This window comes from Alosa sapidissima, chromosome 5 (genome assembly GCF_018492685.1).
Source record: "Alosa sapidissima isolate fAloSap1 chromosome 5, fAloSap1.pri, whole genome shotgun sequence".
NCBI classification, from domain to species: Eukaryota; Metazoa; Chordata; class Actinopteri; order Clupeiformes; family Clupeidae; genus Alosa; species Alosa sapidissima.
In genome coordinates this window covers 31914075-32056610 of record NC_055961.1, presented here as the reverse complement: position 1 = coordinate 32056610, position 142536 = coordinate 31914075, and the positions used below count along the sequence as shown (strand labels likewise).

At 44.7% G+C, this 142536-nt stretch overlaps 6 protein-coding genes across 16 annotated transcripts in view; 3 read left to right on the top strand and 3 right to left on the bottom strand.

Annotated features, from left to right (window-relative positions):
• Window positions 1-7084, bottom strand: part of spns2 (spinster homolog 2 (Drosophila)) — an 81445-nt gene extending 74361 nt beyond the window's left edge. For 2 of the 4 annotated variants that reach the window (XM_042091808.1, XM_042091810.1), the window contains exons 1-2: window positions 6660-7082; window positions 6201-6474 (exon numbers count right to left, since the gene is read on the bottom strand). In XM_042091808.1, the coding sequence (XP_041947742.1) occupies window positions 6201-6474; window positions 6660-6806 (421 nt within the window). In that variant the 5' untranslated portion in view covers window positions 6807-7082. Of the gene's footprint in view, window positions 1-6200; window positions 6475-6609 lie in introns of all 4 variants that reach the window. The other 2 variants (XM_042091807.1, XM_042091811.1) reach the window with 2 other exon arrangements.
• Window positions 7085-22709: 15625 nt separating this feature from the next.
• spns3 (spinster homolog 3 (Drosophila)) lies at window positions 22710-36091 on the bottom strand. Of its 3 annotated transcripts, XM_042091463.1 has the most exons (14): window positions 36073-36091; window positions 35538-35627; window positions 31182-31419; window positions 30957-31022; window positions 30179-30315; window positions 29517-29668; window positions 28858-28924; window positions 28360-28502; window positions 28094-28246; window positions 27587-27776; window positions 27340-27405; window positions 27143-27241; window positions 26685-26856; window positions 22710-23454 (listed from the first exon to the last, which is right to left on the bottom strand). In XM_042091463.1, the coding sequence occupies exons 2-14, from the start codon at window positions 35565-35567 to the stop codon at window positions 23399-23401; spliced, it is 1569 nt and encodes a 522-aa protein (XP_041947397.1). In that variant the 5' UTR covers window positions 35568-35627; window positions 36073-36091; the 3' UTR covers window positions 22710-23398. The 3 variants fall into 3 exon arrangements, with proteins under 3 accessions (XP_041947397.1, XP_041947399.1, XP_041947398.1); XM_042091465.1 differs by lacking the exons at window positions 35538-35627; window positions 36073-36091 and adding an exon at window positions 32794-33004; XM_042091464.1 differs by lacking the exons at window positions 35538-35627; window positions 36073-36091 and adding an exon at window positions 32798-33002.
• Window positions 36092-36248: 157 nt separating this feature from the next.
• ube2g1a (ubiquitin-conjugating enzyme E2G 1a (UBC7 homolog, yeast)) lies at window positions 36249-44609 on the top strand. The gene is made up of 6 exons (XM_042091467.1): window positions 36249-36436; window positions 39247-39349; window positions 39481-39578; window positions 39854-40032; window positions 42338-42464; window positions 43136-44609. The coding sequence occupies exons 1-5, from the start codon at window positions 36391-36393 to the stop codon at window positions 42422-42424; spliced, it is 513 nt and encodes a 170-aa protein (XP_041947401.1). The 5' UTR covers window positions 36249-36390; the 3' UTR covers window positions 42425-42464; window positions 43136-44609.
• Window positions 44610-46361: 1752 nt separating this feature from the next.
• ankfy1 (ankyrin repeat and FYVE domain containing 1) lies at window positions 46362-72507 on the top strand. The gene is made up of 25 exons (XM_042091462.1): window positions 46362-46438; window positions 48787-48988; window positions 49360-49478; window positions 50021-50156; window positions 52005-52128; window positions 52610-52759; window positions 52917-53082; window positions 53607-53811; window positions 53991-54059; window positions 54198-54400; window positions 54668-54765; window positions 55339-55549; window positions 55868-55966; window positions 56222-56375; window positions 57158-57326; window positions 57558-57676; window positions 57995-58151; window positions 58517-58717; window positions 58950-59126; window positions 59527-59674; window positions 59969-60059; window positions 69657-69781; window positions 69937-70083; window positions 70271-70361; window positions 70497-72507. Exons 1-25 carry the CDS (start codon window positions 46429-46431, stop codon window positions 70627-70629), a joined length of 3504 nt encoding a protein of 1167 aa, XP_041947396.1. The 5' UTR covers window positions 46362-46428; the 3' UTR covers window positions 70630-72507.
• Window positions 72508-73522: 1015 nt separating this feature from the next.
• On the bottom strand, window positions 73523-79523 carry LOC121708823 (neuferricin). Of its 5 annotated transcripts, none has more exons than XM_042091732.1 (5): window positions 79442-79472; window positions 77640-77876; window positions 75416-75556; window positions 75066-75249; window positions 73523-73811 (listed from the first exon to the last, which is right to left on the bottom strand). In XM_042091732.1, the coding sequence occupies exons 1-5, from the start codon at window positions 79455-79457 to the stop codon at window positions 73637-73639; spliced, it is 753 nt and encodes a 250-aa protein (XP_041947666.1). In that variant the 5' UTR covers window positions 79458-79472; the 3' UTR covers window positions 73523-73636. The 5 variants fall into 5 exon arrangements, with proteins under 5 accessions (XP_041947666.1, XP_041947667.1, XP_041947669.1 ...); XM_042091733.1 differs by lacking the exon at window positions 79442-79472 and adding an exon at window positions 78060-78133; XM_042091735.1 differs by lacking the exon at window positions 77640-77876 and having other exon boundaries at window positions 79442-79523.
• On the top strand, window positions 78415-117234 carry zzef1 (zinc finger, ZZ-type with EF hand domain 1). Of its 2 annotated transcripts, XM_042091729.1 has the most exons (54): window positions 78415-79057; window positions 79777-79921; window positions 80122-80316; window positions 80451-80634; window positions 80768-80967; window positions 81134-81344; window positions 81918-82034; window positions 82245-82423; window positions 82527-82625; window positions 82852-82943; window positions 83371-83516; window positions 83765-83870; window positions 84719-84937; window positions 85376-85467; window positions 85633-85802; window positions 86076-86209; window positions 86318-86388; window positions 86549-86663; window positions 87427-87586; window positions 87991-88112; window positions 88633-88755; window positions 88897-89066; window positions 89204-89285; window positions 89487-89688; window positions 90227-90351; window positions 90439-90673; window positions 91251-91330; window positions 91715-91802; window positions 92005-92533; window positions 93114-93278; window positions 93643-93762; window positions 94013-94174; window positions 94693-94822; window positions 95700-95838; window positions 96781-96946; window positions 97329-97591; window positions 97926-98095; window positions 98881-99034; window positions 99284-99456; window positions 99785-100086; window positions 100555-100729; window positions 101255-101387; window positions 101725-101951; window positions 102267-102629; window positions 103223-103323; window positions 103601-103733; window positions 104219-104578; window positions 105032-105175; window positions 105473-105641; window positions 106244-106342; window positions 108021-108186; window positions 109962-110112; window positions 113907-113978; window positions 114474-117234. In XM_042091729.1, exons 1-54 carry the CDS (start codon window positions 78644-78646, stop codon window positions 114552-114554), a joined length of 9123 nt encoding a protein of 3040 aa, XP_041947663.1. In that variant the 5' UTR covers window positions 78415-78643; the 3' UTR covers window positions 114555-117234. The 2 variants fall into 2 exon arrangements, with proteins under 2 accessions (XP_041947663.1, XP_041947664.1); XM_042091730.1 differs by lacking the exons at window positions 78415-79057; window positions 79777-79921; window positions 80122-80316 and having other exon boundaries at window positions 80592-80679.
• The last annotated feature ends 25302 nt before the right edge of the window (window positions 117235-142536 follow it).

Genomic DNA, 142536 nt, shown 5'->3' with positions numbered 1-142536 from the left:
AGGAGCCCATAAACTCAATTATTGGAGCTCTTTCCATCCCTTAAACTGGCTTTTTCGTTGTTGTTTGGGGGGAGGCCTTTCATATGAATGTAATAAAGAGAGGGGAGAGAAAGGCTAGGGGGGGGGGGGGGGGGGGGGGGGGTGGTGTCATGGCAGCCAACCCCTGAAGTGACTGAGGCAAACCTCAAAGTTTAATTGGCTAACAGGCTGCCAATTTGTAGCGAGCTTATTACGGGTGGCCGATCCCTTCGGTATGTGTTTCTACACTGACAAAAGTGTTGTCAGCCAGAGAAATGTGTTAAAAGCAAAGAAAGGTGTCAGAGTGTGTGCGTGAACACACACACACACACACACACACACACACACACACACATATGAACACACCCACACAGTTAGCCTACATCCTATTAACATTTTGCAGCTCTGACGCATGATAACCTGTGCTATTTTACACCAGCACCTCCTATTCTCTCTTAAACACCCACACAGAAAAACCCTCCTCACACATCCAGAGAATCCTCTTTGTAAAGGAGAAAATAGGTGCTCACTCCACTGGGGCCACCGTAGCCTGGGCGAGACAAGCCGAGCCGGTCGGCACAGCTCGGCACACCTGCTGGCAAACTAGCACACACATTTAGCCCAAAGGCCATGTTGCACGCTCTCTCTCTCTCTCTCTCTCTCTCTCTCTCTCTCCTGGGTTCCTTGGGGCTGTTGGATTATTTCTCCATTATTCCCTGCCTAATTAAGTGCTTGACTAGGACAAATAGCCCCAAAGCCACAGATGCCCTGAGGAGAGGCACTAATCTATTGCTCTCTCACACTTGTTTCTAATCCAGATTAGGAGATATTGGGGATCCGCAGAACTGGTCCCTCTCCTTTGGGGAAGGGCCTGGGTGGTTGGGTGGGGAGGAGAGGTGAGGAGAGGAGGGGAGGAGTGAGTGGCTAACGTGGGGCGGGGCGACAAACATCAAATAAGTCTAAGTGCCTCTCGTCTGCACCTCCCTCTGGAACTCTCCTAAAACACATAATCCAGTCTTTATGATAAGCTGTTTCCTCCTCCGGCCTGTCTGCGTAAGGGGAAGGCAGACAGCGACAAGCACCATAGCTCAGCCCGGCATTAAATTGTCCGCCAATTTAATAAATCGCAAAGGTCTGCGACCCCCTCGGCCGTATCGACACTTATACGGGTCCGCAGGCCCCGTCGTCGTAGCCCAAGGTCCCCAGAGCACTGACTCCTGACAGGGCTGCTAAAAGCAATCAGCTGGGCAGTGTCAAGCAGGGGGCAGGTCAGCCCTGTCAATCAAACCCCACACACCTGTTCAGCCTCTTCACCAAACCATCGCAGCTCACCCTCTTAAAGAGGTGAAGAAAAGATGGAGAGAGAGAGAGAGAGAAAGAAACAAAGGTGTATGCGCACACACACACACACACACACACACACACACACACACACACACACACATACACAGTATTTCATACATATCAATGTTATTTTTTATGAATTCTTTGTCAACTATGCATAGGCTGGCCTGAAGCCCTGGAAAGCATGCCCTTGTGTGTTTCGTGTGTGTGTGTGTGTGTGTGTGTGTGTGTGTGTGTTGGCTGAGTGAGTTACGGCTGCAAGGGCCCAGACGACCTTAGAGCGAGGCTGAACAGCTGAGCCCGTCTCCCCAGTCGCCCGGCTCCCAGCACCGCGGGGTCTCAGTCTGGCATTCTCCCCCTCGCTCTGCTACCACACACACACACACACACACACACACACACACACACACACACACACAGACTGAGTCACTCACTCGCACACACACACACACACACACATACACACACACACACACACACACACATACACACACACACACACACACACACACACACACACACACACACATACACATACACACACACACACACACACACACACACACACATACACACACACACACACACAAACACACACAGACTGAGTAACTCACTCACACACTCACACACAAAAACAAATGCACACACACACAAACAAAGACACACATGCATACACACACACACACAAATACTCACATACAGGCAAGCACACACACACACACACACACACACACACATCCACACACACACACCACATTCAGAGGCATAAAACCAACAAACTCCCTCTCTCTCATACACACGCCCACACAAGAGCACACACAGACACACTCATACTCACATACAGACACAAAGACAGAGACAGACTGACATACCAACACACACACACACACACATGCACACACACACACACACTCTGAGTGTCTACACTCTTGGCTACCTCCGCTGTCTGCCTAAAAACAGCTTTCCCCTCCGTGGCTGTTTGCTGAGGAGGACAGAGGCCAAATTAGAACCTTACTGCACTCTCTCCCCAATATGGATATCAATTAAACACCAACCCAAATTACAGGGGATCTGGCTCAAGGGAAATAGACATGGAAGACGTATACAGGCATTTTGCACCACATTTACTTTTCATGCAGGCTTGGCTCTGTGAGACCCGTTTGCGAGCCTGTGCTTTAAAGACAGGACATTTTTGAAGCAGTTCATAGGATTTGTCGAGATCTCGCTCAAATAAATAATAAATAAATAAATAAATAAGTAAATGAAAGAACATGCTACAGTGTGACACATTTTAATAGATTTTTTCCAGAGCTGTTGCAGCTTGTTAATGTGACCACATTCTAAGGGAAACGGCAAATAAAAAGCACTGTGTTGCCCCATAAATGACATGACTCAGTTCAACAGCCAAAATCAAATCCTGTCCCCCCTCACTGCTACATCTGCCACTTGCCAGCAACAATTTCTTTTTTTTGGCAACAAGTCACCTTAATTCAATAACAAACTCATTGAAAGATCAAAGCCTCATAAAGCTCTCAGTGTGTGTCTGCATAGAAATCACAAACAATGTATACTGTCTGTGCACTACAAGTGTGTGCGAGCTTGTGTGGACAGTGCACACCCATGTGATAAGGAGAGGCTGGAGACCTCCAGGAGTAATCTTCCCATTGTGCTCTTGTCAACAAAGGCCACTACTGAGCTCATCATAGGGCAAAGCAACTAGGAGTGACCCCTGGGTTTATAATCGCCTCCTCCCCCCATGACCCTGTCCTCCTGCATGCTCAGAAGAGGTGACCGCTTGGGCCTAATTACCCCGCGGCCAATGACAGCCAGTTTGGACCTCAAGTGGCATGTGATGGGGAGTTCTGGTGCCTTGTATCATCGCCTCTTCTTATTCTATAATCTACCCCCTCCCGTCACTCAACCTCTCTCTGGCTGCACTCCTTTTCATTCCCACCTTCTTTCATCCACCCCTTCTCTCTCTCTCTCTCTCTCTCTCTCTCTCTCTCTCTCTCCCAGACCCAATACATATATTTAGTGGCTGTACAGGGCTCTGCAGGGTACACTACGTCAGCCCTCTCTCTCTCTCTCACCCTGTAGCCCCTCTGCTCCCACTGGGGGGCTGCTGCCGCACACAGAAAGACCATGCATAATACATCAGCATCCCCACTAGGAGGAACTGGAGAGGGTCCCTGTCCCACTGCGCACCTCTTCTGCTTCTCAACGCTAACGTTACTGCAGCAGTAGCTCGCCCCGTGGGAGAACGGCTACTGTACAGAGACGACACACAGCAGACACCACTACCGCTGCCGCTGCTTGCTGCTTCTACTACTACAGCCGCTGCTGCGGCAATCTCTCCCACCCAGTCTAACTCCTTCCCACTCTCCCTCTCCCTCCATCTACGCCGTGTGCTCAGGCGCACGGTAGCGGCGCTCAGAAGTAAGGATTAGGATGCACATTAGAAATCTGACATTACAGCGAGTGTGTGAGAGCAGACAAAGCTACCAGAAAACAGTCAACATGCAACACAGTAGGCGATAACAGAGGTGTCATCAGCACATCTTACAGCATTTAATCATCCCATTACGCCCAGTGATCAATGTTTTGTCAACAGCCTGCACTGTAACTTGATTGTGCTTTGAGATACTAGATGCTATGACAGCAGATAAGGTATTTCAGCGCAATCTCGCCACGGTCTCGGAACACAAAGACTGACAAGCTCATCGGTTATGTAATGTTGAACTGAACCCTGAGCCTTGCTTACTAGTGAGTTCCTTAAGTCATTTCAAGACATGTTCTAGTTGGAAAAGTGATATTAGACACCCGTTATCGCTCGTTTCTAATAATGAGGTTGTTCCGACTATGCTCACATCGCTGTTCACACTACAGGCTAAGTGGGGTAGGTTGGTTCTAGTAAACTATAACACAATCGCGCTCCGTGGGGGCACTGAATTGTTTAATTACAATCTGCATCAATTTACGCGTTTAGTTCATTCTGAAATAATCAGTAAAGTAAAGTAAAAACGCAAGTATCTTCGGTGAACACTGAGCTTGGCCAACATGAGAACACTTTGCTTGGCCAACATGATTGCAACTATTGCGACGGCAGCCCCTATAGCATTTAGAAAATCTGTCTTGCAGCTACTACTATACAGTAGCCTACACACACAGCGTGCTGCTGCGGCACAACATTTAACTGTTTCGCTGCTGTCTACCAGGCAATGCCCTGTGCGCAAGTTTCTATCCTGGTGCATGAAGGAAGAACGCCTTATTCAAAGACCAAAGGTATAAATTATGTTTATCGGTGATAGGCAAACTATTAGCCTGTGTGTGGTACTCGTGTAAAGCTATGTTTACATATTGTAGGCTACTTGATTTGGTAGCACAACGCGCAACCACTGTAAACTACGATAGTTGTCAAGCCAGCGTGCAATGCCATGTGAAGCTCCTGTTAAGAGCTACGGGAATATAATAGCTAGGCCTATAAATAGTGTTTTTATAATGGTCGAGGATTTAAGAATAAAAGCAAATGTTTCTCGTCGTACTTAATGGATAGTTTAGGTATAATTTATGTGTCTCCAAGAATGCCACCAAATGCATGTTTGGAATTTAAATTTCCAAATAGGTCACAGTGGCTCAAAAGACGAATGCACCAGACTTTTTACAAGAAAAATTGTAAAAGACTTTAAGCCATGTCCACATGCTACCGTGTCTATGACGTGATGACAGTTAGCCTCCGGCAGCTCCCGAATGGTGAAAGACGCTTCGGTTTTCGCTTGGCATATATTTAAATATTGGCACTGGCATTTAAGGATTCCGAGGCAAGGAGTCTACGATGCCTAATTCTAACACTCCAGGATTTCGTTGAAGAAAAGTTTTTAGACATAGGATGAAAACTAATTGGTTAACCATGGTCTAGTTTCTATGGAAACGTGGGCACCCATCGAAGTAGCCTACCGAGGCAGGCCTTTCGAGGGGCCCTACACGGAAAGCTTCTCTGATTCCCTGCATTATATTATTTACAGGTGCAATATCCTAACGAGTGTGCTGAGAATGCCACTGCTGCTCCAGTAAATTCTTTGTCTCGCGCCATTCCTCTTCTGACATTAAAATATAATAATTAACTGACTTTTTTTTTTTAAAGCTACTGCATGCTGTGGACACACACATGACATAGGCTATGCATATCTGGTCTATTAAACAGCTACAGTACGCCACACGAAGCATATGCCAAATAATGAGAAAAGTATGAGACACATAAGCTGTTCAACAGCTAATTTAAATAAGTAACACATTTCCCTTTGTCTTTCATGGTCGCTGTCAACGCCTTGGGCTTATCATTTTATCCTTGAGACTGTGGAGTTAATTAATTATGTGTCAAATGTAAAGTTTTCTTTGGAATTTTGTTTCTGTTCGAATCACTGTTGTGTCAAAAACGTGTGTGTGACAGACACCAAGGAGTTGGCTCAAAGAACAATTCGGTCAATTTATTGATCCACAATTACGCACAGATACATTCAGTAACCTTTGTGGTAACACATACATTTTTGGAAATGTCAACGAGGTTACTTCTTTAGATCAGGGGAATGTAGTGGCCAAGGAGGCAGTGACATTTTAACAGAGGCTTGACAAAGAGTGGCTTTGTTGGCATCAACTGAACACGAACATGATGAGAGGGACCAAATCATTGTCATTTCACTGTCGTTTACAATAACGCTGATGATTTTTAATGGTGAAACACAAACATCTCTTGTATTAAACTACGATATAGGCTGGTGCTCACCAATGTGCTTTGATAAAGCATTGATGTCAGGTGTCGTTTAACACAAAGAGGGACTTACCTTGAACTGTGTATCTGTCCATGTAGTTGAGCACGTTTCCAAAACTGAGTATCCCAGCGGCAGCAGTTGGTGAGCGGCATTTGAGCAACGCTGCTCTGAATTTCTGCCCAGGCTTGCACGGATGAAGGTCCGGGTTCGTCTTCAGAGCCGGGCTCATACTACCAGAGAGTGTGTGCACCTCATCCGAACTGCCGCAGCCCTCTATCTCGCATCCATCGCTCTCCACACACATCTTCTGACACGAGAGATCCAGCGCAAACGAGAAATGTCCACACTACCAATAAAAACAAGTGAACAGACGGCAGTGGCAGGAAAATCCCAGTAGCAGAACAGTACAGTCAAATGCTAATCGCTATTCTGATTTCTTAATTGTTGGTGAGTGAATCTCCTGTCCTGGCTCATATTTTACCAGCAATATAGTGACGGACTCAGCAGCTCCTCAAGGCGTTTTTCCCTTACTGCGCTGTGGAGAGTAGGAGGTGTGGCCGCCAGTAGACACTCCGCCTCTCTCCTATGCCCCAGAGCGAATGAAGAAGGTGGCACCTGATGTGCGGACAAGGGAATGCGGGGAATTGCAACCTGGATCTTGGAGCGAGCTGAGTGCATGTCAAAAAATGTTGGCGGTGACACCCGTCCCTCGTCGTCTTTGCTGCTGGACCATTGTCTATAGGTTGTGTATTTTTTGCAGACTGAACCGGTTGTGACGCTAGGCAGACCCACAGCTCAGAAATTTTTTGGTAAATCGTTAAAAATGAAAGACCGTGCAGAACTTTTAACACAAAGATGCCAATTGTCCATGAAACCAGTTATGCGAATACATTGTACGGATCCCATGGTTTTATTTCGAATCAACATTTGTATTCATTAGTAGCCTATTTGTATATACTAACTGATTAGTATGTCTGTATCTGAAGTAGAATTTTCCCTCGTCACAATCGACTGAAATGTTCGCAGTCATAGTGATCATCGTTGCGCACAGGTTGAGCCAGGCTATTGATCAAGTTTTTTTTTACCAGACTATCTACGTTCTCATCACAGGTCGCAAAGCAGTAGCCTATGGTTGATGTGTGTTGCAGTGAACAGGAGACATGACTTCCAAGTCGGCTTGCCAATCAATCATGAACAATAAATGTCTTCTATTGTAGGCTAATGCAACCTGTTGCATTCTCCCCTTAAGACTGGGATACAACGTGTTATCAAAACAAGGACAATAACACTGAATTATTTGTATTTGATTGTGTCAGTTCGAATAGATGGGTTTTCTGTTTGTATATGATGTGTGTTCTTCAGCACTGTGGACAGCTCTTGTCGAGATAGTGAAATACTGTGGTAGACAACCAACTGTTCACATCTTGATCATTTTGAAATGTCTTAAAATGCAACCAGTAGCAATACAGCCAAATAGAAGCCCAGGATCTGCAAGCAACACACATCATCAAATGCATATGGGCAAGTAAGATTGACTAGCAACAGTCATTATCTTCACCCTGTTTGCCCCATGCTAAACCTAGTCCATGTTTATAAATAGTGACACGGAAAGCAAACTTTCAATGTTCTTCCTTAAAATGCATAGGATTAGATTTTAATCGAATCCTACCCTCGGACATTAGTGGATTTGCACAGGTTTGCCTCACCGAAACCAATCAATTATCATCAGATCCAGTTGATTCCGATTAACACGTCTTTGTTTCAATGTTATTAGTTTATTTCCCCCACGAGTGGAGAGCTAAGTGTTGACTGAAAATGGGAAATGATAATATTATGTTAATTTCACAATGATTAAAGAACACCGACTTCATTTGCAAGCCTTTATCTGTGACAGTGTTGAGCTTATCCAGCGTTTTAATCAGCATCGCGAAAGCAACTGTTGGCCTGACATAAAATAGGCGCATGAGAAAAATCATAAAATAAATCAAAACAAAGCATCCCTCTGGAGTAGCCGATGTAGTAGGTTAATTGGCACCTATCGAGCTGCAAAATATTGTTAAGTGGAATTTATTATGCTAAAACATGTTGGGGGGGAAAAACCAAAACAATGCGTCTGTAAAAAAGTGAAGGTCTCTGGGAAATTGTTGTCATGAGTTTATCCAGGGGACCCAAGCTACCCCGTAGGAAGTGCTTGGGTCAACCCTATCGGAAGAGCAGGAAGCCTGGCGCTAGACATATCATTTTTGCACAAAGGAGGTAATTATCGCAACTTGATATGGTTTATTTATCACTGATACGCAGTCTAGTCTAAACAATACGTCTGGCGTGCGACTTGCATTACATCACTAAAATGATCACGGCAAAGTTCACTTACTCCCACCTCCACTCGCACACAGGCTATAGCCACCTTAAGCAACAGTCTGCTTATTGTCGTGAATTATGGAGCCGAATAGACTCTGACGAAGATAAACATTTGTTTCAGCAGAATGAATGGGTGATTAGTCAGACTTCACACTTAGTATTCGTTTATGGCTGGAACCATGATGATGATCATCATATATCAATCACTTTTTAGAATACAACATTCCACTTTAACACAATTCCAAGTCAGTATAGGGATGCAAGAAGCTCTTGTGAACAACTTAGGGAGGCTTTTGTACAATCAATCAGGTAATGCACCAGATGAGTTGAAAGACCACTGCTCCCTGAGGCTTAACCTTCTCCAAACTACTGCTATTGCTTTACTGGCTTAATGGAAGGCTCCTTGCCTTCATGACAAACTCATCACTGATTATCTTGCTCCTGTACCTCAACTGATAGTAAGGTCGGTGCTAACATATGCTTGATTCCCAGATAGCATACACTCTAATAACAATGTGTAGATTGTGTGTACTATAAATAAACATGCTGCAAGAACTGGATGAAAGTGTGAGGCATATGTAAATAGTGAGAAGGGAAATGGATGAGTGAGCTAAGTGACAGAATTAAACTGAGTGAAACTGCGTGACTAAAGCGAGTGACATGTTGACATGACCTCCAGATCTCAGTCACTGTCACACAGGCATGTGTTCCCCACAGGGCCACTGATCTGATTTCATGTCTCTCAGATAGAAACATCATCACAGGAGCATTGTGTGAGAATGCATCACGCCAGATAAGCAAGAACCTGACACACCCACAGGCAGAAATGCTCTTTCTCTCTCTCTCTCTCTCTCTCTCTCTCTCTCCCTCTCTCTCTCTCTCCCTCTCTCTCTCGCCATCGTTGTCTGCCTGTCAAACAATATTAACATGAAAACAAAATGAAACAACAATAAAAGCACAGCAATAATATAATGCTGCACACACAAAGGTCAGAATTTAATCAGGATTGTGTGATGGTATGTTTTGCATGCATCACAACTTGTCAGTGGCCTTTTTTTTTCTTGCTTTGCTTACCAGGAGATTGGGGGCTTAGGTCAGTGTCTCTTCAGAGCGACGTTTTAAATGTGAGCCTATTTATGTTTGTGTTTATATACTTATTTATGTTTGTGTTTTGCTGTATGTAAATACCTGGGACCGGATTAAATTTCAATCTGCAGAGAAATCACGAGAGAACACAGACGTGTAGCGTCTCTCACTCCTCAAAGTCGTATTAAATTGCCCAGTGGTTTCACAATTTGTTCACTACACACTTCCTCCGATAGTGGCTTTGGAATGGAAATCAGTGAGAGTTGCCGGCCCCCCTCCCTGCTCTGGTAAATGAAGCTCCCCCACCACCCGTCTGGACGTGCAAGGGTAAGTAGGCAAACAGAGCGCCGGCAGAGGCACTGATTCACCGTGGCAACACGCAGCTTGCTCTGCAGCAGGCCTGCAGAGCGGCAAAGCTCCTGTATCAAAGCGAGGGACAGAGAGAGAGAGAGAAACGAGAGAATGAGAGGTAGGGTGGGTGAACGGCTGCGAGAGTTGTCAAAGGAGGCAGACAGAGAGAGGTGGACAGAGATAGGACTGTGCTCTCCCACACTGCCCCAGCCAGCCACCCCCACCACCAAACCCTCGCCCATCCGACCCTCGTCTCTCTGGCCTCTGTGTGCTGGGATGCAGTCATAGGAGATGGTGGAGGTTGGGGGTGGTGGTGGGGGTGGGTGGGTGGGTGTTACAGATGGGAGGGGAGGTCAGAACAACAGGGCTCACTGATCACTGAGAGGGGGGCTTCTGTCAAGGAGACTCAGTGCAGGGCCACTGTGTAGTGCTGCCAGGCCAGTGAGAAGCTGGAGGACACCCTGGGCCCCACCTGTGTCACAGGCAGATGCACCAGCAGTACCTTTAGCCTGGCAGCCTGTGCACAGAGCTGCCATTGCTGTCGTTTGTCCCTCTCTCTGTTAAATTGTGTTCATTTGTTGGGCAGAGAATGCCACTGCTTTGGTTGTACCTTGGCCTCATTGATGTTGTTGGGCAACCAAACAGCAATTACACATTCTGTGAGTTAACACATACTAATGCAGGAGACTGCATTGTAGCTTGAATGTTATTGCTCATTTTTGTGAGTCGTTTTGGATGAACAAATCTGCCAAATGAATGAATGTAAATGTAAAGATGTCGGGGCCTTTTTAAATCAATAATTCATTATGTGTATTATGTATCTTAATGTTTTGTTAGATGTTTACCTCATAATGACCAAGAGTTTGCTGCTCTGCACGTCTGTGGCCCTGTCTTTTCTTTGCCACACAAACCTCCCTGTGAGAGTGTTGTGTTAGTCCTCTAGGTCAGTTAGCATCTTGGGGCCCTGTTTGTGAGCCCTAATGAAAAGGCTAGAGGGAGTGTTCAGATAAGGAGAGTTGAGGAATGAGGACGTTCTCGTTTTGGGCTGAAGCTTTGCAACTTGTTGAGTACGTCGAGCTCCTGTAAAGTCTGTATGTTTGTATGTGTAAGACCAGAATAAGAGTTTTGCAGAGTTGAACTCAGGACTCAGGAGCATGCTCAGTGAACAACTGCTCCAGGATCTCCACTACCACCTCCACCACCTGCTTAGTCTTTTATCCCAATGTTAGTCATATTTCAATATGAATTCATTTCAGCACTAGAATCCAACACGGTGCAAGTTATTCATTTTTTCCCTTTTGAGAGTTCTGCTTCATTAAATGTGATGACAGACATTGGTTGTAGTCCTAAGAGGGTGATAAACCATCCAAATTCTTCCCTCAAAAACCTGCCACTTGAGCTTAAGCTTTTCAGTGCAGGGCAGTAGAGATATTTATAAGCTAGTGGATTTAGCAGAGCAGTAGCTCGAGCATTGAGTATGTGACACTAAGGACTGCTGAGTCCCATTGTGTCCATGCAGTGAGCACTAGCATGCATTTAAACCACAGTGGACTGAAAGGGCTGACCAGCTAGTATATAGAAAGGAGGGCTGTGCTTGTGGATTTTAAGGGTGCCAAACTGGACACGGGCCAAGAGCCAAAGAGGCTTGCGCTGAACTCAAACGGGGACTCAGTGAGTTTTACCGCACAAGCTCCTCCCCTGGCCATAAAAGTGCCACTCTGTGTTTGATTATTCTTGCCTTGCCAATTGAAAGCAGCCATTGTTGGCACACTATGGCGTCAATATTCTGGGGTGGAGAAATGGACGCAGCAATGACAAGTGACAAACGTCCAAGCGTTTAGGGACTGGGAGAGAGACGCCGGTCTCGCTGCTTTATGGTACCTAAAGTCACAGGGTTGTGGTGCGTGTAAAATCACACATAGGCCATGTTTACAAAGGCTCAGCTCTGCTTAATGAAGGGGAGGGCTCACTCTGTTGGGTTAGATTGTGCTTGGCATTGCCATAGGCCCCAGTGTGACGGGAGGCTGGTTGAATGTGCTGAATGATGAATGGGAGGGGGACTGGGGCTGGGGCTGATCCACAGCCTCTTTAGCTGTCAGGGGACGTCACAGGCTGGAGTGGTGAATAGGCTCTGACTCAGCTGAAAGTGCCCCATGCGTAACAGAATGGCCGAGAGAAGAAGGGTCTCGTACGGACCGAAAAGAAAGAAATTTGGCATGCAGGGAGAGTTTTCTGGAACAAGGGGGTCTCTCTCTCTCTCTCTCTCTCTCTCTCTCTCCCTCTCTCTCTCAAACACACACATACACACACTTTCTCACTCCGTTTTTGTGTTTGATCTCTCTGATCTCACCCATTCTGTTTTTTAATGTCCTGATGCCTTGTTTTACCATCTCCCCATCCTGGGTTGCTCTTCTCTCTCACCCAGCCACACACACTCTCTCTCTCTTTCCTTCTCTCTCTCTCTCTTTCAATTCAATTCAATTCAAGTGAGCTTTGTTAGCATGACACATATTTTTTGCATTGCCAAAGCAGAACATTTACATACATACATTTACATAGTGAATGCTTGGAATACAGTACATGGCAAATAGATAGGCATTCAAGATTAACAAACAAACTGGTGTGTGTGTGTGTGTTTGCGTGCATGTATGGTGTTTGTCTGTGTACCTATATGGATAGGTGTCGTATAAAAGTAATAATTATTTAACCACTGTCCCTAGCCTTATGGCATTCAATGATGTATTTGGCAGTAAGATCTGCTGTCTGTCCCTACTGTCCAAGTAAGACTGCCATTATGTATTCGGAACCCTGGGATTAGGCTTGTAAGCCTGTCAAAGTATGAGTTATGTATAGTTGTATATTTCTCACAGTGAAGAATTCTCACACTCTTTCTCTCTCTCCCTCTCTCTTACTCTCTCCATCTCTCTACTCTCCTCTCGATCTTTCTCTTTCTCTCTTATTCTTCTATCTGTCTCTTTCTCTCTCTCTCTCTCCCTCTCTCTCTCTCCTCTCTCTCTCTCTCTCTCTCTCTCTCTCTTTGTCTCTCTCTCTCTCTGGGCCCCTGCATGAGGTCTTTGACATGCTGCTCATGTTCCTTTGCTCTTGCTCCTGTGCGTGCACCCTGCCTGCTCGCCCTGCTCTCTCGCTCGGTCTGTGTGTTGGGACTGGAGGGTGGCTTTCTTCTCCGCCCTGTCTCTCTCTCTCTCTCTCTCTCTCTCTCTCTCTCTTTCTGCCCATCTGGCAGCCGGTGTCCCTTCCTTCCTGCCTAGGCAGGGCCTCGGTGCAGGATAGGAGATAAAGCCTATCATCGCACCCCTTTCCTTGCCTGCGGAGCGATAAGCGCAGGGGGGGGGGGGCACCCTTTTTAAAAAGACAAGCATGTGAAGTTTAAATGTCCCCGACCATGTGGGTGTCTCTGCTGTTGTCTATATGCAAGTGAACACTTCAATACATGCACACCCACACCCACACATACACACACACACACACACACACACACACACACACACACACAGACACATACACACACAGATAGGGTTTTAAATAAGCAGGGTGTTGCTTCACACGTGTGCACATTGTGCAGAAACGCCCTGTACATTTAAAGCCCCCTGCCCTTGAATACTCTGTTAAAATGTGCTTGTGTACATGAGCCCTCAGTATGTTATCTCTGGGTAGTGCTCATAAGTGGCCTGCTGCATCCACTCCTATTCCCTGGAAACTCACTTATCATTCAACATGTGTGGAATGAGTGAGTAGCTTCATGGTTACGTTTCCTTCATACAGCTCTAAATTATTTATGTGTGGTGGCAAAACTCCTCTCTGAGTCCATTACACTTTTTCACATTTGCCAAAACACTAAACTACATTCTCTGAACCAAATTCTCAGTTGCCTGAACACATTTGTTGAATTGATCACCCTATTGGCAAAACCTTAAACAGTTTTTTACATATAAAACACATTTGGCAGATCTCATAGACTCTTTTTGAAAAACTGTAAACACATTCTCATGCAATAAAACACATTTTGCATTGTGATGTACTTGTGATGCATAATGGTACCCAGAAGTGGCAAAAGGTAAACACAAAGAAAGCATGGAAGCAAAGGAAATGCCTTAGGAACACACATGTTTGTTTCTGCAGTTGAAAGGGTCTATAGGCCTATGAATGTACATCCCCAACTGCCCCCCCCCCCTCCAAACACACACACACACACACACACAAGTAAGTAATTTGATAGTTTTCAGTCATTTCTTTCTTTGGAAATACAGTAATTTCAGTCTTTGACAAAATCAGCTTTTTCAAAACTCTATCTGGTGGTCATTGTATTTTGCTTCCTTTTCTCTTGTTGGCTGTAAAATACTGTATTCACAATAACAAAGTATTTGGGGAAAATCACTGTTTGGTTTCAATATTGCTTACATTTTACTCTATATTTCAACTTGTCTCAAGATGACTTTCATTTTTCTATGGAAATATACATAGAAGCCCATGAAAGACAGAAGAGCTTTAGGTCTGAACATGATGTAACCAAAATGTCGTAATGACAAAAGTGTTTATAATGTGAAGCGAATGTTTGCTTTAGAGGTGTGTTTGACATTTTACAGTAAATGTAGATAGATAGAGATAGATATACTTCATTGATCCCCAAGGGGAAATTAATGTTGTGTGTCATTTTGCTGGTGATTTGAGGCATTTTGCATTTTCTGTGAGCAATTGTGGATTTTGTGTGTAGAGTTTTGAAAAATAGACACAGAGGTTTGAAAATGTGTGTGTACAGTTGTAAAACACTGTAATCAGCTGCAGTATTTGAGTAAGAGAAAGTCAAGTAATGTTAACTACTTATGTTAAATTTCACTTTCCATTGTAACTTAGCATTATTCATGTGATTAATTAGCATGAAAAAAGCAGTTACCTTCAGTTTTAACAAACAATACATACTAGTGATGGCAGTGGTCGTTAACGACTGCATTTGATAAATTAGGTTAATTTAGGAAACAGTAATGTAAAGTATTCTCATGAAAATAAGGCCTTGTCCCCTCCAGGCTTTCTGAGTGACAGGTCAGACACACCCCCATCGTACCAAAGAACAGACTGACCCACAGCTCCTGTTTCCTGTGCACTGGGAGTACACAACCTTGATCAACCTGTTTGCTGTCTGTGTTCCAGCATGGTCTCGGGGGTGTCAGAGTCCATCTGGATGCTGACGACCAAAGGGCCTGTTGATTTCACAACCCCAAGACATTCCAGCTCGAGGCCAGGCCCGTTATCTCGCGTCCACTGTTGGTTTACCGGATCCTTCTGAACAGAGCTGCCGCTGCAGCAGCACCAGCATGTCCAGCTGAGTCTATCCCCATGTTCCGTGGTCCATCAGATGGAATCCTGCCGGGATAATGGATAAGACTGGCGCTCCTGTCAATCAAGCGCTATCTAGTCTGCTCATTATCGTGTCCTTTGTTTGCGCCGGACGGGGGGACACGTGCTAGCCCTCGTTTCCTGCGTGTAATGCGGATGGACAGTTTGAGCTGTCTCTTGAGGAAACAGAGCATTAGACGTTGTTGTTTTCCCTGATAAACGCTGTCACTTCTCCCATGGCTTCAGGCAAACTGTTCCCATAACTCAAAGCCATACAGGAGTCACAAACAGAGTTAAAAAGCTGTTTTCAGTTTTGACACATTTCATCCACTTAAGCATCCATTTCCTGGTCTTAGTTCCCAGAAAAGCTCCATGAATAGATTGTATGTTTCATGGTGGATACATTAATATTAGTTTTGTCTGCACTCAAGTGCCCTTTCTCATTCACTCCCTTCACTCTTCTTGTTACACTAAAGTAACAAAATGTAGCAGAATTTTATCAATATGACTCAAAGTGATATGTATTCCAACTAACAAGATGGATACGTGTGTGTGTGTGTGTGTGTGTGTGTGTGTGTGTGTGTGTGTGTGTGTGTGTTTGTTTGTGTGTGTGTGTGCATGTGATCATCCATGGGTGTAAGAGATAAGACAAATCTATGGAGCAGTCCTTTGCCAGAATAACCAGAACCATCCTGGTTTTTTTTCCTGGCTGAAAATGCCTAAATCTAAGTGACCTACATCTTAAAGTGTATATTCGTAAAAGAGTCCCCATTTACTCACCGCACTGACCTTGACAAATAAGCAAACCCTAACCAAAAACAATGTGGTGTATTTTCACACACACACACACACACACACTGGCCAAGGGAATGTCCAGCGCTGTTGTTGGAGCCGAAAAGCTGTCTGGACCGGACAGAAAATGGTGGCTATGGCATGAGTGACCCAGGCGACCTCTCCTATTTTAGGTCCCTTGTGGAAGGGCCAGCAGGCACTGAGATTCCTTATGGGCTGAGCTGCACAAACACACACACAAACACTCTCACACACACACACACTCACACACACACACACACACACACACACACACACACACACACACACACTTACACTCCAAACAAAAAGCAATTATATTAGATTCATTCACATTAGAGGTGAATGAGTTTGATAATCCTCCCTTGTCTACTACCAAACAAATAGGAAACTGTCATTCAGTAAGTCTGGCTGTTGTACTGTATATCTGGCACTTGAAGAAGTGGCTTTTAATCTCTGTGGTCTATACTTCCTTAAGAGCCATCACTCAGCACATGCCAGTCTCTCTTTATGTGTGTGTGTGTGTGTGTGTGTGTGTGTGTGTGTGTGTGTGTGTGTGTGTGTGTGTGCGTGCGTGCGTGTACATACACTCACACACATACATACACATACACACACATACATGCACACACACACACACACACACACACACACTACAGTGCAGCGCTCTGATAGATCTGGGTTGACATCTTTTCTATTAAGGGTTCCCATCTGCACCTCAATCAGAGGATTGAGCGCCGGGACTAAATTTAGTCTCGCGGCTACGACTCTTTTATCTCTCCATTTCATTATTTATCAGACAGACCCAGCCAAAAGTTTGACTCTTGGTCTCGGGACGTCCACCTCAGACGAGGCTGTCGGAGAGCCTCCTCCTCAAGGAGTTCCAGTCGAGAGGCCCGCCATTGATCTCTGGGCTAACAAAGACATGATTCTGACAGTGAGAGAACTGAAAATGTGCAAGGATGATGTTTTCAACACAAAACCAGGACAACAAATCAACAGCAATGAAGGCTGGAGCAAATGCAGTGTTCACCAGATACCAGATTACTGTCTAAATAAAACAAGCCTTGGAGCGGTGTGTTGAGTATTGAGAAGAAGAGGAGTGCAGAGATATTCCCTGTCTGCGTCTGTGTGTGTGTGGCTCCCTCTCTTTCTCAGTTCAATTCATTACATTTCAGAGATGTTCTATTAGCCAAAAAGTTCTAGTATTGCCAAAGCATCTAGGTTGGATACACATAGGGTCTCTCTCTCTCTCTCTCTCTCTCTCTCTCTGTCTATCTGTCTGCCAGTTTGTCTCTCTCTGTGTCTGTCTGTCTGTCTGTCTCTGTGTCTCTCGTTATCTCTGACTCTCTGTACGTGGTGCCATATTGACTCTGCCTCACCCTCTGCCTCCTCAGCCTTTCCCACCCCAACTGGCTAGCAGCTCTCCTTGGAGTGCATTGTTTTAGCTGGTTAGTCTGCAACATGGTGATTTATGTTCAAGCTGAGGATGTTTACCCAGGTCAACGATGCAGCATCCTGCAGAAAAACAAGGGAAGAGCAACTCTAGCTAGCTACCACTTATGAACAAGAGCATGTAATATGGGCATGCGTGAGAAACACAGGCAAACCGCACATTAGCTCGCTCCCCTTTTGGATTGTGCACATCCGCCAGCACGGCATCAGCCAGCGCCCATGAATTACGATGCATTTGCATTGCGTGAAGGGCAGAAAGTATGGGACAGATTTTGACCGTCGCGTACACAGCACTAGGCGGGTGAGACGGCAGTGAAACCGGATCTGAGTGAGTGAGCGGCGGGCGGTATTTTTAGCGACCGGGGCCTTTGTAATTACCCTCCAGTGTTTGCGAGGCAGCGCGCCGCACCACAGCGGCAGACCGGGACCCGGGAGCAAAAGAATGCTAAATACATAGGGGCTCGTGCACCACACGTACACTGTGTGATTAGATCCCCGACCTCAACTTTGGCTCCATTCTTCTGGGTTCTTGCATTTTTTCCGACGCTCGGCACAACCCTTGCTGGAGCTGAAGCAGCACACAAACCACCCAACTGATTTGGCCCCGTGACCTTATCGGGAGGAGTTTTGATGCTCTACTGAATTTTACAGAGTACGCTTTGCATGCATACTAGTTCACTTCACTCTGTTCTAGCACACCCTATCCCTGACAAATGTCCAGGTGAGTGCTTTGTGACAGCAGTATGTTCACTGTCACTGATTAAAATGGCTATGTAATATCTTGGATCATTTTTCAGCTATAGAGAGAAAGGAGATGTGCCACTACATGTCCGACTTGCCGTCCATCATGAATAAAAATAACAAAAGCACCAGTAGAGGACCAGGGGCTGCCCATGCAGTGTGACCACAGGATAGGCATCCTTATTTATACACAAACTGGCTGTGTGAATATAACAACAAGAGGCAGAGAGAGAGGGGTGATGCCACCAGATTGTACTGCAGCTCCAGTTCATTAGCACTGAACAGGGTGATCATCACAGCCCCAGCAGATCCTGCCGCAACACAAGTCACACATTCACGGCATCCTCACATGCTGCTGTGGTAAATATAGCCTCATTCAACACTCCATGCTTGAGCAAAATTAAACAGGGTTCGGAGAATACAGTGCAGAGGAGCATCCTATTCAGAGAATAAATAAAGGTTGAATGAATCAATCGAATGAATCAATCATGTTGCAAGATGGCTATGGGTCTTTTAGCAATTTTCAAAATATTTGATCTAAGAAAGAAAATGACTAATCTCTTCTCATACTTTTATAAAATGTTGAGTACTGGGGGGCGTTGTGGCGCAACTGGCTCATACCACATTTGGGTCTCGAGTCCGACCCGGGTCATATCCTAATCCCACCCCATCTCCCACCCCAACACTCACTTCCTGTCTCTCTCTTCATTGTCCTGTCGCATTAAAGGCACAAAAGTCCCAAAATATATATCAATCCAAAAAAAATTTGAGAACTGACATCATATCAATGAAATGCATAAACTCCAGCTCTACGTAGTAGGTAATGTCATAGATGAAGTGTGTCCCATCTACATTAAAACACACCGTCCTCCTCCTCCTCCTCCTCCTCCTCCCCTGCCCTTAGCTCTTTTGTGTGATCTCTTCTGTTGGCTCTTCCACATGGGTGGCAGATGAGATAGGCCGTATTAAAGAGACACTAAAATTGGAGCTGGCATGAGTCCACTGAAGATGTCAGCTTTCTGGGATATAAAAAAAAGGGCCTTGGATGATGTAATGCTGCTGCTGCCCAAGGCCCATGGGTGCCACCCCACTAGCTGATGTCACATCCACGGCCTCTGGAGGCTGATAACGGAGGGAGTGCTCTCTCGCTCTCTCTCTCCCTCCTGCTGTCACTCTCTATCCCTCGCTGAGTGGGCCGTGATAAGGAGGATCAGCCTGCCCTCTTGGGCACCTATCAGGCGAGTCCTAGCCCCTTTATCCAGCATGGGATCTCCTCAGAGAATGAGTGTGCATCGCAGCGCACACTGCATAGTCATTGTGACGCAATCCTATACCATGAGCCACTATAAATGGTAGCCTAGCGCAGCGCAGCGCAGCGCAGTGCAGTGCAGCACCACACAGTCCTGGAGCACATCGTACAAGGGGGGTGTCATGGTATGTCACGTGCATTTGGAAACTCCACTGAAAGTCACGCGTTACCTTACATGCGTTTTAATGTGTTCATTGATTGTTATTTTTAATCATGCTGATACCAATGGGATTCTAGGATGGATTCTAGTGTTCTACACAAGTGCATGAATAAACAATGATGATGATGTACAGTAATGTAGACTGAAATATCCTGCAGCAAGATGGTGACAAATCCAGTTGAAGATGATAAAAAGTAAGACATATGTCAAGAAAAGAGAAGGAACACATAGAAAAGAGTATAAAAATATTCACTTCGTGCTGGATACCATCAGGAGACTGTGCTGAGCATATTTTTACACACACAGAGAGCGGGTCAAGGAGGTTGAGACTTTGGTGGAAAACAACAAGTTACTCATTCATTTAAATGCCACACCTCTGAACAAAGCACTTCTAATAGTGCGGCAACATGTCCCACATACAACTAAACAAATAGAGTTGATAAAGTTGACCATATCCACAGAAATCACAATGCGCTGTGTGTGTGTGTGTGAGTGTCTGTCTGTGTGTGTGTGTATTTGAGGAAAAAGGGCAGGACTAATCAGTCACGATTTGGGACAATGTTGACAATATTTCACAAGGTTCCTTGAGGAATGCGAGGTATGGTTCAGATGGTTCAGCGTTCACAAATGTTGTTGTGGCTGCTGGTGGCTGTTATTCTTTCCAGCGCAGAACAATGTGGTCAAGGTGAGAGAGCTGAGGGCAGGACGGGGCCTGTATGTTCTTGGCCATGGCCCCTCCTGAGTGACTCCTGTTCCTGTGGAAGCATCATGGCATGGATGTGTGTAGCGGTATGGAATGTCCTCCTCTATGGGGTAATCATCAGTGTCAGTTCGTCCACCCTCCGTCCACCCCCCTCCGTTGTCACAGTGTCAACTCTTCAGAGGTTCTGAAGTCTCTCTTAGTCTGTCTCTACAGCTCTCTCTCTCTCTCTCTCTCTCTCTCCCACTGTTTTTCTCTCTCCCTCCATCCCTCCTCTGGCTCTGCGTGCGTCTCCCTCTATTCATCGATTGCTCCCAGCACATTTATTAGCCATTGTGACAGCTTCCTGCCCTCCCTGGGCAAAAACAGGGGAAACGCATAACTGCAAAGATAAACTCTGCGCAAACCGGGAGGGCACGCCACACACAATACCTATTGTGTACTAATTACAGGTCAAGCCATCACCCGCTGGAATGTTTTCCACACGCTTTCTTACGCGTGCGTGTGTGTGTGTGTGCATGTGTGTATGTGTGTGTGTGTGTGTGTGTGTGTGTGTGTGTACGTGTGTGTACGTGTGTGTATGTGTGTGTGCATGCATTCCTGTTGCACGTATGTGGCTCCTCGACCACTGAGGCTGGAGAACAAAGGTAGGGGAGCAGCACGGAGGGAAACTCCAAACATGGTGTTAAAATAACACACACGCAAGACCTGCACAGCAGGGGCTGGAGGAGGAAGGTTTCCCCCCACGGGCCAGCAAATACATCAAATGGGTGACAATGACATTGGTATTTGACCTTGACATTTTTCCTCCCCTGCCGGTGATACGGTCTGAACAACTGTTGTCCGGGTAAAGGTCTCATGCATAACTGATCATGAGTACAGTTTAAAGAACAGATTAAATTCCTGTATATGTATATTTAATATCACCACATACCATGCAACGCAGTGTTTTTATTGTTTAAGCTTGGACACAGAATGTGCCACTGCTTTGCTGGGAAATGTCATTACAGCGAAAGCAGTGTGCTTGCATCATGCCGGCCCTGAGAAGCTCACACTGGTGGAGTTGTGTTTAACCTGGCAGCTCATAAGCCCAAACTCATGTGACAATCCTCTGCAAGGCCAGCCGGCGGATCCTCCACACGACAGGCCCAGCGGTACAGGGACCAACAGCCCAGAGGAAGTGTTGCGTGACCGGGGACGGCACCACAGTAAACAGGCCTGCCATGGGGGCTGGGTGACTGGCGGCTCCTTGTCACTTTGGAGTATGTGGACAGGCAGGAGTTGCATGCATGTCCAATGCCATTAATGAACCAGAGGCGTTGTTTGAGGGTCGGATTGTAAATATGCGTCAGTGTTTAGTAGTTTGTCTTGTGTGTGTGTCAGTGTGTATTTGTATTTGTGTGTGTGTGTATGAGTGAGAGAGCATTTCAACACATTTATGCATTAATTCAATTCAACTCAATAGTATCCATTCAGGCCCAAAGATCATTCTCACAGCAATTTTGCAGAGCTATCTAAAGCTGCAAAAGTCAGGTATGAGCACAGGAGCAGAAGTAAAAATCTTCATCAGAGCCCAGTTCAGACAGCGGTGGGGGCATGGGGTGTGCCCAGGGCGGTTCATTAGATTGACTATGATGAGTGTTTTAATTAAGCAGAACACCAAAACACTTACTCGACATGGAGCAGGGTCAGCTTATGACATGTAAACATAGGTGTGTGGTAGTCATAGAAACCCCTCTGTGTCAGCATCTTCCCTCGAGATAGGACCCTGTTGAGAATGGTGTAACACTGCTGATTTCCAAGTGCTGCATTATTTAAAAGCCCTGACGATTAGAGCAGACTGTTAATTGCTTTTATCAGATGTGCTAATGAGTCAGATTGCTGCTACTGGCCTTCTTAATTATGGTGCGGCTCGGGGACACGGAGGGGCATTAAAATGCCATCAATCGAGAGCAGGGGCCCTCAAACTGCCCGGACGACCTCCGCTCGTCACCAACCACAGAGAGCCCCGGCGAGCATCAGAGGACCTCCTCCTAAACGGGTACACAGATGCTAGGGCCTCTGTGGTTATGTGGTGTGATGGCAGAAATAAATGAATGTCCGCTGAAGATGAATGGCTACTGTACAAGGCCCAGAGCTGGGGATGAAGATGTTTAGGCGAGCACAGATTTAGCAATGATACAACAGTGCCACCATGTGGTTATTTTGAGAAGTGCTTGGTTAGCCACAGTACAAAAAACTCAGCTGAGTCCACTGTAAAAGCTTTGAGTTTTAATTAAAAGAGTAAAAAAACAGAATAAAAGCAGAACAAAAAAGGCATAGGCGTAGAAAATAGTTGTACATTTTTCATGGCTGGAGTCCAAGATGGTGGTTGGAGACAGACTGCACTATACACTGCGCAGCATCCTCAGGTAAGTTTACTCCCCCTGCCGTTCTCATTAACGAAGACCAGCTGTGCCGAGCGTGTGGAACAGCTACAGTAAGCTGAATCGGGCATGTTTTAAACAGGTAAGACATTGTGTAGGGTGTAGCTCAGCTAGAGACATATGGTGGGCCTAATTAAATAGACTATAATTATTATTTATTTTTTTTAAAAGTCATGACTTGGCAGTAGATACAGGTTCAGGACTATGTACAGTATAAAACAAAATTCCTATTGTGACAGTCGACCTTATTAGCAGTTTAGGAAAAAAATAACAACAAAATGTACAGCAATGTCTTGACTTGACACAACCCTTATGTAGCAGCCCTTGAATTTATAGCAGGACATGGGGCTCACCGTAGACTGTTAGTATCTTAAAAGCTTTGAAAGTGTCACTATACTCACACACACCCCCACTCCAGGGAAGTGTCCAGAGTGGGTCACAGACTGTTGCATAGCTTTTGCGCCATTCATTCAGTAGTGACCCCCCCACCCCCACCCCCACACACACACACACTCTTCCTCATGCTACAGGTTGGCCTTCCACTGCCAGTGGGACAACTTGAACGGGAGGTTCACCTGAAGGAGCAAAGAGAGAAGACGGCGTGAGAATAGAGCACGGCGCCAGTGACTATCCCTTACAGTTTTTTACAACGGTTTACACACGTTTTCAAAACTCTGTGTCTATTTTTCAAAACTCCACACAAAAAAACCCACAATTGCTCACGCAAAATGCCTCAAATCTCCAGCAAAATGACACACAGCATTCAAAATGTCATAAACACATCATTAAAGCAAACATTCGCCTCACATTATAAACACTTTTGTCATAATCTCACATTTTGGATACATCATGTACACACTGTTGCTCAAAACCTAAAGCTCTTCTGTCTTTCATAGGCTTTATGTATGTATTTCTATACAAGAGTGAAAGTTACGGTATCTACAAAGAGAAGTTGAAATACACAGTAAAAATGTAAGCAATATTGAAACCAAAAATAGTGATTTTCTCAGTATTTTACAGCTAACAAGAAAAAAGCAAAGCAAAATACAATGACCACCAGATGTACATGGAGTTTTGAAAACACTGATTTTGCCTAAGACGGAAATTACTGACTACTATCAAATTGCTTTGCTTTTTCCAAAGAAAAGTGTGTGTGTGTGTGTGTGTGTGTGTGTGTGTGTGTGTGTGTGTGTGTGTGTGTGTGTGTGTCCCTTTCAACTGCAGAAACAAACAATCCTAAGCGTTCCTAAGGGATTTCTGGAGCCACAGAAAAATGTATTGAGCTAATGGTAACATGGGGACAAACAAAAATAGAGTAAAAATACAAAAGTTTTACATAAAGTCGACTTTTTGGAGAACATTACTGTAAGCTAAAGTCCAATCACTGTAATATTCCTTTCAAAGTATCTGCATTGGTTCTGAATATTTTAACCGGAAATCCTCTAGGAGCAGATTGAAAGGGTCTATACCTATATATGTATATCTATTCATAGGCCTATACTAAGGTAATGATTGGATGGTGTTCAGTAAAGTAATGAGTGTTTACACAGAGAGAGAGTGAAGCACTGGTGATTTAGTGTGGCATTTTGATGGGTTGTGTTTGAAAAACGAAATTAAGTTACTTCCTGTTAGATTTGTGTGTGTTAGGTAGAAAATTGTGTGTGGTGTTTTGCAAAAATGTGTTTTAGTACATTGAAAACTGAGTCAAACACTGAGAATTAGTGTATGGTTTTGCAGATTTGGTGTGGGGTTATGATGTTTGGAAGACATATTTAGAAAATTGTGTGACAAGATTTAGTGTGTAAGCAGAAAATAACTGTATTAGCCCTTATTACCCTTCCCCACTATAGTGTAAGTTAAGAATTGAGATGAGAACATTGTGTTGAGACACCCGTGGAGTCGTTTCAAGAGATGACCTACGCAGATATCACTCAGCTCTTCTTCATGTAGAGTGTCTTAAGCTAGTCAGTTTGAGTAAACATGAGCTCTGATAACGAGAAAAGTAGACGATTCTATCAGAAAGAAGGAACTTGTCGTGGTTATATGTGGCACTTTTTTCAGTAGCTTGTTCTTCCTGGTTAGCCTTGGTGCATTCAGCTGGAAGTGCTTGTGGTCAGTTCTGCTAATGTTGTATCTGTCGGTTCGCCCAGATATGTATCAATGGCTCTGCAAATTTGTTGGTTTCAGTAAACTCGTGGCTTCTGTTACCGCCTGGCTCTGACGGCAGATGAAAGATGTTGACACGGGTTCGGCGGCAGCAGTGTGCTTAGAAACGGTGGTATTTGTCTATCTCTACTCATCAGCTCCTGACTCGCCCACCCTGATTCCCTGTAACCTAATTAGGGTGTTAAGAGTGCGTGCAGGCACCGTTCGAAACGCGGAGCGGGCAGCTTTATCCCCTCCAGCGTGAGCTGGCCCTGTGGTATCTGACAGGAAGTTGGCATGGCCGTGGAAGATGGAGCCCCACAAAGAGCCTCATTGTCTGAAGCGGAGATGCAGAGGAAGCGCCACGGCTGTCCTGACTCCCGACGTCCTGATGCATGAGATGGAGAGTATGCACCTCACACACACAGGGCTCTCTGTTTGTCACTGTCACACACACACAGACATGCACGCACGCACACACAACCACACACACACACACTCACACATACACGCGCGCACACACACAAACACACACACACACTGTGGGGTGTGTTTCCTTCGGATGGTCTCCAATACAATGGGGCCATAGGAAGAGGAGGTAGCACTGCTGCCTAGATGTAAATTCCAGACAGGCTGGGCAAGAGACTGACAATACCAAATGGTATCCATGACAACGCCATGTTCATTACTTTTAAACAGTCACATGGATGTGACATATCTGAATGAGCCAGCTGGAGCTTCTCCAGCTTTCCACAAGCCACCACAAACAACACTTAGGCTACACACAGAGTAATATTCAAAACAAGCACAGGGAACCTGTCTGTACAACACTTGTAACATTGACTGACTGTTATACAAAGTTACAGTTTTTGCCCATTGTTTACACACTAAAAATTAATCTTCTGCAAAACATTGAGGTGGGATGGGTGGATTCGGTACACAGGGCGATATTTTCCCCTTTGCCTAGCCCAAGAGGACATCCCTTGCGTTTTGAATGGACCTTCATTTTTGGTTTGTTTAGAGTACATTCTCTTACAGTATTGCATTGATAACTGCGATTCTATTTTTCTTTATTTCTGTAATTTATTTCTGTATAAAATAATATCAGATTTTTGTTGCAAAAAATGTCAGCTGATTACTGCAGAAATTCTACTTTTGAGTTTCAGAGAAGACTGAGTCTGAGAAAATGACAACACAAAAGACCGCAGTGTTTTATATAAAGCACATCAGTGTGTTGCTGTTGATCTGAGAGTCATTCAAATGGTGCATATGTGTATGGTTTTGTTGCAAGAATTGTGCTACAGTAAGTCTTATTTGTCATAATGAGCTAAATTCTGCAAAAAGTGTGTAAGCAATAGGCAAAAACTGTAATACAGGCAAGATTTATCACATCAGTAAATCACACCCTTGTTGTCAGTGGCCATTACAGGTCACTACTTTGCTCTTGTGGTTGGGATACAAGACAGAACAGAAACAGAAAACAAAACACAGAGAAACAAGGAACAGCAGCATGAGATCACAAGAAAGGTCATACCACAGAGACCACTTATGCTAACTGTACGAAAGCAATCACATATCCAATGAGCGGAAAATCCTCTCTAGAGAGTGAACAACTGAGTGGACTAAACCGAAACATAAACAGTGAAGTAGTTTTGGTCACCTGTGGTCAGTAGCTGCGCTGCCTTTCTGTCCTCGTTGATGTAGAGGGCCGTCATGAGGAAGAAGAGCCCTCCCAGCACGCCTATGAACGGGCAGATCAGAACACTGTACTCCAGACTGCGGAAGCGCCAGGTCAGAGAGTCTGGGTCGTATTTACTCAGAGCGTCCGAGATCTGCAGAGACAGAGACAGAGATGTCTCACTGCGTCACTGAAAGAGTGTGGAGTAGGTCTACCGGTCATTTTTTCAACACATAGCCCACATAGTTTTATGGTGTATATACAGTATAGTGTAGTGTTATATGTATAAAGTCACACTTTAAAAAAGTGCCCATGAAGCAATTGTCTGTCACACTGCCCATGTTCCACACTGTAGGCTATTTCCAAAGTATCTTTTGTTTTTCATTACTGACAGGCAGGCATGACAGCTGGTGAAAACCAACAGTAATATTTGGACTTACCGCACCCAGCAGATAAGGGCTCCCAGCATCACCAAAAAGATGGCACACCATGATTTGCAAGGCCTCTGCTGTAGCCCTCCTTGTTGGCACAACAACATACTGAAACACAATGCAATTCAAGTAAAGTCATGCATGTAAAGGTTTCACTTGGACGCTGTTTTACTAGATTTCGTTTGATAGCCAGGGAAACCAGTTACCAGCAGGATGTCAGCAAGAATGGCCCAGTTTAGTGAGAGAAGAGTTTCTCCAATCCCAATGAAGACCTAAAACAGATATAGATGACTTCAGTTATCCCCAAAGGGAGATGATGGGGTTAGAGCAGCAACAGTATGGCGAGACCAAACCACATTAGAATTGTACAACCGCAACATCAGAATGACTTGTGTACAATTAAGATCAGTCAGCGATTTCTGTAGAAGAGGAAAGATCGGCACTGGTGCTTACATATGTTGCAGGGATGCTTGTCGACGCCAGTATGATGGCTATAAAGAAACAGGGAGCAGAAGCCAGCATGCCCACCGCGCAGATCAGTGGGTCAGCATTGGGCACTCTGTCTCGAAGCCGGCCAGATATCCAGGTGCCCAGGGACACACCCAAGATTCCTGTCACCACAGTGATCGCCCCAAATATATAGCTTTAGGAAAGATATGGGGGGTGAAGGGGGGGTATGCATTACAACAAAGCGATAAAACACGATAACCTGATAGAGTTATAAATACAAAGATAGATAGATAGATAGATAGATAGATAGATAGATAGATAGATAGATAGATAGATAGATAGTCTTTAATGTCCCCAGGGGGGAAATCATTTCTACACATCATTCCATATTCAACAGCCAAGAATGAGAGTACAGCACCACATATGACACATATAACATGTAACACATGGCAGCACATACAGCCTGTGACATATAACATGCAACATGTATCCATTCGGCTTGGGTGTCACCTGTCAGAGGAGTCACAAGGTTCCTTCTCGCAAGGAGGTCTGAGGCCCATGGTCACCCGGGCTCGGGACAGAAACGTGGGCGTCCAGAAGGCCAACGCCCCCGTGACAAACGCCATGGCGGTCACGCCCAGCGAGGACCACACAAAGCTCCGACTGAGCACCAACGGGAGAGAAACACCCCCAAAGAAAATCAGTCAGTCCTCCTAGTTTCCATTTTCACCGCTATAAAAAGTGTAATGCTTTACTACACTAATGACCACACTAACTTCCTCAAGAGGTACTTGATGTCCTCCAGATAGGATGTCCGCTCGATTTGCACCCCTCCCTGCAAGTCGGAGGCTCCCCTTGGCGGGTTAGGGGTCAGAAAGAGCAACAGCACCAGTCCAAACGCTCCAAGGATGGGATTAAGCTGTAAACAGAGGCCCAGAGCAGAGAGGTTTAAGAGAGGCTCGAAAGAGCCCTCTGTCAACACACTGAAAGTGAAAGTCAGAATAACCTGATTAGACTACTCTTATTGACATGCTGCTGACATCTGAGTGACTAGCTTGAAATGGAGATGGAGGCTGTTTGTGTGTATACAGGAAACGTTGCATGTGAATCTGTGATCGGAAGAGGAACCTTACACTTTGCACTCAGTCTAAACAGAAATGATGAGGGTGAGCTAAAAACATTTCAAAAAAGGAAGAACATCTAAACAAGCCAGAAATAATTGCTTTGCGTAAACATCTACGTCATGTGTCTATGTAATTATAATGCAGTCTTACCCTAAGCGCCCAACTCCAATCTCCTGTGGCACTGGCAATTGTGGATCCGACAATGTATCCAAGACCACTAACAACCAAAACAAAGAATTAAGGTGAAAGTTGATACACTTCTATCCTCTCCCTTCAGTTAGCATTTGGTACTAGGTAGCATCATGCACAGACTACTTAATGTCCTCTACATAGACTACACTGCAAACACAATGAGGTAATGGCAAGAAAAGCCTTATAGACCCTTTCAATATGTTCCTAGAGAGTTGGAACGCTCAAAACCAGTGCACCAACGCAGATACTTTGAAATGAAAATGAATCAAACTTTAGTGTAGTGCTCAACAAAATGTCGATCATCGTTTTTTTTTTAGCTCAATGTTGTTTTTCTGGGCCACCAGAAATGAATCAGGAACACACTTGTTTGTTTAAGTAGTTGAAAGGGTCTATAATTAACTCTCAATGTAACTATAATACATGTATAGACTTTATCACATTAACCCTTAAGCAGGGGAGTTTTGAACATTCTAACAGAATATTTTGTTCCCCAACAATGAAAGTTTCTAAAATTCCATGTTCAATTCAATGGACCTGGATATTCCTTAGAACGTTATTTCCAACATTTCCCACTGGTGTGATGGTACTTAAGGGTTAAAGCTGCAAAGCCCCCAGACCTTCCGACAGGAATGAAGATGTAGAAGAAGGAGATCATCAGGGTCCTCTTAGAGTCGCTGAAGAGATCCCCGATGATGGTGGGGGCGACGGTGCAGTAGCTGGCCTCTCCTGTCCCCACAAAAGCCCTCATCAGCACCAGCACCCAGAAATACTGCCCAGATAAACACACACGCAATCAGGCACACTGGGTTCACATTCAGGGTCCTATTCCCAGACTGAGGCTTGTAATGCTGCAACATGCAGGTATTTCTGGGACTGTACAGCTTCTGTTAGCATGATTTTATCTGCCACATTGCATGCTGTAAATGCAATGTTGGGAGATCTGGTGAAAGAGAACAATGTCTAAAATCTTTGCAGAGTCTCTGTGAAGTCAGTGGTTCTCACTCAGCTTTTCCATTTGTTAGCAATTCTACATGTCATGGGAATGTGTGTTACTTGTTTGAAATTGTTTAAAAAAAGTTTGCAAATAACTGGTATTTGAGTAATTGTGGCTGTTTATGCACAACTGTGTCATCTGTAAATAAAAACACTTGCCAGACTTTATCTAAAATAATTCATGTCAGTGTTACTGCACATTATGTGAATCATGGGCAATGAAATTAGGAAATTGCATTATGCATCTTGCTTTTTCGCCCTGACGTCACTCAAGTTTCGTTAGTACCGATTTGGTGACGAAAGAGCTGCCAAGTGTGGTCCCAATCCACACAGCAAGACCAGCAACCATGATGAGCTTCCTGTTGTAGCGATCCCCGAGGTAGCCAAAGACTGGAGCCAGTAGCATAAAACTGCAGATAAAAACTGTAAACACATTAATATTTTATAAGAGAACTTTAAGGCACATTGCCAATGGAGCCATGTGTGAGCTAAGATGTTTTCTTGATGCCCAGTATGTGTATACAATCTTATATACCGTTACTGTATATTATTCATTATTCATGAGCGCATTAAATGATCTCTGATCATTAATTGTCACTGGATGTACTAAGGTCATTCTGGATTATGTCTAGCATGCATTCCCATTCACACACTAAATTCACTCAAATGTGTGGACTGCACCACTGTTATTAATCTATAGAGCCCACATCTGATAAACCTTGAACATGATAGGGTCTTTCTCCTACGCAAGGAAAACACTGCTCCTACAACTTAATTTCTTTCATCTTTGCCACTGGATGGCAGTGTGTTGAGCTGGTATTTCCTTGTTATAGTGGCATGATTCACACGTTCCTTCATCTCCTGTACTAGGAGTCTACTATAACCAGTGAAAAACAAACCCCACAGAGAAGCATGATTTGGGTGAATGGTGGGAGGAATGTTATGACGACAGATGATCGGCATCTTGAGTTGGTGGTACGTTGCATGACCTGAAGTTCCTGTTCTGAGTAATTGTTGATGCAACCTACACAACCGTGATTTCTTAAGACAAAATGGTTCATTACCTGTTTGCAGCAGGCCAGATGTGCTGTCGTTTATACCAAAGTAGGTCTGGATACTCTGAAGTACACCTTGAAAGACAACAAGACAAGTACATGGCAGGTGGACTAAGCACATGAGCTTGTTGACTTCCACCATCAAATGCATACATATTTCATGGGAGAGATATACCCCCTAATTGTGAAGATGGCAAAGTCAAATAAATAAACTGTTGAGTGTCGCTTCTTCACCTGCGATTGTGTACCGGTCCATATAGTTCAGCAGATTGACATAGCACAGTACAGCCACGGCTATGTAGGCTCGTCTTGGTGAGATTTGTGTGATCTCCGGTGAGTTGTCCACTTGGCCATTGGCAATGGTTCCATAGTGGGGAGTCCCTTTTGAGTTGGAACGGAGGTGAGTTTTCTCGTCACGGGAACTGGTCCCTGCAGGGGGGCCAGTCTCCATGGCAGACCACTTTGTGCAGCGCTGGTAGCACACAGGAAGAGGAAGTCAGAACGCATAGCTCAGTTATAGTTCTAGTATACGTGGTTTGAAACTAAATGACTCAATGGACTCCACTTGCTTTTTGATTGCTTTTGTGAAATGTTTGTGCAGCCACTCTTTGATGTTTTTACTGAAAGCAGGAGAAGAACCTCTCATTAGCAGCCATAGAAGTGTCCCATAGTCACATGTTGTCAAATTGTTTTAGCCTGAAAATATAATTGATAGTTTTTCTACTATGTGCCACAAAATGGTAATTGAAAGAATACATTGTTCATAGGGTGTACTTACTGTGCGATATAATGTGTGTGTGTGTGTGTGTGTGTGTGTGTGTGCGCGTGTGCACAGAGAGAGAGAGAGTGTGTTTTTGATTGTCACTGTCCTCTTAGCTCTGGTATAATGCATACAATTGCCCCACTAACAGAGACAATTGGCCTTTTGGCTAAAGACTTTCACCAACTCGACTCCTCTGGGACAACTTGTGACCAGTTGTGACATCACAACCCAGTCTTAACCCAGTCCTCTATGTACAATATGTGACTAAGGAGAGAAAGTCTGAAGAGAAAAATATGATTCATTCTTTTAGAGATTTTAGACCTTTATGTGGTTATGGTTGTGGTTAATGTATTTATATCATGTCTTTAACTCAGTTAAAGACTCTGGAAACCTGTTATCCACTATCCACTTAACTATTTTTACAGAGAAGCTTCAAATGAGTTAATCTCATTTGCTAAGGCACTTCACATAAACTCGACATGGGCTGTGCAATCCAAATAGCCGAAGATTTTTTAATCTTATTGTGTGACGGACTGGACAAAGAGGACAATGACAATCTCACGTGAGACCTATTCATGAGAATAGTCTCCCCAATGGACATCAAAGACTGTTTTCAAAAGAGATATAAATTGCATTATGTAATTACATGATAAGAACAAGAACTCCTGTTCTGGATAGTGCTCATTTCGCTAACCATACAAAATCTGCATGTATCCAATCATTTGTGTCAGTGATAAGTAAAATATATGTCACATTAAGTTATTTAATACATAAAATGCCTCTGGCCTATATGTGTTTGCTGAGAGGCTGCTTTTGCAGAACTGTGTCTCCATAACAATTGAACTCATTATGGACGCCATGGCTCTCCACAACAACGAACAATGTTGAACAATTGCTTCAATTCAGACCTGCAAAAGAACTTGCTCTGTCCCTGAAATATCCATATCCGTTCGACTAGTGTGAATTTAGAGGGGAAAGAGCTACAGGCATTACAGACGTTTCCAGCCAAAAATAATTTTAAAAAAATCAGAAAATCAGGCATGCTCAAACATCTCAGGCTATAATGGAACAAGATAACTATACCTACAGATGAATGATGCCAGGAAATCTTGATCTGTTCATTCCATGTTATTCTTTTGTGAGTTCTTTCATTCCTTTTTCGTCTGTGTTTTTATTTTCTCAGTAGCTTCTGTAGCTTCTTTAGAATTTAGTAGCAAGGGCTGTGTCACTGATTTAGAACAGGAAGAGCAAAACCTAGAATTTCGGTGACTTATAACTGCTGTTATCAAGTTAAAACCCTGTCCCCTCCCCTAGCAAGTCACACGCTTGAACACAGTTCCACATTGTGACGTATTGTTGACCACAAGCCAGCAGCCCTTTCTCCGGTTTTAACACTCACTGCAGAGCACTGAGGTGGTGATGTGGGACTGTGCAACAGCCCTCGACTCTCAAGACAAGTTAGGTCTTACTTAATTTGAGTGTGCAACGCTGTTACTGAACAAGAAGTCTGGTAGTCTGTCTACAACACATCTGTCCCTATTCAATTTAGGGGAAATGCAAGAGAACATCTTAGAAAAGATATAGGTTTAACTAAAGTGCTTTTTTATTTACTGTGAGGGTATATAACTTTAAATGGGAATCTTTTGTTATTACTATAGATATGTGTTATACGTATACACATATTGAGGCCCTCGTTTACAAGGTGTATACCGATAGTTCTATCTCGGTGAAAGACGTGAAGGTGAAGTTCATGAATTGCAGAGTGAATACATAGAATGTCAACTTCTTGAGAAGTCTCTCTATGGTTGAGACATCTGGCAGAATTCAACATCCATTAATTTAAAAAAAATCTAATGGAGACAGGGTTTCTGTTTGTGCTTCATGGTGACACATGGTCAAGAGCCGGTTTGATTTCGAGCCAGCCATATGCTGGTGTGGACCTTGGAAGATGAGTGTGTGATTGTGATTGAGAGTGCTATTTCCTGTGTTGATGAAGTGATATTGTGAGCATCAAAAGCTTCTCAACTTCATCCTTACAGCGCTAAAGTGGGGTATAGGGACACCACCATTCATCAGTTGGAATGATGCCATTAACTTGATTTTTCATTACTACTGTAAATCTTTAAAATCGTTTCAAAAGAATGATGCAGATAGGATGTGGAAGCTTGAAATAGTAAAGATGCAAGTATACAACAAAGCAGACCAATAATTCCATAACATCAAGAAGATCTAACCATCTTTACAGCAGAGATACTCCACCCCCATCTACTGGACAGCATTGGCACAAGGAGACTCACTGTGTTCTTAAATACTCCTTTAAGCACATTATAACTTTACATTACAACATTTATATCATTATCAATTACTTTGTAAATGGAAAATAACTCTTTGAGAACTTTTCTTCTACAAGTTTATAGGACTATATGAAAAAGTGAAACCCCTACATAATGTGCTTTGCATCATGCTTTCTGCATCAAGCTATTTTCTGATTAGCTTCATGATAAATTTAGACCTTTCTGGCAAAAGGTTGTTGTTTGTTTGCTGATGGTTGTCAACAGCCAATCAAATTACACCCCTCTCCATGCTCTTGAAACAATTTTTTGATTGATGAAGCCCTTTCATCTCCCATTTATAGAGCCAAAGGTTTTCATGAACAAAAAAATAATTTCTTGACACCCCAGAATGTGAGAAGTTGTTCAGCAAAAAGTGTAATGAATTATAATCAATGACTTATCCTAATTGCACAATAAAAGTTAGCCTGTATTTAGGATTATAAACTCTGAAGACAGTGGAATATTCCAGGCATCACATGCAAAACATTACATATTAATCCATCCGTATCACTATATGAAACAAAACCCCTTAATTTCACCCCGCCTTACCTTTGACCTTAAAAACCTTCTATAATTAAGCAGTTTAAGAAATGTGCATAGATTAAGGTCGATTAAGGAGAAAAGCTGAATTTACCCTTTCAAATCACCCTTAATTTTCCCCCATATACTGCAGAAAATGAACACTGCATTGACATTGCATCCACAATGCCAACTGTAATGAAAATATTGAATTGTGACATATTCCACAAATATCACTTTTGGGATATTTTTGGATAGCTGTTCCACACTCCTCTTTATTTCTTTTGTAAATAAAATTGCTAAAACATCAGCATGGCACCCTGGCACAGAGGTGTCCTTGAGTACTCCTTTAAGTACATTAGGACTTCACATTACAACATTTATAACATTATCAATTACTTTGTAAATGGAAAATGACTCTGAGAACTTTTCTAGTTTAGGAGGAGGACTATAGGAAAAAGTGAAACCCCTACATAATATGCTTTGCATCATGCTTTCTGCATCAAGCTATCAAGAGATTCATGTGTAATTTTGGTTTAACAAACTACTCTGAAATTTAAGCTTGTAAAACATGTGACCCAAATCTCCAGTGGGAGGTCTGCCACCTCACCCTGCATGTCACTGGAGCTGCTCCCAGACCTGTAATATTCTACTCTGGGGCACATACACAAGATTTATGTGTGGCATCTGAATGTCTGAATAATAAGATGACTAACATTCATCTTGACTGAGATTATCTTGTTTTACTGCAGCAACAAGGATCCGGTGTGGATTCACTGTGACAAACTAAGATTACAAGCTGTGCTTTGAACTGAGTTATACTGTGCAATGTGACATACAAAACAGAGTGAATAAAATGGTCAGGTCTTCACAAACAAAATAAGATAAATTGAGGGGTTAAGGAAAATCATAGCCATATGTTCCTTTATGTGTCGATATTAGATTTCTGAAGTATGAGTAACAAAATGTAAATACCTTAAGATGCTTGTCAGTCATATTCCACATTTAGATTGATGAACATTCTCATATTATCCTTGTTGCTGGAGCTTATGCAACATGCACAACCTGACAAATGGATGGACAATCATGAGTTGGGATACTTTGCATTGAACATGTTATTTGTTGCTGCTGGTAATAAATTAGGTTTTCTCCAGTTGCATGCAAGTTAATTGGGATCAGCATGTAGGTATAAATTGCATTGGGCTGGCTGGACTGGGATGACTGCTCCCACCACATTCCTGATCCACACCACAGACTGCTAGATGACATTTTGATTTAGGCTATCAGACAATCCCTCCTACCAGCTCACTCTTCAATGTAATTGTAGGCCTAGAACACCATTACATGAAACCATTTAAAATGTTTTAAACAGCATGACGATTCACAAATGATTGATGAACATGTAGGCCTGCCATAAGACACCATCAGATATAGTTAGCCTAGGCTACTCTAGGCCTACCTGTCATCAGGCATGTGTCTACAATGTAATGAACTTTTAAAATAGGCCTACCAGTAACACCGATCTGTAGCTATACTGATGCCCTGATCATCATCTTAGTTATTGTGATTTTATTTGACTAGGAAGTTAAATTGAATCCACCTGTTTTACAGACCTAAGGTTCAGCAATTGCACCTTTGAAACGCTACTAGGTGCTCTCGAGCAGCCTGTTCTCGTGGTGTCGTTGGTTTTTAAGCGCATGCTCATAGTCGAACAGAATGTTGAGCAAAACGGACTAGAAAAGACAGACAGGCATTGGCGTTTAAAATTAAACTTTACTATTTTCGTCTTAAAGCCAACCTTATTTTCTCATTTGTAGTGTGTAAAACAATGACGGAAACCCAATCGGCGCTGTTACTCAGGAGACAGCTGGCAGGTAATTCTTCTATGGCTCTTGACCAGATAGCAATTCTAGCTAATTTTAGTTAGCTAGCTAGTAAAAGACTAGCCTACAAACGACTGTTAGCTTGCTAACGATAATAAGTTAGCCAGCTAACTTTGTATATGTCTCTTAGCAAAGGGTTAGCATTATAAGTTGTTAGCCAGTTAAATTGTAAGACTCATAGCAGATTGTCCTGGCTAGCTAACGTTAATCCAAATCGTTGGCCCATTTCTACATGCCTCTTTGTTTTGCTTGTAAACAATGCAATGCAGGGAGAATCAACAATTTATACATCATTGACGTTAACATAGGTGGAAACGTTAATTCCGATTAGTGTACATTTATATGTTGCATATCTAAGTATATCTAACAAATAGCTCGTTACGTTGAGTTCATTGAATCATCAATCTTTAACGTTAACGCTACTTTGTTTGGTGTTTTATCTTCTACCACCGAAGTTTGTCTCTGCTAACTTAGCCGGCAGCTGCTCTGTGTAAGATTAAGTAGGGTTGTCGCTGAAGTTTAACGTTAACGTTAGTAGCTAACGCCAAGCCAGAACACTTAACGTTAGGCGAAGTCATTTTAATTAACGTTACATAAAAATGTTAAAATACATGTAACGTTATGGAGCTATTCCTGACGGTGGCAGTACCTAGCTGAAACCATTGGGCACCGTTTCCTTTCCTTCATATGGGAAATGATAATCGTCTCACCAAGCTGTTGTGTGACAATTCAAATGGCATGATATTTTGCTAGCTAACGAATTCTTCAAACTAGCTTGTGAAGCCTAGCTAACGTCGGCATTCGCTAGCCATAAGCTGTCGGTGTTGGCTAACATTGCTTGAAAACTGGCTATTCCGTTGACCTAAAAACTGTTAACCATAACTGCTACCCAGTTATGACTTGTCACCTGCTAGTTAATGATGTCAGATAATTACTGTGACATTAGGTAGTTGTATCCTAACATTGCTTGTTGACCAGGAGTATTTCACTTGGTTTATTTGCTGTGACGTTAACGTTACTGCGTTGTAGACAGCAAAAGCAAAACTCGGTTTGGTAAGTTGGCTAGCTACATCAAAGTGTACTGCAGTACTGACATTTGGCTTAGTCTGTACATTGGCATTTACCAGCCAAATAACGTTAGCCAGGTATGTTGCTTGAGATACCAGGAGCACTAAGCAATTCACCTCAGTCTGTTTGTTTTGATTTTGATTATGTTTGTAAGTTTTAAAGCCCCACCTAAATCATGTGGAAGCCAGTGCAGATATATTTAGCTCTTCGCAAGTCTACATTTTCTATGTTGTAAACTACAGAAGTTTTTGATTCTAGAGTTCGAGTAGACTAATATGGCCATATGATTCAGCAACCCCGTCAAGCTCTCTGCTCAAAAATGACATATTTTGGGCATAGGCCACGCATAGACGACTCAGTAGGACACAATAGAATTGTGTGGTTGCTTATGTAGCAGCTCAAATATGCCTGACAAAATGCTTTGCACTAAACCTGAGTTTGGGTTTTGATATTCAGTTCTCTCTTCAGATCTGTCAGTATAGATTAGATGCAGTCATGTCATGCTTCAAGACAATTCTTGGGGGTGCGCGGATTCAGGGGAGCAAACGGCTCACACAGCGCACCCCCTGTGGATCCTCCAACAACTGGCCTACAGCTTGGCCCCCCAATTTGAAACGGTGTGGAGCCGCCACTATTTGCCAAATGGACCCAGAAAGGAGATCTTGCACAAACACAGGGCAAATGAATTGTTTTATTTAGTGGATTAAGATTAGATTGCATTAATAATGAAATTGGTCATTAATCTGTCTTGACTATGTTTTTTTTTTTTTTTTTTTTTTAACTATCTTGACTATTTACATGATTGTCTCAAATCGTTTTTGCCAATGATCATTTGAGAAATCTTGGTTGTCTGTGGAAAGAGACCTGTTTTCACATGGATTCCAAGCTGTCTGTGTTCAAAAGGCTATTAACTGTGCAAAACTATTGTTTCACACACACACAGACAAGGTCCTCTGTAACATTTGTGTCAAAATGTCAGCCAATCAGGTGTCTCTTTTTTTCCAACCAGTTAGGGCACTGCGGCTGCACTTTGTGAACATGAACAGCCATTAATATATTTCAGTTGTAACACAATAACATGAGATGTGTAAGAACTTGAGTTAAGAAAAAACATGTTGTGTTTTAATTTATATAATCTGAGCCGAATTTCCCCATCCTTTTGGGTCTAATTGTTTTGGGACAAAACATATCAAAAGTGGTCCATTATTGTGTTACAACTGGCAACCACAAAATGGTTGTATTATGAATGTATACCGACATAGAGAGATACCAGTGTCTGTTCACCTCAATAACTGTAAAGAAGGTGTAGCCTAGCCTTTGAAAGAAAATAAACTTCCATATCATAATTCTGATGTGACCAGCGACAGCCATTGGTTGCTTACTAAAGTGCCTCAACTTGACTCCTCTGTCTGTCATTGTATAAAGCCTGCCCCACAACAGACAAATGATTGCAATTGGCCTGGCCATTTTCAGCTGAGTGGAAATCTGTTGGAATGGGAGAGAGGCCAGATATATATGCCAAATGAAATGAGCTAACAGATTTGTCTGGTTCCCAGGCTAAAGCTCACTAGTTTTAGACCAAAACGTCTTACATCAGTGGTGATGTTGACTCAGTTCCGTGTTGACCTCTCAGTTCATTTAACAAACACACAGAAAGTATACAAGCCTCACATTTAAAAAAACAAAAAAAGTACACTAATACAGATTATATTGTATTTTGTTTCTCCTTATAGAACTAAATAAGAACCCAGTGGAAGGATTCTCCGCAGGTTTGATAGATGATAATGACCTTTACAGATGGGAAGTTCTAATAATTGGACCTCCAGACACACTGTAGTAAGTATGACCCATTTATAATAAATTGCCATAGACTATTGATTTTGCCATTTGAGGTTAGATGTTCAATTTGTTATTATTTTTGTTAAGCACTGGCACTAGTTAACATGTGGTGTTGTTGATGCATTCAGCGAAGGGGGAGTGTTTAAAGCACACCTCACATTTCCCAAAGACTACCCGCTCAGGCCTCCCAAAATGAAATTCATCACAGAAATATGGCACCCAAATGGTAAGAGCTTGTTCAAGTACCCTTTCCTCCCTGGATTACCTACCATGGACGTTTGTTTTGTTGTAGTCCATTCCTTCAAATAGCTAAAAAAAAATATTGAGTTCTTACTTAGGAGATTGTTTTTTTATTTTTATTTATTTTTTTAGATTTTTATGTTAATCCTGAATTATCCAAGTATCTGTTATTTGTTTGTTCCATGTTTATATTTTACTGTCAACTTTGCCTGCCCTTAATGCTCCCCTTCTCTAATTTTGTGCTCACAATCTTGTTTCCAGTTGACAAGAACGGTGATGTTTGTATTTCTATTTTGCACGAGCCTGGGGAGGATAAGTACGGCTATGAGAAGCCAGAAGAGCGCTGGCTCCCCATCCATACGGTGGAGACCATCATGATCAGTGTCATCTCTATGTTAGCAGACCCCAACGGAGACTCCCCCGCTAATGTGGATGCTGCTGTAAGTCTTTACAGACTCTCTGTTTAAAAAAAATATAGCAGGCAACATAGTAAAAAATGAATAATTATTCCTTGGCCTCAACCCTGTACCGGGCATATCTTAAGCATAATTTTTCTGTCCAGTCCGTTGGTTGGAAATGCTGCAGAAGGGTATAGGTGGGAAAAGGGTCATGCTCCTACACCGATAGTGCAATACCAGACATTCAAGGTGTGTAGTGGTCATGAGATACCATTTTGCCTATTATAAATTGGCATGCACTCAAAATGAGTTTGAAGCCATTATTTTAGTTTATTATACGGCTCTTCACAATGCTAATAGAAAGCTCTATTGACTTGAATGGGATTTCCCAACATTCTACGGTAAAATAAATTCATGTAATTACCGCTGCAAACATATAACTGCCGCTGTCAATGGCAACAGGTTTTGTGCTTCTGATTTATGTCTTTCATATCACACCGCTAGTATTCCGTTCACTTTGTACTTTTGATCAAGCAACGTGATAACGCATGGCTCTTACTGGGCGTTATGGGGAGGAGAAGGCAAGAATAAGAGGCTGAGCTTTTTGTTGGTGGTCCAACTTGAGCCATCTTTGAATGTTCAGATCTCGAATGGAAATAAAACTTTCTGGATGACGTGAGAGATTTATGGGTCCAGATGAAGTCTCCGTCAGAGCTCCTATACCCTGAAGTATGCATGTCACGGCCACTCTCTACAGGCGTGGTAGCTGTGCTGAATATCACCTGGGGCCCATTGCACAAAACCAGGATAAGGGATTAAGCCGAGATATCTTGGTTATCCTGGCTCAATTTATCTGTGATCCGGTTGCACAAAAGCGGGATAGGGGGCAGCAGGATGTGTTATGGTATGTCACCATGGCGATTTATTCTGTGGAGCTAGCCTGCTCCAGACCAGGTTAAGTTCCAGGATCTATTTAATCGCATCTTTTATCTCAGTCAGCAGTCACCGCAAACGGAAACCAATAGTTATTCCACTGTGCACTACACATTATCACATATAACTAGACCCACTGTCATTATTTAAATGTTTGTGATCATTAATTAACTTTTACATATCGCCATTCCCGACCTGTCATGCGACAATGTGACGTCACGGGACCACTTGCAATATTCTCCTAAACAGAGGTGTTGCTGTTGTGAAAAGGCTATCGCTACCTACTTTACACCGTAGAAGAAGCAATGAAGCTGCTACTAGTTGCCATGGTGAATCAGTGAATCTGTGATCGGTGGCGGGGTCTATTTGAGGGAGCCGTGAGCACGCACTTATCCAGGATAGGTTTCACCTGGCTTGATGAATCCGTGTCTGCTCATCCTGGCTTGGTCTTTGTGCAACCAATTAAGCCTGTACGCTCTTGTTTTGGATTCATTGAGCGCAGCTCAGTAACTTATCCCGGATGTCTTAATTCTGCTTTTGTGCAACGGGCCCCAGGTCTCCAACCAATTTGGTATTCACAAAAGCACTGTAAAAAACTTTGTTTTGTAAGGGCTTATTAAAGGGACCAAGAAAGCACAAATAGTTTGCCTACAGCAAGCAATTGGAATAAGAAAGAAAAACACAACCCCTTTCATTCCAATCAAGGTGTAATTCCACTACCAGTTTTGATTTCGAAGCAAACGTCAGCTCAGTGGGATTAAGATGGGCGGAAGTACAGGTCGGTGGGGCCAGGCTAGGGTGCAGATCCCAAATAGCAAAATGTGTGCAACTCCGGGTAATGGCATATATAAATTTAATGCATTCTTTTGAGAATATTTAGGCCACTTGTAACATTGCCTTCATAAACATTAGCTTGCTTAGGAACTGCTTGATAGAACAACACATTCTTTGTATCATGGTGGTGGATCCACAGGAATTCTCTTCTGTTCACCCGGGAACTTTGCTGACTTATTATCTTTATTTTCAGCACTGCCTCTGCCATTGTAATCATATATCAGTTTGCCTGTAATCACAAAACCTACCGTTTCCATGTAGGTTAAACTGTTACTTTAATTTCTGGTGTGATGAATGAAGTGTCAAGAGGTTTCGGTTAAAGGTTTTTGGAGTTTTAGCCACTTGCACTTGCAGATAGCCACTTGTGCCACCCTGTGTGTATGCATTGCATTGCGTTGTGTAAAATCAGTTTGCCAAGTTCACCAGGCAATAAATAATGACCCTGCAAAGATTGTAAATGCAGTCTATCCAGTGGAAGTAGCATGATCATATTCAGAAATATCTTTGTTTGCATGGACAGGACTGGGCGATGCTGTGGAGGTACCCTGTAATCAGTCCTGTGTGTTTCTTAACATTACAGAAAGAATGGAGGGAAGACAGGCATGGAGAATTTAAAAAGAAAGTTGCACGCTGTGTAAGGAGGAGCCAAGAGACTGCCTTTGACTGATGGTAATCCAGCAGTTTGTAGCTTCACAATTTTTTTCAGGGTAAGTAAACTGTACTTTTACCTGTACTGTTTTACAGTTCTGTGTCTTGTGACTGTCCTAAACTCTGGACTAGTTAAAATGCTGTTGAATGCCTAGCAAAATGCCTTGAATGCCTTATGTCCCATGACATATATCCAGTTATCCCGGAAACAAGAAATGCTATTTTCTGATTGGTTGACAGTTATTTATCCTGTATATTAGGACACCTGTAAAGTAGATCTGGTAAAAAAGTAAAATAACTGCAGGCAAGCTTTGTAATAATAGAATTGTAACTAAGCTTACCACCCACTATTACTTCTGTCAGTTCAGTTTTTAGTGTTTTTAAACTGAACCGCATGTTTCCTTTCTGTGCTATAAAGGCATGACTGTTGCCTCTATACATGAGTGGCAACCAGGGGGAGGAGCAGGATAACGGCCCCTAAGGTGTCCTGATATACAGAATGAGTAGAATTGGCCAAGGAAACTCCACTCCAGTTTGCATCAGGGAGTTCTTTGCCTTCACATCATCCATTAATTCCGTATATTGGGTCACCTCAAAGAAAGTTATCCCTTACTTGATCTGCTCTCCGATCAGAATGTCACTTCCAACAAAACCCACGTCCAGATGACAAAGGAGAATTATGTGCATTTTTAGATTGGTGTTGACATAATTTCTCTGGTCTTGTTGTCAGGTCTCCAGCTAAGGAACAACATGGCACTGTTTTACCTGCATTCTACCACCCTGATGGATTTGTCTTGACTGAGCTTCTGCAGAGACAGACAGGGCAAAAAAATAGACTGCAGTAGAACACATGACCATCACACATGCTGGCAGAGGCCAAGCAAGTGCCAATATAATAAAAGCAAAGAAAAATAAAACAACAAAGCATCACTCACTCTCTCTAATCGTTGGAAGTGATACAGCCTTTCAGGAAGCAATTGTAAAGACCTGTACATAGCACAGACTTAAAAAAAATGGATAATATAAGGTAAGACTGAACCTCTCCATCCAGTAAAACACTTAGCACCAAATAATATTTAGTTAGGTTTTGAATCCTGTAAATTCTTGAGAGTATTCACATCCCTCCTATCGACAAAGACTTTTAGTCATTTAGTAGTGTGCATTAGCTCTGTCACAGGTGCAATGAAAGCCAACATGGTAAAAATTGAGAAGGGTAAGACTATTTTACTTTTTTATGAGTAGATTCCCACTATTGTGTAAGCTCACTCATTCACAAATGCTAAGATGCAAAGCCACTTAAATGGTCATTTTGTGTGATTAGTAAAGAGAAGTCCATCGATACCTATAGCATGCCTTGTTATCTTGGACACATTCTCAATTAACACTTCAGGTTAAAACAAACACACAAAAAAAACAGCAAATGGCCCGAAAGCTCCTGTCAGTCATCAGTAAGTGGAGTTGGTTCGGTTTGAAAGACCTCAAGGCCGCACCCAAACCGGGTCCAGTTGTTTGGGGTGCCTCTGGGGAGCTGCAGTGCACATCAGTGGTAATTCATGCATGTTTGAGCTCTATTGGTTTCATTTGGTTTTCTTTTTAAAAGTGCCTCCTAAGGAATTGCCTGGCTGTTACACACCTGCATTGAACAGACGTTAAAAGGGTGTAATATGTCAGCAAATTTGCTATACACCCCGAGTGTGTGTATGTGTGAAGAGTGTGTGTGAAGTGTGTGTGTGTGTGTGGTGGTTTTTTTTTTGCTTTTTTTTGTTTGTTTTATAACCCTTTGTACCAGCATTATGATTATTGAAATGTTGTTAATGCATTGGTGTAGCAATAATCCCTTGCCTATACCTGTACTTTGCAGAGCTTTTTCATTTTGTGTGGTGATTTGGTAGCATTTATGCAGCATGCTTCAATAGTAGGGTTTTCTTGCAGGAGTTCCTGTGATTTTTTTATTTTTAAAAAAAAGAAGGAAAAAAAGACAAAAATATTGTCTGGATGAGTGTGTTTAATTTACCCTGTACCCCTTTCTCTGACCCACCCCACCCTCCAACCTTTGTGTTCTCAATTTATTTTATTCTGGCTCTGGTGGACTACTGCAGTTTATGTTGCCTAATGTACAAAGACAAAAATACTGATGTATATTTTTCATGTTATGAACGGTCACCTTCTCTAGTGAGTTCTTCTAAAATAAAAATTTTCCAGCATGTTTGTGTTTTTTGTGGCTCCTGGACATGTGTAGCAAAGAAGGCTTACTTTATTCACTGCTGTGCAGTGACCCAATAGTACTTCATCAGCAGAACCATGCCACAACTGGTGTCTGATCAATCATAGTCATGAAGGTCCTGTGAACAAGTCACCAGAGAGGGGGTGAGCATCATCAGCACTAAATTAAATTGCCAACTTGGAGAACACTGCCCAGCCATGTAAACATTTTTGGAAGCCCGTTGAAACTGAACTCAACTCTGTGCACCCTCTTCAGAGCAGATCACCTGACTTAATCTCGTCCAGTCCTCTACCCATGTGTGAATCCTAAAGGGCTTGGCTGTGGCTTCCTGAGCCTTAACTCAGCAAAAATGTCTAATTGAAATGGAATGTGGAAGTGTCTCATGGCAGTGCCATGTGTGAAGTCAATTTTGATCGATGTAACTTGCCAAACATGTCACTGCACCTATTGGTTTACTGGTCAGGTCAGATGTATGAAATAAGTTATATAAGATACATTATTTAAAAGTAGTGCATTTTTCTGACAAAGAAATCTTCTGATCATCTGTTGAGAAAGATAAAGGCCTACAATGTGGAATGTGTGTGTTTTTTTAGGGCAAGCATGTTTGTGTATTAGCTAGTTTTGTTAAGCTATGAAGTCATAGCTCATTTAATCTTTAATATGTACTCAAGGCCAAACCCTGGATATACTCAGTATATCACTGGTTCTGGGGGTATTCCAAGTACTGGTTTATCCAACCTGGGTAAGTTATGGTAAACCTACAAGAAATCCCTATGTCATTGTTTTGTTAGGAGAATGAAGCCATACAGCTCTTCTATTAGGAGGTTTACCATACCTCCTGGTAAACTTACCCAGGTTTGTCACTAAACCACATACTGTACTAGGAATACCCCCTGATGCTGTCAACTTGGACCAACCTGATACCCGTCCATCACCAAAATCTTTTGGACCCAAATTGTGTCAACTTGACTGTTCATATCAACCTTCACAGTAATGCAATCATATCTTTTTAAAAATATTTAGACATTTTAAACTTGAATGAGGTTATGCAACAGGATGTCCCAGAATCAGTTTCCTTCCATGAACTTCTGACATATGTTAGTGACTTCATCCAGTTTTGAGTGGTCTAGACCAGGGGTTCCCAAACTTTCCCACGACAAGGCCCCCCAAATATCACTAGGTTCTGGCCAAGGACCCCCTTGATGTGTTATTAAACCCATCAAGAATAACGGCAAATGTAAAAATACATTAAGCTAATCCTAATAATTATTTTAGCCACAAGCACTTCGCGATGGAGCATACAGTGTGTAAAAAATGTATTACTATTCCCAGTCATCATGGAAAATATAATGTTCAGATATGCAACACATTATTATAATGACATTGTATAACAACCCTCATAGTAATAGGTATATTTAACATTTTTTAAATGTATTTATTTGTTGCTTTTATTTTTTCTTCCAACTTGCTGAGCCCCCCTGGCACCCCCTCGCGGCCCCCACTTTGAAAACCACTGGTCTCTACGAAACTAGGCTACGCTTGTCATTTGGACATGGTCGTAGTCTTTGTCTACTGTCATAGGCTTTCAGTAGCTTACTCTGCGTGTTCACCAGGTGTTCACGTAGGAAACTGACCTACTAGACACGACCCATATTACTCAAAAACCATTGTATGGATAGTTGTGCGCTTCGGCATGGTTTTAATTGGATTGTTTTTGTCTGACGAGTTGCTCCTTGCCCCGCCCAAACATTCTTGACTACGTTCTCTCGCGATAGAGGGTGACTAGCCACGGATCCAACATGGCGGAAGGTATGTGACTGATTTCTTTCATATTTTCACGCCCAAGCTGCTTTTGTCGAGGCGTTATTTAGTGTGGATATCGGCTGCATAATGAAAAATTGAAACTTAGACGTGTCGAGTAGAAAGAATGATGATTCTAATTTACTTTGGCGTCATCGTTTTTATGTTAATTTTTCCAAGCTCACCTCCTGAGTTAGGATTGTCAGTCAAGTGGTGGGTTGGGCGGTGGTACTGTGGCTTATTAATTTGCCGGGTGACTTGTGGCTCCATACTACGGTGGTTGTGTTTAAATGCTGCTGGTACAAAATCCCTTTAAGTCGTAGTGTACGCCAGGTACCATTATGCGTCGCTACAGTGTTATGGTTGCCAATTGTGTTAATTTTTATATAGGTCGCCCTTGAGAGAGAATGGTTAGACAATGAGTGCACTGGTGTAAATTACATGGACTAGTTCTGGTGTCGTTTATTAGCATGTTACACATGGGGTTTAACAGTATCCAACGTTTCTTGGCGTGTTGATTATGACTATGTTGTCTGTTATTAATAAACAGAATCGTTTTTTTCCGTTTGCCAATAAAATGTGTCCTCTAACAACCTGTTCAGCAAAAGAGACCACTTGTCTTGCCGACACCGCAGCAATTAAAGTAGCCTGCACTCATTCATTTTGGAATGGCTGTATGTGAATGTGGCTATCTGGCTGTATGCAACTTACCTTGAGTGTAACACATTTAGTATGTAGACTTACGTTTCACTGTAAAATTATATCGACAATGCGATGAGAGATTTTTGGGGGATCAATCAAGTGCATGAAATAGTGTGCGAAAAGCAATGTTGAGGCCCATCAACAGAATTATAATTTGCGAAATAGGTTGTGATTTCAGGAATTCAATGCGAGGTTGATTGACTCTTCGCTGTCACTAGTAAAGTTTCCGTTGCCATTATCAGAGTTATCTCTATCAGCAGCACCAGCCTGCCGTTTGCATCTGCGCTGGGACAGGTTTAAGTGCAGCAAAAGGGAAAGAGTCTAGGCTAATGCTTTTCAAACTTTCTTTTGCCACCTTAAATTAAGGACTAATCCTGAAGTCTTACCCATTATAGGTTTGCTGTCCAAAGGTTAAGCAATGAGGAGTCCAGCCTACCTTTCACATTAAAAAAGAAAATTGTGTTTTATCCAGACATGCCATTATTTTTCCAGATTATTTTTCCAGATCTTGCATAAAGAGTTCATTGTTCCCACCGCTCAGGTGACTACAATTCTCTTATGCTCATAATAACACTTTATTGCCCTGTTTGAGTCTCCTTGCAAGATAGGTAACTTAGTAGAATTGGATTTTTATTCAAGTTGCATAAGCATTATGGCCTTTATGGGCCTTGTTCATGTCATCCTGAGGTCTTGCTTTTTTGTCACGTTACGGCCAAAACTTGCTGTTTTTGCACTATTGAGCTTTCCTGTTGAGTATAAGTCAGGTGGTTGGGAGTGACTTCCTTAGCCAGCCAGTCGTCAGCCTCGTCCAGTGCCGAGGGCGGGCAGAGGCAAACTGCCTCATCAGCGCTATGTGGAAACCACTAGGCATTCAGGGCCCACAAAAGAAAGAAGGGGGAAGGAAGCAGGAGTGTCTCAGAAGTTGAGACGAGGGGGGAAGCTCAGCTCTGATTTGCCGATTGCAGGGATTGTGACATGAATCACTTTTTTCAGGAAGTGAAGACATGAATCACTTTCTCAGGAACATGAAACTTCACCCGCTCAGCACAGACATATCCCTGCAGAGCATTCTGTCTCCTGGTGGTGAATGCTGTTTGATTCACTGTATATTAATGTAACCTCCAGTGGCCATGATAGTATCAAGCTCAGCCATGTGATCTACAGGACCAATCAGCTTATACTAACACTGATACAATCTGTTGTTCATTTAGACTAATGGGAGACTAAACAGGGAAGGCATAGCCTAGTTTTAGATCTGATTTATCTTCAACAGCAACCATAAACAGTGCTAGTATGCTCCTCCTCCTTAATGATGTTGATGTTTGAAATAAATCTCTTTCCAATGAACAGACCATTTTAGCACAGTTTGTGGCATAATTCACCAATTTAGCCATTGGAAAACTGCCTGGAAAAGATTCTTTCAAGTATTCCCATTCAGGCAGGCATTCACTTTGAGGAAGTCAACTTTGACTCTCTACCTGTTCCCCACGTGCTTTGATGGGCATCTACAATGACCAGTCCTTTCACTGATGTGTCTTCTGTCCCTGCCTTGTGCCCCCCGCTCTCTCCCCCCCCTCCCCCCCCCCCCCTCTCTCTCTCACATTCTCTGTCCCCCTCTGTCACTCTCTCCCTCCTTCCCTCTCTCGCTCTCTCAGAGGAGGTGCAGAAGCTGCAGAAGCACCTGAGCCTGCTGCGGCAGGAGTATGTGAAGATGCAGCAGAAGCTGGTGGAAACGGAGCGCCAGTGCGCCGTGCTGGCGGCCCAGGCCTCAGGCCCGGGGACCTCGGTCGTCAGCGACTCCTTCATCAGCCGCCTGCTGGCCATCGTGGCCGACCTCTACCAGCAGGACCAGTACAGGTGAGGCTGAGACCAGGGCGCTCCACAGGTCCATCTACCCTGGGTTCCTCTGGGTTCTTCTGGGCATGGTGCTTTGCCTGGTCAGGGTAGATGCTGGTGGGTTGTGAACACTGGGGTTGATGAGTGTGAGATGTCTTTATTGACTTATTATTCACAACCGTTGGTGTAGTTTTGTTGCAGTGTTGTTTTGGAATTGAATAGTATCCTGCATCAGTAATGCTCTCACCAGTGCAAATGAGTTCACCTACATGAAGGAATAGTTTGCTTTGTTTTTGTCTCAGCAGTTTAAATTGCGTTGGTTATTTATAGAGGTGGAGGTGGAAGTGTCGTGTTCTACATAAGTGTTAATTATTTGTGTGGTATCTCCTCAGTGACTTAAAAGTGAAAGTTGGAGACCAGAGCTTCAGTGCCCATAAGTTTGTGTTGGCTGCTCGCAGTGATGTGTGGAGCTTGGCCAACATGGCCTCCACCTCCGAACTGGACCTGTCAGGTAAGAGCAGACCACTACCTGCTCAGGAATTCACAAACTTGCGTGGAAGACTAAACTGAGTTTTGTTCTGTTTGCCATAGAGCACGTTTAGCTGTTTTAAATAAAATGTTTTAATATTGTACAGTGTTTCCCACAGAATTGAATTCTATTTGTGTGGCAGGTTTGCAGAATTAACTTGAATGCAATGGTTTTTACCAAATTAGCGCAGCATGGTTATGATGCTAACTAGATTTAAGCACAATTTTTAGTACAACCTGGAAAATCATTGTGTGGTGGTCAATGTTGATATTGTGGTAGGCCGCCACAAATAAGTCAATGTATGGGAAACACTGTTGTAACATTAATGTAGACAGTAATGTGAATTTGTATATGAATGAATTAACAACAAAAATATTATGCTGTGGACTGTATGAAGCTGGTTTGATAACAAACCATATGAAAGTTGGTATGGAGTACCGACTCCTAATCATGGCCGTTGTGTATTTTCCTCTTCGCTGTCTCCCTCCTCCATGGCACTCTCTCCTTACTGATCGGCTCGTTAGAAGCCAAGACAGAGGTTGCCATGGCGATGCTACACTGGGCTTACACGGACGAGCTGGAGCTCAGTGAAGACGATGCCTTCCTCATAGACCTCATGAAGCTGGCCAACCGCTTCCAGCTGCAAGTGCTGCGGGAAAGGTGGGCACGACCCCCCCCCCCCCCCCCCACCCCACCCCCCTGCTCAGCGTTCAAAGAAGCAATAAGCCGCCGCATTGCCTTTAAGACAGGAAGTAATATTGCAGAATTGAATAGGGAGCAGTGAATAGCATGCCATTAAAAGGATTTTCTTAGATGAAGCATGCTTAATATTGAATGAATGAATGCCTTTATTGCCATTGCATTTGAGTACAATGAAATTGTAGAACCACTCTAGTAAGGTGCGTCATCATTGCAACACACACACACACACACACACACACACACACACACACACATATATATATATATATATAATATAGATATCATCATCTCACACACACACATCAGAACATCCACGCCCACATTCTCAACCGCACATGTACTGAATACATCCCACCCATCATTCATAGCAAACACTTTCTCATCTTCCTGCGAGCGCATCCTATCCATGAATATAAAAACGCCACTTGCCCATTCTCACAATAAGTGGATAATAAATATCTAATGTGGATAAAGTGCTGAGTAGCATTGCAATCTGCATCATTAAACAAGTTTAGCTTCATTTAAGACTGTTATTGCTTTGGCAAAGAAGCTATTCCTAAATCTATTAGTCCTTGTTTTTAGACATCTGTTACGGCTCCCTGAATTGTCTTGATTATTTTTTTATTTCCGATGCCAGACCATTGTCTGTTATTTTCTCCCTTCTTTCTTTTTTAACAGTAATGCATCACACCTTAAACCCAGTCTCCTCTTACCAGTAGTTGCTGAACATCGCTGTTGCACCTTTAAGCCCTGTCTGCTCTCACTAGTGGTTGCTGAATGTCAATGCTGAATGTCGATGGCTGTTAAGTGTGGCGTTTCTAAATGTCAGGGGATGTTATTTTCCTCTGTAGGTGTTGTAGGTGTAAACGGAGTAGTGCTAAGTCTAGCAGTGGCTCTGAAAATGTGGACAGCCTTTGTCATAAACGCAAGTCATTAAATTATGCCCTTGGGACTAATTACTTTGGAAGCGGTGGTTAAGAGGGAAGTGGTGTCAAATTGATAATAATCTTGGACAGGGTCTCCCGCCCCTGTGTCAGTTACCCTATCAAAGACACCCTGATCAAAGTGTGTGGAGTAAGGAACAGGCTGATTGGACCACACTGTGATCAATCTTGCATTAAGAGTGCAAGATGAAGTGATGGCTGTTGCTTGTGCTCTGCCATGTGCCTGAGCAGGACTGAGGAACTTGGGGCTTTAGGAATTTAAGAGCATGGGCCCTAAATCCTGTGCTACGTGCTGGGCAATTTGCCCTCTAACTCATACATGTTCTGGGGCTAACACTATTGTCATGACTCAGCAATATCTCAGGGTCTTTATACATTGCCAGTATGTGTTGCAGTCTATTAATGATATCACTCAGTCCTCTAGAAGGTGTGACTATCTGTGTGCCTATCACTTCACACACTTTACCGTTTGCTGTTTGGTTTACTCTCTACTTTTGAACTTGATGTTTTTGGTTTTATGCCTGACTGTTACAATACAAAAACCTCTAGGCTGTACATGACGGGCTAGTTTAAAATGAACGTTTATGCTCCCAGATTAATTGTATAATTATTATTGTATTATTATTAATAATAAATACACTTTTATAGTCATGTAATATTAACCAACGTTTTTTTACATTGTATTCGTTGCTATTGTTAAAAGAGTTTGAACTGAGAAAGCCTTCTTTGGAAAGTATGATCACTCTTTGGTCTCGAGGCTTCACTTTTCACTTCTGACTTCCTACCATTGTAACTGGGAATTAATCATTTGTAATCTGTTGTAAGTTTTGGAAGTGTTAACCTGGTGTGTATGGTATGGCAGGTGTGAGAAAGGTGTGATGTCGTCGGTCAACGTGAGGAACTGCATTCGGTTCTACCAGACGGCTGAAGAGCTGGACGCCACCACGCTCATGAATTACTGCGGGGAGATCATCGCCAGCCACTGGGTGAGTCAGCCTCCGCTGTCTGTCCTCTCCGCAGCCACCTGGCCCACTGTGACTGGACCTCATCACGCAGCACAGTCTCTGTGACCAAGTCCCGAGGCGGTCATACAGGTCGTCCACATTGCTCTGGTCATGTCGAAGACTTCACATCAGAGGAAAATCTGCATGTAGTCGCTCAGGTTGTTTTTCTATCCTGGCGGATTTTGCACGGCTTGACTTCTGACTTCTAAGAGGCTAAATCAAGTCTTACATCACTATTACTCGACGCTCCACCTGCGATTAAAGCCATTTGACAAGATAATTGGATTCCCAGGGGATTGGCAAAGCGCACTGACACATTCATTTATACAGTGACTTCATATAACGTATAACGTGCCCTCCCTGAAGCTGTGAGTGATGACAGAAATGGTTCTGTCACTCTCTGTATGAGTAATGATATCATCCCATTACTGAAGTGGTCCGTCTGTGACTTGTGCTCTGGCAGGATGACCTGAGGAAAGAGGACTTCACCACCATGAGCGCTCAGCTGCTTTACAAGATGATCAAGTCCAAGACGGAGTACCCTCTCCACAAAGCCATCAAGGTGGAGCGTGAAGACGTGGTCTTCCTCTACCTCATCGAGATGGACTCGCAGGTGTGTGACTTTCCTATTCCACATGCTGTATGTCCACCATGACTGATGTTTGTTCACAGTAAAGCGTTTTGGAGAATTACTGCTGTCATGTTGTCATATGGAGAATGTGGACAGAAGTCAAATGAGTCTGACTTGGAATGAATGTTCCTGTTCTTAGCTGCCAGGGAAGCTCAATGAGCTCGACAACAATGGAGATCTGGCTCTGGATTTGGCCTTGTCCCGCAAGCTGGAGAGCATAGCCACCACCCTAGTCAACAACAAGGCCGACGTAGACATGGTGGATCAGAGTGGCTGGAGCCTCCTGCACAAAGCCATCCAGCGAGGTAGGAACACGTGTTGACCTCTGGCTAAATGGGAAGAGGCCCAACTGAATGAAGTGTGCATGTGTTCCATGTTTGAAACCAAAAGATGTGAAAAAATATACCGTGCTGTTGGTGTTGCCCCTTGTCTTGATCAAAGGTTTCTTCCTAGAAGGGAATGAGTTTCTCTTGCCTCTGTCACCTTAGTGTTTGCTTTTTTTAAGCTGATGATGCAATTTTTTTGTGCAATGTTGCTGGGCAGTCATCCTAAGTATTGTGGTTCTGGCATGTTCCCATTGATATTGGTCAACAATTATTTGTCTAAAGAACTTCAATCATCAGTAGACACATTTTCATGATCATGCAACCAGAACACATGGAACTGGTTATGTGGTTGCCCAGCAACATTGCTCAGAAAGTTGCCCCATGTATCATCACGTGTATCATAAGACTCACGTTCAAGCTGGGGCCTGTAAAGTGTATTGAGACCTTTTGTTGTTATGGTGCTATATTGATAAAGCTAAAGCTAAATTGACTTGAATCCACAGGGGATGAGTTTGCCTCCATCTTCCTGATCCGGCACTCGGCGCAGGTCAACGCGGCGACGGTGGGCGCGGTGGAGACGCCGCTGCACCTGGTGTGCTCCTTCAGCCCCAAGAAGCACAGCGAGGAGGTCATGAAGGGCATGGCGAGCATCGCAGAGGCCCTGCTCAAGGCCGGTGCCAATGCCAACATGCAAAACAGCAAGGGCAGGTGGGTAATGTAGTCCAAACCCTTAATGAAGATGTCAGCTCATTTGATAAAAGATGATATGGGTCCTTTAAAGGGAAACAACAGTAATGTGTTTTTTTTTTATTCCTTGGTTGTTAGCTGTTTCGCATTGGTTAAATAAAAGCAGAAGTCTGATTGTATTTCTCGAAACATTTCCTCAGAACCCCTTTGCATGAAGCTGTGGTTTCAGGAAACGAGACAGTTTTCAAGCAACTCCTCCAGTGCAAACAGTAAGTCCAACGAACCACAAACTTACTCACACCAACACACCACACCATCAGAGCAGAGCCCTGGCTAACAACCGCTGCCATATAACACCAGACCACCATCGCCTGCCCCTGCTGTGCCCCCCCCACCCCCCCCCCCAGGTTAGATCTGGAGTTGATGGACCATGAGGGCAGCACGGCGCTCTGGCTGGCGATCCAGTACATCACCGTGGCCTCCGACCCTTCCGTCAACCCCTTCGAAGACAACGCGCCAGTGGTCAACGGCACAACGTTTGACGAGAATAGCTTTGCCGCCCAGCTCATCCAGAGGGGCAGCAACCCCGATGGTCCAGACTCAGCCACAGGTACGCCCCCTCCCCCCCCCACACACACACACATATATACACACACACACAGCCCAGCCGCATCCTCCAAATGATCTTGTCTTCCTGTGTTGCCTGCAGATATGATTAATAGCACCTGGAGTCCGATAACCAAACCAAAAAAAAAATTGGGTCTATTTTTAGATTTGGATTCAAGGTGAAATTCTTGGTGCCTGCCTCTACCTGTGTGTGTGTGTGTGTGTGTGTGTGTGTGTGTGTTTAACCTGTAACTGTCTCCTGTGCTACTAGATAACTGCCTCATGCAGAGGGCGTCCCTTGCCAACAGTGAGGCTGCGGCTCTGTTCTTGGCTACCCACGGAGCAAAGGTCAACCACACCAACAAATGGGTAAGCAGAATCACAGTGCTTAGTGGTCTTTCAGTGGAGGAGCATTTGTGCTTGTGGAGTGTCCGTCTAGACTCCAGAGTAAAAAAAGACCTAGCTGTGTGAACGTATACCTTGTGCAAATATGCTCACATGATGTGAACCTTGCTTGGAACTGGAACCATGTAGCCTTGATGCTGTTGTCACAGTGTGTCCTCTCAGGATAGCTGGAGCACAAGCTGAATCTGATGGCTGGTATTTTACAGAATGTTAGCAGAGAAGTACTTGTACTTTACAGCACTCAGCCTTGCCCTTTTGGCTGGAGCTCAAGTACTTTATGCAGCTATCTTCTTCTTGAGTCTATTCAGTTTTTGTGAGTCTGGTCATAAGCTTGGTAAACCTACTCTTTTGTTCAATTTGATAGTTGTGTGTGTTTGTTTTAGTTTTTGCAAGTTGCTCTGGATAAAAAAAAAATGTTGCCAGAATAAAACTGATGAAAACATTAGCTCAACATACAGCGTGGGCATCTTTGTATCTCATCTTGCATGCATCGCAGAGCTTAAAGCCATCCTTTTTGTCCTTCTCCTCCTGCTGTAGGGAGAGACTCCGCTCCACACGGCCTGCCGCTGTGGCCTGGCCAACCTGACGGCCGAGCTGCTCCAGCAGGGGGCCAACCCCAACCTGCAGACCCAGAGCGCCGTGCCGGACAGTGGGGAGCGTGGCCAAGGCGTCTCCCTCCAGAGCCCCCTCCACATGGCCATCGCCTACAACCACCCCGACGTGGTGTCCGTCATCCTGGAACAGAAAGGTACGGCCCCGGACATCGCTCCCTGACCAGCACCTGTTACACTGACATGTTCTTGCTGTAATGCTTGGCTTTTACGGAGGTCAAGGGTCAAATGCAAGCTGAGCTCTGGAAAGGGTTTTGAGACATACTCTTCAGTTACGATGTTATGATAAAACTGAATTGAAATGAATGATCAAAAGCTAACCTGAACACTTCTTGATGGATTTGCGCAATCATTATGCAATAATTATTAATCATCATCATGTTGTGCATGTTGGAGCATGAGTTTGTCTTGTGTTATTTTGAGTCCTAACCACAACCATTTGTACTGACTTGCAGCTAACGCACTCCACGCCACAAACAACCTACAGATCATTCCAGACTTCAGTCTCAAAGACTCCATGGATCAGACCGTGTTGGGTCTTGCCCTATGGACAGGTAGGTTCGTCTTCGATCAAACAGATGTCTCAGTCATCAAATTCAGAAGTGTATCACTGAAGTAATCAATAATCATGGGATGTTATGTACTGTAATCAACAGATGATTGTAGGTCAGTTTAAGTGCCTAAAAAAAAGTCAAAAAAGCTAAATGAACATTAATTGATTGAAGTGAGAATGAATATGATGTTACAGAAATGCATTTCTGGGACAGGCAAACATGAAGCTTATGTGGGGGTTGTTTTGCCATCACTAGGTATGCACACGATTGCTGCCCAGCTCTTGGGCTCCGGGGCGGCCATTAATGACCCCATGTCAGACGGGCAGACCCTTCTACACATGGCCATCCAGAGGCAGGACAGCAAGAGTGCCCTATTCCTGTTGGAACACCAGGCGGACATCAACGTCAGGTACCAGTGCCCTCAGAACAAGGGGTCAACAAACTAGTTGGCCTGCCCTTTGTGAACAATGGGCATTTAGTGGACTTAATCCAGTGTCATACTTTGAGTGTCCGCGAGTACGTCAGGATCCACTACAGTCCGAGTGACACAGATTTGGTCACCGGAGGGTGTTCGCACAGCTCTTGTCTTTGTACCCTCTACGCTTCAAGGGCACCAACTGTGCACGGACGGAGTGGACTAGAAAGTATAATAATAAGAACAGCTATGCGTCCATGGTGTCTGCAGCTGTGTGTGTTTGTGTCTGCCAGCGAGTATAATCAATAGCCACGTTTACGCGGACAGTTTTTTTTTTTTTTTTTTTGGTCATTCCGAGTACTATTCCGTTTACATGGGGTATGTTCTATTCCGATCAGGTGCTCTCAAGCGCTTTAGAATCTTTGATTCTTTGATCGGAATAGCTGTTGTTGCCTACTTTTCCTTGAGAAGGTACAGCAGTCAATCCTAATGACCGTATACATGACTGTTCATTCAGAATAGGAGCGGACTACACCACCTCTTTCATTCCGATGAAAACTGATTAGATCAGGAATTTTCGTTCCGATTTAGGTGTTTATCTGACAATTTTTATACAGATTGAGCCATTATTCCGTTTCTAATCGGAATAGAAGTGTCTATGTAAACGTGGCTAGTGTGATACTCCTGTTGAAGATTTGAACTGGTCAGTCTCATGCTTTGGCATGGCAGTGGCGTGCCTAGTGGAAAGTAACTGACGTGTGACTGTCTCTGCTCAGGACCAAGGACGGACAGACAGCTCTGCAGTTGGCCATAAGCAACCAGCTCCCCCTGGTGGTGGATGCGTTGTGCACGCGCGGGGCTGACATGTCTGTGGCTGATGACAAGGGCAACCCCCCCCTGTGGCTGGCCCTGCAGAGCAACCTGGAGGACATCGCCTCGACGCTGGTAAGGACGAGGGCCACGGTGGCCCTGAGCTTTTATGGTCAAGTATTGTCCAGTAAAAACCATCACGAGGGTGATCAGGAAACAGGAAGCTAAAACAGTTGCACTTTCCTTGAAGAAGTTGGGTCCTTTTTTGACTCGACAGTCTAATTATTTCTGTGTGTGTTTGGGGGTGGAGCGTACATGTCTGGTAGTATGCCATTGGTTAAGTCTTTGAGTGCTTGCTCCTGATAGGTCAGGCATGGCTGTGATGCCACCTGCTGGAGTCCAGGCCCCGGGGGGTGCCAGCAGACTCTCCTCCATCGCGCCATCGATGAGAACAACGAGGTGACCGCCTGCTTCCTGATTCGCAGGTCGGTGCTCATCCTTACATTACTCCTGTAACTGCAAGATTTCCTATTGAAGGAAAATAGTGATTGCATTGAGTCAGTTATTTGATATAGTTAAGACAATTGCACCTTGCACAAAAGACCTTGCACTGTTTGTGGCTCCTTGTTGCCAGCATCTGTGTAGGAGTTGTAAAATGAAGCATTATTGGGAAGTATGCGAAGTGTTTGATGGGTAGTCACCCATTGGTTGGTCATTGCAGGCCGGAGATGTTTGTTGTATTTTGTCTAATCCCCCCCCCCCCTCATCCGTGTGTGTGTGTGCGCGTGTGTGTGCGCGTACAGTGGGTGTGACGTGAACAGCCCGCGGCAGCCCGGCCCTAACGGTGAGGGGGACGAGGAGGCTCGTGACGGTCAGAGCCCGCTGCACCTGGCTGGCTGTTGGGGCCAGGAGGAGGCGGTCCAGTGCCTTCTGGAGTTTGGGGCCAACGTCAACGCACAGGTCAGTCACACGCCTCCAAGTCGGTCACACACAGTGTTGGTCTCTGAACTATGGTTCTTCCGTGGGGGTGGGGGGATGTTAGGGAGGCGATTGTGGATAATAACGGGTCTATTTTCTGCTGCACAAGATCCCAAGATCAGCTTTTTACTTGGTGACCGATGTTTGGTTGTAATGCAGTCATGTCTTTAGACACATTACATTTTCAAGAACTTTGTTAGTGGATTTCAATTAGATTGCTGACAGAATGCACTGGAGCGGAGTATAGCTGAATAGAATGGAGTCCCCATCAGGGCTCCCTGTCCCCCTTGATCCCTGCTTCTCTGTGACCCCTCACTCTGCTCTCCTGTCCCCTCTGCCGTGGGCAGGACGCTGAGGGCCGGGCGCCCATCCACGTGGCCATCAGCAACCAGCACGCCGTCATCATCCAGCTGCTCATCTCGCACCCGGACATCCGGCTGAACCTGCGCGACCGGCAGGGCATGACGCCCTTCGCCTGCGCCATGACCCACAAGAACAACAAGGCCGCCGAGGCCATCCTCAAGAGAGAGCCGGGAGCAGCCGAGCAGGTGTGTGTGTGTGTGTGTGTGGGCAAGCCATGTGCACTTGCACCAACATCCATTCACATGTTTTTATATGTGGGAAGGGAAAGCATTGTAGACTACATTGTCAGATTCATAGCAAGTGGGCATTTTTGGCTAGCATGGGATGTTGATCTGAATCTCTGTTCACATCTGTTCAGATCCAGGTGTTTTTGTCCGGATGTTTTGTCTCCACTCACACAAACACTATATTGTGCAGGTGGACAACAAAGGGCGCAACTTCCTGCATGTGGCTGTGCAGGGCTCTGACATCGAGAGCGTGCTGTTCCTGATCAGCGTCCAGGCCAACGTGAATTCCAGAGTCCAGGACGCTGCCAAGCTCACCCCGCTCCACCTGGCCGTGCAGGCTGGCTCAGAGATCATCGTCCGCAATCTGGTGAGCCGCCAAAGTGCTGTTGTTTGTCTGACCGCTCCTGATTAGTTTCCCTCCTGTGTAATTGTATATTGTGTGTACCTGTCTGCATGGTCTCTTACTACACCAACCCTTGTGATGGTGGTTGCTAATCATGGTCCTTGGTTCATGAGAACCTTCTCTCTAAGAACCCCTTGAAGATGTGAGCCATGTCGGTCAACCCAGTAAAATGTTGTCTTATTTGAGATCAGCAATATGCAGAACTGACCTGACCACAGCCTGCCAAAAGCCTGTCATGGGAATAAAATCTTGCTTTGCTTGGCTGTGTGTGTGTGTGTGTGTGTGTGTGTGTGTGTGTGTGTGGTCTGTATCTAAGCAGTAGCTATGCTCAAGCTCTTACTCTGTTGTGTGTTGCCATGTGCAGCTTTTAGCGGGGGCCAAAGTGAACGAGCTGACCAAACACCGGCAGACAGCGCTGCACCTGGCCGCCCAGCAGGACCTGGCCACCATCTGCTCCGTGCTGCTCGAGAACGGCGTGGACTTCACCGCCGTCGACGAGAACGGCAACAACGGTGAGTGGCGTGCCCCCCCCACCGACACACACACACAGACATCACCACCACCACCACTACTCATGCCCCGTTGAGTCTGTCTGCTCCTCCACTGATCTCGTGACCCTGTCTGAGTGCTGAGCTACACCCATGCTACACCACTGCATGGTCAATGGGGGAGCCTGACTGGTCTTTGAGGCTGATTGGTGGTTTTAGTGGTTTGTGAATGTGTTTATGCCATGAAGTGCTTCTCTCCCCTCTCTCCACTTACTCACTCACTCACTCACTCACTGTGTTCCTCATGGCTGTTCTCAGCTCTACACTTGGCTGTGATGCATGGTCGCCTGGGCAACGTACGAGTGCTCCTCACGGAGTCCAACATAGATGCGGAGGCCTACAATCTCAGGTGAACACAAACACACCCACACACATATAGTATATAGTGTGTGTGTGTGTGTATATATATATATATATATAATCACACACACACACACATAGTATATAGTATATCTTACTCTTGCTCTCAGCTGCATAGAATATAACCTCTCCACAACTTTGCATTTGTTTTAACCAGTACATATTTTGTGTTGCACCTGCACATATTTTCCATTTGGGACTCAACCTACTCAGTAGGGATCGACCGATATGGTTTTTTCAGGGCCGATACCGATATCAATTATTACCAAAACAGGAGGCCGATAACCGATATGTAAAACCGATATGTCAGTTGTCAAAAAGGGGGGTAGATAGTAAAGGCGATATGCTGCAAAAAATTCACTCAAAAGCATTTAATTATGCAAACTTTTCTTTTGACATACAATTGTCTCTCAACTTGCATCACATGTAAATCCTGTGTATGATATTAATCCAAGAACTGAGTGATGGCAATTATTTTCATAGACTAGGCCTACACAATGGGCTATGTGCTTGTTAAGGGACCTGTCACAAAGAGGATGCTTTGCCATCGTGTGTGTGAGTGCACGAGAGAGGGAGAGGAAGAGGTGCATGCGTGATGGCAAGTGTTACGGTTGAACGAGCAACTAGACTTTTTGACGTTCACTATCGCATATTTAGGACTTGTCTACTTACTATGTAGGCCTAAGGGATAATGTCAGCCGAGATGTCCCGTTATTCACAATTAATGGACGAGGCAGAGGCAAAGAACTCCCGACGCGCAGCACCCGAGTTTGTAGGCTAACTAGTAGCCTAGGCTAAACTCGCTAACGTGCATCAACCGGGAATTCGCTAAATGAAGGAAGTGGGTGCTTTACTTATTGATCCGGATCAAAGAGACAATAGCGTCCAAAGTGGTGTTTTTGTAACTTCAGTGTAGATGATTGTGATTCATTGCAACTTCAGCAATGTAAGGTACCTTCCTTACCTTCGAAAAATAGCTCCGTACAGCTGAAGCCCATCTACACTCTGCCTCAGTGAGAATCCTAAACTTTCAGTTGTGTTCAGTCTTCGATCCTGATTGGCTGCATTCGTGTTAACTAACAAATCAGACGGTGTAGTGGGCGGGACAATGCTCTCGACCACAGAGTAGCAAATGCAGGGAGTGAGAGACACTTTACAGACAAAGTAGCGCGTTTCATTCTTTACCCATTTAATATCGGCTTATCGGTGGAAAAAATGACCGATACCAATTATTATAAAAATGCTAAATATCGGCCCTAATAATTGGCCCGGCCGATAATTGGTCGACCCCTACTACTCAGCATGATGCATGTCCATAGAGCCATGTTATTAAGTCAAGTCAAGTCATTTTTATTTATAAAGCGCATTTAACCTGTACTTAGTACAATCCAAAGCGCTCCACACACAAGACATTGACACGTGAAGACAAACAATGCTGGACGGAGCGGCGTAGTCGCCAGCGTACCCGTGACATCAAGACAAACAAACAATTTACAACATAACAAAAGACACAAGACAGGTGCCGGACAGAGCGGCGTAATCGCCAGCCTACCTGTGACATCACACCAAGACATAGGCTACACAAATAAACAGACAGACAAATAGACAGTGACGGTAAAGCAAGCCTGTCTTTACAAAGACAATAGGCTTACAGAACAAGACCAGACATAAAACATCAAACAAACGGACTCCGCGCTCATGCAGACAAAGATAAAGACAAACAGAAAAACACTCAATAAGTCCGCAGGCAGGTGATGATGCTTCGCTAGCGGTTTAGTCCACAAGTCCCCTTTTAGTCCGGTGAGCAGATCAGCCAGCAGATTAGGGGGCGGTGGCCGTGGTGGTGGGCGGCTCTCTCTTCTCTCCGGCATGGTGATTAAAAAGTCGCTTGCATGATGTTCCTGTACGTTGCTCCTGGACAGTCTAGTGGTGAAACGTAGACCTGCAGCTAGATGGCAGAGGTGTGAAAGTTGGCAGGCGGTGGCATATGGTGAGTTTGAGTTCCCTTGGCAGACGATGTAAAAGTTCATACCAGCAGCTTCTCAAGGTGAAATCCTGACACAGCTTGTGCGTTGACGTCTTGATGGTTGACGATAGTGGATAGCTAGTTAGTTAGCTAGCTAGCATCACTACGTCGACATCCAGACGTCAGATGACAGTTCAGCTCAACTAACACTCAAAAGCTCACAGTCAGCTCCCACAGATGTAATATCTCACCAGACACCGAGAAGTGCAGTCATCAGGCATATTAGCGACAGGCAGAATCCTCACTAGTGGACGTGGATGTTGTGGTCGGGGTCTCGGACTCAAACAGGTGTTAGGCTAGTGACAAACCGAGTTGAAAAAAGCGCCTACAGATGCTCATTATGTTCATCTTCAAGAGTGCACACTTCGACAGGACACATTTATACATAAAAAGACGAAAAGGACAAACATTCAAACATAAACAAGAAGCTAGACGGAGCGGCGTGACTCGCCAGCGTACCTGTCTTAATAAATCTTAAATTAAAAACAAATCCTCATTAGCATTGCGTGGTCAGCTGATATAGCCAGATGACCTGACTCTCGCCAGATGAATTTCGTTCCTCCTAGCTCCACTCATCCATCTGGGATCGATCCATTGGAGTGGTGCTCCAGAAGGCTGGGCCTTATTAAAAAATCCTTGCATAAGATTGGATAAGCCACTTGTCCGTCATCTATTGACGTGCTACTTCAACCACTCACATCAAAGCTAATCCTTGACGCTGAGAACAGTCTCACAGTCGCTTCTACGCTACGTCACATCTATGAAACTCCCGCCCTGCATCCTGATTGGCTCTACCATACAATCTCGTGCCGAAATCACTCTCAACGGAACCGATTTCAGTTGGATGTGAGTGGAGCTAGACAGAATGAAATTCATCTGGCGAGAGTCAGGTTAATAGCCAGATGGTATTAGATAAAATAGGTTGGGCCAGAATACCCTAGACCAGGGCTATTCAACTAGCGGCCTGTTGAATTTTACCTGCGGCCTGCCCACAAACTGCCTTCAACTGGTTTTCTTGACTACAAGGATACAAGGAAGTTTATTGTCACATGCATATAGTTACTGGAAGTAAGAAATGCAGTGAAATTATGTCTGGTGTCAGCCTATTTGTGCATTTATGGGGGGATGGGGGGGGGGGGGGTAAAAAGTGCAGTAGAAGAGGGGTTTAGTAGATTAAGTGGCAAGGGCTGCATAAGAAAGGTGGGGGAGGACTATGCTATAATCAATAAAATAAGCAGTGATTGGCTACAAAAGTAAACAATGTCGCGTGGCTCGCGCCTGTCACACTGCGCTGTCAGATATAGGGTGCGTTTGTAAATTCAATCTAACACACTAAAAATAGAATAACACATGATTAAAAAGTTTCAGTGTGCTCGGAGCGCTCGGTGTGGCAATTTACGAACTCACCCATAACAGGAATTCCCGCGTTGGCAGCAGTAATCCTAATGTTAAAGATTTGTTAACAATGTCTCTCTGAAACACAAAATTGATGATGAAAACGGCAGTTCTAGTCAGAAAGGACCGACTGTTTACATTGCCGTCAACATCAAGTCACAAACCGAAGTGTTTACTGTGCAATGAATGCATTTCGGTAATGATAGCCTACTGTTAAGTGGCAAAGGAGTAAAGTCTCGGTCACTTTTGTACGGAACAAGAGAGAGCTATAATAGCCCATTCGCCTGAACATTGACTCGTCACCCGATGCAAGACCCGATGCTGCTTGTTTGTCAGTATGTTGGATGTTAATGATCGTTAGCCCATCACTTGATTGAGGCATTAAAATGCTGCTTATTCTTTGTCAGGATAGTTTTCTCTGGTTTCTTTTAAAAATATGAGCTATGACAGATGTTGGGTATCCATGTTATATATTCCATCCCATGACACTGTTTTACTGGTTTATTTCACAAATAATCTGGACCTGCTCTATAGGCCTAAGCACCCTTATGTCTGTTTGGAATTGTTTTGAGAGCCTATTGTTGTATCTCAGAATAAAGGAATGTCCACCAGATCCAGTATTTGTGCAGAGGTGGAAAGTAACGAAATACATTTACTCACGTTACTGTATTGAGTAGTTTTTCTGTGTATTTTGTATTTTTTAAGTAGTTTATAAAATCGGTATTTTACTTGATTACATTTTGAGTGAAGTATTGTAGGCTACTTCGCTACATCAAAAATCCCATCCGTTACTTTAGTAAAAAAAAAAGTTAAGACTAACGAAAACAGAAAGGGAGAGAAAAAAAAATTGCGCCCTAAACCACTAGCCTAGTGATAATGATCAGCATGTAGCCTACAACAGGACATGAATCAAGCTGACGCCATGCAGTCTTTCTAAAAAGTGATGGAGATGGAGCTGGATCACGAGATGCATCAGATTAGCCTAACCTATGAAAGTCTATGTTCCGCTATTCCAATGGGTTGTCTCAGTTCGTTTTAGCACCAATGATTGCGGAGATATTCAAGCAAACACCATGGGATTTCGTGTTGTGACGTTTGTGCTCACCTTTCTTTGGAAAGAAGTTTATTAGCAGTTGTTTCCCCTCATTTTGATGTCTCTCTTTTTCCTGTTTTGGCCTTTGTTTTTAGTAACCTGACTTGGCTTTCTTGGAGAAAAACATTGCACCAGCAGCACAACAATTAGCGGTCCACTACTAGCGATGCTCAACTAAATAAACAAAAGATAGACTACCTTATGAATCGTGCAGGCGGACTAAACCATTTAGCTCTTTAGCAAGGGAGAGTGAGAGTGACCTTAGACAGTTTTCACTATGTTTTGTATACAAAATCCAGTCAGTCAAACTTTACATTTCGTCTGACATTCATTTTGACATTTAATTTGGAAGTTAAAATATTCAGGTAAAATAAATATATGGTGGAAATAAGTATTGAACGCTTAATTTTTTTTTTCAGTAATTAGCCTAATAGTCCAGTGGACAGCCCATAGAGCCCCATTGTGGACCCGGAAATGTTGAGTACACCAAAATTTTATGATGGAAATATATAGTATGGGTTCCCAGCATGCAGAAACTGCCGGATGCTAATTTGCATATGTTGGGCAATTTGTGTAATTGCGCTAATTAGCATAAATTAGCATAATAGCCTATATTGATCATATTATAAGAGCTGCTTGGCCAAAATGGACAATGTTAGTATGTTTGTAGGGGTTACTGGAGATGCTGAGTCCATATCTGACATTTTATTTTCAAGATTCAAAAACACTATTTAAACTTGGTTTAGTCACATTTTACTCTCATTAAGCTGATTTTGCTGAGTTTTTTGATACAATTTAGAAAGATTTTTGGAGGATAAGGCTGTAACGATATACAGTAGGGCTGTAACGATACACCAACCTAACAATTCGATTTGTATCATGATTTTTGACCTCTATTTTTGTTTTGTTTTTTTTTGTTGTTTTTTTGGAGGGGGGACTAGACATTTCAATAGCCTACCTTAGAATACCAGAGGATTACAATGTAATATATCTGTATTATTTTATATCCTGATATAAAAAGAGAGAATACTGAATGTCTGATATTTATGACAGCACACTTTATGCAGATTTGCCTATAGCTTAGGCCTACTATTTCTATTACAACTCCACCACATTCAGCTGTCTGGTTGAAGCCTGGAAATATTGTAAACAAAGTAGCATAGTTGGCTAGCTTATCCTAGTCTACTGATTGGACTGTTCAGTTTCCTCGTGTGTTTAATGTAATACTGTTCTCCTTGGGACAAGCCTTTTGGGAAACATTGGTATTGAGATGATCATTCAGTTCTCCCAGAATCCCTAGCGTGAAACATTGTGGGAATCTCAAGCACAGTCCAGCACGCTGGCGTTGCACAGCTCCCCCAACAAGCCATTGCCATCCTCGGCGCGGGCGTTCCCACATTCAGTCCAGCAATTAGTCTCTGCCACTGCCACACAGCAGGTGGGGTGCACACACCGCAAGAGCCCTACTCACCCTGGGGAACCACAACCACCAGCGGCCCAATGCGGGGCGTGCTAGTAGTCACCTGGTCTGTCGCGTCTCGTCCCCAGCTCCCTTCAGAGAACGCCCTCAGGTCGCACTTTCGCAGTGTGCACCACCGCAACGTTCCTCCAACACCTGGCGGGGCTTAGCCTCCACTGCCACAGACTCCCCGGCGCTGAGCACCGTAACTGGCACTGCACCTCTGATGCTCCACTCCGTCGTCTCGCCAGTCGGGGTAGCAGACTCCAGTTCCATCGCAGCCGGACCACGCTGCGCACAGCTACAGCTACCGACGTTGGTGTCCCTCCTCTGCTGCCTTGTCGCAGAGCTGTCCTCCGCTGTTCCGGCCGCTCCACACCGTCATGATCGCGCCATGGCCTAGACCTTCTCTCTGGCTCGTGCCATCGGATTTCACACAACAAACTTTTTTCCCCCTTATTTTTCTAAAGAGCACCGGCGAACAGGCCGACTCGAACAGGCTCCGCCAACCGTACATTCTCAAGGCACCACCTCCTTGCCACTCCACCTCTGCTCTGCTCCAGTTCACGTATTGAACGTGCCTACTGAAATTTCTTCAACACTTTGTGGAAAAGCCTTTGTTTGTAAAGACAGCTTCAAGAGATTTTCCTGTATGACGAAACTTATTAGTCGCAGTATCAGGTGTGATTTTGGCCCATTGTTCTAAACAGATTCCAGGGGTCCCTCTTGTGAATCCTGATCTTTAGTTACTTCCAGAACTGTTTAATTGAATTTAATTGAATTGGCTGCCTTCAAGTCTTTCTGGAGCTTTCTCCGAGTGGTCCTTGGCTCTTGGAATTGACTATCCTTCTGACCCTGGTCAGAAATATTGCAAGGAGATCCTGTGCAAGGCCGGTTGATGATGCAGTGATGTTTCTTGCAGACACTTGCAGATAATGGCTCCCATGCTGCTTACTGGAAGATTCTGAAGTTTTGAAATGCATCTGTAACCAGTTTCATTGATATGTTTTGCAACAATAAGGTTGCAAAGGTCTTGGGAGAGCTTTTTGCTTTTATCCATCATGAAATGTTTCTTGTGTGACACCTTGGTAATGAAAAACCTTTTTATAGCCCATCAATATGTAGGCTACTAACCAAGCTTATATTAATTTGCACAGATAGAAAGGATAACTACTCTCTAACTACTTACAGATTCCAGCTCGTTTCTTCCCTTTCCTTGCCTTAGTGCTTTTTCTTAGCGTGTTCAATACTTTTTCCCTGTGTTATTCCACGTCATTACACATGACTCTACTTATGGAGTTGTTTGGATTTTTTATGTGTGGGTTACCTGAGTTATTACTAATGCCTGGTGAAAATGTTGTGCCCCCTGTATTCCACTTTTCAAGGGCCCTCTCCTCCATTGTATAAGTATAAGTATATATACTTTTTTGATCCCATGAAGGAAATTTGGTCTCTGCATTTAACCCAATCGGTGAATTAGTGAAACACAAACAGCACACAGTGAACACACAGTGAGGTGAAGCACACACTAATCCCGGCGCAGTGAGCTGCCTACTTCAACGGTGGCGCTCTGGAGCAGTGAGGGGTTAGGTGCCTTGCTCAAGGGCACTTCAGCCGCGGCCCACTGGTCGGGGCTCGAACCGGCAACCCTCCGGTTACAAGTCCAGAGTGCTAACCAGTGGGCCACGGCCCTTGGGCCCATTGGGGCCCTATACTTCCCACTTTCCCCCCCAGTTCGACGGCCTTTAATCTGCTGAACCTTCTGCTCGTTTCCAAATATAAAAAAAACTCTCTGCAACTCAACATTGGCCTGCCTGTCTCAGCTGCTTGTGAGGGGCTTTTCAGTTGTGCTGGATTACTGTTCACTGCAAAGCGACCCAAGGATGAATGCAACTAACTTTGAAAATCAACTACTGCTCAAACTTAAAGGAGAACTCCGGTGATTTTTCACATAGATCTCCATTTCTCAACGTCCTTATCAGGCAAGTACCTCCACTCGGCAGCCATATTGCAACACTTTTTGGGCACTTATCGTGCATCTATTTCAGCAGAAATGCGTGTGCGTAAGGCTTCACGACACCAATCTTGCTTCAGCAGCGAGATCACGACAGATGATTGGCACGATGTCTTCACAGTACACCACATGATTGGCTCAATGTATTTTACAACACACCACATGATTGGCTCAATGTATTCACATGTCGACGTTTTGCCGCGGAAGGGTTGTGATATGTGTAGACAACTGCCATATTGGCGTTACAAACTAACCACATGCATTACTATGGAGGTTTTTTGAGTGCTGTATCTCCTCATTAGAAAGTCTCTGGTAAAACTGGTTGTTCTGGTACCCCCCCCAAAAAAAAAGTAACTAAGTAACTTTTACTTAAAGTACATTTTAAATGAACTACTTTTTACTTTTACTTGAGTACATTTTCAGATCGGTACTTGAGTACTTGTACTTGAGTAATATTTCATCAAGGTATTGGTACTTTTACTTGAGTACAATATTTTCGTACTGATAATAACTAATTTAATAACTGAACTTATTAAATGTAGCTGGATACTTATGAACACATGTATGAATGCATGTTTATATGAAATGACTATTGTGGCTATATATATATATATATATATATATATATATATATATATATATATATATATATATATATATATATATATATATTCCACTGCTTGGTTGAATTTCCCTTTGTCCTAATTTAGAACGACCATTAACCGTATGTTATTTGCACACCTATGAAGTAGATCCATTTTTTTGGCCGTATCACACTTGTATATTAATTCGCCGGACTTGTGAAGTTTAAATGAGGTGTCACGTTGCATCCGAGCTGTAAAATGCAGACGTTCAGAACATAGCAACATTGTAGCATATGACGGGATTGATGACAGCAGGCTTAGTAAAATAGCGATGTTTCAAAGCTAAAGTTCATCAGAATCTTGGGATACGCCCGCTTGACAACAGGAGAGATAGAACCATAGACAGTAAAAGAAAGGATAGAACAAACGACTGGCCTTTGGCCGTAGCAACCATCCATTTAGAACTAGTAACGGCAGTTTGTCATGCAAGTTGAGAAATTAGTTGATATGTGTTGGAAGAAAGTAGTTCTACAAACAATACAAGTTTTAGCGATTAAAACGTTTAAATTGTAACAGGAAAGTAACACAACGCAAGTGGCAACAGTGGAATAAGCGGGATAGACTCCACGGTGGTCTGTTCACAGAAGTTAATGCACTTACGAGGCACTGCGCTTCGCGTCATATATATAGACCCTTTCAAGAGAGTTCCATTATCAGCATCATAGTTGGCCCCACAAGACTTCCTTTTTAACATTCCATATGTTATCTTAATGCAGAGGAAGTAGATTGGGGCCCAAATAGAACGTTCAAGCATTGTTTTTGTTTTTATTGTTGAAAGGGTCTATATAGCCACAATAGTCATTTTAGCAACGCCATATTTTGGGTGGCCCGCGAAGACCCAATGGTTGTCCCGTCTGGCCCACTTGGTAATGAAGTTGAATAGCCCTGCCCTAGACAGCTGTATCTCAAGTATGAGCTACCATTACATGTGTACATAATGCCTATTGATTTCCAGGGGCCAGTCACCAATGCATGTGCTCGGTCATTATGGGAAGGAGAACGCTGCTGCCATTTTCGAGCTCTTCCTGGAGTGCATGCCTGAGTACCCCCTGGACAAACCGGACAATGAAGGGAACACGGGTAGGTGGACACAGTGGTGAATTTATCCTGACACCGTGGCCATGATCGCCCGAGGGCTCAAGGCGGATGTGTACTGTACACTTCTTACTTCACATTCTATTTTAGAAACCTTCTTGATCCCAGGTTAATTGGCTGCTGTTGTGTGTGCTACTCAGTTCTTCTGTTAGCCTACATGAAAGGAAATGCCAACCTGTGCCGTGCCATCGTGAGGTCAGGCGCTCGTCTGGGCGTCAACAACAACCAGGGCGTCAACATCTTCAACTACCAGGTGGCAACCAAGCAGCTGCTCTTCCGCCTTCTAGGTAAGTGAGGCTCTCAGATGGCCATCACTAAACACACTGGGACTGCTCTCACATGGCCATCACTAAACACACTGTGACTGCTCTCAGATGGCCATCACTAAACACACTGGGAATGCTGGTGTAGTGTGGGCAGCATGGTGTGTCCAGTGAGATGACCGTGTCAGTTTTTTTCCCTTTCCTCATGCAGATATGCTATCCAAAGAGCCTCCATGGTGTGATGGATCAAACTGCTATGAGTGCACAGCCAAGTTTGGAGTGACCACAAGAAAACATCACTGGTAAGCATTGGCCTCCAACAAAATGTTATATTATGTTGTATTATATTATATTATATAATATTATATTATATTATATTATACACCATTCTTTACCAAACATTTTTTTTCCCTTCTCTGTGTCCATTTGCACCTCAGCCGTCACTGTGGACGCTTGCTTTGCCACAAGTGCTCTGTGAAGGAGATCCCCATCATCAAGTTTGATTTGAACAAACCCGTGCGCGTGTGTGACATCTGCTTCGACGTGCTGACTCTGGGCGGGGTGTCCTAACACTCACCGCCGCCGCCGTCGAGAGTGGAGGGCATCAATCGCTGCGCCAGAGAGGCAGGTTGGCATCGAGGTGTGGCACATGCCAATGGAATGAAGTGGCAAAGAAAACAAGAGGCCCTGGACAAAATATATATAAATATATATATATATGTATTTGGACCACAACTTACTGTACTATTCCAGTCTGTCAGAGGAAACAACAAACAAAAAAATCAAGCGATGTGTATGTTATAGCTGTACTTTTTTAGAAGTGCACCATCATCTGGGGATCAACCTGACGAGGTGTTAGAAGGAGAAAGCGGCTTAGCTGATGAAGGCGATTCCAAGGTTGCTGCCAAGTCCATGTAATCAACCTCAGATCTATCACGGTCATGCATTATGAGTATTACAGATTAGGGAGATGAAGATGGAGGAGATGATATTTGAGAGACCAAGCCAAGTCATGGTAAGACGTTGATATCATTTTACGTTTAGCATTTAAACCCCACAGATTCGTCATTCATGAAGGGCGCATACCCTACCATACACAGTACAGGCAAGACATTCTCAATCAACATTAGAGCAGCGCTCAAATTGTATATCGAAAACAGTTCATGGCACCACATGCAGTGGACAAATCCTCACAGAAAGATTTGTTTGTTTGAGTCCCCTGTGTGACGCAGGAAGGTGTTTGTTAATGGGAGGGACCAGTGGACCTAATTAGAGGAATTTGTGTAACTGTCTCCAAAAACAATATGATGCTGAGCCAAAGGGCAGTGGTCGACCTCAAATGTTCTGAGTGATTTTCTGGTTCAGTCCCTAAGCTCTCGGTCATGAGGGAAAGCTTCTGGTTCTGGCTGTGCTGTTGGCCAGGCATACTGTGTTTTAGGAACAAAACATGTTTTCTGAAACTATCATTTTAATCAATGATTCATTGAAGTGTGAAGTGGTATAACACTAATACAATAAAGAGGAAGTGTATTTACACTTAAACGAACATCGCCTTGCCAGCCCTGTCTTGCATCTTCGTATACATTCAAGGACATTGTCAACAGTTCAAAGGGCCGTTATGAACAGGTCGACTTCGGCATTGTTGATTCATATACCTACATTTTGTCTGTGAACATTATTTCCATCTCCTTCATGATTTTCAGTATGTATTACCCAGACAATAGTGCAGTCTGGAATGGATCAGAGTTGGGTTTGGATCCATTCCAGTTTGTAGCTATGTGGGTAGTAAGAACTGCACTTGTGGAATCAGCTTGTTTACGTTTGTTTTGTTTCTCTGTAAACTTTTCAAGTAAAGACTGTCCTTCGGGTGGAACAAACAGTTGGATGACACACCTACTATGCATATGCATGCCATTTAATTTGCAGCCTCAGTGTTGTATCATAATCATGTTCATTGCTCTTTAAGGGCACCAAAGGATCCATTCCATTCAGTCTTTGGCCTATGTGTGTGAGTTGTGGGAGATCTTGCTCTATATTTTTTTTGTATTTTTGATTTTGCATAAATTCATGTTATCTTGACCTATCATGTTTTAAAATGCTTCTCCGTGACAGAGCTGAACAGGTGCACTTTATCAAATTACATTTTGACATTTCTGATCAGTCTATGGTCCGCTCTAGGTATTGTTAAATTGTACAGATAAAATGTATGATATTTTTGACCACTACAACTGTTTTGTACTTAATGCAGTTTGTGCTTTTTTGTCTATGTGACAAACCTAAATCTCGCCTCTTAATCTTTTATGCACATTGTTTAATCTTTTATGCACATTGTATCGTATCTGTATGCTCAGATATCTAGCCTGTCACTTCCTCTAGTATCCTTTTCAAGAAAGGGAGGACAACTTTACATAAAGGTCATAATAATAAAAATAGCCTGATATAACCATGTTCACATCTTTGCTTATTTTGCATTGTCTGTGTAAATTATAATGGCAGCGCCAAACACAAGTCCTTCATGAAGGTTAATTTGTTCATACTAATGTGAACACAGAAAATCAACTAGTCTGGGAAATTACATCTCTGATTTTTGGATACTTCTTTATTTATGTGCCCAATTTCTCAGCAATACCATCAGGTGAAACCCATCCATCTTCTTTAATTTCAGGCCTAACAGTAATAAATCAAACATTCTCCCTAGGCCATGGAGAGAGCTGTTGATCTTATGCGTGTTGCTGTGTCCAGCTCCTGTTGTGGGTCATAGTGAGTGGCTATAACAAAACCACATTGCATTTCTACAGCACTTTTTAAGGCACCCAAAGAGCTTCAGAGTGCAGGGGAAGCCTCATTAACCACCACTAACGTGTAGCAGCCATCTGGGTGATGCACGGCAGCCATTATGTGCCAGAACGCTCACCACGCACCAGCTTGAGGTGGAGAGTGAGGGAATGAATGAATGAGCCAATTACACTGGGGGATTATTAGGGGGCCAGATTGAATGAGCCAGGTTGGGAATTCAGCCAAACACCTGCAGACAGTGCTGCACTTGATCTCACCCAAGCAGGATCTATGCCCCATCTGCTCTTCCACTGATCCAGGACTCCCGCACCTTCTTAAACTTGTCAAAGACTTTCCAGGCCCTGTTCCCTCAAATTCAAGTCCACACATGACCTAGCTGGAGACTTTCAACAAGGTTATAATAGCAACTAGCAGGCTTGAGTGAATGAACACATACGTTTATGGTGAACATGGTGATATGAAGGATAAATGAACACCTGTTGTTCCCGCACACCCCATCCAGGCTATGCACTATGTAGTCCTGTGGACTGCTTCAGGATGGAACAGTTAGCTTATTAGCAAGCTTTTAGCAATGCCAACTATACTGTTAGCAAAGTTTTTGTATCCTATATGCTTGTTTTAGACCAAAACTCAACAATTCATTAAATAACTGTGGTGAGAAACTCTGTGACATACTAAAAAAAAAAAACATTTATTTTCAACCAGTGATAAAAACTTTCAGTCTTCAAGAATTTCAGATTAGGATTAAGAGGGACTGTGTGATTGAAATGTCTGTGCTAGTTCAGTGTTCCCTGACAAAGCAGGATTCTGCCTCAGCTGGACAGCCGCTGTACTCCTGCAGGTTGGGGTTGTCCGAGCGGCTGAGCTCCTGCTGCAGGCACACACAGTGAGAGCGGCTGGAACCAGGAGAGAAGAGCTTCCTTGGAACGCCAACCCACTCTCTTTTCACACCGCCACTAGACAGACAAATCACACAGTAAGCAGCATCATGAATACATTGAAATCACCAAGAATATATGAAGAACTCAAAACAGAGCTTCCATAAAGTCAGATACTTAGCACATTAGATACTCTTTGCTATTTTCAGGTCTTCCTATCATTGTAAAGCAGAATTCACCAAGCGTTGTATTGTCCACCCACATGGGGAATGTGAGCTGGGTTTAGACCGTTGTGAGACAGGTTAGTTTTACCCTACTGATTAGGTGTTGCTGCATCAAGTACATTTTCTACTGCACATCAAGTACAGATAGACATTTATTGATTCAGAAATTCATCTTGCACCATATGGCTCATCAGATAGACAGACAACAATAGGACCGCTAAACTCTCCCACAACCCCACACAACAACAATACACAGCACCAAGTATCTCTACATTATAAAATAGTAAAATGCAGTATAATTAGTACCAGTAGGCTATCAGTAGTAAGGTGCAATATCATCAGTAACCTTTTAATATTATACCAAAGTATAATCACACAGAAAGGATCAAGTTATTTTCCTTAACTTGTTCATCAGTGTAATGCTGGTAGGAATAAATGATTTGCGAGCCCGGTTGGTTTGTAAGGACGGCACCCTATACCTTCTGCCTGATGGCAGCACCTCATACGCCTTAAATAGGGGATGTAACCTGTCACCGCAAATTGCTTGTCCTTTCCTCACCACCCTGGATTCGCAGATCGTGGTCAGAGAATTTAACTGCTGTCCAGCAATCTTGCTGACCATGTTAACTATCCTATGTAATTTATTTTGTAAATAAATTATTTGTTTGTCACTGACAGTGAAAAATACCAGGCAATGGAGCAGAAAGTTAAAATACTCTCAACTAAAGAGCGATAGAAAAGGACCATCATGTCTCTTTCTACTCTGAACTGTCTCAGCTTCCACATGAAATATAGTTGCTGCAGACCCTTTTTATAGATGGCATCAGTGTTGGGATTCCATGATAGCTTAGCATCTATTATTGTTCCTAAGAATGTATACTCCCCTACCACTTCAATCCCTTGCCCCTCCATAGTCATATGTGCATTTTACACTACATCTGTATGCATGGTTCTTTGTGCATGGTTATACACCGAAATAGTCTCTTGACTAATTGATCATAACCAGTTAAGATCATGACTTGTTGCGTTGTCTATTTACTTCTCATTCCTGCTCCAGAGAGAATAGTCCCCTAACTTCTTATCATGATTACAGTCAGCGAGACCCCACCTCTGTGTGGAGCACCAGACGCGTCCCCCTGCGGAGCTCCACTCTGTGTTGCAGGGCGGGTACTGCACACTGTGGGCCTGGGCCTGGGCCTTGAGCTGCAGGCCTTGCTCTAAGGCCACCTCCACCTGCCGCAGGGCCTCCGTGGGCTCCCCATCAGCGCTGTAGAAATAGCCCTCCGCCCTTCCTGTAACACAGGACACATAGGACCTCCTAAGGTAAAACATACATTTAAAGATGTCACTTAACTAAAACATTAAATAAATGTTTCATCTGAAGATAGAAACCTTATTATGATTATGATTTGAGATTGTGCACTTTCTGTAGGTGACAAGTGTAAGGTGTATGCCTACCAACTGGGGTGTAATCCTTTTGATAAAACGTCAGCCAGTCATACAGAGCCACAATTTGAGAGGGGGAAAGGTCAGACACATCATCAGTCAGTCCCGCTTCTGTGAAATCCCCAGTCACAAATGCTCTGGATGCGTCTTTACCTGAAACCACAGAAAGAATTACAATGTTAAGCTTTTTTATTTGATGTGACAAAGTAATGTGTGTACTTGATAGAAAATACTTTTTCCCATCTTAACATGAACAATGTTCAGCCATTAAACCCATTAACATTGAAAAATGTGACGGGGTTGAAGATTTTCCGCTAATCTGTTAGCAATGTCACATTGAATAAGTCAATTTAGATATTGTTATACTTCCTAGCTATAAAAACACGTTTTTGTAAAACCTTTTCTTAACTTTGAGTTTCCCCTATAACAGTGTTGAATCCTGAGATTGACCAAGTTCACATGTGCATAAGTCCACATAAGTGCACATGTGAGAGAGAAACGGACCACTTGTCATACCATGCTGTTCTGAAAACTTTGATGATGCCACTTCCTTCATAAATGATTTGAAAAGGATCAAACTACCATTTTATTGGGAGGGGGAAATGGTTGCTTTACAGCATTGATTGAAACACAGGGACAGGGTTAAAAGCCTACATTTCTCTGAAAATGAAATCTCTTTTTCAATCTCTTTTCAAAATTACGCTTGACAAGAGGGTCATCTTCATTGAATTTAACAACAAAAAACAGCTTTATGATTTAACACTATATGTACTCAAAATGAGTCATGCTGTTTCCATAATGGTCAATGGGGAAATTCTTAATAGTCTTAGGAACAACAAACATATCTGTTGAAATAAATCTCTGTATAAATTATCTTCTCAATTACATATAAAACTTTGAAATGTTGCAATTTAAGTGTAGTTTGATAAATGTTCTGAAAAGCTAACAGGTAAACAGCTTGGGACACTGACACTACTACACTAAATGGCAACAAATCTGTAGAATGACCCATAGGCACAGAAGACCCCTTGTTGTGCCCTTGGACAGTTATAAAATAGTTATAAAATCACAACAATCTAAATAATGTGAATGAACAGTAGAAACAAATTCAAATTCAAATAAATCTTGTGTGTAATGTGCCTATGATAACTTTACCAACATCAGAAGGCTTACAACTACGGTATCCTGGACAAAATCTCAGATGTTAGCTGAGTGCGAAGTTTTGTTATAACGGATGTGTTTCTTGTACTTATATTTCTGACACAAAGGTTTAGTTTACATGTAACACCATACTGCTAATGATCCTATACTAGGTGTGTGGCTGCCCTCTACTGGAGCAAAGAAATATAGCTGTGGATTCTTGCCTCTTGGTGGTGTTTAACATTGTTTTGATGTCTAATGGCCACCTTAAACCAAACAACTTTGACAAGATTTCGGAAAGATTGTGTAGTCTTTTAACTAATGCCCCCCATTCAAGCTTTACTCAAAAGACTCCAATCTTTCAAGAATCTTTCCCAAATCTTATCAAAGTTTTTTGGTGTAAGGAGACCATTAGATGGCCCATTTGGCTTGCTAGTTTTAGACCTAACTCCTTGTTGCTTTAAACTTAAACTCAATTGGATGGTATTCTCAAAAGATTAGATGAGAAAGGGTATGCATGTATTCATTTGTTTTTTTACTTCATATCTGAAAACTGTGGAACTACAACTGTGACAGTCATTTTTGAGCCTACTATGATATTGCTTACCAACAAGCTACAAAAACTCACCAGTGATTTGGTTAGTCATAAAACTGAATTACAGGTTTGTACAAATATTGTGAGTGTAAACCTCTGCAATAAGTTGGAAATACTATGACACTGTACAGTATGCACAGTTTATTGCAAATCCTTGCAAAACTGGTGTCTGTGCCATGATTGGGCATACATAATTATATAATTGGCTATCATGTGACCACCAGCCTCTCATTTTGATCAGACCACTGTACTGCTATTAAATATGGCATGCTCTGTCATCAAATGTCCAGTCCTATATTGTTCAAATTAGACTATAGGCCTAACCCTAGAGGTCTCCCTATCTTCAAAGATTGGCCATGCATATGGTATATTTTTGTTGATTGTGTGGTGGGATGGATCAACATCAGGATATTAGTAAAATGCAACAAAATATGACTAATTGGATAGAAGACGTGATTGCCATAACCAAAACCAAACATAAGATATGAAAACCAAGGCTACCTGAAAAGAAATGGTAACCTCCACCTGGGCCGTAATGTTTGCGTCCTTTATTTACATCAAATACCTGTCCCAAAACTGCCACGTATAACCCTGGGCGATTGACTTCCCCGTTGTATTTAGAGAGCTCACTTTTCGTTATCATCCGGACAGGTGCATTTGATGCTCCAAGTGAGCGAAGCATCGCATCCCATACAGCTGCCCAATCATATGGAACCATGAGCGCAGTTAAACACGCCACTACAAGCACAATGAAATATGTCAACATCGCTTTTCAAACGTATTACTATAACATAGAAAGATATCATAAACAGGCTAGCCTACATAGTAGCCAAATACAAACATCTTCTACAGAGGCTTTCCCCGGAAGTCAATCATTATGTCATTACCGCGCATGTCTGTTGGTGGTGTCATGTAGCATACCTGATCTTTCATCAATTGGATAGCCGTCGTTAAGTAGAAATGAAATGCCAATTTTGTTGAGGTATAATATACTAATCGGTGACCTGTCATACAGTGTCTGTAGACAGATTTATCAATTGAAGCGTGTAAAGTTCACCTGTTTAACTGGCTAGTCCATTCGTTGGCCGAATGAAAAGGCTTTAAGAACCATTTTCACAACATGGCATGTTCTCTCTGGAAAACGGAATACCAGGTCAAACTGTCAGCCATTATGGAATAATTACTGCCTGATGCCGTTACTAGTTGAATGTGTGACGGAGAGAGTATTTCACACGGGCTAAAAAGATATATCTAAAAGATTTTTGTTTGATCCGATTTTATTTTTATTTAGCCACTAGAGGCACCCAACCAAACAAGGAAGTTTCAAATAAGTGCCGACGTAGCTTACGTGCTGCGTACAGTACGTCAATGCGGTAGTACTAACGTTAGTGACAACGAAGGAACACACGGGCTGGGAAGGGCTGTGGATTTGTTTAGCCCAAGTGTGAAACTGACCCCTACCGCGCCGCTGAAAATCAAAAGAAATCCTGGGGACATTGATCAGCATGGGCAACGGAGAGAGCGGCTGCGGTGGTGGTAGTGGTGACGAGGAAGATGTCGAGACGGAAAGCCCAGGGTTTGCGGAAGGCAGCCCGGCCTCTGCGGCCACAGGCGCAGGGGCTGGCAGTGGCGGAGGTTCTGGCTCAGCAAGAAACGGAAAGGGATCAAATAACCCTGCCGTACCGAGTAGCGGATTGCCCACCCCCGGAGACCTTTTAGAGCAAGTCAAACTGAGAGAGGCAGCGGCCCGCATGAGCGACTCCTGGGTCGCTATATCCGAGTCGGTCCTTACACGGAATGAGGGCGCTCTGGTGCGGTGGTTGGAGGAACGCCTGGGCCGGGGAGAGGAGTCGGTAACTGTGGAGCAATTCTGTGAGATGCTGGAAAGCAGAGACGCCCCACGAGAGGAGTGCGAGGAGGTATAAAAAGCCAGGTTGACAGCAGGCCAAACAGGCGTCAACTCAGTTTAATGTGATCAATGTTCCAGAGGGGTGAACTGATCTCCCCGGTCTTATGGTCTAACTGTTGTCTTGCTTTCGTTTTCTTGGCAAATTGTGAGAGCTCATTGATTGCCTACTAAGTGTTTGATTTTTCTTTCGCAAACTTATTTGCTGTCACCTTCCATGCCTTAAACACACCGACACTGATTGTGGATATCTGAAAACTGTGATCATTGCATGGGCTCACTATTGTAGGCTAGTCTCCAGGCATCGACAACGCAATACAAATAACTTCGGGATGCCAAAATGTAAACCAATAATATGGTTCAAGCAGAAGAACATAAACATAGTAGTTACGCTCACGTTGTTGTTTAGTCATCGTGTCAGTGAACCATCTGTCATCTCCCAGGCTTACTTTATGTCCCCTGTCTGTAGCCTCCCTCGGCAACTGTCATGGCAACAACAAGGACTGAATGTAGAGGTTCAGTTCTTTAGATTGTAGCCTATTAAATTTGTCTAGAACTTTTAGCAATACCTTTTCAAGGACTTTCAATTATAGCTGTGCTTTTAGCCATGCTGTAGAGCTACTAGGCCTATGCAGTGTGATATTGTCCTATTAGGAGATGGCTTGATGGACTTCATCAGTATTCACCACCTAGCTCAAAGAAAGTGTTTGTGCCTTCCCCCTCTATGTGTAGGCTTTTGGGCAGTTTGATGCAGAGGGCGATGGCTTTGTGGATGTGGAGAACATGCTCATGGCTCTGAAGAACTGCAATGGTGCCAACTTGCAGGGGGAACTCAGTCATGTTATCAGGCAGCTCCAGGCTTGCTCTCTCACACCAGGTACAGAAACCTCCCTTCAGGTGATAAAACCTCTGTCCAGGTGATCATGTTTTGAAGGTAAACAAACACTCTGATTGGAGGTTAAGGTTGCCTGTCTGGCAGGATGTTGTTTACATCTGAAAGCGGTAAAGAGGTGAATGATTGTAATGAGATTGCTATGGTGAATCATTCGTCATCTGTGGGTTTCCCCCCCCCTCCAGGTTTTGTAGACATTTTCTCTAAGTCAAAAGATCGCCTGGGGGACCACGCTTCCAAAATCTTGAAGTTTTTGCACCGGAATCGTATCCCCAGTAATGCCATTCCTTTTCCCCTCCTGGAGGGCTACAACAGCATCTGCACTATGAGGGCAAAGGTTATGCAGGACTATCTGGACTACTTGCTGCAAAAAGAGAAAGGTAAGCAATCACATGCATTATATCGCAATCAAGCTTTAGGCTGTTCAAAACATTTTCATTTTAAACAGAGTTGACTATTTCTTTAGTTCATAAACTGACCTGATCCCATATTTGCGGATGACTTCCTCCTCTAGATTTAGACATCCAATACAGAGCGGAGTTTCATCGTGACCCGGAAGTAGACAAGGTGAAGGTCATCACTCAGTGCTACAGTCTCATCGAGGTGTCCTCCAACACCCACGAAGCAAGCAAAATGACAAACGGAGAGACTACGTCGTACTGGCAGTCCGACGGCAGCGCCCGCTCACACTGGATAAGGTTATACAAATGAGCTCCTAACGCCCCTCCAAAACCCCCCCAAAAGTGTGTTTGATCACCGTAGCACTCCGATCACTTGCGCAGTGGACAGGGCACGGTTGGTGAAGTAAGAGGCTGTCGCTTTACCCAACAGGTTGAAGATGAAGCCGGACGTGGTGCTGAGACGACTGTCCATTGCCGTGGCCTCCAACGACCACAGCTACATGCCCCAGCTGGTGTCGGTGGCGGTGGGGAGGAACCGTCACACACTGCAGGAGATCCGCGAGGTCCGCATCCCCAGCAACGTCATGGGCTACGTGGCCCTGCTGGAGAACGCCAACATCACCCATCCATGTCAGCCACCCTCCACTCTTCTCTATTAACTCTCTTTCACTTATCAACTACAATAATACAAAAGATGTAGCTTATAATATGTTGTTATTGTTATTATTTTAGAGTCCATTTCTGTATTGGTGGTTTAGTCTTATTAATGTGGTTGTCTTGTGTCTGCCTACCTCAGATGTACAAATCAACATCAAGCGGTGTCTGAGTGACGGCTGTGACACCCGTATCCACGGCTTGAAGACCATGGGCTATCAGATCACCAAGAGCAAGGAGGTGTCCGTCACCGACGCCTCAGCCATCTGGTACCTGTCGCTCCTGACTTCCTTAGTCACCGCTTCCATGGAGACCAACCCCGTCCTGGCTCAGACGGTCTTACAGAACACTCAGTGAGTCACTATCCAGCTGGGCTTTCTTCTATGGCTTATTAGGGTTACCGCATCGCACCTCATGCCATTACGAAGCAGAGGTGGTGGTTTCTGGAAACTGTTTTCTTTCCAAAGTACTGTCTTTTCGTTCTGCTTTTTTGCTGACTTATGGTTACTTATGTTGGCATATGCTTTGGATGCATTGATTTCTAAAACTGTAGTTTGAGCCTCGCTAGTTGTTTTTTATGTCTGAGCCAGTATTGTTCTTGACTGAATTTCTTTGCAAGAGAAAACTTACAGTGTGGTGTCCTCTTCATCTATGTAGGTGTTTCATGATCATTGGCTGAACATTTCCAAGACACATTTCCACTCTGTCTGTCATGATGACATTAAATGGCATTACATGCATTATTTTAGCTTTTAGTGGAGACATAAAACTAGTGTCAGTTATTTATTTTTTTACTGCACCCATAAGCTATAATAGACAGCAGTCAAACTCTTAAGTCCTAACCACTGTTGTTGTTGGTCCTAACCACAAAATGTTCTAAGTTCCCTAATGCCTTAACTCTTCTCTGCTTTCCCTTCTGTCTGCAGGAAAGCCTTACAGCACATGCCCCCGCTGTCCTTAACTCCAGCCTCCACCGAGTTCCCCAAGTTCTTCTCCTCAAACGTCCTGGAAGAAGTGGACGGCTTCCTTCTCCGAATAGCAGAGTAATTCCAAATCCCCACACTTATTATGCCCTCGCATTAAGCTATCTAGGTTTTGGTCAGTGTTGTAGGTGCAGTGCAGTGACCCCATGTGGGTCAAGTTATGTGTCACTCAGGCTTCGTGAATAGCATAATTTGGGCAAGGAAACTGTACGTTATCAAGCGATTTAGATGTTTACTAAATATCTCTGTCTTTGTCTATGGTGTCCCTAGCTGTTGTGTGACACCCGATGCAGAGCTGACCCTGTTGGCCTTCGCCCTGGCCAGAGGGAACGTGGCCAAAGTCCTGCAGTCCCTGTCGGGGATCTGTGAGCACCTGGACCTGGAGTATAGAGCATCCTCGCTCCTCAAGTCCATGGCCACGGTCAGACTACGCCTGCTGCACAGACACGGTAAGCCCTCCTATAGACCCATGGAACTGTGATAGGACTCACCATTGTGTTGGTTTGTTCCACTGTTTATTTACTTGTGCGGTTGTGTTGTCCTGGGCCACAGGGAAACCCCTGCAGCTTTGCCTGCAGGCCTGTGATGTGAAGGGCAAAGAGGAGAAGTCGGGTCCAGAGAGCATGCTGACCGAACCAACCACAGGAGACGGTAGGGCAAATTCGGATGCAGCTTTTTCATTTTTGCTGTGGTCCTTTTCTGTTTAGTTTTGAACAATCTCAAAAGATGTGGTACAAAAAAAACCCCTCAGCTTACTTAACTAGAATCCAAGATTCATAGGTTTGAAAAGTTTGTTTGTCTTTGCTCGTTAGACAGCATGAAATAGCCTGGAATTTGAGTTGAGATGTTAACGTGAGTTGTCTGCTGGTTGTTGCAGGGTTTCTTACCGAGGCGGGTAAGAAGCGAGCCAGTGTGATTCTGTCCACAGAGGACCAGAGCAGCTTCCAGGTCACGCAGATAAAGATCAAAGTAAGCCCATGTGTTTATGGATTCAACCCTGCGGTCCCCAAATGAAATGCATGTCTGTCTTGGAGTAATGTTGTTTAGACAGCAGACTTTGAGTACTGTAATACCGGTCTATATTCAGAGATAAGCATTCCAATGGTAATTGTAGTGTATGTAGGTTTGTTTGAACTTGTTGCCTTCATCTTTGTTTCTCTGAGCTTAGAATGAAGCTAGCAGGAAGTTCTAGTTATAACAGAAAAGTAAAGTAAGACAATGCATGGCATATAAGGCACAATATGGAAGTACTGTTTTTACCTTTGTTGGTTTCAACTAGAATTACGTCATTGTTGTAGACAGCCTTTGGAAGCCAAAGGAAGCTTTTGTAGTTTTCAAAATGGCTTGTTTGGAAACACTGAAAAGTTGCTGTTTTTTCACCCCATTATTGTTGTAGGTGCGCAAGGGAGCAATAGGTGCCAAGTGTGGCCTTGTGTTTGCCTACAATGATCCAGACGCTTTTAATGCAGACAAACATTTTAAACGCTTCAAAAAGTTTGATGTATGGGATCATAAGGACTATAAAGACTTTGTTCAGAACGGGTAAGTAACACATGGCAATTTTGCTCGTTTATTATATGTTTAAGCCTTATTCAGGCTTGTGTGCTTTTGTCCAAATGTATATGTTTATCCACGTGTTGTGAAGTTGTATTGGCTTGACATATGACGTGCAGTTGTGGCGTGTACCGTAATGTCAGTAGGTGTATTTCTGGCCGGTCAGGCTGTAAATATGACTCAACCTTTAGTGTGAGTGTGTGTGTTGACCACTGCATGCCTCTGGTACTGCGTAGCACCAGCAGTGTAGGCCAGACGGAGGATGATCCCATTGGCTGCTTCGAGCTGGAGGAGGACTGGAACGATGTGGAGATCAAGCTGCGCCAGTGTCGGGTGTCAAAGGTATGCACACACTCACTGTTTTCCCTCTCTTCCTCTCTCACACACACTCTCACTTTCTCCCCATCTCTCTCTCTCTCTCTCTGTCCTGCTCTCTTTCTGTCTATCTCTCTCCTTGTCTACCTCTCTCTCTCTCTCTCTCTCTCTCTCTCTCTCTCTCTCTCTCTCTCTCTCTCTCTCTCTCTCTCTCTCTCGCTGTCAATGGTCAGCATTCGTACCTGTCTGTTTCTAAACTCGTGTGAAAAGCCCCTTCACATTCAGTCCCTGTGAGTCATAGGACTGAGCACAATAAAACACACAGTCCACCCACAATGCCTCACTTTCAGACAAAACACCACCCTGATGTATCCACAGCATTGCCTGTTAACTATTGACCCTCAAACAGCACTGTATAACCCTGACAGAACTCTGACCTTATTGTGTGTACTTGTGCCAGAGAGGTTTAGTAGGTGTCAGTCACTCAGTTGTAAAATAACTTATTTGTTGTTAATCTTTAAGTATGTTTTTGGGCTCTATGCTTTTATTCAGATAGGACAGTAAGCAAGAGATAGCGTGGGATCAGAAATGACCACAGGTCAGATGTGAAACCTGGGTCCGCTTGCTGCAGCCTTTTTTGTGCCACAGCTCCTCCGATTCATGAATTAGCTAAGCTCTTTTTTCCCCAAGCAATTCAAGTGTGTGTGTGTGTGTGTGTGTGTGTGTGTGTGTGTGTGTGTGTGCGCGTGTGCGCGCGCGTGCGTGTGTGTGTGCGTGTGTGGCATTGATTTGGCTGCTGGACACTAAACACATGAGTAACCCTTGTGACACCTTTGAGTGAAACCTACTCTCACTCTCTCCATCTCTCTGTCCAGTTCTTGATGGTGAAGTTCCTGTGCGCGCGGCAGGAGTCTGCGGAGCGTCTGGGGGTGCAGCAGCTCAGCTTCAGCGGCTACCTGTGTCCGGGGGCCGACCAGACTGAGCCCCTGGAGGAGCTGAGCCTCGAGCCGGAGGGGGCCGACAGCGGCCTCACCACAGGACACACCCTCCTGAGAAAGACCCTCTTCTTCATCCAGCAGCTCACCAGAGACATGGTACACACTGCTGCTGCACCTCCTAGCACAGTTAGACATCGCTTTTACTTACCACAGTTAGACATTGCTTTTACTTACAGTGGGGCAACTGGGCCATCTGTCATCCACCACCATCATTTACAACTTCACTTAGCAATAATCTAGCATCACTTTCCCTATTTAGCAGTTATGCACATGTACATATTAGTTTTCTTGTCATGCTATCCTTTGAATGATGTATTGATGTATTCTGATGTATTTAGTTAATTTTATTGAAGGTACAAAGGCCTATTTAAGTTTCACAGAACTTGTCAGTGCATTTAATTTATGACCGTTCTGATTTTCTATTCACCAGAAGTGATTGTGATCTAGATCCATTCTGTTGCATTCATCTGTCTACCTGTCATGTGGCTTCTGATGTTGATGTGTTGATCAAGCTGTTGATGTGATTTGGTGCAGGATGTGTCCCTTTACAAGCAGAAGTTCCTGCTGGACTTCAGTGGCTTAAACCTGCAACTCTTCTGGGAGTTCTACAACAAACTCAGGAATATGTGAGTACACATACAGTACATTCACAGTTACTTCCAATCACCAACTGTCTCTCTGAATATGTAGTAAGCATCTTGTGTGTTGACTGTCTGTATGTGTATGTGCTTGTGCGTGTGTGTGTGTGTGTGTGTGTGTGTGTGTGTGTGTGTGTGCGTGCACCTGCCCAGCGAGGGAGAGGAGGCGGTGAAGACGAGGGTCCTGCTTCTCCAGCTGCTGCAGAACTGCTTCCCCGTGCTGCCCAGTCCACCGGCGTGCCAGAGCCCCACGGAGGCCTCGGCCAGCACGGAGCGAGACCACTCCGAGGCCGTGTGGGACCTCTACAGTCACCTGTGTCAGGGTAGGAGCCCCAGCACATACTCTCTTAGCTCTGGAATGCCTATTATAAGTCAATACACAATCAAAATGAGTTTGAAGCTGCTATTCTAGGTAAAAAACGACCTGGTGTTTATTTAACACGACCTGCTTTCTGATTGGTTGTTACTAGTGCTATTCTGTCTACTGGACAGGGCTATGAGAGCAGTATTATGAAATTAATTTTGTATTATGTAATATTTTGAACACGTTGATAGACATGTTGTGTAATTGCAGAGGATTTGTGTTGTGTTATTAGTGGTGGATGGTCCAGAGGGCGAAGCAACAGTGGACAAAGCGCTCAGACGGGAAGCCGTGAAAGCCATACTGAACGGAGCGGTCATCTTCTTCCCTTACAAACAAAGTCGGAGGGACAAGCTTTTTGACTTGATGGTTAGTTGAGTGATCAGTTTGAAAAATGTACCTCTTTTAAAGTAATCACAGTATTTATACTGTATAATGCTTAATGTTGAACATTTGTTTTTCTACGTTTCTTTATAGACAAGCATCACTGAGGAAGATCAGCTGGAGTCGGTGAAACTGACTTTTGAGTCTCTGTGCAACTACTTCAGGTGAGTCAACACTACAAGTCACACATAGTCCACACACTAATCGGATTTGTTCAGGGTCTTAGCGTGTCCATGCCGTACATACACTACAAGTCATGCCTAGTCCTCACACTAATCAGATATGTTCAACACCTAACCCTGTCCATGTCCTATGCTTTTACAGTGACAAAGACCCCAGCGGTCTGCTCCTGTTGCCCCCGAAAGATGCCCCCCCAGACTTCAACATCAGCCCCGTCCTCAGTGTGATGGACACGCTCATCCGTGTAGCGATGCGAGAGGTGGGTTGATGGGGTTCCCTTTTCAGAGATGGGGGGCCTAGTGATTTCAGCTGCCCACAACATGCCTGTTTATGCCTCTTTAAACATGAAATATGTATAGGTCCTGACAACCCAAAAGAGCTTCATTATCCTTTCATGAGTCCCATTCATCATAATTTCCCTCCAACTGCTACAGTCTAAATAAAAGAAGAGCTCTTGCTATTTTAATGTGCTCTGGATAAATGTTTTGTAAGGTGTTATTTTTGGAGCAGTGTGATTTGTTTGATGTTCTGCAGTACATTTCACTGTTGCTCTGCTCTTATACTGGAGTGTGTTGCTGCTTACCCAACATTGTTAGCTGGTTAGCCTCCTAACTTGCCAAACCTTGTAAGCATTTTACATCAGGTGAAATACATTGTGCACTTTTTTAAATGATTTTGAACCTGGCAGAGTCATTTATCAGATATTTGTGATTGATTTAAAATCATTTTCTTTGTTCTGTCAAAGGGTTAAACCAAAAGCTTTGGTGATAACATTGTACCGTGTTATCAGGTTCCAAACAGAGTTAAATAGTTGAACCTCATAGGCTTTTCAGTTTGTCAGCTTCTCCCATGCTTTGCATTATTCATTGCTCTCTCAATGCAGCCTGAAAGTATGCAAACTATACTGTAGGCCCCCCTCTGGACCTCTGTCCTCTGAGCATGGCACTGCTGCACAGCACACTGGGATCTAATGTCTGTGTGTGTGTCTGTGTGTGTGTGTCCATGTGTGCTTTGTCCATCAGTGTGAGGCGGTGATGGTGGAACCGAGCGGGGGGCCCAGCCGGAAGGTTCTGCTGTCCCTCTACTGGGCGCTGCAGGGGAACCTGCTGTCCTGGTGCTACCTGCAGCTCAAAGCAGGGCCGTCCACAGCCTCCGAGCTGGCCAAGGCCATCCTCACTGAATGTAAGACATCTGCCTCTGGATGGGATCAATTCTTAAATATATTTATATATGAAATATATATTCAGTATTATTATAATTTTTTTGTTAGGAGCTGGCACGATGCCATTTCAAGTTATTTAATGTCCCACTTGCCTTAAAAACTTTGAAAAACCCCAGAGATAATGAGTCGATTTTCCCTTCCATGGATTAAGCCTGGTCTTAGTCTGGAAGAAAACTTCAATGAAGTCTATTAGTCTTTTAAGTCTTTTAGTCTATGACTTAACTAAGACTTAACGGTAATCCATGTACGGCAAACCATAATAGTTTTTCAAACTATTTCTGTAATGTCACCACCAGCATTTTACCCAGTTTGTTGGTGTGTTTGCCTGACCCTGACCCTCCTCGCCTTCCTCCTCCTCCTGTAGACGTGCACCAGTTCCTGTCGGGGGCGCGCACCATGCTAACGTCACTGCTGCAGCGCCACAGCACCACGGAGCTCATGGAGAAGCTGAGCGGCTCCATCATGGCCATCGCCACCAGGCAGCTGGTACACACTCTCACTCACGCACGCACGCACTCACGCACGCACTGGCCTTTCAGCTTAGATCAGGCGCTTCCTTTCTTTATGGTGGCTAAGCATACTTAGCATAGATCAACTCCAAATATCTGTGTATTTTGCTTAAAAACCAACATTTCAAAAGGGGTGACAAGACTTTTGTCAGTGACTGTAAAGTATCACATAGTATTGTCGCTAGGTAGTGGCCAACAGAAATATAGAATAGGAACTGCACTTTTTTGCTAGTAAGCTGGTAAATATTTAGCATTTTTCCATAAAAAGTAGTAAGTTGGTAAATTTAGATATCTTTCAGTTTTGTTCTGTTCTGAGCTGGCATAGTTTCACATGTCAACGTGTGTGATATATGTTTTTGTGTTGCGCGTGTGTGTGTGTGTGTGTGTGTGTGTGTGTGTGTGTGTGTGTGTGTGTGTGTGTGTGTGTGTGTGTGTGTGTGTGTGTGTGTGTGTGTGTGTGTATATGCATGTGTGTGTGTGTGTGTGTGTGTGTGTAGATCATCTTCCTGCTGGAGCTGTGCTCTCTGGACATTCCTCACTGTGAGCTCCTGCACAGTTTCTGCTCTGTGGTGGAGCTGCTGTCCAGCCTCTCCTGCGACACAGGGGACATCTTCTCCTCGGTCAGTTTCTCATGGGCAGCACTATCCTTGCATCAAACTTTACAGTCATTCCAACATTACAGTGTTTATGTGTGGGCATGTAGGGATGTACATTCAGGGGTCATTAGATTTCTGAGGCTGTGCGTTTGTGTGTTGGGACAGGCGGACATGGAGAACTGTCAGCAGCCTCAGCAGCCAGTGGTCCTGAAGACGTGGGACATGGAGTCCCCTCACAACTACGAGAACAGCCAGCACGAGACCACCGTGTTCGTCTGCCCCGGGGCCACGTCCTTCGAGGTGGAGTTCGATGACCGCTGTGAAACAGAGAAAAGGTAGCTGGCTGTGTTTCTGATGAAGTGTCTGGTGCAAAAAAGCAATTTCCCTTTTCCCTCTTTTTTAATTTCCCCATTTCCTAAAAATGTGACGGAGGTGACTTAAGTGGCGTACTCTTCCGTTCTTCTTCTGGCAGGTACGATTACCTGGAGTTCACTGATGCAAGAGGTGGGAAAGTTCGATACGACATGAAGGTTGGCACAGAGAAATGGCCAAAGGTAATCATGGAGGACATGTCATAATATACATTTTTTGAAGGAATTCCATTTAGCCGTTGTGTGTGTGTGTGTGTGTGTGTATGTGGACCTTTGGGACATTTGACTGTTACGCTAAATGTTAAGGAAACCAAAGAAACTGAATCTCGCTGTTGGAGTTCTGACCCTTGTACTCTTGTGCTCTGCCACACGTGCTCTCTGCAGAAAGTGACGTTCAAAGGAGGCCCGCAGCTGCAGTTCCTCTTCCACTCGGACAGCAGTAATAACGAGTGGGGCTACAAGTTCACCGTCACCTCCTATGGCCTGCCCGACGTCACCGTCTCCTGGATCTCCGACCTGCAACTGCTGGTGTCCAGACTCATGGGCCATTTGGCGTCCCGCACCATGGCCCTCAAAATGCCACTGGGTCAGGACCACACATTTACATTTACATTTGGATAGATACTTTATTGTCATTGTACAACGAGACATAGCAGACACGTTTATCCAAAGCGCCGTAGAAGAAAGAGGAATAATATTTAAGCTACAGTGCAGAGGAGACCCCAGCTAGGAATCACTGCATCAGTCAATACTATTACTGCAGGATAAGAGTGCAGACATTTCTAAGTACTAGTCAAAGTGTGGTAGGAGGATGATGTTGAGGAGGGAAGAGGGGGGTGTGCATGGTGAGAACCAGGCCACCGGCCTTCTATTGGATTTCTTTATTTATGGATTTCAGATAATCCCATTCTATATCCAGTTGGAATGGCTGGTAGGGTTTATCTAGAGTCACAGTAATGCGAATGGTTGTTTCAGCCATCAAATGCTTATGGAGAGATTAGAAATGTTGCTATGGATTGAGAATATGACAGTGTGACGGTCAGACGGTCAAAGCCAGGGTTTGTACAGATAGGTGGGGTCGATGTTGTAATGAAGCATTGTGTTGTCATGACTCATGTCTTCAGACACCCATGAAGGGAAGGAGCAGCCTGCTGGGAAGATGAGTCATGTCCTCTCGTCCACACTGTGGAAGACAATCTTCAGACACGGCCTGAGCAACGCTGGCTCCCAGAGTCAGGACCGAGAGAAGGTAACTGTCCCCAGCAGTGGACCTCGTCATGTCCTGGAGGACCTTCATGTTTTTTGCAGCTGACCTCAACCTCACCCTTTTGTCCAGGTGGAAACGGAGGATGGGCTGCTGGACTTCCTTGTGGCCTTTGCGAAATGGGAGCCGTCTCCGGATTCCCCTGACGCCAGGGTGGAGTTGATGAGAGGCCTCATGTTGACCTGCAAGAAGCAGGCCGTCCGGAACGAGATTGCTGGCGGCGCAAAGGTGGACCAGGCAGTGAATGCCGTGTGGTCAGCCATGGTCTACCACACACCAGCCCTCCATCACAGCCTCAAACTCTATGGTACGGTAACACCCAGCCCTCCATCACAGCCTCAGACTCTATGGTACGGTAACACCCAGCCCTCCATCACAGCCTCAGACTCTATGGTACGGTAACACCCAGCATCTCTTTAAAAGGGCAAAAGAGCACAGTGAGCTGGTCTACTAGGCCTAGTGGACATTACTGTTACAGATAAAAGCAGCCATTTTCTGCATGAGGTTTTTTTAGGGTCTCCTGTAATTTGAGCCCAGGAGCTCTGAGACAATAGCTGTCTAGATGGCCAGATGAAATTGCAGGCCTGGCCATATCGCAGAAGCGAGTTTAGATCCACCTTGCATTTCCCACAAATGTGCTTCCACATGAGCAAGTGAAATGAATGGAAGCACAACACACAAAGAGGCTGCTAGCAGCAGCTTAATGTCTTCATGGCGGTATAGGGTCTGAGGAAGCCTCATGCAAATATGATACTTATCTGCTCCGCACCAGTAACTTTGAACAAGAGCATTGAGCTATCTTACTAGTGATAGTGTGACTGATTAGCAAAGGGTCCTACTGGCTTGCTGTTGGCTGTAATGTTTTCTCTCTGTCCTCTGTGCAGTGTCCAAGGGTGGCCAGGTCAGTCTCCCTGAAGACCTGGTACAGGTTTACAAGCTGGCAGATAGTATCCGCACATGGATGGTAAGTTAGTCACACAATAATAATGCGTTTTATTACACAGCTAAATGTAAAAGAGATGTAGTGTAATTATTTTCAATAAAAGCAATTCAAGCTCTATTCAATAAAAAGAATATGTGGATGATAGTCTAATGTTGCCTATACTATGTTGATGATTTCTGATAATGTTGCCTATACTGTGTTAATTTCTCTGGCAAGTCATTTCTTGCAGAGAAGAACATTTTGAAAACATTTGAACACATTGTAGCATTCGCTGTCCAGCTCAGAAAAGGATAGAAATAGCAGAAATAGATAGTGTTGCACGTTTTGTCCATGACATGTTGGTTGCCTGAATGAAGAGCGTGTCATGTGTAGTAACACGCGTCTGACCCTCCTCTCCCCTCCCAGCTGGAGATGAAGCAGCGCTACCTGGTCAAAAAGATGAATGTGGGGGAGAATGACAAGGAGCAGGTAGAGGTCAGCATGGACTCATTAGGTGAGCCCCGTTCTTGCGTCCCGCTGTGGTCCACTTAGAGATCACAGGGAGTTAGTCTCCAACATTTTATGTGCTAAATACCTCAAATACCCTAAACATTTACTGTAACTGTATTAAACACAAGGAACTCGTTAACTCACTTGTCACTCACCTGTTCCTATTCCCCTGTTTGCCTTGTTGTGTCTGTCTGCCTGTCTTGCAGCGGAGGTGTGCATTGAGAAGAGCCTGCTGCTCTTCAGATTTGTTCCCAGGGGAGTGCTCTCTCAGGTGTCCGAGTCCTCCAAACCAGAGGGGGGCGCCGGCGCTAACCCTTTCCTCCGCTCCATCTCCATATCCGAGGCCGACTTCCAGGCCAGCATGGGCCCCTCCCCGTCCCAGCCCCCCAAGGCCGAGGCGGCCTCCGCCGATCCCCCCGCCCCCGTCACCGCCGGCAACCACGCCCCCGCCCCGGGGCTGCCGCCGTCGTCTCACCCGAGCCGGGTCCACTCTCAGATGTCCTCGGCCTCGGACCCCGGAGCGTCCAGCAGTGGCAGCGGGAGCGCTGCTGCAACCACAGAGCCGGTCTCGCCCGTGGCCCTGCAGCGGCGTTCGCTCTTCAGCCGCGAGCGTCTCCGCCTGCTCTCCTTCCGCTCCATGGAGGAGCCCCGCATGGCCCCCTCCGTCAAGGAGTGCTTCCCCATCCTCAAGGACATCCTCAACTTCACCAAGGACCAGGCCATCAGCGTGGCCAGGTACTGGTCAGCACAAAACTCACATGAATACTTATGAACAGGAGAGTGTCCCTTATTATGTGATCACTCATCATTAATTTGTCCTTGTTGTCCTCTCTTACCTGCTATTATTTCAAACACAAAAACAAGCACTGTACTGTTGAATCAAGTAACTGATGCAAATTATGCCAACATACTAATACATATGGCATGGTGATTTAAATGATCTGTAAATGTTTATATTGAAATGTTTGAATCAGCTTGAATCATTTGTAAATGGTAAATGGACTGCATTTATGTAGCGCTTTTCTAATCCTCTGAGCACTCAAAGCACGCATGCATGCCTTACACACACAAACACACACACACACACACACACACACACACACACACACACACACACTGCCATGCAAGGCGCCAACCTGCACATCGGGAGCAGTTTGGGGTTAAATGTCTTGCTCAAGGACACCTCGACAAGGTCAGGAGTCGTCAGGCTCAAATCAACTTACTGGTCGCACAACTCCTCCTCTGCCTCTTGAGCCACCTGTTGTGTACCCTGTGTTGTGTGGGGTGTTGATGTCCAGTGCTTTGCCTCCCGTAGTGTCCTGCAGACGCTGTCGCTAAAGAAGGCACAGGCCCAGAGTGTGTGTAAGGTGCTGGAGACGGTCCAGTGGTGTCTGCGCTCCATGGGCAAGCCGCACCTCTTCCAGGCCCCCTGCATTCTCTTCCTCCAGGAGCTGCTGGCCTGTCAGAAGGACTTCTCCAGGTAGGGACCGTACGGGGCATCTACTCTGCTGAACACATTCAATCAACATGGCCTGCTTTCCCCTACAGTGATTAAGCCTAGTCCTAAACTAAAAGGACTAGGTTAAAGACTAGGTTAAGCCATGTGCTGTGTGTGTGTGTGTGTGTGTGTGTGTGTGGGGGGGGGGGGTTCAAGGGTATCAAAGTCTCCTTAAATGCATTAATTGACAGCTGTTGTAATTTGGTAATGTGTACTGAATGTTGGTGCAGCAACTTTGGTACCAACTTTGGTGCAGTGCATCTGTGTGTGCTCTGTCCTGCACTTGTGTGTGTGTGTGTGTGTGGTGCCAACTCCTATAACCCTGTGTGTGTGTGTGTGTGTGTAGTTATTTCTCCCAGCTGTCGGGCTGCGGGCAGGAGCTGAGGGAACAGGTGCGGCGCTCCTACCACCGGCTGGTCCTCATGCTCGTGGAGGCCGTCCAGAGCTTCAGCAGCCTCAACGCAAAGTAATGCCTCCATCCCTCTGCACACACCCACACACATACACATCCCACCAGTAGCCCACATACGTGATTGCAAAAAGGAATATGCAGTAGTCATGTTTAGGTATGTTTCTATCAAAAACAGCACTAGAGTATGATTAGCACTGAGCAGTTTTAGTTGTAGCATATTTTCTGTATTTTGATTGGTCTAAAAGAGTTTTTAAACCTGAGCAGTGCTGTATTCCTGACCCTCTCATTCCCCCCGTGTCCCCAGGGTCCTGCTGCCCGCCCTGTCGTGTGTGCAGACCTGCTTGCTCCACCTGCTGGACATGAGCTGGGAGGTGGAGGACCTGTCCCTCTTCCTGGACATCAAGCTGCCCGACCTGCTGCTCACCATGTCCCAGGAGAACATCAGCGTGCATGACATCGCCATCAGGTAGCTGCAGCATGCAACCCCGTGCACCCACACACATTACACCCTGTGCAACCACACACATTACACCCTGTGCAACCACACACATTACACCCAGTACAACCACACACACATTACACCCAGTACAACCACACACACATTACACCCAGTACATTACACCCAGTTAAGGGCCATTCACACCAGTAGCAATAACTATAATGATAAAAGTGTCCACACTGACCAACGATAAGGAAAGTCTTTCGTTGTGTGGAACAATGTGACGTCTACAATTTGATGGATTCTGATTGGCTTTCAGCTTTCTATCATTCTCAGAATTGCTCTGAAAGTGATCCCCAACTATATCGTTCTTCATGTCGTTATTGTTATAGTTTATGTGTGGACGTTGTCCTTCATATTAGCTGAAGCGATACTTTTTTGCCGTTATAGTTATTGTTCCTGACAACTAGACTAGAGGCATTTTTAGAGGCATTTTTAGAGGCATCTTCAGTGTTTTATGTTGTATTTGTTTTGTGTTGTCATAGTCAGTGGACAGAGGAGGATGAGATTGCGGACTATGAGAGGAACATGGAGTGGATGGACGAGTGCATGGACGGTATGCTGGAGAAGTGGTACGACAAGGTGATCCAGGGGACGATTGAGAGCAGAAGAAAGGTAAAGCTCGCGAGACCGGCTGCTGCTCTGGTCCTCTGAAGTTACATAAGCGCCTCTTTACACAAATCCTCCTCTCTAACTGACTTTGTGCTCTTTGTTGATGAGCTGAGAAGTACATGCTACAAAGAATTGTAAAAATGTAAAAATATGCTCTCTGTTTTCGCTGTGGTGGTAAAAGCTAGGTCTCTTAGCCGTGTCTTTACAAGAAGATCTCTGGGGTCCAAGCAACCGGAATAGCAACTAGGCAAACACTGTCAACTTTGGAACTTATACACAGTTTTATGTTCTGTACGTCTATTTTAAAGAGTCTTGTTAACATGACGTCTGGCTCTCTCAGGTCTAAGTCATATTATTGTTCAGTCTACCGTCGGCTGTGTGTACAAGTGTCAGCTGCTCATTGGCTTTTAAGTTATTCCAAGTATTGATTACAGATGTGGCCTGCCCTGCATTGTAACTGTGATCTCTGGGTTGTTTATCCAACAATTGTTTATCAGCAATTGCAGCAATCACTCTATTTGTACCCGTGTTTGAGATCATCCTGGACCAGGACCTGTCTTTTATCTTGCATTGTGAGCTGAGGTCATCCGTTTCTGAGCAAACATTTGATACAACATGATGACATTTCAACTTTTGTGTCATTCAAACTCCTCACGTATCCATTCAACTGCCAGTATCAAACAGATGAATCTGCCTTAACATGACTGGATATGAGCAGGCATCTCACAGTGGCCTTGTGTGTGTGTCTGTGTGTGTGTGTGTGTGTGTGTGTGTGTGTGTCTGTGTGTGTGTCTGTGTATGTCTGTGTGTGTGTCTGTGTATGTCTGTGTGTGCGTGTGTGTGTGTGTGTGTGCGTGTGTGTGCATGTGCGGTTCCTCAGATGCACATGTTCATAGCGCGCTACTGCGACCTGCTGAACGTGGAGATCTCATGTGACGGCTGTGAGAGGATCGCCCCATGGCACCGTTACCGCTGCCTGCAGTGCACCGACATGGACCTCTGCAAGACCTGCTTTCTCAGTGAGTCCCTGCGCCACAGCAGATGCACATAAACTAGTATGGCACATTAGGGCCCAGTCTGTATAAGAGAGGATGTGCCTTCCCAGCCTTGCTGTGTGGTGCTAAACCTAAATGACACAAATACCAAACTAACTACCCAAAAGTAATGAGGTTGCACACACGATCTTCATAGAACTGGACTCCTCTCTGTTTCACCTGTTTATCAGCATTCTCTGATGAACGCCATGTGGCCGAAATGTTGGCATGTTTGACTTGGCCAAAAATAAACAGATGAAGTAGAGATAAGTCCATTACCATTGGGTTGTTAGTCTCTCTATACAGATTCCAAACTGAGTGTTTCACTGAGGCCTCGAAGACAACACCATCACCAGAAGTCTTATGTTATAGTACATAGCATTATACAGTATCAGAAGTCTTATGTTATAGTACATAGCATTATATATAGTACAGTATCAGAAGTCTTATGTTATAGTACATAGCATTATATATAGTACAGTATCAGAAGTCTTATGTTATAGTACATAGCATTATATATAGTACAGTATTAGAAAACAGAAAAAGATCTTAGACTCTCAGTATTTAGTGCTGAAATAGCGTGCTGATGAGCCCATACTTCATGGCCTCTCTCAGATGAAGCTGCTGATGTCTTGGTGTCAGACATCACAGGGCCCCCTCAGAGCTCTTATGCCAGGGCCCCCTCAGAGCTCTTATGCCAGGGCAGGCTGGAGCTGTTTTAGTTGCATGTAGTGGATACAGAACAGCATATTGAGCAGGTGGTCATAATGTTTATGATAAGTAGTAATAAAGTAGTAGAGTATTAGGATAGTAAATGAGTAATAATAAAATACATTCTGTGAGACAGGTTATCAGGTTCCAATAAGATCCTTGTGAACACTCATGTCTGAAGCACAGGTAACAGTAATCCGTGTGTTTGATCCACAGGTGGTGCCAAGCCCGAGGGTCACGAGGATGACCATGAAATGGTCAACATGGAGTACGCCTGTGACCACTGCCAAGGCCTGATAGTGGGCAGCCGTATCAACTGCAACGTGTGTGAGGACTTTGACTTGTGCTTCGGCTGCTACAACGCCAAAAAATACCCAGACAGGTAAGTACTGGACTGAAGCGCCGTCACCTGGGGTGTGTCCAATTGGACAAAAGATAAATCTTGAACTTTGCACTTAAATAGACATTCCACAAATGGAGTGGCCCCTGCTGCTGTACAAAACAATTACGCCTTTACTGCTGTACTTGCTACTATGTGTTGTTTACAATCCCTCAGTAATTACCAGAACCATAGTACCCATAAGTCCCATTCCAGTCTTATTGAATTCATTTCCCCCCAATCTCATTCTCCCTCTCTCTCTCTTTTTCCCTCCCTCCCTCTCTTTCTCTCTCTCTCTCTCTCTCTCTCTCCCTCCATCCCTCTCTCCCCCTCTCTCTCTCTCTCTCTCTTTCTGTCTCCACCCCCCCCTCTGGACCCCTTTCAGTCACCTCCCCACCCACCGCATCACCGTCTACCCGATGGTGACCATCCGCATCAGTGACCGCCACCGCCTCATCCAGCCCTACATCCACAACTACTCCTGGCTGCTGTTCGCCGCGCTGGCGCTCTTCACCTCCGAGCTGACCAGCCGACTGCCGGCCGAGGGCCAGGGCCTGGGGGCGCCCACGCTGGAGCAGGCCGCCGGGCTCCACGCCCGCTGCTCTGAGCTCATCACCGAGTGCCTGCTCAAGGGCCAGACGGGCAAAGGTTGGCGCCATGCCTCATGTTCATGATTGTACCATTAGTTAAGTTACACACTTAAAAAGCACTGAAGGGAATTGATTACATTGTAGGTCAAAGCGCTAGTTTCGCAATCAGGGTAAGTGCTTTATTTCACAAGGCTTAAAAATGAAACCTTCTTAAAATATTATTATTTATGTTTATTTAGTTGTTTTTGTTGTTTAATGTACATCCGTTGAGAAATAAAATGTCATGTTCCCATTGCCATTTCTCAGGTATGTATACTTGTAATGGTGCCCAAAGGTGTGTTGGAGTGGACGTGTGATTTCATCCCCGCCTCTCTGTGTGTTCCTGTGTGCAGGGCTGAAGGCGTCGGCTCTGATCTCGATGCTGTCCTCAGCCGAGTCGGCCACGGAGAGTGAGCTGGAGCCCTGCAGCCCGGAGTCCTCCCAGGAGATCAGCACCACCGACACGTCCTCCCTGCCCGCCAGCACGGCCGCCGTCTGCTCGCCGCTGCCCCCCAAAGACAGGGTGAGGAACTGCACTCAAACTATCAGTCAGCATGTACAGAGTGTACTGTGGTTGCATTAGATGTAGAACAATCCTCATCCTTTGTCCTTATGGTGGACAAGGTCCATATGTAAATACAGATACATACATTGACATACATTAACATACAAATACAGATCCATACATTCACTACATTAACATACAAATACAAATCCATACATTGACATACATTAACATACAAATACAGATCCATACATTGACATACATTAACATACAAATACAGATCCATACATTAACATACAAATACAGATCCATACATTGTGTTCAGCAGGTGGTCTGACTCTGTGGACATACTTCTGTTCCCAAACACAGAATGAGAAATCAAATTGCACCGTTTAGACATATCAGGCAGAGATATCATTTCATGTTAGGCATTTATCCGTGCTCTCATGAGTTGTAGAACCGGTAAGGCCATCAGTGGCCCAGGCCTACCTATGTTTGAACAAACATATCAAAAGGTTGAATAAAAAATGTCAGTGACCAAATGTCATATACGACAGGTCTTTTGTCAGAGCTTGGGGACGGCAGAGAACAGATTATATCCAATCACGTTTCAGAATGTTAGTCATATCAGCCAATCAAATTGTTTTTTTTATAGCACATTTAACGCAACAGGGTTGACCCAAAGTGCTTTCCAAATGATAAAACAACAACAATACTAACAGCAATAAAAAACAAAACAGTTGCAGTCCTTTGGACCCTCTGTTTCTATGTTCTTCACTGCTCCTCTCCCTGCTCCTGTGCAGAGGAAAAGCCAGGAGGCTGACGTGCCCCTGCCCTCCAAAGCCGAGGGTGAGCGGCCCAAGAGGAAGCTGGTCTCCCAGGACACCTTGGACTCGTCCAGCCTGAGCCAGACTCCGTCCGTGTCCAGTGAAGGCACACTCTCCCCTGGGGTCAGAGGTGAGACGCAAACGCCATGCACAATAACTAACGGCATCAGATATGGGCTTGTAAAGAAATCTTGTACGATGCTTGTAGTTTATAGTTGAATAATGATGAAAATGTGTAACAAAGTAGAACAAATGAAAAAAAAATAACCCTAGAGATTAACCGCAGGTACAGTTTACTTGCCATACATCAGCTGTGTTTGTTTACTCTGTGGACGTGACTGAGTGTCCATTTTTTCCACTGATGTCCGCCACTCCACAGCCCCGGAGTCTGAGGGGGACACGGTCACCTCTCCGACCACGGAGACCGTGGAGGGGGACAAGGTGCAGGAGGAGAAGACGGCGCGCATGCCCCTTCAGGAGCACGTGTTTGCCGAGTGCTCAAGGGAGAGGATCCTGGGCCTGCTGGCAGCCATGCTGCCCCCAGCCAAACAGGTAGATCACCCAGATCAACACACCAGTGTCTTTGTTGAGTTAAGACGGGTTAGGCTTGTGTAGAGATGCTCATAGACATGTGTTTGGCAAGTTTAAGGTTGTCATGGTTTTGTTCTCTTTGTAATATGTAGAACAGTGTTTCACCAAAGAATAAAACATCTTCTTCCTCTTCTCTTCCTCTCTTCCTCTGCCTCTTCCTGCTCTTTATCTTCCTCTTTTTGCTCTTCTCTTCCTCCCCCTCCTCCCCTCCCCTCCTCCTCCCTCTCCTCCTCCTCTTCCTCCCCCTCCTCCTCTCCTCCTCCTCCTCCTCCTCCTCCTCCCCCCTCAGGGTAGCAGCATGTCCCTGAGCAGCCTGAGTGCCATCCTGCCGCTGCTCTTCCGTGGGGTCATCTCCAACGCGGGCTGCCTGAACGAGACCTACCACCTGACCCTGGGGCTGCTGGGACAGCTGCTGCTGTGCATCGCGCCCGCCGAGACCGACGCCGCCGTCATCGAGGCTCTGGCCGACAAGTACGAGCTGCTGAGCCTGGGCGACGGGGCAGCGGGCGGCGGAGCGGGCAGCACACTGAACACGCCCGGCTGGAAGACCACGCAGCTGCTCTTCAGCCTGGGCGCTGTTTGCCTGGACAGGTGAGACAGTAAACACACTCACACAGACTCACTCACTCACACACACACACACAGACACACTCACACAGTCACAGACACACTCACACACACACACACACACACTCTCGGACACACACACACAGACTCACTCACACACACACACAGAGACACTCACACACACACACAGAGACACTCACACACACACAGACACACTCACACAGACAGACACTTACACACTCACACAGACACACTCACACACACACACAGACATACTCACACACGGACACACATGTACACATATACACCAACACACATAATTCATGGACTTGCAACATGAGAGGGTAAGATGAGTACAGCTTCTTTAAATATGATTTCAAATAATTTTTTAAAACTTGTGACACTGAAGTATGCAATTTACCACTAAGGAAGGTTTGATTTAGGCACACGAAGATGTGTGAACGTGTGGGTTTGTGTCTGTGTCCCCTGCAGTCGTATCGGCCTGGACTGGGCATGCACAGTGGCCGACATCCTGCGCAACCTGAACGTCTGTCCTCAGTGGTCGGGCGTCCTAGCCGGCTTCACAGACCACTGTGTCCAGCAGCTCCCTCAGCAACTTAAACGCACCAACCTCTTCACCCTGCTGGTGCTGGTGGGCTTCCCCGAGGTACGACGCAAACCCCCTCACCTGTCTCTCTCTTTACCCTTAGCCTCTCTCTCTCTCTCTCTCTCTCTCTCTCTCTCTCTCTCTCTCTCTCTCTCTCTCTCTCTCTCTCTCTCTCTCTCTCTCTCTCTCTCTCTATCTGCTCCTCCAGGCTACATTTGGCTCAATTCTGCAACATCAAAGCAAATAAAGCTCATGTGTGGGAATGTGGGTCATGCTCTCATTATGTGGTGTCTATATGCTCACAAACATCCTTGAGCAAAAGTGTACCAATGGCGTGTACTTTCACAAGATGCCTTTTAAACTAAAGAGGTGTTTTTGTTGTAATTCCAAAAAGATATTTCAGAATATTTATGAATGTATAAATATTTTAGTGATTCACATCAACAACATTCACTCATTACTGGCACAGAAGACAACTTTCAATTGTATAGTACAGCTAAAGAGACTGTGTTGAGTGTTTTTGTATTGGTGGGATTATTTATGTTTTAATTTTGACGTGGTTTCCTTCTGCCATGGTGATAACAGGTTTTGTGTATGGGAACTCAGTCAGTGTTCATTGACAATGCCAACGAGCAGCACAACATGATCTTGCTGAAGCACTTCACTGAGAAGAACCGGGCAGCTGTGGTTGACGTGAAAACCCGTAAGAGGAGAACAGGTGAGAGGAGAGAATTCAGAGCAGTCAGCAAAAACAGAACTCGTGTCGCAAGTCGCATGTAGCCATTTTTATATCCATGTGTATCCCTACATTTCTATTCTAGCTATTATAATATAGCACACACTCCTGTAGCCATATTTCCAGGGCTGGCAGTGTAGAAGCCCTTAGACTTCAGGGAAGCTAACATACCACCCATGATCCATCTCAAGGCAAAACTATTACAAGATTAATGTATGCATGATATGCATTAGGCTGCACAGATAATGTACATGCTTGTTAATGTATGACCGCTGTTTTCACCCCTCCATTTCTCTATGGCTGTTTTCTCCTCTCATAGTGAAGGACTACCAGCTCGTCCAGCAGCATGACAGCAGCAGGACGGACTCGTACAGCGAGGGCCCTGTTCCGAGCCCCACCTCCACACACCTGTCCCGCTACCTCCAGAACTTCATCGCCATCATCAGCCACCTGCTCCAGGCCGGAGTGGACAGCAGCGCTGCCGATGCCGTGGAGGCCACCTGGGTCCTCTCCCTGGCCCTCAAGGGCCTCTACAACACACTCAAGGTGACCACACACACACAGCATGCACACACAGACAGGTCAAATAAAATATGGCAAGACATGTGCTTCATAGACAAATATTTATTTCTTAAGATAATTATTTCTTAAATATGTCTTAATGTGAAGGAAATTGTTTGTGGAAAATGAAATCAGAAACGCCAATGATTTTTATGCATTGATGAAACCATACAGTAGATTAATCCTCTTGATGTGTGCTTTTTGAAAGAGCCATTAAGCCATAGACATCCACTCTTCTGAACTGCGTGTAGTAACTAGCCTGTAGTGAGCCCTAAAAGCGTGTGTCCTCTGCCCCTGCAGAAGCACGGCGTGGCGCAGGCCCAGGAGGCCATCCAGAGCTCGGGCCTGACCCAGCTGCTGGTGCGCAAGTGCAGCAAGGGCACGGGCTTCAGCAAGATGTGGCTGCTCCGCGACCTGGAGATCCTGTCCATCATGCTCTACTCGTCCAAGCGCGAGATCCACTCCATGGCCGAGGACACGGACGGCGAGGCCGACCGCGAGGAGGACGACGACGAGGAAGGGGAGGACGAGGGCGAGGTGATGGGGAGGGGCGGCGAGAAGGGCCACGACTCGGACCACTCCAGCTGCTGCGCGGATGAGAACGAGCCCGGCCGGCCAGACCCTCTGGAGGGGCTGGACGAGGAGACCAAAATCTGCTTCCAGGTAGAGAGTGTATCATCTGCTGAAATGATTTTTTTGAGTGATAAAGGAAAGATAATTATAGAAAAATATCTATGAATTTGGGTGATGTAATTTTCCCTTTTCATAGCCGGATTAAGTACCAAAATATATATTCCAAAATACCTCGTATATAAACCTTATGGAAATGTGGATGTGGAGAAGCAAGACAATTAACAGGAGCAATGCCTAGAGCTGCTTTCCCTGTGATATGACAGGCTTTTTTTAACCATCATGGCCTTACCCCTACACAGAATCAGCTTCAGAATCAGCTGATGTCCCTGGATTTAACAGACATTTCACCAACTCTGCCTACGGTCTGAATTATAGCTAGTGCTGGGTGTTGTGTGTTAGATTTAGTGCATAACACAACACTACCTTACTGATAATGCAAGTCGGTAGTGGAATCAGCACTATTAATGGGAGATTCTAATGCATAACTTCATTGCAATCTATAGAATGCCATGACTTTCTAAAGGGTTTGTAAAGTTCTATAGGACACAGTCTAGTCTCGGAACTATTTTTTGTGGCCACCAAAATCATTGTTTCATGCTGTCTCTCATGTTGTTTCTCTGCAGATTACCCATGATGCCTTGAACGCACCCCTGCACATTCTGAGGGCCATGTATGAGCTGCAGATGAAGAGGACGGACTCGTTCTTCCTGGAGGTGCAGAAAAGGTGTGTGTTTCATACTCCACTGTTTTGATGTGAAGCCCTCAGTATCTTCTCTTACCACTTGTGTCTGTTAACCTCTGTTGAATCACCTGGCTATTATGATGTCTACCTGTAATTCTAATCCAATAGGCTACACAATTACCTTTAATCATGTTTTACTTTTATCTCTTTTGCCTTGTCAGAGGTTTGTTTCATGATATTGCAGTCTCTGCCATCTGCATATGGCTGCAGTGTCAGGCTTGAAGCCATCAGTCACATGCTCTGTTTGTCTCATGAAAAGGTTCGATGGAGATCGGATCAAAACCGACGAGGCCATCCGCACTCTAGCCCAGAAGTGGCAGCCCACTAAAAACCCCCGCTCCTCGGTCACCACCAAGGCCGTGGACACTGACATGGTTGTTGTACCATGTGTGGTGAGTGGCTCGTCGTCACAGCGCTTTACAAAATGAACTTAACTGGGGGAAAAACTGTACATGTTTTGTTCTTGCTCTACCTGATCTTCTCCATGTACAAAATAGACAATACTTTGCACTCTGCTTTGTTCTGTAATTGTTATGGGCTGTAATTGTAATGCACCTACAAAGGTACTGTACTGTAACTGTATCAGGTCTACAAGCTAAGTACTGTATACTGTTGCCACAACATAATTGCAACGTGTAACACAACCACAACATAATTGCAAATTAACTATGAAACAACTGCAAAATACAGTAATAACAGCATAACTGTAATTGCAAGATCATTGCAATGTAACAATTTAATAACACTACCACAACATCAACTACCACAACATAATTATACTTATACCACAGCTGTAGTAACTGTTAACAACTTATGTAAGTAAGTATATATACTCTTTTGATCCCGTGAGGGGTATAACATGTGCCTCTGTGTCCAGTCCAAGCCGAGCCGGTGCGAGAAGGCGACGGAGGAGAGCAACATGGTGACACAGAAGCTCATCACCAACACGGAGAGCGACCTGCAGCTGAGCTACGCCAAGCAGCGGCGCACCAAGAGCTCGGCGCTGCTGCACAAGGAGCTGGACGCGCGCAGCAACAAGGCCGTGCGCCAGTACCTGGTGAAGGTCAACGAGGCCATCGCCATCCTGTACGCGCGCCACGTGCTGGCCTCGCTGCTGGCCGACTGGCCCGCCGGCGCCCCCATCAGCGAGGAGGACCTGGAGCTGAGCGGCGCCTCGCACCTCGCTTACATCCTGGACATGCTCATGCAGCTGGAGGAGCGCCCACTCTGGGAAAGGGTGTGTGTGTGTGTGTTTGTGTTTGTGTTGTACTTTGCTATGCAGTGAGAAACACCCGGGTCACACTGGGTCCGCAACTGAAGCGCTCCACTCACGTCGCCAAAAAATCGTTTTAGAAAACGTGTGTAATTTCTTTCAAAAATATGTGCTGCTATCACATCTGGTGTAGCCAGTTCCATGGATGATCGTTGAAGCATTCCAGATGCTACGCCAACGGAACATTTGAGTTGCGTGCCTGGTGTAGCCTCCCTTCAAGTCTCACTCCCCAACACTTTAAGGAATGATGCATTAGTGTCAGACTCTAACACCCATGGTTGCAGTTTGAGTCTGTTACAATTAACAACAAAACCTGTTGAAAAAGATATGCCTTTCATTGTTTTTTTCTTTCTCTCTCTCTCTCTCATTGCACTTCTCTTTGTATACTGATTGGCTTTTGCTCTGACTTACTCTCAGATCCTACAGAAGGTGTTGCAGGGCTGCAGCCAGGGCATGCTGGGTAGTCTGTCGCTGACCGCCTGCCAGTTCATGGAGGAACCCGGCATGGCCGTGCAGGTGCGCGAGTCCAAGCACCCCTACGACAACGACACCAACTTCCAGGTAAGTTTGGAGGAGCGTGTGCCTGCGCATGGAAGAAATTCAAGAAATTCACATATATATATATATATATATATAAAAGATATAGCAATGTCAATTGTGCATCTCCTCTGAAACCTGTTTGTGTTCACCCCCACTGCAAACAAGGACAAGACAAAAAAACATGTAAAGCACAACTCTTGTTGCTTGCCATTGAAGTCACATCCACATGTTGAGCCTGTGGCCACTATTTATTTCTTTCTTTATTTGTTTGTGTTCGGTTTAAATCATATCCATTATTCCTCTGTTCTGTGTGACCAGGACAAGGTGCACATCCCCGGGGCCATCTACTTGTCGGTGAAGTTTGACCCGCGCTGCCACACGGAGGAGGGCTGTGATGAGCTGCTGATGGCCAGCAGTGCTGACTTCCTGCAGGACATGCACAACTTCAGCGGTTCCCACCAGAAGTGGACCGACTTCGAGATCCCAGGTGAGGCCCCACTGGACTGGACTGGACAGTGCTGGACTTGGCTTGACTGTTGCATCCGAATCTGTTGGATGTCTTTGTTTTTCGGTTGTCAAGCATCAGACAGGCTTGTGTCTCAAAGTAGACGCAACTGATGCCACACAAAGAGAGATCCCCTGTGAGGCTCTACTGGACTGGACTGGACTTGATTGGACTGTTCTCTTCTGTTGGAGATATCTCCCCAACACTTTCATGTATCAAAACCAAACTTGGTAGCATGCTTGCTACATGGTCTCGGGACCCTGTTCACAACACAGGAATCAGGAATCACAAGAAAGACTTGACTAGACTTGACTTGACTGGACTGCGGTCTTATGTGCTGGCTGTTTTGTTTGTTTTCAGTGGTCAAGCATCAGACAGGCTTTTGCCTCGAAGCAGACTCAACTGATATCACATAAGGAGTTGTGTTTGTGTTTGGGGTGTGCAGTGTTTGGCAAGAGTTGTCTTCTATGGTTGACCGTTGTGTGTTTTGTGGGTAGAGCAGTGTGTGTGTGTGTGTGTGTGTGTGTGTGTGTGTGTGTGTGTGTGGTGTGTGTAACTGACGTGCTTTTGACCTTTTCCTCCAGGGGACACTCTCCACTACAGGTTCGTCTCTGACATGAGTAACACTGAATGGGGCTACAAGTTCACTGTGACTGGGGGCCATCGAGGACGCTTCCAAACAGGTCCTTTTCTTTTTCTTTTCTTTGTGTTCTTTTCTTTTAGTTCTTTTCTTTGCCTTTTTGTCCTTTTGTCTCCCCTCTATTCTCTGTCCCTTTCATTTTTCTGGTCTGTTTTGCTGTTTGCAAGTATGCTGCCTGATTACTCAAGGCCTTCTCACAGGACGAGTTATAAGGAGTGCATATTATTCAGCGAGGACCTCGCTCTCTCCTCATAGTCTCCTGTCTTGCTGGAGGCGTGAACGTTTGTGATTGATCACCGCAATCAGCCGGAGTGGCTCGGCACCTGCGATTTCGTCACCTGTGGTGGCGTCATTTTTTAATTGGAAGAGTAATTGCCCCCCTCCCCCTCCTGTAGCCTCAAAAACCGAAAACAAATAAGCCAGAGACTGCAGAGACCCACCCACACACACATGTCCCAGCACACATAGTCACTTTAAGCATGGAAGAATGCTCTTCTGCTGTCACTCACACCATAGCTAATGGTCTAAAGTCTCCTTCTACATAGGGAGGGAAAGTAATCTCATCGCCATCTAGTGGTTGTGTTCCTAGAGTTTAGCCGAGTGGATGGGATTTTTTTTTTAGAAAAAAGAAATCTCGGTGCACATTGGGATCTTAATTTAATCCCTTCCATATGTTAGGCACTGGGGTCACCTCTATTGCTTCAAGTGGTCATACCTTATTTTTAGGATCAGTTGAATTGTTTTGAGTTTTTGTCGTAACCCGGTGATCAGGAACTACAGCCAGAGAGGGTTAAAGTGGAGCTAGTAATCAAGGATCTTTGCTACAGCTGCATGTGACGTCACATGTTTGGGCGCTTAATCTCTAACTGATCAATACGCAATTTGCTTAACTGGCTTAACATATTTTTGTAATAACGGAACGTGATGTAAACCGCGTGGTGATAACCTTTATGTCAGGATAACTGGTGTTGTGCTTCTACTCACATGAAGAGCTAGCTGTAAGTGTCAATGCTAGAGTAACGTCGAAGGGTAAAGTCACGTGACTTCTTTTGTAGTTCGTTTATGAAACAAAATGAGCAATTTGTGTCTGACATTTTCACAGTTAGAATAGTATTACTGTATAGACACTGAACAATATTTTTGGTAGATAACATCGCTGATTTCACAATATTCACAATATATTTTTTTAAATAGTTCTATGGGACTTAACATTGGAGCTGCTCTTCGATAGGAATGCAACCACTTGGGGCGCTGGTTTTCACTTTCCCTCCCTATTGAGAATGAGGAGTTGTAGTCATGCCACAGCACCCCGCCCTCCGAAATCACGGCATCCGTCATTTTGAAAGGATAGCCGCCAGAACGCGTTCATTGCTTGTGTTGTTAGCAGAGGAGGTTGTTGTGATTCTGCACTACTCTAAGATGCCTGGATGACACTGCTGTGTGAAAAACTCCTCCAGTGCGTCACACGATGGCAGCGATTGTTGCCCTAGGAAATGTCTGACTGCTCACCTTACGGCTGTGGGTCCCACTGTTGCAATCAGACAAACCTTCAGTGGCCATTCACTCAGATGTCTCTGCCACACAGTAGTGCATAGCTGTAGTGAAACACAAGCTCATCAACCATGCTGATGAGTACCACACACACCCAATCCCCTAGTGACGAATGTGTGTGTGTGGTTCTCTGGTCTCTGATTCTGTATATCTCTCCCCGTGTCCACCAGGCTTTGAGATCATGAAGCAGATGCTGGCGGACGAGAAGGCTCTGGTCCACCTGCCCCTGTCCGACATTTGGGAGTGGCAGGTGGGCGTGGCCTGTCGGCAGACCGGGAACCAGCGCCTCAAGGCCATCCACCTGCTGCTGCGCCTGCTGCAGTGCCCCACGCAGTGGTGAGCAGCTCTCTCTCTCTCTCTCTCTTTCTTTCTTTCTTTCTTTCTCTCTCTCTCTCTCTCTCTCTTTCTTTCTTTCTTTCTCTTTCTTTCTTTCTCTCTCTTTCTTTCTTTCTCTCTCTCTCTCTCTTTCTTTTGTTTTCTCTCTCTCTACCTCTTAATTGGGAGCATTTCCCTATCTCTCTCTCTCTCTCTGTTACACAACGTTGGGAGCAGATCCCAGCTGCAGCTGTTTTGACAGATCCTTCCTGTCCTCTCTGCCTTGACCAAACTTTCCATCTCGGGGACAAATGTGGCCGAGCACGTGCCGCCCACAGCCAGTAGTCTGAGTGTGGAGCACTAGCTGTCTGACCGCCTCCAGAGGTCAGCGCAGTCAAGGCTCTGACAGGCTCCACTTAGGAGTTCAGACTCACACTCACCCATTTAACACACACACACACTCACACTCACACTGGCACTTATACACTCACCGTGTATATAACTTTACCACATGACATGATGGCTGAAGTCTTTTATACAGTTGATACTGGTGTCTCCAAGATGATTGGTTTGGCTCTTACAAAACACACACACACACACACACACACACACACATATATCATGAAGAGCACTTTTCTTGCCATAATAACACACTTCCTGTACATTTTCGACGGCAGTTACGATGGGTTAGATGGTAGTGCTTTGGGTCAGTGACCTCCATTGCTCCATCCCGCACATGCGCACACACCCACTCTCACACCCACTCACACACACACGCATACACTCACACTCAAAAAGTAAACTTTGCCTGTTCTGCAAGTTGCTTTGGGCGGGCACATCTGCTAAAGAGATAACTTTAGAATGTCTTGGGGTGGTGGAGTCTCTTCTGTTGTTCTTGGCTATGCATCACTGCCTGTGTGCTCACCCCTACCTGTGGGTCCCACCGTAGAAACCGGACAAACCTTCAGTGGCCATTCACTCACATGTCTCTGCTACACAGCAGTGCATAGCTGTGGTTAAACACTGGCTCATCAACAATGCTGATGAGTACCACACACACCCAGTCCCCTAGTGACGTGTGTGTGTGTGTGTGTTTGTCTGAGCAATGTATTGCTACTGATTTACACAACATTTGCATAAAACTCCATCTAGAGGCTTCTTCCCTTGATTGTTGCCATGGAGACGGGACTGCAGGCCTCTGCGGCTGTTTGCATATTTTCCGAATCCCCGTGCCTGGCCGGCGCTCGGTGGTGACATCAGCGTCAGTAAATGAGTGGAATAATGGATTGGGCTTGAAGAGGGGAAAAGTGGCTCAGCCGAAATATGCTTGATAGAAACACGCTTGTGTTTAATAAATAAACGTCCAGGATCGCCCCCCTCTCCACACATTTACACACGCACGCACGCATGCACGCACGCACACACATACACATATATACAGTATACACACACACACGCGCACACACACACAATTTGTTGTTAAATGAATTTGTGCAGGAAATGAAAACCCAATTTCCTCCATTTATCTAAAATGTGTGTGTATATCTGTTTTGTTTGTGTGTACCTCTTGTGTATGTGTGTTTCTGTGTATTTCCCTCTCTCTCTCCCTCTCCTCTCTCTCTCTCTCTCTCTCTCTCTCTCTCTCTCTCTCTCTCTCTCTCTCTCTCTCTCTCTCTCTCTTTCTGTCTCTCTCTCTCTCTCTCTCTCTCTCTCTTTCTGTCTCTCTCTCTCTCTCTCTCTCTGTCTCTCTGTCTCTCTATCTCCTGCTGTGTGTGTGTGTGTGTGTGTGGACACAGGGCCTGTGACCTGACGCTGCTGCGGCCGCTCTTCCTGCTCTTCACCTCTATGGAGAGCACGGCCAGTCGGGACTCCACCAGCGTGAACGTGCTGCTGCCGCTCCACCGCGCCCTCACCGAGCTCTTCTTCATCGCCGAGGCCAAAGCTGTGGTGAGCCTCAACCCCCTTTATGACCCCCCAGCAGTGACCCCTCATGACCTTCAGTTACCCCTCAGGACCTTCAGTGACCTTCACTGAGAGTGATTTTATGTAGAGCTGTGCCGATTTGTGCCATTTTTTGTTTTTTTTTAATAATCGGTATCGGGCGATATTGAAGTATATTAAACTGATTAACTAGCAGGTGCATGCAGGAACATCCCAGTGTTGTTGTCGCTGTTGAACACGCTGCCCCTTACGTCAATTAAATTACCAGCAGACTCCAGACAGAACTTTTGGAAGAGAACAATAATGTTGATCCTGTGAGAAATCAGAAAGCTTAAATTCTTATCATCTTATTCTTTCTCATGCAAGTAGAGAGGAAAAACGGCCAAATGTCAGGCAACGGCATCAACCATAGAAAAACCCACATCGGTCCACCTTTAATTTTAGGTCACTGCACAAACTACAAGATGGAGATAAACTAGGTCAAGGGCTTTGTATTGTAGGGCCTTCCTCAATCTCCACTATGACATCAGCATTTAACGCTCTTAGGCCCTGATAGAGATAGGTCATTGTATATTATAGCAACTTCAGACATCTCTGATCACCTCAGGTAAAGAAATGACCCCAGCTTTTAAGCCCAACAACACTCATGGCCTCCAGTCAGTTTGCCCAGATGGAAGAACAAGCACAGCACGGTCTTTTGAAGTCACTGCAGATGATGGAGAATACGAGATGGAGGTCAGTTAGGTTAAGAAGTTTGAGTTATAGGGCATTCACCAGGACGATACTGATGAGCATGTGTTGGCAAGGGGATGAGGGATGTCTTAGAAGAGGACCCTGTCTGCAGTGAAGGCTGTGTTGTGGGGGTGTGTGTGTGTGGATGTGTGTTTACATTGTGGCTATGTGTTGGTGAATGTGTGTGTGTTGTCTGTATGCTACTGAGACCTTGAATTTCCCCTGGGGATCAATAAAGTATCTATCTATCTATCTATGTAATTTGAGGGTGGTGTCAGATAGTGGTATTTGATCAATGGTTGAGGTGTAGCAAGATGGTTTTATCTGAGTTTGTTTGTTTGTATGCTTTTGTGTGTGTCTGTGAAATGCATGTGTACTGTATGTGTGTGTGCGCGTTTCCTTGTGAGTGTGTGTGTGTGTGTGTGTGAGGCCCAGACGTGTGATGTTGACAGTGACTGAGCGCTGTAATGGTGGTGCCCACCTGTCCACCCCGCTGCTCACCAGACGCTGATCTGAGGCCAGCCATCTGGGGCCCTCAGGCAGTCTGAGAGCTCTGTGACCCTCCACATCCAATAAGTCACTCTCAGGCCCGGGCTATGCTGGGTCCACAAGTGAAACGTTCCGTTCGCGGAGCGTAAAAAACGTTAGAAGACAGACAGTAGAAGTTTTTTTTTTTTTTTTCTTAAAAAGTGCACGCCGCCATCACGTCTGGTGTAGCCAGTTCAGTGATTACAGTGGAGGCTCCGTGTTGCAGCAGATACTTGGTGAACGGAGCGCTTCAGTTACGTGCCCAGGGTAGCCTGCCTGTCAGAGTGACCAATCAGGAGAGAATCCATGTCTATAATCCACACTCCCCTCGCGAGCATGGTTTCTTACTTTATCAGTGTTTTATTAGCTCCGCTGTTGAAATTTCTCCTGTTGTCCGGTATGTCCGGTGTGATGGGTTTGGTTGGTAGATTTGGTTATCATCCCTCCTATGTGTGCTATGGGACTCACAGAGGACGTCATCGTCCTCCCTGTGCGGAAGAGCTTGTGATTCGTGTTATGGCCACCAGAGGGCAGAAATGGACCTCATCAACTGCAGCTGTCTGCACGGGTACAACCAGCAATGAAGTGGAGGGCTTGCTCTGCACCAGTTCAGCATCCACATTGTATACCACGTGTATACATCACAACATAGCCACAGTAATAAGTAGCTCATACGCAGGGCATATGGAAAAGTATACTTTTGTGTATAAGCCCTCTAATCTCACACACACACACACACACACACACACACACACACACACACACACTCTCTCTCTCTCTCTCACTCCTCATTTGGGCAGTAATGTAGCGTTTTACTCCCGCCATGTCATTACGGCAGAGTAGTTGAGCCACTGTGGGCTCTTGACAGGTGGCAGTTGCAGAACAGGAAAGGTTGTAAAATTGCTTCAATGGCTTCCTGAAGATATGTGCTGGTGCTCTCCCTGTGTCTGCACACTGCTCACCCTCTACTGGTTTCTCACCCGCACTCTCTCTCTCACTCACTCACTCACTCACTCACTCACTATTTCTATCTCAGACACACACACACACGCACACGCACACGCACATATACACATACAAGCACACACTAAAACAAACACCATTGCCTCTGTTATTGTCAAGTGAGTCAGCTTTTTTTGTCTATTTTTGCCAATTGAGTTAAAACTGTCTCAATACTTTCATCTCGAGTGTGTCAGCCTCCAGTGTTTGTTGCCTCACTGAAGAGAGGGGCTGTCAGGCAGCTCCAGTAAGAGAGAGAGAGAAGAAACGAACCACTGAACCATTGAACTCGCAGGAATACCAAATGTGCTTTGTGATGAACTAGTCAAGTGCTCTCAAAACAATTTGGCTCTTAACACACCGTCCTGTAATGCACACGCAAGAAAAAGAGCAGAAGTCAGCGAAGTTAAACATCGGCCCTCTTTGTTTGGACTTCACTTTGCCCGGACCTCTCGGACATTACGGGACAGGGGCCTTCGGTTTACCAGGGTTGCCTCCCTTAAGCAGATTCCTCTTACCTTGTCCAAACAAACCCCTCTACACACACACACACACACACACGGTCACACACACAGACACACACATAAGAGACTACCATAGCAGGCCATTTCCATGTCATTTACAACCTCCCCCGGTTGCATGCATGGCCGAAAGTTATCTGTCGGGTTTTTATAAATACTTGCGAACATGAGCTTAGATGCAGACGCAGGTAATGCACTCCCCGATGTACCAAGCACCCTGAGAATAGACCGGCAGTGTAAACACTTGGACGGCCTGGCCAAGTGCCGCGGCTGCTTTGCATCATGGGGGCTGTTTCCAACAGGACGTTATCTGTCTAAATACCCCCGCTTGCCTGTTGGCCGGCTGTGTGGCGGCGTGCTATTTGAGTCCCGGCGGCAAGGGCTTACCTCTACCCTCCGACCCGTCGCGTGCATTACGTAACCGAGGGGATCCGCTGCGCGCTGACAATCCCTTGAGATTGCTCTTAATTCTGCGGTCACGAATTAAACTGATGTGATTCAGATAGAAAGACGCCCAGGGGCATGAAGATCTTTTCTTCCTTTGAGGAAAATGCTGCTTTTGTGAAAAAGCCCCCTTATTGGGTTATGAATTGAAAATGGTGCACACACAAGAAAGCATTGGAATGGCATTTACTGTTGATGAGGAATGGCTGCTCAGGCATACTTCCATACTAGTTTACTGTTGATGAGGAATGGCTGCTCGGGCATACTTCCATGCTAGTTTACTGTTGATGAGGAATGGCTGCTCGGGCATACTTCCATACTAGTTTACTGTTGATGAGGAATGGCTGCTCGGGCATACTTCCATGCTAGTTTCAGTGTACCTGGCGGGAGTCCGTAAATTAGATTGAGTGTGCCCTCAGGTCGCGCTAGCACTTGCATTAGGATTTGTCAGTGCAGTTTTATGTGCGTCTCAAGGTCTTGTTTGTCATTGATGATGGTGTTGGTGTGCTTGTCCGTGGCGTGTTGCCAGCGCTGAGCCTGAGTCCTCTGCTCTCTCTCTCTCTGTGTCCTCTGCAGGAACAAGACATCCTCCAGGAGTACCTACTGGCCCTCACCACCACCGAGCAGCTCCTCAACCACACAGCTCAGGTAACGCTCACTCTGTGTGTGTGTGTGTTCATGGACATGGGTGTGTGTGTATGTGTATGTGCGTGTGCATGTGTGTATGCAGACATGAGAGTATGTGTGTGCGTGCACGCAAGTGGTTGTGTGTATCTAATGGGTCTAACGGTGTTACAGACTACAGCGGACCTAGTGTGTGTGTGTGTGTGTGTGTGCGCTTGTGAGAGAAGTGTGTGGAAGGCGTGCGTGGGTGGCTGGCTGTGAGCAAGCGAGCGGAGTGAGTGAGTGAGTTTGAGAGGAGGTGTAAAAACGTGATGGATGACAGAAGACGCTGTGGCATAATCCAACTCCCCACCACCCCCATCCCTACCTGCCTTCCTCTCACCTTCTCTACCACCAATTCACTGTTCTCCCACACACACACACACACTCATACATCAATCTCTTTTTTTCCTCTCTCCCTCTCTTTTTCTCGCTCTTTCTCTCTTTCTCTTTCTCTCTCTTTCTCATTTTAATGTGCAGGCACTGAAGAACATTGCTGCCATCAGCCTGGCTATCAATTACCCCAACAGATCCACCAAACTTCTCAGCACCTCTCCTTAAAGGGAATGAGTAAGAAACTGAAGGGGGCAAAGACAAAGATGGAGAGGTGGACAAAGCTTCCTGCTCCCGATTGGACACTTGGGGGGATTAATTTTGGGGGCTAGAGGCACACCAGGGGTCAAGCCCTCCTGATGTCTTCCAGAGAAACCTGCCTGTAAAAGGAACTACTTCCATTAGTTCCTGTCTGACAGGCTGTGAAGTAAGAAGGGATGTATTTTTCTATTTCATTCTTGTTATGATTGTTGTTCTCATCACTTCTAGCAATGCCCTCCTGATCACAACAGTTGTTGCCTTAGGTGAAATGCAGTGGATATATCCGTACGACATGGGGGTTTTGGGGGAACGTGCTGTCCTTTTTCGGTTCACTTTTGTTTTGCTTTTATGAGCTGTATTACTTGAAGTTTTCTTTTTTATTGTTTTACTTTATTTTAACACACATGTAGTGTGCCAAATTTGCCACATTTACTTCTGGGCGGGTTCTGTTTTTTTTTTGTTTTTTTTTGGTTTTGTTTTAACAGACAAGCCACCTTAGGTGAGACAATCGATCATCGTGGAAAGCAGGTCACCTTGCTTGCCTCTCCTGTTTTTTTTGTTTTTTTTTATTTCTTCTTCCTCACTCTCTCTTTCCTTTCTGCTGTGTCTCCTGGCGGACACGGTGACTAAAAATACCCAAATGCAGCGCGGTGCGCTCGGGAGGCTCATCAGTCACGCTGGCCTCAGACTGGTTCTCGGAGCACTCGTGGAAACACACACACACACACACAAAAAAAAAAAAAAAACTTCTCTTCATCCTGCCTTTTAACCCATGAGTCTCCTTGGGCGACTGTTCTTCACCTGCGGAAGCGCTCGTTAAACCGCAACGTTGACATTGAGCTGAACTTTACTTCTCGCAGGCATCAGTCAGTGGCTAGCAGCTAAAACCCAGATGGGTTGTGATGTGCCATGGCAAAACAAACCAGGGGCGTCAAGCCTCTGAACGCATAGAAACGAATGTGACCCGATAAGGCTGTCAGTAGAACTCTATACTAACATGATAAATGAACAGCGGACATCATAAAACTTTCTTGAGTTAACAGTTATTAAGTTTAACTATTAAAACAATCGAATAGAGAGTCTGTGTGTTGTACTCGGGTGACATGAGCACTGCACAGCCTTCACAGTCTTGCTTCCCGTCAGGTGGACAGCGGCACACGTCCAGTAGGCTACAGACCTGTGCACGAGCACATTTGCATGGTATGATGTGCCCTGGTGGGTTTGTGAAATAACCATTTCACATTTGCATAACATTGCACAGCAACACGGCCCCTTGCAGGTCCTTGTCTGAATTTTTGTCATTCATAGATCAGGAATTTTATTCAGCTATGTGTTCCCTGCTCGAGCTGTCCTAATTAATTGTGTATGTATGTGTGTCTGTGTGTGTGCGTGCTCAGTCACTTCAGAGACGGACACATTGCAGGTCTTAATGTTTGACAAAATGACAAGAACATCCATTTATTTTATATATAAATATATATATTAACTGCATGGCTGTCATTTTGCAGAGAAACAATATCACTTTACTCATCGCTCAGTGTCTATCAGCTAAGGGTGGATGAACAAGAATGTAGTCTTCAATTTTACAATCTCACCATAGATTGTCTCATGCCAATACCACATTTCCCCCCAAGACTGTATAATGGTCATATATAGGAATTAACCAGGACATGTAGAATTTAGATATTTATTTTTCCTTTTTTAATTTGATTTTAGAGGGAGAGTGATTTCAATGGAAATATATGCCAAAGAAACTCATTGTCAAAAGCACGCCCATACAATAGCTCCTCTACTCCTCTCCATGACACGTGTATGTGTTTGTGTGTGTGTTTGTGTGTGTGGGTGTGTGCAGATATATGAGCAGTTGTGACCTCTGCTTCTCATGTAGGATTCACAATGAGTACTGTATGGAAAGAAGTGAGATGCCGATTCATTGATCTGTTGATTGATTTAGTTTTTTATTATTATTTAGTTATAAACACATGCTGTGGAGGTCGTTTTGTCTAACGTTTAGCCTGGAGAGGAGAGGAGAGGAGAGGAGCTCTCGGACATCTAAGCCACCTTTACAGTCAGTCTCTGCCGGTTTTGTTTACACTTGGATCAGTCAGGGCTGTCCACCACGCCACAGGGTCGTCGGCTCTGGGCCTGGGCCAACTCAGCATGGCTGCATGGCCAGTTGGGGCACTCACTCCCAGAGGGTTTACCTCAACTGCGCCTTAGATATGAACAATATGTGCCTACGATTAAATAATGAAGCAATCTTAATTTAATTCTCATATCATTCTTCTCATGAAATATATTTTTAAAGAAAAACAATGTATTGATCCATTTAAACCTTTTCTATCTTTTTTGCCTATAAGTTGGTAAAATTGTTTATTTTCCTTTCTTTTTTTCCTCTTGGTCAATATTAAGTTGAAATTGATTTTGTTTTTGAATGTAAATACTTGTGAATATTGTTAATTGCACATATAAGTATTGGGTAATTAATGAGTAAAACTTTCATATCAGACCTTTATTCCGTTTGAAGAAAAGAAAAAAGAAGTCCAAATAAATGCTAATTTATTGTGTTGATGTGACTGGGGAACGAATACCTGAACTGATTTGTGGTTGACCTTTTTGATTAAAATACAACTTTGGTGTGCACCTCTTTACTGTGGTGGTTTCATTGATGTGGGTCATTTTTTCAGCAGGGCAAACAATATGGCTGCCTTCTAAATGTAGCATTTTAATGAATAAGGATGATGTCTTTGAGGTAATTTTTCTCATACGCTAAAGTCAAACACGCACCCAACAAAGCAGTTTTCCGCCTCCTTGCCTTCTGCCCTTGAAGTCTGTCACTTGCACGAAGGCTGTGAGTTACGCACTTTGAGAGGAGACACTCCAAAAAATTGTATTCTGTATTCTGCCCTTGACTTTTTTTGGGCTAAGCATTTCTGAGGACTGTTCTACAGTAGGCCTACGTCAAGCGCCACTTCAAGGCAAAACAAAATATTGCTTTTGAAGTCAGCAGCAGACCTGGTTCAAACACCATACATGTGCAAATAATAGCAATATTTCAGTGTCAAATGTGGTGCATGAAGTGCTGACATATTTGCTGACTTCACACATCTTAACTCTCCCTAAGAATTGCAGAGGAGTTGTGATGTCCATCAGTAAGGGGTGAGAGATGGGTCCATGGGTGATGACAAACAGAGCAATGCTACTACACTCTGACAGAAATGCTGCTTTGTAACTGGTGTTGAATCATGCCTGCTGTTTTTGCCAATTCCTTTGTATCACCAGTGTGTTGCATAATGTATTTTTTTACACAATGATTCAGTGCAGCCCTCATTCACTAAATGCTCGTCAGCACTAAACTGCCTCATGTGTAGCATACTATAATGGAGCAGACATGCGGTGGAAGGTCTGTTGCACCCTGCTTTGCATGAAGTGTCCGTTTTACACTTCAGTTCTTCAAGGTGTGTCCTAATTGCAATCAATTACACTCTTCATCTAATTCTATGAGATTCTCTTCTCATTCCCCTTGAGTTGCACTCAACTCAAAAACTCCAATGTTCGAGCACAGGCCTGGTTTTGTGAATGAGAAATAAGCGAAATGCTCTCCCAGACAATTCACTTGTTGCTGTAGGGCCACACAAGGCTGGTGTATAATAACACTGTCGGTGCACCTCAAACGTCAACTTCGCTAGAATCGAGGACTGCTCTTTAAACTTCCACTTGCGTTTGCCTCCATAACTCAGGCCTTGCGTGTGTTGTCACTGATGGTCAGTCTTTCCCACAGCCTGGTGAGAGGGAGAGCAAGGGAGAGGGACGGCTAGTTTCCACAACAGCTGATGCCCAGTGTGAGGCACAGGTAAGGTGCGGTTTGTTCCTATCCAGTCACTGTGCGTGGGTGGGTGTGTGTGTTTACTCTGTGACGCTGACCTTCTCAGAGCCACACCCAAGATCTTAAGCCCGGCAGCCCAATGGCTAGTTCGTTGTCGTTCTCGTCGCTTCTCCACGTCCTCTGAGGAGGCTTGGCCATCTGTTGCACTCTCCTGCAGTCGTCCCCGACTCATTCACCCCCTCCCTTCTTTTTGGATCTCAAACGACTCCTGCCTTTTATAAATCAGTCGCCCCCTTACATGCGCACCACCCGCTTTTTGTCTTGGCAGAGCCCTCGTCTGCACTTTGAATTAAACCCATTCTTCACCTGCTTCAATGGTTGTGTGCTGCTTTACCTCATGTGATCTCTCCCTCTCTCTCCACCTCCTTCCCTCTCTTTCTCACTCTCTCTCTCCACCTCCTTCCCTCTCTTTCTCACTCTCTCTCTCCATCTCCCCCTCCTTTTCTGCCCGTCTCCATCTCTGTTTCTCCCTCTAAATCTACGACGTGTCTGCCTCTCCACTGCTGCTCTCTACCCTTCCGTCATAATGCCTGTCTTCCTCCTCTCAGTGTTTCCCCATTCACTACCACCCCCATATCTCTCTCTCTCTCTCTCTGTCCCTCTCTCTCTCACCAGAAGCTGAGGAGGGAGAGCGAGTGAGAGGGTGTGTTCAGTGGTGCTGAGGCTGATGATGGCGGGTGGTAATAACATCGAGGCGAGGGGGGAATTATTCGATAAAGGGAGGAATGATTCAGAGTTGAGCCACCCTTCTCTCTCTCTCTCTCTCTCTCTCTCTCTCTCTCTCTCTCTCTCTCTCTCTCTCTCTCTCTCTCTCTCTCTCTCTCTCTCTCTCTCACTCTGCAGCCCCCTCACTGCAGTGAGTCAGCCACCAGCTCCATTTCCGCACACCACCAACCCCCAGCTGCACCCCCACCCCCACCACCTCCTCTCTAACCTCCCATCAGCACCACAACCACCACCCCCTAGCGCCACCCCCTCACCCAGCCAAGGTGAGCCCCGCCACGCAGAGAGGCACCGCGGGAGGAATGATGTCATCAGAGCGAGACGTAAGCCCGGTGGGTTAAGCGAATTATAAATAACCTGTGACACTGCGATGCTGCGAAGCCCATTTCGGTCACCCACGCTTGGGCAGATAATGCATCAGAGAGAAGGACGAGGGAAATTACACGAGCAGCAGGCAGGCACTGCCAGCCCAGGGACCAGAGGTAGAAAGAGAGAGAGAGAGAGAGAGAGAGGTGGGGGGAGACAGAGAGAGGGAGATAGAGAGAAGAGAGATATAGAGAGAGGGAGGGAAGGTTAGGTCCAGTCGCAGCTGCAGTGCTGTGAACCAAATGCACTTTTTCTCACACAAACTTCCTGACCATTTCACTGTAACATCGAGCAAGCAGGCTCACTGTAGCCATTCCAAAAAAGATCAGTTGGCTATGAGGCCAAAGATTAACTTTGTGCGTGGTGGGAAAGCAAATGGAAAGCTCATTGTATGGGTCATACGGTTATAAAAACGGTTTCTGTTATCGTACATTCATGCCCATTGTCATCTAATGACCAGAATGCTGTGGTATCCCCTGTATCATGATGAGTTCATCCTTGATATTGTGTATTTCCTGCAGTCGAGTATGTGCTGATAGGAGTCACTCAGTGTCCTCCTGGATAAGGTCCCTTAAAGAGATTATGTGGAAGATTCTTGGGGCTGTACTTGTTGCTATAAGAGGTGGGCGGAAAGCCCTCTCGCTAAACTCTTCTCTTGGCTGCTCGTTCCAGAGGAATCCTGCATTTGTTTTGCACTGTATTGTCTGCCAGTGTGTTAGGTAACGGTGGTGTGAGAGTGCCCAGAGAGAGCCAGGAGCAGGGCTGCTTGATTTTTCTCTCTCTCCCTCTCTCTCTCCCTCTCTCTTTTTGTTTTTACGTGATTAGTGATTCATGAATAGGGGGTGATTGTGACTGGAGTGTACATCAGGCCTCTTAATAATGCTTGTGACATATTTATGGAAGTCAGTTGACTGATGATTTTTGGGATTTGTTTATGTTATACAAGTCTACCTTTATTCCAGAATGCAAACAGCATCTGAAAACTGAATTAAGAGCATTTTCTATACACAACAAAACAATTGATAAAAGCCTAGAGACTAGTTTTTCACTTGCATCACGTTGACCTTTTGTATAAGTGAATTTTGTCTATTTTGAAATCTCAGATTTTTGCTTTGACTTTGACATCCTCTATTTATTTGTGCAGTCTCTTGTTTTTGGAGAAAAAAATCCTCTCTCTGAAATGAACTGGGAATCCTGAACAGCAAGTTGAATTCTCCAGCAATTCTGTTACACAACACCACATATGAGGAGATAGCTCTGTGGGCCTGTCACGGGGGAGGCGGCTCGAAAATATCCCAGAATGCATGAGCTGCCCATCCATCAGTCTATACCCCCACGATGATGAGACATACCATGGGAGACATACTGTAAAAATACATTGAGCTTATTTCCCCTTTCCTGCTCCTACTCTCTCTCTCTGTCTCTACCTCTCTCTCTCTTTCTGTCTCTACCTCTCTCTCTCTTTCTGTCTCTACCTCTCTCTCTCTTTCTGTCTCTACCTCTCTCTCTCTCTCTCTTTTCCAGCTGTGTGCTTTTCTTCCTCCTCCATCCTCCCTTACTCTCCCCTGTGCCAGCAAGATTCCTTGAAAATGAGATTGGACCGCTGGCGTGTGATTTGTCCTTCAACGCAAAGTTAAAAGGGGCTTACTGGAGCAGTGTCTCTGTCAGACCTCCACCAGAGCCACCTGAGCGCAGATTATTTCAATTATCTCACTCCTGCTTCCTCTTTCCCGCCGCATCTACCAAAATGAGCAAACTGAATGTATTTCCCCCAGGAAACAAGACAACACCCCACCCAGTGAGCAAAACAAACGACAACAAAAAACTGTTTTGATCTCATTCACATTTATGCATGTGCACACCTTTCAAAAGACCACTTGCTCGGAATTGTACAGCCCTCTAGTGCTGTACATGACTTCATCCGTAGGTGATGTCAAACGCTTCATCCTCATTAATGAAATTAAGTGTTCCGGCGTCGTCCATGGCAGCGGCAGACCTTACAGTCCGTCTGTTTCTCGTTGGCGTCCGCCTATCTGATATCTGTCCTTAATTCATGAACAGGATGCCCCATCGTCATAATGACACCTACTTCCTGCCATTCGCTCAGGACGGGAAGGGCAGCGCCGGGCCGCATCCCACGAGCTCTGCTTGATAATTGGGTAGATTTAATAACCTATAAGCGCAGGGGGCGTTCTTGACCCCTCAACCCAGATTTAATACCGCCACAGGGGGACACGCTTGATTGCTCAGGGGGTCACTCTGGTAACACCCCCAACACCCACCCCCCACCCACACCCTCCATGTATAATTCCAGTCATGTATAATTCCTCTCTATGAATTCTTCTACTGTTGTGTAAGGAGGGCCGAGGTGGCGTGGGGCTGGCCCTGTTCCTGCCGCTTCCTCGTCTCATGGTCCCCGCGGTGCTGATTAGCGCACCTCTGTCCCACCAGAGACCGGACAGTCAGTGGAGGGAGTCCTGCTCACACGCTACCGGGCAGCAAATGTGAAAACAAGTGTGACGTACGCCTTAGTGGTTTGCCTGTACCTAAGAGCAACACAGTAGTGTAGCTCCCTCCATTTGTTTTCTTCTGCTGTCTAATGTTGTCATACTAAATAACAGACAGGCTGTCTGAAATGGCAGGTTGATGTATGCTATGTTGAAGGAGCCGAATAGAGTAGTGGGGTGAGACTACAGTATATGGTGTTCATCTCTCTTCCTTCTCTGACAGGCCCTGCCAGTCTACTGGAAAGTTTCAGTCTGTGTGCTCATGGTAGACAGCACGACCAACCGGTAAGAGGAGAAGGAGGTTTGGTTTGTATCTCTTTTTTAAGTTCTTGTTGTTCCTGTATGCTGTTGTTACCTCAGGACACTTCTGTCCTCTATCACCCACCCCCTCTCTGGTTCTCGGAGTCCTGCTCCTCTTCCTCCGTGTCTGGGCGTTTGGATGCTCCGAGGCTGGATGTTGTAGGAGGAGGCCGGCTCTGTTGCTGGAGGATGAGCAGAGCTCTCTCCTCCCTGATCTGTGTCCCTCTCCGCTGCCTACAGACCTCCTGTGGCTCCAGGAAAAACCTATGTAACAAAGCCTGCTTCTCTCTCTCGCTCTCTCTCTGTCTTACACACACACACACACACACACACACACACACACACACACACACACACACACATTTGTTAGATCTCTCCCTCCTTCTTCCTGTTTCCTTCACTCTTTCTCTCTCTCTCTCTCTCTAAGTCGCTCCAATCTGTCTTGGTTCTGCTCTCTCTCTTCGATCGCTCCTTTTCTCTCTCCTCATGCACTTGCCTGATTGGTTTAGACTCAACACTACATAATCCCTCTCTTAGCACATGTAGAATGCTGGATTCAAGTCAGCGCACTTAAATAAAGAAAAACTCACCTCTGAAGCCAATGCATTTACACTTGCCTGAATTGTGTCCTCAATTCCTTTCAAAACCTACCGCCATTTAGTCTGTTTTGAGATATTTGTGTTTTGACAGCTTAAAAATGTAATTGGATTTATACATTTAGCACATGTTACTTAACATAGAGGAGGCTGAAGTCATATTAAGTCTATTTATTGTCTCATTTGTTTCATCACAGAACTACCACCACAATTTGTGTGCCCATTATCAGCATCTTGAGGCATTGACTACAAATGGCCTCTGTTCTCAAAACAACATTTACCATCTCTGGAAGGAGTGTTATCATCTCTACTGGCAGTCTTATGAGGAGATCAGTCCTTACTGATTTCCACTCTAAACTTATTAGATCTTTTTATTCAATTTGATTTATTATATTTATATGTGGTACTTTGATCATAACTTGTTTATGGGGTTTCTGTTAAATCCCTGGGACCTGAGTATTGAATTTCACTCATATGAATGTTGGAATGACAATAAAAAAAAAGGTCCTTGATCCTTGATTGCAGGCACAATCCCCTTTTGCTTCCCACCTCCACTGCACAAAAAAATAACAGGTCTCGTTATTAAAAGAGACTTTTACTGAGCACCTTAAAAGTGGAGCAGGTTGCAGCTATTTGCTGCCCTCCCAGTCCTGCGTGCCTGAGCAGGAGCAGGAGCAGATGCTGTTGTTTGCTCTAGTTCTCCCTTTTGTCCTGTCACTCCACCATTGTAGAGAGCCTCAGTGTGAATGGAGGAGGTCTGGCAATAATAATGTCTGTCTGCCTAATATGCTGCTATTGTCTGTCTGTCTGAGGGGCCGACGGCTACTAAAGGTTGAAATGCGATTTCGCAAGCTGGTGCTGGCAAAAAGTGTACGTGTGTGTGTGTGTGTGTGTGTGTGTGTGTGTGTGTGTGTGTGTGTGTGTGTGTGTGTGTGTGTGTACGTGTGTGTGTGGTGCATTGAGGAACTGAAGCCCCTGCAAGGTCAAACCTGAAGCTGCTGCAGTTGCTGGCTTCTAGGCCGAGGCCTGGGATGACACATAACAGCAGTATGGATGGATAGAGAGAGAGGGAGAGGGAGGGAGAGGGAGGAAGAGAGAGAAAGAACCTAAGAGTATTACAAAAAAGCCACTGGGAACAGTCTCTATTGGTGGGTCCATTGAAGCAAAGGATGAAAAACATAAAGGTTAAAAGACATTAGGCAGGAAAGATAAAGGAGAGCAATTGTTTGTGACCAAATGAGAGAAGAGAGAGAGAAATAGAAAGAGAATGAAATAAAGGAAATGGGGTCTGGGATGAGGGTGGAGAGAGGAGGGAACGGCAGGCTGCACGTCACTGGGTCACACCAGGCTGCTTTTTACAGCACACGCCGACTGCAAGTCATGATTCTTATTAATGTAATTGCTTTGTGTAGCAACGAGGACCTTGGGTTTCTCTCTCTTTTTCTCGCTCTCTCTTTCTCTCTCTCTTTCTCTCTATCTTTGTGTGTGTATCTCTCTTTCTCTCTGTCTCTCTCTCTCTCTCTGTCGTCATGTGCTGGGTAGGGAGACACAGCTCAAACTCTTTTATCCCTCGGCAGGGGGAATCCTTCCTCAGGGCTGTGTGTGGGCGCGGATCGTTTTAGACTGTCAATCTTCAAAAGCTTCCTCATTCCAGATGTTCTAGTCTGGCTTTCACGAGACCAAGCTCAATCTTTTAAGATTGAACATTGGTCTGGGGAGTCCGCTATGTATTTCCTACTGCACAAGAGATCAGCGGGCATAGTTCAAATGACTACGCAATTGGATAGTCATTCACCAATCTAACCAACGAACCGGGTGACGTTTGCAGAGCGACGCGAAAAGTCCACACTGTAATGGAAGCAGCAGAAAAAGATGCACAGGTTTCCAGCCTGAGCTGGTGGGAAAATAAATGGCCGGCAGATCAGGCTGGGTTCACCCAGCCTACAAATGCTCCATGCAATCATCTCCTCTGGAGTTGCTGGTGCCAGGTGCTGGTGCTGGTGCCAGGTGCTGGTGCCAGTTTCAGTGTCGCCTTTGTGTTGCCCTCACCCCCTGCACCACCTCGCATTCCCCTCCCAACCTTCCTCCTCCTCTTCTCAGTGACCCAATACTGTCCAGTGTTGTCCAGGTCTCTGGAGATCACAGCCATTGGGCCACTGCTCTGCTCTTCCCTGCACCGCTATCCTGATTAGCTCCTCTGCGCAGGCCTAGGTAGCTATTGTGCGGGAACCCAGGTTTATCGGAACCCAGAGCGTTCCAGTCCCCTTTCTGCTGGAAAGAAATCGATACGCTCGGGCACAATGGAGCCAGCCAGGGCAGAGAAAAGATGGCGGGCCAGGCGTGTGCGCTTGATGCCATGGCTCGTGCCAGTGGCTTTGTGTGGCTTCAGCACGCTGTTGACTTTGAGATACAAAGCCTCCAGATGATATGAAAACGACCTCATCCATGTTTAATGTTGCCGAAAGGTTGTGTTAACTAGCCTGTGGAAAGTGCACATCGGCCAGGAGGATATTTGATTGTGTGTGTGTGTATTGAGAGTGTGTGTGTGTGTGTGTGTGTGTGTGAGCTGGTTAGTATGACTGTGTGTTTGTGAGTTAGTTAGTATGACTGTGTATGTGTGTGTGTGTGTTCGTAAGCATAAATGTGCTAGCAGGGGTGAGAGAGTGTAGGTGGGTGTTCTGGGCAGAGTCCTGGTAGTGGTCCTAAGAGAGGACGAGTGGGTTGTGGAGAGGAATCCATTGTGCCGGAGTCCTTCTCCGTCAGAGGCAGCTGGCCAGGCTGAAGGTTAAAGTTAAGTTCACGTCAGAGCCACCTGGGTGCCCAAGCACATAGTCCAGTAGATACTGTTACATGGCCATGTAAGCAATATGGGGCCCATCATTTCCCTTGGCAGTCTATTGCCCTTACGTTACTAACAAACAAACAATGGATGAAAGGGAGAAAAAGAGAGAGTGAGAGACACAGAGAAGAGTGAGAGAGATGGAGAGAGGCGAGGGGCATTCCCACTAACCCCTTCCTGATGTTATTTGATTAAAAAGTAATTGACAAAATGTCAGACAAAATATCCAGAACCATTGTCCGCTACAACTGATTGAGGTCATTGTTTAGCTATGTCCTCGTACAGACTCTTTTCCATTTTCATTGCAGTGGTCAGTAAACAAGTTTTAGCCTTGGCAAAGGGAAAGATTGAATTTGCTATCAGATGAGTGCTCACAAAGGCAGAACTTTATCCTGACATTTGTTCACCAGACTTTGTGTTGTGTTTTTGTGTCCAAACTATTAGAGGGACCGTTTCAGCCAAGCGCTTGTAACCGAACTCAGCTGAACCAATTAACTGCTTTATTGATGTGATGCTCAGACAAATCCTGTGAAGGCAAGATTAGGAGCCCTTCCAACAGCCATGTTCCAGCAGGCAGACAGAAGCATTGTACTGACCAACCCCTTTTAAAGCTAAACCTTTTCTGTATTTTCACAGCAGGGCTACGTCTCACAGCCACAGAGGTTGGCCCTGTCCATTCTTCGCCCCAGAATGCCCTTCCACAGAGGTGCTGACCGGCCTTAGTTAGACGCAGAAACCACAGAGGTGCTGACCGGCCTTAGTTAGACGCAGAAACCACAGAGGGAGCTTGTTGCTGTGACACGCTCATAGAGTCTGCTCCCATATCTGCTGATGACTCTATCAGTTGGGCATATTTGCATGGCTGTGTGTGTGCCATCCATCATTTGGGTTGCAAATATGCCAACTCTGACCACTCTTCTGATCTCTCTCTCTCCATCTCTCCTCCTCCACGGCATGAGCCATGAGTCCTCATCCCGACTTTTCTCTCCCGAAGTGCGGGTGAGCGACAGGGGATGCCCGTCATGAGCTACAGGCAGTTCTTTACTTTGTGCACGTCCTGTTGGGGCTAACCAGTCATCCAGATGGCAGTAAAATGCTACCGAGCTCGTAATCACCACACAAAGCAATGCACTGAGTATAATGAAGGAAACGCACAGACCTTCACAGGTCCCCACTCACTATCTCTCACCTTTACTTGGCATGATGCAGTACTGTACATCCCTATCGCCTATCTAACCTCCTTAGGTTGTGAAAGGTCTTTTTATTTTATACTTTATTTTGCCTGTGTCCCCAATCCTCCTCTATCACCCTGCCACTTCCTGCATTGTATATGTCTGTCTGTCTGTGTTTTTTCTCACTCACACACACACACACACTCTCTCTCTTTCTCTCTCTCTCTCTCTCTCACTCCCACTCTCTCTCTGCCTCTCTCTCTCTCACGGAATGATCTGACGCTCTTTGAGCTTTTGGCGCATCGCTGATAAAGAGGCACTGCCTTGGCTGTGCCCAGCCCTGAGGTAACTTAATCAGGCCAGCGTTTTATTTAAAGGCTCCAACAGCAACTGTGGATCTGTCACTGGGGACTCTGCAGCACAGCATAGCCCATATAGAGGTGACAAGAGAAAGTGAGAAAGCACATTTTTACCATCTAAGGAATTATTCACCTTGCAAAGTTTAGAGATCCATTAGATGATGGGGTTTTTGTTGTTGTTGAGAAAATAAAAAAATGTGTTTGTGTGTTAGTGTGTGTGAGGGACAGAGGGATCTAGTTTATTTTGTGTCTGAGTTGAAAATAACACATGTGTTTTGCCTGTGAAAATATCACAACTTGTGTTGTTTCTAACACATCTCTATGTCCAGATAGGAACAACAGTTTGTGTGGTTTCTAACACATTTGTTTTAAGAGTGTAGCACTAGTGTTGTTCTCTTCTGGTGTCTTTCAGATTGCCTTGTTTTGAAATGGTGACTTTGCTCTGACACACCAGAACAGCATCCATGTGTGCACAGTGCTTTGGAGAACCAGTGGATAATATCAGAAGTGACTTTCACCATTTGAGTTTGTGTGATTGTTTAGAAAGAAAAAAACACACTTTTAAGCAAAACGTGTGGGAGTGAGAGGTCAGTGGAATTGTGTTTGAGAAGGAGTGTGTGTGTGTGTGTGTGCGCGTGTGTGTGCGCGCGCTTGTGTGTGTGCCTGTAAGCGTTTCATTTCACTCTTAGGTATTTCTCTGTGTGGGAGAGGGGGATCAGAGCAGGTTGTTTTTTGCTAGGGAGTGCAGATGCATCTTAATGCGAGAGTGTGTTTCTACTCTGTGTGTGTGTGTGTGTGTGTGCATAGGAGGAGCGGTAGGCTGCCTGTGGTCTCTGGCACACACATATTGTTTTGTATGTGAGGTATGTGTGGAGGGTCACTGAGAAGTGGCTAAGTGGGCATTGTGGGAGGATGATGGTGCCCAGCTAATATATAAATGTGTGTTATCTGTGTGTCTGGATATATCTGTGTGTGTGTGTGTGTCTGGATATATCTGTGTGTGTGTGTGTGTGTGTGTGTGTGTGTGTGTGTGTGTGTGTGTGTGTGTGCACGCGCATAATGCGTGTGATGTAGGGGTTGATCGTGATGACTCACCGCCTCCTCATCGATAATGGTCGATTGCCCACCCACCACATGCACACACTCCATGCTCACAAAACAAACAACAGGACCACAAACACAAGCAGGAACATTACACGGATACAAAGGTGAAAAGGTGGTGTGTGTGTGTGTGTGTGTGTGTGTGTGTGTGCATGTGACGGGATGGGCGATATGGCCTAAAATCCATATTGCGATATATATTGCAGCCTCTTGCGATAACGATATATATCGCGATATACTGTAAAAATTATAATAGAACCATTTCAGAACTTGTTACATAGACACTAAGGAAAGCCAAACTGCTAAATGTATTTTTTTTTTAAAGAAAGAAAGAAACGTAGTATGTAGTTATGAGAACATTTATTGGGCAAAACTGTTATTATAGAACATAATGTTGCCGCATTAAGTACACTAGCTGCAGAGACTTTTAAAAATAAAAAGTTTAGCAATGCTTGTAATCAGGTGGTAGAACCGATTACTGCACGGAACTGTTGCCCCACACACTCTACAACAGGGGTGGGCAAACTTTTTGGCTCAAGAGCCACGTTGGGTTTTGAAAATTGGCCAGCAGGCCGAATTATTTATTTTTTCAATCATTTAAATGCTAATAATGACAAAGCAATATCATTTAAATTTGATGTTGTTTATAAATGGTGCACTGTCCACACCTTTAGTTCTCATAATGATCTTTGCTAAGTTTCTTATTAAAAAAATAAATATCAATTATCAACAATGACAAGCCAGTTAGAACCTGCCGCTCTCTTTCTTTCCCTCTGGTGTGCGCTCAAATGTGTTCACAATTAAATGGAGTAGCATAACGTTCAAGTTAGATCTGCTGCAATGGAGATTACATATCATCATCTCTATGTAACATGCTGTTTTGACATTGTAAACGTTCTCTAAGAAGAGTGAAAAGCAGTTTGCCATAAAGATAACCACAACGTCGTCTATGCAGGGGAAATTGCGAACAGCCTACGATAACCAAATAAAATGCTTGGCGTGCCTGATTAAAGTGCGTGGCGAGCCGTAGTTTGCCTACCTCTGCTCTACAGGGTATAGTTTGCTGCTGCTAGTCGGACGGCTTAAAAATGACCTTAATTATGCAGTTTGAGAGTCGTTCTGATGGTTCTACAACACTTTCTGGGTCGTTTGGTGGGTGCTTCGTCTCCCCCTATCGCTTCTCCGCGGAAAAAAACAAATAGCTGTAACTTTCTGGCCCCGGTCCGGGTAAATCCGGATGTGACTCAGCGGAAATATCCAATTGCGCCTCAAAAATGTAGTCTGATTGTAGTTTCGAAGAAGACTGCAAAACGGACGCTGACTTGGCTTTGTTGCTGTTGAAATTGTAAGTAGCCTACCATTGGGTGAACCTCTGTCTTTGTAATGTGGTTTGATAGTCTCTTGAACAATGTGTTTGCTCGACTGTTTTATTGTGAGCCCTGTATGTGTTTAGCTTGGTTTATTGATGGCTAGTTCGCTAGCTAGTGGGGGTTTAGCGTAGCAGTCACTTGCTACCGAAGCTGCAGGGGGAGCTGTGTAGTGAAAAATGCAAGCCCAAATCCGGCTAAAACCCAGAAACAGTGAAGGAATAACCAGACCTGCAGTGCTTCTTTAAATCCGAACCAAGTCCAAATAATGATGTTGCACTGGTCTTTTTCACCAGCTCCTCCGTTTCGCTTTCAGCCATGTTTACTGAAGATGCGTTGCAGCTGGTTGCAGCTTGTGTCTCTTAATTTCGCGGGTAGATTGCATCATCAACATGCATATCACGATAGTGCAATAGAATTAAAATCTCTATCGTAGGCCAATTTTATATCGTTTATATCGCCTATTACTAGCGCGTGTGTGTGCGCGCGTGTACGTGTGGGTGTGTGTACGTGCGGGTGTGTGTACGTGCACGTGGGTGTGTGCATGTTTACTCCATGCCAGTGCCATGCCTTGATGATTAGGCTACTTCAATTAGATACACAACTGATCATTATTGTAGCACCTCCTGTAGGCTATGAATCCTGACTAACCTAGTCATCATTTCATTACTTTGCATATGTCTATGGGCCTCTCCACTGACTAATTGGCTTTTTTGTGTATATGTCTTGTGTTTAGGTTGTTCCTCCACCCAAACATTCTCTATATTTTATGTGTTGTGTATGTGATGTAGCAACTGTTTGCCTTAGCAAGAGGAATCCTGTTTGCAGAGAGTCATCCTCACAGGCTTGATGTGTTTACTAAGAATCCATACATTGAGAAACTTGAACTCAAATGTAATTATTTCAGTCTATTATTTGTCTCACCTTTCATTTAATAATATGCAATACCTTCCTGACGTCTTGATCGTCCTGCCACTGTTTATACCCTGTCAGTCTCTTAAATGTGTGACCTAAAACCTTCTTTTTCAGGTTAAATCCTAGTTGCCTTTTAGAGGACAGACAAAACATTTCCTGATTTAAATATAGCCACAGTACAGTGCAAGACCTTTTGTAGTTGCCTACAGGGACTAACAAAACAAGTGCTAAAACACTGATCCATCCACTGAGAGAAACTAAAAAGCACAAATAATAAGGTGCTTAAATAGTGCTCCAGCACAACCCTGAATTGACTAAGCCCAGTAATCCATCAGCAGGCCGAAGACGTGTGCATCTCTCTGTCCAGTGGTAGCAAGGCGACAGGGAGCAATGGCTTCCTGGAGCCTTTCCTGTCTGGTATAGCGCAGATGTCCTCGCTGTACTCTAACATCAGTGCCTGGTCATAAGATCTGTCTGAGGCAGAGGAGGCCTGCGAAAGAGCTTTCTTTTGAGTTATGTGTGCAAAGTTTCTTACAAAAGAAAGAGTTCAGTTTATTTATTGATTTATTGATTTGGTTAAATTCGTCACAAACATGTTTTGCATATTGACTTTGAAAAAAGTGTTTGTGTGTGTGTCTGTGTCTCCGAGCCATACTAGCCTGGTTTAGTAATACTCTGGGAATAGACTTGGTTCCTGAGCATAGATAGATAGATAGATAGATGGAAGTAGTGTGAAGAATTGGTTCTGTGTGGATGGACTGTGTCTGCTATTGTATGTGCTAGGCGTGTGATGGCTGTGTCATTCATGTCTGATAGGTTGTGAGTTTGTTTTTGCAGGTGGCGGATAGCATTGTGTAGAAACAGGGTGAGCAGTACAGCACATGGACTTCCCAGTTGATGGAGGCACCTTTGCTTGCTAAGCTGATGGTGATCCTTTGTTCTTCCTGTTTATCTCGGTGATCACTCTTCAATCAATCGGTGATCAATCTTTCTGATTCTGTCTCTGCAATAAAAACTTCAGCATCACAGTCTCATGTGTTTATCACTTCAAATATGGTAAGGGTAGGAATTGGATACAGACTCGGGTAAGGAAAGGAGTTGGGGATGGGATGGGGCTTTCTTTGAAGAGTCTTTTGAATGACCATCCTTGGAAAACAAAATCCAAGTTTGATTGACCTCAAAGCCTACAGTATGAACACCTATATTTCCCATGTTCCCATGGCCATGTGTGTGATTGGCCGCCTTTTGTTCCTTCACCACCATTTCCACATACATTCCATTCAATTGAATCTTCACAGGGAATCCTGAATTCAATAAAGTAAACCATGTGCACATATTCAGAATACCACGCCATGCCTGGTCTCATAGCAATTGGTTACTATATTCGGGTCCACGTGCCTACGGGTCATTTCCCGGTCCCACCCCATCTCCCCCCCCCAAAAAAAGCATCATCATAATCGGTTTAATCCTCCACTTGAGGCGAGGCATCTCGTGTCTGTAATGTGCTGGGGTCAGTTTCAGCATTATTTAGCATCGCAACAACCATGTTTACCTAAGCAAAACCACTGTAACTATCTCTACATTATCTGTATTAACACTGTATATTTTACATCATATATTTTGCATTTTCATCCACTAGCAATTCCTTGGAATTATATTTTCTAGTTTTTAAATTATTTTATAATTTGTTATACCTTGTGAAGAATGCTATTAAAATTGTCTCCTTAAATCCAAATGGAGACACCTTTGAGACACCGATTAGATTCCAGTGCAGTTAAGAGTAGGTAAAAGCTTGAAGCTGGCTTGCGAAAGAATAGTTCTTTATTCTGGATAACAGAGTTCCGTAGCTTTTTTGTATGTACAGCACAGCACAGTGTTGCAAAGTAAAGCCAAGGTAATGAACGAAGCAAAGATCTAGGAAACTCCTGGCTAATTATAATGCTAGAATATACATTCATGTCTGGGGTGAAATTGGAGGGGGGGCAGGTAGTGATATGGCCTTATTCAATTAAGATGTCTCTAGTGGGGGAACAATTAGTTAGGTAAACCATTTGCTGTTGTAAGGTGACAACATTCTGTCTGCTTATGGTGCATTCATGGCACTTGGGAATGACAAGGACCGCCCCCGTGGCTACTTTGTTTTTCCCACAGCAGGTGCCCTAAAACATAAAACATACACTCACTAATCCTAAATAAACAACTGTATTTGCTTAAAATATAGTGTAAGATGCTTGTGAAAGAAAGATATGCAGCTTTCAAGAGACAAAAACGGCAAATTCCCAAGTTCACATTAAAACTGTTGGACATGAAAGGCCACATGGACTACAAACGAACTACAACGTGACGACAAAAGTGATGACGAGCCCCTAACTGGGCAACTCTGTTAGCAAAATCTAGCATTTATTTATTTAAGACAGGATAAATGTACATGCACTTAAATGGCTATAACAGAGCACCACCATGTAATGCTAGATCGTCAGGGCAAGGTTCACACTAGTTTGGGCTTACCGTAGGGCTTACCTTCCTTGGACACCACGTGACTGGAGAGGGGGTTGCTACTGAGCATTGGAAGACCGAAGCTGTTCGTGACTGGCCAGCCCCCTGCAACCTACGACAGTTAAGGTCTTTCCTGGGTCTTGCTTCATACTACCGCCGCTTCGTTCCAAGCTTTGCCACTGTGGTTGCCCCACTCCACCAGTTGTCTCGGAGGGAACAGAAATTTCATTGGGGGCCTGAGCAACAATGTGCTTTTGAGAATCTGAAACTGGCTCTTTGTAGTGCACCAATCCTTGTGCACCAGACCCGAAGCTCCCTTTCATCCTGGACACGGACACCAGCAATGTAGGTCTCGGAGCCGTCCTATTCCAGGTGATAGCAGATGGGGAGAGGGTCATTGAGTATTACAGTCGGTCCTTCAACAAAGCTGAACGCAACTATTGTGTGACCCGGAGAGAACTGTTAGCTGTTGTCGAAGCTGTTCGTCATTTCAGGCATTACCTGTGTGGCCTTCCATTCGTGGTCCGGACTGACCATGCCTCCCTGCGTTGGCTCCTCTCTTTCCGTGAGCCAGAGGGTCAGGTCACCTGTTGGATAGAACAGCTACAAGAGTTTCAGTTTGAGATTCAGCACCGGAAGAGAGAAAACCACCAGAATGCTGATAGGCTGTCCAGGAGGAGCTGTTCAGCTGCATGTCCACAGTGCAGTCGTCTGTCAGGCAGCGCTGAGGGCACGTTGCCTGACATGTTAGAGGAGGAACTGCTAGCCATTCAGTGCCGAGCCATACTACCGGCCTCCAACATGTCCTGGGCCACCGAACAACGGAAAGATCCAGAGCTCCAGGTTGTGATCACAACCTGGGTGGAGGCTGGACAGCGCCCATCCTGGGAAGATGTAGCTGCTCATGGACTCACAGTGAGGGGCCTGTGGTCCATGCGGGATGGGTTGGCCCTACATGACGTTGTGCTGAAGAGACGCTAGGTAAAGCCTGCAACAGGTTTACCTAAATGGCAGACTGTTGTCCCGAAGTTTAGCTGCGGATTGGTCCTCACAGCCATGCATGGGCAACCTGGAGTGGGTCATTTTGGGGTGAAAAAGACACTGAAGCGTGTGCGGCAACAGTTCTATTGGAGCACGTGCAGGAGGGATGTAGAGTCCTACTGCCGCCGGTGTGACACATGCACTTCCCGTAAGGGACCCGTGGGCCGTTCCATGCTCTACTTCAGCAGAGGAGGGTAGGCTACCCCATGCTCTACTTCAGCAGAGGAGGGTAGGCTACCCCATGCTCTACTTCAGCAGAGGAGGGTAGGCTACCCCATGCTCTACTTCAGCAGAGGAGGGTAGGCTACTTCAGCAGCTACCCGATGGACCGTATAGCTGTGGATGTCACCCCGGGGAAACCGTTACATCATCGCGGCAGTAGACTATTTCACCAAGTGGCCAGAGGCGTACGCTGTGGCCAGTCAAGACGTGTGTACTACAGCTGAGGTGCTCTTTTGAGGCATGTTTGCTCGGTTTGGAGTGCCGGCAGAACTCCATACCGATCAAGGGCGGAACTTTGAGTCCCGCACCTTTGCAGATTTTTGTCAGCGGATGAGCATTCGGAAGACTCGGACCACTGCTCTCCACCCTCAAAGTGATGGCCTTGTTGAGAGGTACAACCGCACCCTTGTGTGCTAGCCTTGTGTGTGCAGCAGGATCAGAGAGATTGGGACCTGCAGATTCCCCTGGTCCTCATGGCAAGTCGTACTGCAGTTCAAGAGTCCACAGGTTGCACTCCAGCGCTATTGATGCTTGGTAGAGAGCTGCGGACCCCACCCTCACTCCTCTACCCCCTACCCCCTGATGCTCCAGATGCCCCTCCAGGGCTTGAGTATGTACACCAACTGCAGGACTGACTCCAGCTAGCTCATGACTTTGCGCGCCATCAAGCCATTCAAGCTGGAATTCGGCAGAAGAGAGCATATGACCATCATAGTGCAGCGCGCGACTTGTACTGTGGGTGAGTTGGTCTGGGTGTATGGGCCAAAACGGCAAAAAGGACGGTCGCCCAAGCTCGACTCAGCATGGAATGGGCCTGCGTACGTGGTAGAGAGAGTTGGAGCTGGGGAAGCGACATATCGCATCCGTAATAGACCTGGAGCGAGATGTGTGGTCCACCTGATAGGCTGACTCCTTACCGAGGGGATCGTAATCCCTTTGTCCGTGGAAGTCCACGTTGTTCCCCTGGGGTGAACTGCCCTGAACCTGGAGGAGCTGAACACGCAGCGCCAGGGGATGGGTGGGGAACCTCAGAGGAGGGCGAGGTCCATCATTCCATTGCCCTGGTCCCTGGGAGTGTTCCAGGAACACCTGGAGGAGCTGAACACGCAGCGCCAGGTGGACCTGGAGGCAACCAGGTTCAACCAGGCTTGGGATTGTGCTGGCCAAACCCTGCTGCACCTGTGCCTGAAGACCACAGGGAGGAGAGGGCTCCTGTGTCATAGAATGTGTCAATGAGTTCTGATGTGTTTTGATTGGGGGGAGGTCTCCAGGAGGGAATATTTAGGGGTTCAGATAGGGTTAGCGATTGATAAGGGGAGGGAATAGAATAGGGGGTTCTAATACGTCTAGTAAGTTTAGTCAGAGTAGAAGTGGATAACGTGCGAGTGGGTTGTGTTGTGTTGTGTTGTGTTGTGTTGTATTGTTGGCCGATGAGTGTGAATGATGAGTGATTGAGACCGTGATTTATCAGTAATCAGTTTGTTGTTTTGTAGTGGACACCTCCTGCTGCCCGTGCCTTAGCCTGTACATCCTATAGAAAATAAATGACCGGAGTTTTGGAGCGATATCTCAGCCTCCCCGTCTCCTAACTTCTCATCGGCGTTACAGTATTATTTAGCGTAAGGCATCACATTTTCACGGCATGATCTTACAACGTTGTCGTATTATTATGTTTGTTTGTTGCCCTCCTACTATGTAAAGCAACCTTGGGTTTGAGAAAGGCGCTATATAAAATAAACTTATTATTATTATTTTTATTAATGTCAGTTCTAGATTAGAGGCTGAAGTAGCCTGCTAGCGGGAGACTTCTGTAGGCTAATGACAATATACTGTAAATGGACCTACATAACGAAGTTTGTTCACTGCTGGCAAGCAAGTAAGTAGGAAGCAATCAAGCACAATAAAGGCTTTCACTTGAAGGGCGGATGCTAACGTTAGCAATCAAACAATCTTAGATAGCTAAAACGTTTTTGAAACTGAAAAGTGTATTATTTTATGGATTTCAGTCGGATCCCTTGGTGTTATGCCGTAAAACCAATCTGAGCATGCACGACTCACATCGGGGAGTGACAGCTTACAATAAACGTCCTGTTCCCGCCATTTCTGTGGTATTAAACAAAGAACCAAAAAAAAATACATATAGAAAACCACTACAATCTAACACTTGTGTCTTTTATTTTTATTATTAATATAATCTTTACCTTTTAAACTACTCTTTGACTATTGTCCTTCTATGCTTTTATTTTCTATTACTATTTGCTTCTGTTTATATAAAGTACATTGAATGACATCTGTGTATGAAATGTGCTACATAAATAAACTTGACTTGACAGTGAATGTGGAGCTGATGGAATTAAGTTAACACATGCCCTATTTGCCAGTGAAAGGAACATAGACCTGATTAAAATGACTTTCTTCAGTTCTGTCCTGGTGTTAGGGTATTTGTTGTGCCTAATATCAATGACATGTTGAAGAATCTAATGAAGACTAAAATCAACACCATTTTGAAGGGCATCACCGTGGAGGAGCCTGACAAAACAATCGACTACGGTCCAACTACCCTGAGTGACAGTGACGCCCCACTACCTTGATGTGTCTTTCAGAGTGAGAAACAAGTAGCCTGGCCTCCGCCTGCCTACGTACTGTACTTCCGCTCAATTTCTTTTCCCTACAGTACTCCGTCTGAAATAGCTTGATTTCGCCCTCGTTTACTTCGGCTTCTGGCCGCCGAACAAACCAGCGATCAGAGGGCGTCCCTGAGAGCGATTACGTTGCACAGGCATGGTGTTTCAATTACTACGTCCCGCCCCCAAAGCAGACCGCTTGGAATGTAGGGAGCGAAAAGGGCTTATACTTATGAAATCTTTGAGCAAACGTGAATAAAAGGCGCAATAAATCTGTGTGTACATTGGTTTTAAGCGACTATTCCATTATTTTTTTAGCTTAATTAACAGGAGTGTCACGAACGAAGTCACAGTCGAGTACATGTTATAACGTCAGGTAAACTTTAGTCATACCTTAATTTTGTCACTTGAAATACGAACGTATACCGTACCACTAAAATGACATAGGCCTACTTGGCTATTTTATACCAGAGTGGGTTAAAGTAGAGCAATCAAGGATTTTTGGTTATACAGGAAGTTCCACAGTTATGTGTCCTTCACTGCTGGGTATTTGAAGCGAATTATGTTGGTAATGTAGCCTAATTTTGGGATGAGTCAGTAACATATGGCCTACATATTTCTTCATAACCGTTGAGTTAGTAAAAGGACTGAATGTCCTGTGAATTAAAGCGTAACTCTTGCCAATATGCATCCTTACCATGTGTTTTTGTGAATGTATCCGAGTCAAACTTCAGTTTTTAGTTTAGTTTTTAAAACACTAAGAAGGCTCGAGTTCATGTGTAGAGACACTGATGATACTTTGATCAAAGTTTCCTGTTGTGTCGAGCCTTCTTAGTGTTTGAAAAATAGCGATTTTGATGTGATCATGTATCAAAATAGTAGTGTCCCATTCAAAAGGCCAGAAAGGAAAACGACTTCGGACGTAGGCTATAATGCTTTTAAACGTTTGACTTGGGTAAATTCAAAAAACACCATAGGATGCATTTTGGCGAGAGTTACACAGATGAAACTTGTGACTGTTTAAGATGCAAGCTTGCTTGTTAAGGGTGTGATGCAGAGAAACTTCTCTGTATGACAAAATGCCGGTTGTTAGTGATTGGTTCAAAGCAGTTCAAAGGAACTCCAATGATTTTAAACCTCATCTAGGCCAGACTCTCTGCGAAGTCAGAGTCTTGTATCCAGGCTAAGAAACAAGAGCCCCTAGCCTGACGAGCCAGACCCATCAAGATACCCTGGCTGCAAATTGCATTTACTGCCTGTAACATAGGGTGTGTCTAGATTTCTAGGCTGAAGAGGTTCAAAATCCAAAGGTCTATGACAGGGATACAGTGTGTGTGTGTTTCAGGGCTTTGTATCTAAGCAGAAACACTGCCAACATTGGTCTAATAATGGAAGGTCTTGATCACCATTTTCCGATGGCTTATGTGGATATCACTGAGAATTTCTTCAACATTGCCGCCATTTTTCTCTGCAGTGCAAAGCCGTTGAAGTTTGAGTTTCCAGAGGTAAGATCACATGCAATGCTTTGATTGCTCCAAGAATCACCACAATCTGAGATGATTGACCACAGACCACCACGAGTCATAGTTTGATCTCTGGTTCCTTACCTCATGTGTATAAAATGGATTCAGCTTAAAAAAGCTTTAGGGCCCTATCTCATGACAGTCAAAAGAGCATCGGCACTCGTCAAAAGCTTATTCAAATTTAGTAGGATGTCCAGTCCACATTGGGAGGGTTTTCATTATCAAACGTCGAGCGCATGGCGCAACAAGGTGTTCCTTTGAGTTTTTTGAATCAGTCATGGGTGTGTTTGGGGCGTAACATCATTTAAACCAATGAGAAGGACATATGTCATTCCCTTTAACGGCGCAAAGCGCGATGTCATATAAATGCATCGGTATTTTGACATTCAACGGCGCATTTGAAGGAGGCTGCTTGCGAGACCGTATGGAATAGTCATTCCACTAAACCATGCTTTACTAAAACCTAGCATAGCCTTCACGCATTTGCACTCCTTTATTATTTGAACTCATTGGCAAAGTGAAACTAACTTCACCATGGTGTCAGTCAACGACAAGACAGTTATATGCAGTTACTTTCACTACTGACTGACAATGGGTTACAATCGAAAACATAGGCTGGAAAAAGCAACACTTACCCTAATATTGCTCAAATGACTGAATAAAAAAACATTTATCCTGCAGAGGAGTTGCTTATATCTCGTGACAGTGCGTCTTCAGCTGTCCTCCATACGTGTCTCTCTCCTCTCCCCTAATCACTTTTAACCGTCATTACCAATTTGCAAATGATGGTGAATAACTACTCATCATTAGATGTACAGTATTTCGTAATATCTTTATTCTAATTATGTTTCCCATTGTAATCATGCAATTTGTAATGTTTTGCATGGACGTGCGCTGGTGTGCATTCATGGATGATAGAAGGATGGTGCATTGTGGGTGGCCGTGGCCCACTGGTTAGCACTCTGGACTTGTAACCGGAGGGTTGCCGGTTCGAGCCCCGACCAGTGGGCCGCGGCTGAAGTGCCCTTCAGCACCTAACCCCTCACTGCTCCCCGAGCGCCGCCGTTGTTGCAGGCAGCTCACTGTGCCGGGATTAGTTTGTGCTTCACCTCACTGTGTGCTGTTTGTGTTTCACTAATTCACCGATTGGGTTAAATGCAGAGACCAAATTTCCCTCACGGGATCAAAAAAGTATATATACTTATATACTTTGTGCACCTGCCAATATGACTGTTGACAATGCGCTCTTAAAATAACATATAAACAACTCGCCATAGACTTCTGACCATGTGTACAATAGCGATTTTTAGACAATGCGCTAAGCCACTCCCTAAGTTGTTAATTGCCACACCCCTGGGCGCATTGTTTAAAAGATAAATGCGCAAAATAAGGAATTAAACTTTGCGCGGGTGGAAAACGAGTTTTACGCCATGAGCCAGGGTGCAAAATACAGCCCTTAGTCTACCTTGTAGGTGCCTACATGTAGTTCTCTGCTTTCATATTCATTCAGAGCGTCTCTGCCCAGGGTTCACATATGCCTAAAAAATAGAAAGAACTAGTACTGAAACCAGTTATTGTTTAGGAATCAAAACAATTACCAGAACTGAAATTTAAATATAATTTTCATTTTTTCAACTGGTTTCTGCTTATCAATTCATAATGCATTGCTTGCTTTGAGTGTGTTGTCAATGTTTTGCAAACAAAATTATTAACAAAATAGTTGAAATGTAACAGTTTAAAGAAACTGTGTTTGCCTCAAAATTGGCCTCTGTTTGAAATGAAAAAGCTTGGACTGCTCTTCCTCATATCCCTCTGTTCTCCTCCACAGATTGATGGTGTTCAACGGTTTGTCATGAACCGTTTGGGAGTTAACTTTTCTAAGGTAAGAAACATTAGAAACAGTTTTTAGTAGAAAGGGTCGTTTGATGTTTCAGTTGGTCTGCAAATTTCGTAATTGACATTTGTTATTGTCGTGAATTCTCTTTCTAGTCATTTCAGTCTTTATGGTTGTTTGGTGTCTCTCTGTGGTCGATTTATGGGCCTTTGTGGTGAGTTATGTGTTTGTGATTGATTGAACAAGGGTCCCATTCAGGTGAAGTTCAATAAGGTTCCAACCTTTACCATCAGGAAAGGAAATGGACTCTCCACCAAACTGAATATCACAGTAACACAAGGTGCCAATGCTCTTCCTGTGGTAAGACACACACACACACACACACACACACACACACACACTGGACTAAACAAGCCACGCCTGCAATACATTTGATACCTATCTCACAGAACAAATATACTTTATTTTAACATCAATCTCTTACTGTCTGTGCTGTAACAATAGATGAGTTCAGAGTTTAGTTATCTGTGTCATAACTCAGTTCCATCAGTCCGATCTTAGAAACCAGAGAAAAAGAAAATGCACTTACATGTGAAAGTTGTTTGTACCTACATGATACACTACAAACAGGAGTTGCTTATGAGAACTGTGTAATGGGACACTTTGACTAAATAAAGAAATATTGAAAAACGTCCTGTTTGGATGAGCCAAAGAGATGAACTGATCATCATAGAGCCATGCAGATGCCATGACTGACTGATGGGCTGTTTTTGCTGTAAATGCTGTTTCAACGTTCAAATGTTTTCCTGATGTCCAAGCTGTGTGAAGATTCTGTGTGGTTTGGCTGTAAAATGGCACATATTCAGACAGAATTGTTGCTTCTTCTGCAATAAATATAAATAAGCAAACTCTCTCTGTCACCTACAGACCCCTGCCATTGCTCTGAAGGTTGGATTCAATGCAGGCCGTCTGGTTCTGGACATTAAAGATCTCGAGTAAAACACAAATACCCTGTGTAGTACTGTATTGTACATGCTGCACTGGTATAGGTAATAATTTGCTGTAAACCTTTCAGGTGCGGGTTACTCGGAAATTGGGTAAGAAAATGGTTACTTACTACATATACTGGACAAGCTTTCATAGTGGTCACAACACAGCAACTCGCAGCAATTTTTGTATCAATTCACAGCAATGGCTTCAAACTAAGTTTATCATAATCAAGGAGGGGAAATATCTATTTCAGAAGCATTTCTAAGTAATAACAATAACAGTGTCTGTGTTTTGTCTGTGCAAGTTTGAAAGATGGATCTTGAATCCGTTGGCTAAAGTCTACTTGAACTCTATACAAACACACTTGCCTTTACTTGAAGAACTGAACGTCAGTGAGGAGAACATTGAATATCATAATGTACGTTTATTTTACCTGGTCGGACTCTTCACCACCTAGTAATCACTCCGCGTGGCAATATGCTTTACCAAACCACCTCCCCATCTATTTCATATTGCTGAAATACAACCTGTTATTGCTGTGTCCAGGGCTACTTTGTGGTGGGAGTAAAGCTGCGCTTGACGGAACATGGACAAGAAGATTGATGCTGCTCCTCTGAACTATCTTCATCTTTCTGAATTTGTTGTTTTTGAAATTCAAGCTTAATGTGTAATAGGTCACGCTCGAGCCAAGAGAGTAGCTGATGGTGATCTTTTGTTCTTCCTGTTTATCTCAGCGATCACTGATGTTAGACTGTTCTTTCGGATTCTGTCTCTGTAATAAAAACTTCAGCATCACAGAGTCTCATGTGTTTATCACAGCATGTCTGTAACACAGAACGTGATCAGAATCTGCCAGTCACAACACAAACACATTAGTGTTTAAAATCATCAACAGGCACTGAAAAACCCCACCAATGATCATCCAGTAAAATGTTCTGCTAAGTAGCTTGTTAGTGATCCAAAATAGCAATATATATATATATATATACAGTATGTACTTACTTTGATTCCACCTGCAAGTTCTGGGTTCAGGTTCAGTAGAGATGGTGTGTTGCTTTAAAGTTCTGGGTTCAGATTCAGTAGAGATG

Coding starts and splice junctions, on each gene's coding strand:
- spns3 (XM_042091463.1), bottom strand. CDS start 35,567: ATGTGGAATATGACTGACAAGCATCTTAAG. Junction 27,777..28,093: donor CCTTGTGACTCCTCTGACAG/GTGACACCCAAG, acceptor TCTTTCCTAAAG/CTATATATTTGGGGCGATCA. Junction 27,406..27,586: donor CAAGCATCCCTGCAACATAT/GTAAGCACCAGT, acceptor TATCTGTTTTAG/GTCTTCATTGGGATTGGAGA.
- ube2g1a (XM_042091467.1), top strand. CDS start 36,391: ATGACGGAAACCCAATCGGCGCTGTTACTCAGGAGACAGCTGGCAG. Junction 36,437..39,246: donor ACTCAGGAGACAGCTGGCAG/GTAATTCTTCTA, acceptor TTCTCCTTATAG/AACTAAATAAGAACCCAGTG. Junction 40,033..42,337: donor CCGCTAATGTGGATGCTGCT/GTAAGTCTTTAC, acceptor TTAACATTACAG/AAAGAATGGAGGGAAGACAG.
- ankfy1 (XM_042091462.1), top strand. Junction 53,083..53,606: donor GCACAAAGCCATCCAGCGAG/GTAGGAACACGT, acceptor TTGAATCCACAG/GGGATGAGTTTGCCTCCATC. Junction 54,401..54,667: donor TGGTCCAGACTCAGCCACAG/GTACGCCCCCTC, acceptor CTGTGCTACTAG/ATAACTGCCTCATGCAGAGG.
- LOC121708823 (XM_042091731.1), bottom strand. CDS start 77,904: ATGTTGACATATTTCATTGTGCTTGTAGTGGCGTGTTTAACTGCGCTC. Junction 75,250..75,415: donor AAAGGATTACACCCCAGTTG/GTAGGCATACAC, acceptor CCTGTGTTACAG/GAAGGGCGGAGGGCTATTTC. Junction 73,812..75,065: donor GTCTGGTGCTCCACACAGAG/GTGGGGTCTCGC, acceptor TTGTCTGTCTAG/TGGCGGTGTGAAAAGAGAGT.
- zzef1 (XM_042091729.1), top strand. CDS start 78,644: ATGGGCAACGGAGAGAGCGGCTGCGGTGGTGGTAGTGGTGACGAGGAA. Junction 82,035..82,244: donor TTCCTTCTCCGAATAGCAGA/GTAATTCCAAAT, acceptor TGGTGTCCCTAG/CTGTTGTGTGACACCCGATG. Junction 85,468..85,632: donor TACAACAAACTCAGGAATAT/GTGAGTACACAT, acceptor GCACCTGCCCAG/CGAGGGAGAGGAGGCGGTGA.